The sequence below is a fragment of the Miniopterus natalensis genome, chromosome 11 (assembly GCF_054644295.1).
Source record: "Miniopterus natalensis isolate mMinNat1 chromosome 11, mMinNat1.hap1, whole genome shotgun sequence".
Taxonomy (NCBI): Eukaryota; Metazoa; Chordata; class Mammalia; order Chiroptera; family Miniopteridae; genus Miniopterus; species Miniopterus natalensis.
This window is the reverse complement of record NC_142091.1, coordinates 61,265,330-61,409,508: the sequence shown is the minus strand read 5'-3', so window position 1 is coordinate 61,409,508 and position 144,179 is coordinate 61,265,330. Positions and strand designations below refer to the sequence as shown.

At 45.8% G+C, this 144,179-nt stretch overlaps 1 protein-coding gene across 6 annotated transcripts; it reads left to right on the top strand.

The window, feature by feature from the left end:
- The first annotated feature begins 37,394 nt into the window (after nt 1-37,394).
- On the top strand, nt 37,395-101,473 carry PAMR1 (peptidase domain containing associated with muscle regeneration 1). Of its 6 annotated transcripts, none has more exons than XM_016206218.2 (13): nt 37,567-37,656; nt 53,157-53,327; nt 53,568-53,683; nt 53,767-53,943; nt 59,415-59,543; nt 72,057-72,171; nt 76,190-76,407; nt 78,196-78,303; nt 92,306-92,518; nt 94,521-94,587; nt 97,544-97,776; nt 98,703-98,995; nt 100,384-101,472. In XM_016206218.2, the coding sequence occupies exons 4-13, from the start codon at nt 53,814-53,816 to the stop codon at nt 100,918-100,920; spliced, it is 2,043 nt and encodes a 680-aa protein (XP_016061704.2). In that variant the 5' UTR covers nt 37,567-37,656; nt 53,157-53,327; nt 53,568-53,683; nt 53,767-53,813; the 3' UTR covers nt 100,921-101,472. The 6 variants fall into 6 exon arrangements, with proteins under 6 accessions (XP_016061702.2, XP_016061704.2, XP_016061706.2 ...); XM_016206219.2 differs by lacking the exon at nt 37,567-37,656 and adding an exon at nt 52,256-52,448; XM_016206216.2 differs by lacking the exons at nt 53,157-53,327; nt 53,568-53,683 and having other exon boundaries at nt 37,395-37,656; nt 100,384-101,473.
- The last annotated feature ends 42,706 nt before the right edge of the window (nt 101,474-144,179 follow it).

Here is a 144,179-nt window from a genome sequence, read left to right as displayed (position 1 = left end):
CAACTAAATCAGTGGCTCTTAAACTTTTTGGTGTTAGAACCTCTTTGTACTCTTAAAATTCATTGAGAATTCTGAAGAGCTTTTGCTTATGTGCATTATAGCTCTTGATATATGCTATATTAGACATTAAAACTGAATAATAAAGCATACATATCAAAATCTTTATTAACTCATTTAAAAATAGTAACAAACCCATTGCATGTTAACTAAAATAACATCTGGGGCAAAAAGAGGGAAAATGGGTGACATCTGTAACACTGACAACAATAAAAACAAACATATTTTCCAAAACAAAGGACCAGATTAGTCAGAAGAACGGTATTGCTTTGCATTTTTGCAAACTTCTTTAATGTTTGGCTTAATAGAAGTCAGCTAGAGTCTCATATCTGCTTCTATGTTTAGTCTGTTGTGATGTGTTGTTTTGGTTGAAGTATAGAAAGAAAGTCTGGCCTCGCACAGATCTGTAGCTGCAAAAAGCAAGAGTGTTTTAGTAGCTTTTTGAGGTAATTGTGGATATTATTCTTTGGTACTGTGCCAATATTTGCTAGTTTTAATTTCTTAAAGATTATTTGCAGTGAATCTAAAACTCTATCAATAAACTTTTTATACCCCGTTACACTAAAATCCATTGGTATTTCTTGAAATTTGAATGGATCTTTTACCCACCCATGATTTGGTAATATCATGGAAAATACCGGTTCACTGAGGTTGTGCAGATCTCCCAAATATTTACGCATTTCATTATATAATATCAAAGAAATCACATTTGTCAAAATCACCACTGTCTCATCAGAAAAGTCTTTAAGCACTGGGAAACTCTCAAGCTCATAGCGATGGATACCATTTTCCCCAAAATTCTAATTCTCAAATGAAAATGTGAATTTTATTGTTTGTTACATATGCTGTCAGTGGCCTTCCTTCAAGCAGCAAAGCTTATTTGCTTTATTTTCTATAAAATGTCAGCCAAATTTTCAAGTTTAAATAACTAAAATTTATTTGTCAATTGTTATGCACTGACTTATGTCCCCATTTATAAATTATAACCCTAACTCCCAGTCCCTCAGAATGTGACTGTATTTGGAGACAAGGCCTTAAAAAAGGTGATTAAGTAAACTGAGGCCATAAGGGTGGGCACTTATCCAATGGGACTGGTAGCCTTATAAGAAGAGGTGGTTTGGACACAGAGAGATACCAGGGGCACACACAAACAAAGAGAAGACCATGTGAGGACATAGCAAGAAGGTGGCCACCTGCAAGCCAAGGAGAAGGGCCTCAGGAGAAACCAACGCTGCTGATGCCTTGATTTTGGATTTTCTAATTTCTAGATCTGTGTGAAAATAAATTCTGTTATTAAACCACCCAGTGTGTGGTATTTTGTTATGACAGCCCTCGGAAGCCAATGCAGTGGCTTAGAGAGGATCAGCCAGCTCAAGAAGACTGCTCAGGGAGGAGGTGAGGGGGACGTGTCACTCTTTCCTCTCCAAACTTGCTGGGGTCCTTATGGCTCAAGGCAGCAGGAAGCCAGAAGGCATGGAGTTCTGTGACATGATCATATAGGTCAGCGTCACAGGATGGAGATGGTAGATGAGAAAGGAAAGGAGAGAGAGAGAGAACCTATGCATGATGGGTCTCAGGTGGCACCTTAGATGGCCTTATCATTTTTCAGGCTCCAGCATGGCCTGGGAGCGGAATGACTCCAGGCACCCAACTATGTCAAGAAGGTTGTGGAGAGCACCCAGATAAGAAGGAAGGTTGCATCCTGGGGCATCTGCGTGGCTGACCGCTGGGGCTACCAACCTGGCCTGATGAAAACGATTAAAAGGTGGACATTTCTGTAGGTACTGGTTGGGACAGATGACATGGGGTGAGATGAGTTCTCCGCAGCTTACCCATTTATAACCCCCTCAGGACTTGGTCACGATGACAAGGATAAGGGCAGAAGATACTGCATCGATGGAGGCAAAGATCTGCCATTCAGATACAGATGGTGCTCAAGCTGGAAATGAAACTGAGTTATAGAATGTAGGACCGTATTTCTCCCTTACATGACTTTCTGGATTGAGAATTTGTTTCTGCTACAGCTGTTTTACAGATGAGCAAACTGAACCTTCTAGATAGCTGAGTGGCCTGGCTGGGACTGAAACACCAGGGCCCTGGTTCCTGAGCTCTGCATTTGTCTCCCAGTGGAGTCAACTCAAGGCTGGAGGTCTCTTCAGCGTCCAAGGCCGCATCAGCATTTGGGGGGCACTTAGAGATGGAACACTATCTCTTGACTTTCTCAGCCTGTGCTCTTTTCTGTGACAATGGGGTTCTGTATTTTGAAGGAATACGGTGAATTCCTACAGAGAATTCTGTCGTATGCAAATTTCTGTTGACTTCCCCAAAGACCATGGGAAAAACCTGTTGATCAAGCCCATGTTTTTTAATCTTGGCTTTGCAAATAACTTTCAAACCTTGGGAAAGTGATCTAACTTTTTATCTACTTCCCCCCGCCCCCCATAAAATGGAACTCATAATATTTGTCTGCCCACTGCTTAAGTGTGTGCTGTGCCTAGTGACTTCTTTCCAAAGACTACAATATGCAAAAGGAGAAGAGGGGAGTTGTACAGTGGAGAAACCTGACAACCACCACCTCAGCCAGGGGATCAAGGTCAACATTGTCAATGACAAGTCGAGTCGATAAAGGAACCCTTGCTATGTTGTGCTGAGAAAAATAGCCTTTGACTTCTGTGGTCTTCCTCCCCTAAACTTATAACCCCAGTCTAATTATGAGAAAATCACCAGAAAAATCTCAATTTTGATCTACAAAATACCTGAGCAGTTTTCTTCGGAACTATCAAGGTCCTCAAAAACAAGGAAAGTCTGGGGAACTGTCACAGCTAAGCGAAACCTAAGGAGACATGATGACTAATAGTAATATAGCAACCTGGCTGGGGTTCTAGAACAAGAAAAAATAACATTAGTTGTACACTAAGGCAATCTGAGCAAAGTATGGACTTCAGTTAATAAAATGGTATTGATATTTGGTCACTAACTAACAAATGTACCATACTAATGTAAGATGTTAATAGTGGGCAACTGGATGTAGGAACTCTCTAAACTAGCTTTGCAATTCTCTATAAATTTAAAACTATCCTAAAATTTTAAAAAGTGTGTAAAAACAAAACAAAACAGAAAAGAAAGAATATTGGTATATAAGAGAGAAAATAACATTGGAGGTAACAAGGAGGCATCCTTGAATATGCTTTATTTTATTAAAAAGAAACTAATTCTCAAACAATTTTTTATTGTGCTAAGATACACATAAAGTTTATCATCCTAACCATTTTTTAAGTGTACCATCTAGTGGTCTAAAATACATTCATAATGGTGTGAAACTATCACCACTATCTCTAGAACATTTCTGTCTTGTAAAACTGAAACTATACCCATTAAACAGTGAATCCCCATTCCCTCCTCCCCTGGACCCTGACAATCAATGTACATTCTCTGTCTTTAAGTACCTCATATGAGTACAGTCATATAGTAATTGTCCTTTTGTGTCTGTCTTTTTTCAATTAGTCTAGTGTCTTCCAAGTTCATCCGTCTTGTAGCACATGTCAGGATTTCCTTCCTTTTTAAGGCGGAATAATACTGCATTGTATGTGTAGGCCAGATTTTGCTTATCCATCCATCCATCCATCCATCCATCCATCCATCCATCCATCCATCCATCCATCCATCCATCCATCCATTGGTGGACATTTAGGGTTGCTTCCATGTATTAGCTCTAAAAAATACTACTACTATGAAAATGGGTGTACAGAAAACTCTTTGAGGCCCTATTTTCCGTTCTTTGGGGTATGTACTCAGAAGTAGAATTGCTGGATCAAACAGCATTTCTGTTTTTGCAATTTTGAGGAACTGCCATGTGGTTTTCCACAGGGGCTGTACCACTTTACGATCCCACTAACAGTGCACAGGAATTCCAGGTGCTCCACTCATTGCCAGCATGTGTTATTTTATTTTTTGTTTGCTTGTTTTTAACAGTAGCAGTTCTAATGGGTCTGAGGTGGTATCTCATTGTGATTTTCTTTTCCTTACTGATTAGTGATGCTGAACATCTTTTCATGTGCTAGTTGGCCATTCGTACATCTTCTCTGGAGAAGTTGTTGTTCACATCTTTTACCCATTTTTGAATTGGGTTGTTTGTGTTTTTGTTGTCCAGTTTTAAGAATTCTCTACATATTCTGGATATTAATCCCTTATCAGATATATGATTCGCAAATATTTTCTCCTTTACTGTGGGTTGCCTTTTTACTCTGTTATTAGTGCTTTTGATGCACAAAATTTTTAACTTTTCATAAAGTCCAATTTGTCTGTTTTTGTTTTGGTAGCTGTGACTTTGGTGTTATATTTGAGAAATCATCGCCAAATTCAATGCTGTGAAGCTTTTGCTCTATATTTTCTTCTAAGAGTTTTACAGTTTTTTGTCTTATTTTAGGACTTTGACTGCTTTTGGGTTAATTTTTGTATAACAAGCTTAATTTTAATTATTTTTAGTAACAAAGTACTGGAGACATGCCTGTGGGTCAAGAAACCTGAGTTTTAACTGCTGAGGTTGATAATGTCTATAAAATGGTTTTCAGCAATTCGGTTTCTTGATTCAGATCATTAGGTAGTGCCTGAATTCTTTCCTGAATTCAATCTCTATCTAGTAGTCAATGTCAGTTGTAGGCAGAGTAGCTCATCATTAGCATCACAGGAAGACAAACATTTTTAAAAATAATTTTCCAGAGATCTAGAATGATAGACATTAACAGTGTCAGAGGGATGGTTCTACTATTTTCTTAGTGGTTATTTGTGTTTTCTAAATTAATTTTTCTTCATTACATAATTTTAAAAATTAAAAAAAATTCATCATCAAAAATATCACATATTGCAAAATATTTTAAAATTCCAAAATATAATTTTAACATGTACTCAATAGAAAAATATTAATGCAATCCTTTGCATTCCTTATTTATACTGTCTCTGAAATCCAGTGTATATTTTGCACTTACAGCATATCTCATTTCGCACCAGCCATGTTTCAAGTGCTCAGTAGCCCCAGATGCAGTTCTATGTCATCATTTAGTAAAAGAAAGAGGACTGTCTCTCTCCCTCCCTCTCTCTCTCTCTCTCACACACATACGATCATGAGCTCTGAAGTTTTCAATGAGTAAGTTTAGATGAATAAAGGGCTTACCTTGTCCTTAAGGTCCTTTCTCTTCATTAAGAATGTCTTGGAGGCCCATGCCAGTTCACAGACAGGTGTTTCTCAGTTGGACATGGTGGAGTAAGTGGCGTTGCACGGCGGTGTCTGGGACAGCCATGCCCATGCTGAGCTGACGTCTTCCTCCCCTCATTGAATAGACATCATTGAGAGCCTACCTTGTGCCAAGCTCTGCTAAGTGCTGGGGTTACAGTGGTGAGAGTGAAAAACAGATGGGTCCTCTGACTTCATGGAGCTTCCACTCTACACAACTGGAAACTTAATTACAAAAGGACCTGAGTGCTGGGCAGTGGTCTATGAAGGGTGGGGTAGGTGCAGGCGACGAGGGAGTGTGTTGTCTGTAGATCATTTAAAAACAATAATAAAGTTGATGGAGAGTAGGTCTGCTTTTTATTACCACCATGTGCCTGCAATTATAAACCATGTCAGTGATAAAATATTCCTCACATGAAGACTTTTAAGCACTCAGATTCCTGTGCCCTCTTCTAACCCACGTTAGTCAAGATCTTCAGGGGGTTGCTCAGGCGTCTGAATAGTTAAGGAGCTACTCAGATGCTGTGGATTGAATTATGTATTCGGCAAATTCCTACATCGAAGCCTTAAACCCCAATGTGATGATATTTGGAGAATAGGCCTTTGAGTGGCAATTAGGTTTAGATGAGGGAATGAGGGTGAGGCTCTCATGATGGGATTAGTGCCCTTATAAGAAAGGACACCAGAGAGCTTGTGAGATAGTTGCCACCTATGAGCCAAGAAGAGAGGCCTGAGAATGAAATCTACCTTACTGGCACCTTGATCTTGGGTCGCCTAGCCTCCAGAATTGTGAGAAAATAAATGCCTGTTGTTTAAGCCCGCAGTATATGGTATTTTGTGTGGCACCTGAGGTGAATGAAGACACCAGGTGAGTCTGAAGTTCATCCAGGTGTGGGCACTGTTGATCTGGACCAGGAATAACCAATAGAGTTCTGCCAGGCTGGTTGTGAAGGACTTTGAGCCCTCAATGGAAACGTGTACTCTAGCTGATTGATCAGTGATGTTTACCAAGGATGGCAGGGAGAAGGTGTGTGGTAAAGGGGCTGGGGGAAAGTGTCTCCCATGTATTTGTCATCCCCGTAATTCTTTAAAGTTCCAACAGCTTCTGTTTTTATTTCCTTGAGTTCTCGTATTTTCCTTCCTGGAATCATTAGTATTCATAACAATTTAAGCAAATCCTCAAAGAACTTTACTGCCTTCCTCTTGACTCACTCATGCTTCTTGGATTTCAAAAACAGATGCCGAGGAGCCAAGACTCACTGTGTACATTTGCCCATTGGGCTTTTCCTTTTGGCTTACCCAGTGTTTTCCATTTCTTGTCTTCAGAGTTCTGGAACAAGTTTGGGATTGATTCATTAGTCATGTGTTCTAACATTAAAACAAAAGAATCTCTGGTATTAGAAATAAAAGACAATTAAAATGTAACATCATTGTATCCCTTATCTTTGTCATTTATTCAGCCATTATTTATGAGCACCTTCTAGGGGTGCTGGGCATTTGGGAGACAAAGATAAACAGAAGATAAAATCTCAGCCCTTGGGAAGCTCCAAGTCAAACCCTGAGAGTCAGATTTCTATCCGTTAATACAATGTGTTGAGTGCTACCCTGGGAGATGCTGAGGTAATGCAGAGGAGAACCCATTTCTGTCTGGAGGGATGATGGAGGGAGTTCTGGAGTGCCCACCATGCCCCTTCCCTCTGTGGCTTTATTAATTCATTAAACAAATAAATACTGAGCCCCTCCTGTGTGTCCAGCTCTGATCCAGGCACTTAGGATACCTCAGTGAACAAAACAAAGATTCCTGCTCCAGTAGAGCTTATAGTGTAACAAGGGGACAAAATTGAGGCACCAGATCAGGACCAGCATATGCTATGTATTAGCTGGTAAGATGGTGAGAGATCGTGGTTTGGACTTGTGGCTGGAGTCAGACGCTCCTCTTTCCCTGTCACCATCTTCAAAGGACATGAAACCTGCCTCATCCTGCCCAGCTTCAGGACGGACCTTAAGACCGGAGGCCCTGGGCTCCGAGCCAGATGTGCTTACCACAGGGAAAGAGGGAGGGTCAGGTTAGCCTGAAAGAGAGAACTTTTCCTAATTTTGACATTGAGATGGACCCCTTCACACTGAGGGAGAGTGTAGGGATTGGTGGTGGTGGTGATGGGGGGTGGGGTGGAAAGAAGGACAGAAGTTCCTGCACTAGGGGCTTGGGTGAAAGCAAGGAGAGGGGAAGGGAGCCTCCTATCTACATCTGGAAAAAGTGCAGAGATAAGGAATTTGACGAGGAGGAATTGTTCTCCAGGCAGGTGAGGAACGAAGGGGTTTCAGTTCAAGGAGAAGCATATGCTGAAGCATAGGCTCTGCAGGCAAAGCCCTGTAATGTTGGTGCTTTTACCCCCATTACATAGATGAGGAAGAGGCACTTGCCATCTCTTGTACTCACGTCCTCTTGGGCCCACCGTTTATTCCAGCCATTGCTGCAGCAACCAGCTTGGCACTGGAGTAACCTCCCTGAGACTACCTTTTCTAGGTTGCACCTCACTTCCCCCACTTTCCGCTGTTGGGGAGGACACATCTGACCTCTGCCCTCTTATGTTCTGTTCTGGGGACCTGTGAATTAAGCTGGCAAAGACATGAATAGGAGAAAATGTTTATTTGCATGTGGAAGCTAACGAAGTAGTAGCTAATATACCCAACTTAGTAGGGGAAAGGGAAGGGGGAGAAAAGGCTTCTATGGGAAGAATAGATATATTTCTTAGGGAAAGACAAGTGGGTTTTTAGGAGAACAAACAGGAGATCAGAGCATTTGTGATAATTTTTGTTTAGGCAGCTGTGAGTGGTCTTTCTGTCTTCTTTTTGGCCATGAAACTCCCCCTGAGAGGGGATTTATGGCAGCCTCATTTTCCAGAAGTTGCTGCTTTTAATTAGATAGAGGAAACTAAAAAAGGCTTATTTCTGCATCTGTTGATTCTCAGTTGCTTTCAGCTCAAAATAATCCTTATGCCAAAGTAGCCTATTTTAAGGTGGCATACTCTGATCCCCTTCACTGCCTCAGGACTTTTCTGACACAGCTGCATGGGACATCTGCAGGAACACACCGGGCCCTCCTGCATGCATGATCCGGGAGCGGACAACGCATGAGTGGACAATGGGACCTGTCTCTAACTATCCCCTCTTTTGTCCCTTGGACATTCAACATGGCCCCCAGAAGGTCCCTGTACTGTGGGGCCCAGCTGCCCACAGTGGTGGCTAACTCTAGAATACCCCTTGGAATGGTTTTTTCTCTCTTCCTGTTGTACTTCTTTCAGTTCCTAATCCTTTCCCTAAGTCATTTCCCAAAATGCCTGCATAAAAGCTGTTGGCCAGGCTTTGCTTTCTGGAACCCAGGCTAAGACAGGAACTGCAGTTCAAAAAGGGATGTGATGGTGCCCAGATGCCAGAGATAATATATGGCAGAAAAGGAATTCAAAGCTGAGCTTCACTCAAAAACAAGTCCCTTCTTCCTCCTGCTATGAAATGCCACTCCTCTGTATGTTTTCAGTTGCTACACTATATTTGCCTTCACTGTTTGAGTCTTCTAGGCCAGCAGCTAAAATCAACTAGGACTGGAAAAGAGTAAGACGGTTTGTAAAGTTTGAAAACATTAAACTTACATCTGGTTTCTTTGGAATTTTGAAAGTCATTGCCATCAACAGTTAAGTTTGGAAAGTTTTAACGTTTTTCAAAATGCTGGTTTTGGAATGATTTCCTTGAAATTATTTGATTTGGGACCTATTTTATGTGGTTTTCGTAACATGTAAGTGTTTTTTTAAGACAGTGCAAGCCTGTTTGGTTTCAAACTGGTTTTTTAAAAAAACCAGACCACTTAGGCAAAATATTTTTGTAACGTTTTTATGCTATTTAAAAAATTAAAGAATTTTTAATCCAAACAATTTAAAAACTCTTTAGGAACCAATTTATCTGAGTACAAGATTTCTGGATTAGTGTCATACTATTTAACTTCAAAATGTTTAGTCGAAATAGCTTGGATCAGAGACAGATTTCAAAGCTGGATACTTTCAAAATGGCTCGTCTAGATAACGTGCAGTGATCTATGGACCATTTTATTGTCTCAAAACATTGGTTTCCCCTCATATTAGTATGAGCCTAAGCAATAACTTCACATTATTGCAAAATCAGCAACATATTTTTTTAATTAAAACATCTGTGCAATGTGCAAATGGATTGAAATGTTTTCTTTATCAATAATATGGAAACGATTTTGCAGAACTTGCAGCCCAGCCTCCACCTTTCCTCCCACTGGGTTATGACTGTGTGGAGTGTGCATTGCTGGAGAGAGCCAGGGCTTTGTGGGTTGGCCTTGCACTTATTCTTTTACTACTATTATTGCGTGTTATTCTCACAACAGCGCTGTGAGGTCTGTACTATTATTATCCCATTAGAAAAGATCACCCAGGGTCAAAACAGGGTTTTAAGTAACTTGCCTATAGTCTTAAAGTTGCTAAAGGGCGCAGCAAGTTTTAGGCCTCCTGTTTGGCTCCATATCTCAGGCTCGTAACCATGGCGCTTCCTGCCTTGTACCCAGTATTCAGAACTTTAACTTACTGAACCACTCTAGCATGCCTGTATATTTCCCTCCTAGTCTCTTTTCAGTAAATCTCAACCAAAGAATTGCCATGTAACTGCAGTCAGTTGCCAGATAGATTACAAGTAATTTACCACCAATAACAAATTAGCCAATATGAGCGAATAATGATTTACGTTGAGATGTTAGAGTAGATTTGGGACTACCTGTAAAACAATACTACTCCCACACATTTCTGTTCATATATGATTCTTGAGTGGGGACAAAGAGGAAAAGGTACAATTAAGGACAAGAAATTCCATAATCTGGGTGAAAGTGGCATCGTTAGCATCCTTCAGGATGAGAGTGGTCTTTGGCCAAGAATTGAACATTCTTTTTACATGTGGGTACTGTAAACTGAGGGTGGACCTGAGGGGGAAGTAATTTAGAGGCATATTGCTACCTGAGGGACAGGATTGGGAAGGGTGAGGTTAGGAGTTCGGGGGAGGGGGGGTGATGGTAGGAGGGAAAGGAAGTGCCACTTCTGCATAGTAAGAGAAAGGACTACCTTCTATGTGTGAGAGATAGTCTCATATACAGAGAATTAGAGGATGACTGTGTTGACTCTGAAACTGATGTTTGTCTTTGAGTGGGTGTGTTTGATTTCAACAGTTAAGAGCTGGACAATAAAAAGAATTATGCGGTCTGTCTCTGTGGTAGGCAGTTAGACAGACATGAGCAGAGAAGGACGATGGGCCAGGTGTGGAAGGTCACCAGGGTGGAAAGCCCAAGTGTCTAGCAATGGGCAAGACTCGGAAAACAGGGACCTTGCCCCCACGGTGAACTTTCTTCCACTAACATATCGCTGGTCAGATGGTTGTGACCCCCTGACATTTTTCATATTGCTGGTCATGCTGTTGAACCCTCCCCTGACCTTTCCTCCCCTGGCATGTCACTAGTCATGCGGTAGACCCCCTTGGAGGAGGGACGAGGGGCTGGAGAGTAGCCTTATGTGGCTCTCATGAGGGCCCTTGCATGACCACTCCCTTAAGCATTAACTCCTAGAGATAACATCTAGACCTCAGTTGTGTTTCAGCTCCAGGCCCAGAAAAGCAGCAAAACCAGATAAGCGATGCCATGACTGACATCAGGGCTGGCTTCACGACTAATGACACCTTGTCTTGGCACTGAACAATCGGTGGAGGCCACGACCCTGAAAGGACACACCTGGAAAGCTGATGAATATTCTATTGAGATCCTCCCCTAGGACCTCCCCTAAAATCCCCACCCTTAAAAGCCCTTAGGACAGAGGACCTAGCTTGCTCTCCCTCCTAGGAGCATGCCTGTGCCTTTCCTGTCCCCCTCTTCTTACCTCCAGGTGCGTAACCTTTACCTTTACCTTTCTCTTTTTTTTAAGTTCCAAGGGCTCTTTTATCTCTGTAACTTGTTTCCTGAACCCATTTATTCTACTGCTCACTTCTACCTCTGTGACTTTCTAAATAAACTCTTGCTTGTATTTGAGTCTTGGCTCTGAATTCTTTCTTAGCCAGAACTCAAGTACCCAGGTTGCTGAACTGAGTTCCAATTGCTGGTAATATTCTGGCGCTGTTATTGCTACCCACATCTCTAACTTACATTCGCCGACACATTTGAAAAGCATTAACAAAGACCTTCTGGAATATTTTGTGGCCTTGGGGTGCCTGAGGACAAGGTTGAATCTTGCTGGAGCTCTCTTGGACTAGGGTAAGGTTGTGCTGAAAGTTGTTGCAAAAATTTAAGGGAGAGATGAACAGGAGGTGCTTTCATGGACCAGATGACCAGAAAGCAAGACTGGGGATGGTGGTGTGTTTATTCACAGCACACTCCCTAAAGGGCTTAGAGACAGGCCACTCCAGAAAAGCACTTGTTTTTTCATGAATCATTTGGCCCTTGTACATCAGAAAAAAACGTTCTGGCTCCCAAATCAAGCCCTACTTAAAATAATTTGTCATGGACAAATACATCCTAACTGCTGGTTAGGGCTCATCTCCCAGAATTAAACCATTCATGACTTGGTATATACCTGTTAAATTAAGTGAAGAATTAAGACAAATAATTTTGTTTTTCCTGAAAATTAATCTAATTAAAAAAAAAAAGCAAAGGATTATTTTTTTACTTGAATATTTTTCCAAACTTCTCTTAGGTTATGTTCGTAAAGGTATTGTCTGTGGGAGGAAATCGTCCTGGGAAGGTAGGGGTTGAGAGTTATGTAGTGGGAAAAAAATAATTTAACAAATAAAACGTTTGGCTGCATTTCTGCATTCCAGGGGAGGAGCTATTTCAAAGGAAATCACCCTGATTAGCCTTGATAGACCTTTGGATTGAGAAAGGTACAACACCTCCTCCCCTTATTGAACTTGGAATTTGGATGGGCAAGCCTATGTAAGTTGCTCTGGAGTTAAAAATCATAAGAATTAGGGTTTGGGAAGCTGATAGCTGGAGCAGAGTGAAGATCTTCTTAGGGAGAAAGACGCAAAGATGAAGGAAACAGGAATTCCCTTAGAGGAATCCCCCAAGACAGAGGATGACTGACACATTTTAGGGGAGACATGTTGAATATTAATTTTGACAATGTACGATTGTATATGTTTTTGTGTAGCAAATACAGAGAACAAAGTCCAACAATATAAAGGATCTAGGATAAATCTGAAATGTTGATTTGGGAGCCAGATTGTGCTTGTTTAATTAAACTTCACGCCCAACACTCCCTGGCTGCATGATCTGGGCTGAAGAGATCCTTACCCTCTCTGGGCTCTGTTGTGTCCCCAGCTACAAAAGCACGACAGGGGTGATCCCTGCCTCCTGCAGCTGTTGAGGGAAGCTCAATGGAATTAACATCTGAAAAGGGTCTGGAACAGTATTTAGTCTCTAGTAAGCACTTCATAAGTATTATATTTACATTATTATTATTTAATATTTCAGAGGTGCTTCTTTTAACCCCACTTTGCCCACCAGGTGCTGCTCCATTTCTCTGGTTCCTTTTGCAGCAAAATGCATCAGAACACTGTTCTCTTCTCTGTCTCTAATCCCTTCCCTCACATTGTCTCTTGAACCAGTGTTTCTCAAGCTTTCTTTTTTTAAAATTCAATTTTATTGTTGACAGTATTACAGATGTTCCCCGATTCCCCCCCCTTTCCCCACCCCGAGCCCCTGCTCTTTTTCCATTATTGTTCCCCTAAGATCTTTTCTGGCCTCTTTTAAATGGCCACCTCTCACCCGTGACATTTTAATACCACAGATGTACTGTATAGTTGTTTATGTAATACATATTTATCTATGCATTATATATTAAAAAGGCAAGATTTTTTTCATTCCCCATGAATAGATTTTCCCTCCCTGGGAGTATTATCACCCCACTGAGAATGCATGTCTTAAATCTAATCCAGCCCTTCTTTTGCTTTCACTACAAAATGATTTTTGAGTTCAGGGTCAGGTCACTGACCTCTGTGTTGCTAAATCCATGGTCAGTTCTCAGTTCCCATCTTACTGGACCCAGCGTTTGCCACAGCCGACCACTCTCTGCTCCTCCATACAGGTTCTCCAGCTGGCTGTGGCACACCCCATTCTCTTGGTTTTTCTCCTAGTCACTGGTTGCTCCTTCTCAGGTCCTTGCTGGTTTTGCTCTTTTTGCCTTCCTCTTAATGTTGGTGGATCCAGGGCTTTGTTTATTCTGTCTCCCCTTGACAAAATAGATTCATGAGGACAGTGATTTCTGTCTATTTTGTTCACTGGTGTATCCCAAGTACCTAGAACAATGCTTGGCACATGTTAGGTGCTGGATGAACTAGTGTCTCCCTATCACCTCTGACCCCAGGTCCTTATGCTTCCAAGGATGTTCTAGTCAAATACAAACATGAGGTTAAAACTATACAATCTTATTAACCAATGTCACCCCAATAAATTTAATTTAAAAGGAAGAAAAGAAAATTTAAGCCAGTTCTTATATTTTGCTATGCTGTAATTCTGTTGCTTGCAACCTTCAGTTAAGCCACAGGCAAGTTTAGTGGTACTTGGGAGGACTGAAGGAATGGAGTGTTCAGAACGTGGCAAGTGGGATATGACAAGAATCAGAGAGAGGTGAGTCATGGAGTAGAGAAAAAGAATTCACTAGAAAAACATTATCAGGGTAAGAGGTGACCAGGAGAAACACACGGTCCCAAAGAATCCTTGGCCTCATTTGAGTAACAATATATATTCTGGTTGCCTGTTCACTCGCTATTCTAGTTGAGTGATAAATGAAAGAGCCACCATCTGCTAAGGCTGGAAGCCTTGGTGATATCTAGACAGCACATGTCCTGATGAGAACTGAAGAACTGCCCTGATTCTTCATGCCATTATGTTGGTATAAATACAACCAGGGGCAAGCTCTCAAATAACTGGTCTTTAGTTTTTATTTCCTCTCTTTTTAAAATTGCTTTTATGAGACGATCTCACTTCTGTGGCCAAAGGTGTGGGTGGAGGACGATCGGAGATTGTGGGGCTGGTCAGAATTACTCAGGGGCTTGTCCTGCTGGCACAGAGGCAGGCTCCACGGCCCCCACGGCCCCCACTCGCGGTGCAGTGGTTGGAAACGCCGGGACTCAGACGGCAAGGCAGGGCTGGCCTTCCCCGTTGAATTTTCAGCCGCTCAAGTACGTTTCCTTCTGTCTGAAATGCCTGGGCCTGCAGGTCTGGAACATGTATTAGTGGAGTCATGTCTGGGGAGAGGAGGATAACTTGGAAACACTGACTGCTATGGTAACAGTGGGGATATAAACAGCTTCCCCCCCGAGGGGAACCATCGGGCTTGGCCTTGTGGCCACGTTAAGAAGGCAAATAAGTTTTGCCCAAGTCACATCTCGTGCTTGGCTTGAATTTTTTTTTCTGCTGGGTGAAAGGGATTTGCTAAGTGCCTCATTGGGCAAATAGAGGCAGTTATACATCTTTCAAAACCTCATACGCCTTTCCAGAAACATTTTTAAGCAAAAGTAACACAGATGTATGATTTGAAAAGTCAAAAATCACCCCTCCCCTTCTCATTCTCACTCCTATGGAGTGACAACTACCAAGGAACAGTCATAAAATTCCCGTATACACACAGACAAATGTATTGCTAACTGGTTTGGTTTTTTGGTTTGTTATTGCGCAGGTAAGACTTGCTTCAATTTTCCCTCGTTGCTTACTTCAGATGTGCTCTAATGAAGCCCCTTTCCAATCCCTTGAAGGCATCTCAGATGACCCCAAAGCCTTTAGATCACTGGCAGGTATTAAAAAGTCCAGTCCAATATAAATTAAAACTTTAGTCTCTCATCTAATTCAAAATTTCTTTCCCCACCACCCCGACCCCAGCTCAGTGCTGACCTGTCGGGAAGGAAAGGTGGCGGTGATATGATCTGCGCTTTCAAACTTCTTGCACCCTGATGTCCTTGTGGCTTTTGGCTCCTCCAGTGTGGGGAAGAGGGAATTAGAAGAGAAAGGCACAGTTGTTCTTGACTTGCACGGTTGTAATCCGTGTGGCAGGTGTCCAAATGTTGGCTCTTCAGAGACCCTATGACCCTCACTGCGCAGGGGAATCAGTCTCCTGTGTCCCTTTGATGAGTGCTCCCCAAACGTGGGCCCCACCCCTGGCGTACACCCTGAGCTCTACTTGCCTCCCAGCCCCACTCACCATTTGTTTGGCCCAGTACTGCCCTCAGGTTTGGGCAAGAAGGATGTCAGCCCTGGACCGCACCCTTTAGAGGACCCCAGTCTCACCTTCTTCAGCGGGAAAGGACAGCAATTATGAAGGGAAGTGTTATATTGGTTAATTAGCTTCTTCAGGATGGCTGACAGTTCTCAGCTGATATCACTGTCCCCTTTGACCAGGACTTAATTTCCTCTACTTGATAAGGGTACATCTGGGAGAGGAAAATGAATCTACCAACCAAGAGTGACAACTGTTAGAGAAAAGCACCCAGGTGGCAAATATAATTTTCTAGCAGAACTTTCTCATTTGGGGAACCCACCCTGGGCCGTGGGCACTTCAAGGGCATGGTCCATGCTTTAGTCACCATTGTTTCCCGTGCACGTCGGTGGCAGCACCTGGAGTGAACAGGTGACCCCAGGGCTGTCCCGCCCCCTGATATCCATGATGGATGCTCGCAGGGCTGAGGTGCCCTCTTTGATGAGTAAAGCTCCAAAACGATTGCCCCATAATTTGGCACATACTATCCTATTCTTTCATGTTCTAAATCTCACCCTGTTTCTTACTTTTTTCCACTTAACATGGTTTTTGAGATCTATCCTTATTTTTAGATGTAGATTATGATTTTTGACTACTGTATAATATTTCATTTTATATTTATACCAAACTCTCTAGAGACACATATCTAGATTGCCTACAACAATTCACTCCAATGTCTAGTCACCACCTTGCTAGGAGTATGTCCTTAAATTTGTCTTCTGAAATGCAATTTGTCTCTATTTGTTTAGTGTTTACTCTAATGATTTCAAGCATGAATTCATTGCTTTCTTAACTAGTTTGTAACTTCCCTTTGAGCAGATAATCACAGCATCTACCTCTTCGGGTGGTTGTGGGCATAGATGAGCTCACGCGCAGGAAGTGCTTAGCACATTATCTGGCAAGCAGAAAATTCTCTCCGGATGTTATAAGTGCTCCAGAGCCTGGAACACATTAGGACTTTAATAAATACCTATTACAGTAATGAATGTTTAAGCACCTCTGGTGATCTGCGACCTCCTTCCCCATAAAGTGAGGTCCCAGAACACTTGAACCATGAGGTATTCAGGAGATAGTAATTATGATAGTCACCATTAGTCCTCTCAAATTATTCCCTTTTTCCAGATGATAAAACAAACTCAGAGAGGTTATGTATCTTGCTTACGATCATTCAGCGGAGTTAGTGGCAGAATTGGGGCTTCAGCCCTAACTCCAAAGCTGTTACTTTGAACTGCTATGTTATATTGCCACTCCCCTCCTCTGGGGAAGTGTGTTTAGATTATTACTATTTCAGCAACCATAGCTTTTGTTTCTCTGTGTATGGCTAACAAAGAATTTAAGATCCAATTAATGTTTACTGAGACCTTGTGCTAGGACCGTTTTTAGGGTACATTTGTATAAATTACTGAAAGATGATCCCTTTGGGCGACTACAGTTATGGACACATGGCTTGGTCAGTAGAAGCCAGGCTGGATTCTGGCCTCTGCTTGTCCCCTAACCTGGGCACTTGTGTGTACTACATAAAGTGCCCAAGTGTATTCTGCACCCCTGGGAACTTGCTATGTGTTTCGTCAGTGCCAGTCCATTGACTCTTCCTCATCACAAGAGTCTTATGGGGCAAATATAGTTCCACTTGACAGATGAAGAGACTGAGGTCAGAGTTGTGACATTTCTAAGGCTACATGGTCTCAAGGTGCACACCCAGTGTTCAAATTGGAGTTCTTGGACTTTTTTTTTTAACCCTCACCAGAGGATATGTTTATTGATTTTTTTTAGAGAAGGAGAAGAGGAAAGAGAGAGAGAGAAACATCGAAGTGAGAGAGAACATTAATTAGTTGCCTCCCGAATGCACCCTGACCCGGGATCAAACCTGCAACCTGGGTAGGTGCCCTGACCGGGGAATTGAACCCACAACCTTTCAGTGTATGGGACAACACTCGAACCAACCAAGCCACCTGGCCAGGGCAGAGTCCTTGGACTTTAAATGCAGAGACTGGGTCACACTGTAGGAAAGGGAAAGAAATTTAGAAATCATCAAGTTTGACAGCTATTGCTCGATGATCCTCATGCTTTGATGTAGCTGCCTCTCGGGTGAGTGATGGATGTGGCTCCCCCCTCCGAAGTCCAGAGGAGACAAAGTCCCTGGCAGGCTGAAGCCCTCTGGTGAGGGATCACCCGTGAGCTTGGGGCTGCGCAGTGTGGCTCTGTGAAGGGCATTATAAGCTCCTGGAATAGGCTGCAGGTTTCAGTGCACACACATCTTCTACACGAAGGATTAGTAAATATACCTGCATTTGCAGAGTGGCATATGCTCAACCAAGGGCCCAGAGATCCTGCCAGTGGCTGAGTGGAGCTGGGCAGGCTGAGGGTAGTGTGGCTGAGATGCTGGCCTCTGGAGAAAGCCAAATGGGGCTGCTGCCTGGCTTGGCACATATGAGCCAACTCTCAGAGCTTTGGTTTCCTCATCTCCTCCCTTATTTTTCTATGACTTGTTTAGTCCTCTGGAAACTGAGTTTATGAGCCCCCTGAAGATTCTTTAATGTCCCAAAGTCAGATCAGGACGTCTAATTTTAGAATGTTCTATGAAATCATTATCTCAAGGAGACATCTGCACCCCTATGTTCAGAGGAACATTATTCACAATGGCCAAGGTATGGAAACAACCCAAGTGTCCATTGACAGGTGCGTGGGTAATGAGAATGTGCTATGTATGGAATATTTATTATCCAGCCTTTCAAGGAAAGGAAATTCTGTCATTTGTGACAACATGGATGAACTTGGATGGCATTATGCTAAGTGAAATAAGCCAGACAGAGCAAGACAAATAACTCATGGTATCACTTATATGTGGATTATTATATATAAGAAAAGATTGTCAAGCTCATAGAATCAGAAAGTAGAAAGGGTCTGGGAGTGGGAAAAATAGGGAGAGGTTGGTAAAGGGGCACACATTTCAGCTATAAGATAATAAGATCTGAGGATCTAATGTATAAGATGGTGACTATAGTTGATAACTCTGTATTATGTAAGTGAAATTTGTTAAGAGAGTAGCACTTAAATGTTCTCAGGCACCCCCCACCCGAAAGAAAGAACGAAAGAAAGAAAGAAAGAAAGAAAGAAAGAAAGAAAGAAAGAAAGAAAGAAAGAAAGAAAAGGGAAGTGAAGGGAAGGGAAGGGAAGGGAAGGGAAGGGAAGGGAAGGGAAGGGAAGGGAAGGAGGGAGGGAGGAAGGGAGGAAGGAAGTAAGAAAGGGAAAAGAAAGAAAGAAAGAAAGAAAGAAAGAAAGAAAGAAAGAAAGAAAGAAAGAAAGAAAGAAAGAAAAGAAAGAAAAGAAAGAAAAGAAAGAAAAGAAAGAAAAGAAAGAAAGGAAGGAAGGGAAGGGGAGGGGAGGGGAGGGGAGGGGAGGGGAGGGGAGGGGAGGGAAGGGAAGGGAAGGGAAGGGAAGGGAAGGGAAGGGAAGGGAAGGGAAGGGAAGGGAAGGGAAGGGAAGGGAAGGGGGAGGGAGGAAGGGAGGAAGGGAGGAAGAAAGGGAAAGAAAGAAAGCAAGGAAGGAAGGAAGGAAGGAAGGAAGGAAGGAAGGAAGGAAGGAAGGAAGGAAGGAAGGAAGGAAGGAAGGAAGGAAGGAAGGAAGGAGAAAGGTAAATATGTAGTGAGGTGATGGATGTGTTAATCCCTCTTTGGGGAAATTCTTTCACAATGTGTATGTGCGCCAGGTCATCGGGCTGTCTACTTTAAATATCGTACAGTTTTGTCAGTTAGACCTCAGTAAAGCTGGGGTAAAAGAATGGTTCTAAAGAACCAGGGTTTTTTCTCCCAGTGAAGGAGAGTATGTTTGGATGGGCTATTTTTGGGTTACTCTTTGTAGTAGATATTCCTTCCCTCCAATGCTGGGGACTTTTTCCCTCAAAAAAACTGTGCTAGGTGTTGGAAACATCGTAGTAATATGTCCTTCTTTGAGGGAGATCATATGTAAAGGGAAACAGGCTAATAAACAAGCATTTATAATCCAGTATAATAAACGCTGAAATAGGCACTACGATGCTCCGAGGGAATCAGAGAAGGCTTCCTGGAGGAAACCATATCTAAGCTGAGCCTTGAAGGATGAGTAAAAAGTGGAGTGGGAAGAGAGTTTCAGGCAGAAGGCACAGCCTGTGCAAAGGCCCGGAGCAAGTCAAAGTCAGCTTGAAAAACAGAAAGGATGGAAAACAAAAGACCCCACAGCAGGTTTTTTGTTTGTTTGTTTGTTTTGTTAAAGCTATATTCATGCAGTTAGCCCTTATTCTGGAGGGAGTAGGGGCCTGGAAAGAATTTGAACAAGGATTAACCTGTTTTGAAGCTGAGAAAGACCACTTTGGCCCAATGGAGAAGGGAATGAGGGTGGGGCAGAGTCGCGGGCAGGGAGTTCTGCTAGAAGGCTGTCCAGATGTGGAATTATTTAAGGAAACCTAAGAACCCAAGTCTAACTTTGCCTGTTAGGAGAAAAGCCCCTCTCCTTCCACCCCAGAATACCTGGAATCTCTGAGGCCCCGGGGACAGTGAGAGCCCACAGTTTTCCTGGCTCCTAGACCAACGCTCTGCTCCAAAGCTTCTCTCATCCCTCTCCCTTCTAAGAATCAGCCCTCCCCCTTCCCCACCCTGCTGCTAATCTTTCCTTTCAACCTCCCCAGGGCCTCCAGACCAGTCAAACCTATTCTTCTGACGCCCATTAGTTTCCCTTCCGACTTCCCTCTGATCTTCTCTTTACCTCCCTGGGGCTTCCAGGTTTCTAGCCCTGGCCTGGCACCTCCCCTTAGCTCAGTGGGGCAGAGGGGCAGGGAGGGAGTTCGGGTTGCTGAAGGGTCTTGCTTAGGCTCAAAAAAGGAAAGAGAAACTGATTCTGTGTCTTCCGAAGAAACGGATTCTGTCTCTTCCATCGGCAGCATGGTGCCCTGTCTCAATGGTTCTCAACCCAGCTGCCCAATAGAATCACCTTCAGGGGCCTTTTAAAAACAACAACAGAAACACCTGGTTCCCACGGCTGAGATATTGATTTATCTGACATGGGAAGAATCCTGGCGTCCGTAGTTTTAAAAGCTGCCGGGCTAATTCTAAGGTGTAGGCAGGATGCAGAAGCACAGCTCTCTCAACATCACGTTTCAGAGATAAGCTGACACCCGGTGGAACCTCAGCTCTGGACATTTTTTTTGCTGGGCTTGCCTAGGACAAGTCATGGCCTCTCTGAGCCTCATCCATTCCCTCCTCTGTATAGGGAGGTTAACAGCACCTACCTCTGAAGATGGCTATGCACCTGCAAGTCAAGCATTTTCACGTGGTTAGTGCCCAACCGGGAGCACTGACTGGTAGTTTTCTTACTACTATACTCTCAAGGTCGGCATTGCCTTACCCCTCGGGTCCTTTTTCATGCCCAGCTACTTTAGTGTGAGTTAGATGATCAGATTTCTAACCCTCATCTGTGAGAGGAGATGTAAATGAGGGAGAAAGGGTTAAAATTCTCGCAAAATGATTAAATAGAGGAAGTTTGTCTGCATGGGCCGCACCCCTCTTTCCTCTCTCCCTGCCCTCAGGGTATTTTAGACAGGATTTGGGGCTAGTGCAAGTCCTTTCCTACCGAGCATGCATCCCCAAGGAGCACGGAAAGAGAGTCCTTCTGGATAATTTTTCCTTAATAAGTGGTTTCGATGCCATTATAAAAATAAGACTTTCCATAGCTTGCCTGCCAAAGTACGTTCCATTGGTTTCTAGATGACTGATGACTACATCGCTCCCGGTGGCCTGTGTGGTCCGTCCTTATGGGTAGAGTCGCAGCCTCCTCCCATTTCTGTCTTCCTCTGGGCGTGCTTAAGGAGGCTAAGGAGGGGGGAAGTGTGAGTCCTCCTGAACACACTTACTTCTGCAAAGAGCTCAGTCCACTTACTCCTGGTATGGCAGGTATGTTTTGCTGGGCACAGCAGAAACGTCAACGGAGGAGAGAAAGGTCGGTGCAAACGCATCACCACCCCAGGAAACTAGCTCGCAATACACTCTTCGTAACGGTCTCTCTCGAAGGATTTGAGACTCCTAAGGAGGCAGGCAGTGGTGCTCCAGGCAGCCGAAGCTGTTTCCGAGAGGGGCTCGAAGCTGGGAGGAGCCCGGGCCTCCACAGCAGCTGCGACTGAATTCTAACCCAGAGGATATTGCGTTGCCTTTCCATAGAGACGGGCTCTCCGTTAGGACGGAAAACAAACGCCGCTTTCAAATCTGAGCCCTAAGTGGGTTAAGCTGAAGAGTCCAACAGCAATGCAGTTTCTGGAAGTTAAGCTGTTTTAAGAAGCAGTATGTTACCCCCAAGAAGTTTGAAACGCCGTCGCAGCACCTGGATGTCCTGAGTGTTGAATCACTTCATAATTCAACAAACATGAGTTGTCCCCGAGAGCATCTGTTTCTGCTGCTTTACTGCAGATACATCAAGGGGCAGCACAGGAGCTGCAGGCACTGGCTGGTGACCGAACTGCTCCTCACTGCAACTCCACGTGGCAGGAGCCAGGGCGAGTAGCTGCCTGGCTTTCGTTGTGTGTCCTGGAGAACTGAATGACCAACTCACTAGTTAGAGGTGCTTTCTTGTAAAATTAAAAACTAGCATAGCTTGGTACTAATTATTAACAATTATAAAAAATGATGACTTCAACATTAATTTTTATTGTTTCCATTAAACTTTATTTAACAATGGTTAATCACTTTCACGGAACCAACCTGGCAATACAGTGAATGAGATAAAATATGGCAAGTGCTTGGTACAGTGTCAGGTATTTAAAAAGCAGACAAGAAATGATGGTCTTCATTTTATCATGAGAAAATGATCATTTTTCCAAAAGATAGAAGTATTTTGGAAAAACTTAATTTTTTTTTTCCAAAAGGGAATAAAAATGGTTCTAGTCTAATGGCCGGTCTGATTAGCTAGGAATCACAGTATTCGTGAAGTTTGGGTCTAGATGGTCACTGACTATTGTTTTGATTGGCTTTGCCTTGTCTTGAATGACTAATGATATTAGCAGCCACTACTGTAAATATTATTATTATAAATACAGGGTGTCCCCCAAGATGTATACACACTTTGAATAATTATTCATTCCAACGGGTTAAATATGAAAAGAAAGAAACATCATTTGAGCTGCCAGCTGTGAAAGTGTGTATACATTTTTGGGGGACACACTGTATTAATATTGATAGTAACGTGGTCATAACTATAGTTGGCGTGAGTTGTTTTGTTTGCCCAGGATCCCAGCCCCTGCTTTTGGTGATATCTAGGTCTTCCTCTGGATAAATTGCTGCCCACCTCATTGGATTTGGTCTCGGGTGGGATGTGAAAGTGTACACCCTTCTTTGGCGGGTGACTCAAAGAGAGCGGAGCTGATTCGTTCTGAGAGCAGCCCCTTGAAGGTACTGTCATTGGTTCCCGTGACTTACCGGGGACCTCCTCTCACTCCTGCTTCCTGGTTCCTTCCAAAGCTTGGAAATTCAACATATCCTTTGATTCTGTTAACTCTCTCAGAGCCATCCAATACATTTTCTTTTCTTTCTTTATAGTTAACCAGAGGTGATCTGTTTTGCTTAGTAACCGAAGAACTCTAAATAGTATTTGGGAAATAATATTAGTAATCATAGCTGTGATTGTTATTTTCATCATTTTCAAAATCATAGTAGTCAGAACTAACTTATTATTTGTTGTATTCCGGGCGCTGTTCTCAGCATTATCTCATTGCATCCTTATAACGACCCTGCGAAGCAGCAGATCCACATCATTATCAGCCCACTGTACAGATGAGAAAACTGTGGCATGGCAAGATCAAGTAATCTGCCCAGAGCTACTCAGTGATGGAGCCAAGTCTCAGATACAGCATCTTCGACTCTGGCACTGTACTGCTTCTCTATTAAATAACAGGGACGTGATGTGCCTGGCACCGTGCTAATCACTTTACAGCACTCTCATTTAATTTTCACGAAAGCAGCCCACTTTCACCGTGGGTTCCTATTTCAGCCAAACATTGAGGAAACGGGGGCTCAGGTGCGTTAAATGCTTCGTGCAAGGTTGCTCAGCTACCGGCATTCCCAGCACAGCCATCAGGCCCAGAAAGGCTGAGCCTGTCAGGAGAGGGCTGCGGAAGCTGCCAGGTCTGCTCGGACTTAACCTCGCTCACTGTTAAAAGAACAAAGACTTTAAAACACGCTGAGAATCAGGCCGCCTTTGGAGGGTTCCCAGGAGGCTTGAGCAGAAAGGGAAAACTTCCTTGTTCTGAGATAACGCTGAACCCTCACTTCTAGGCCAGCTGTTTTTTCTTCCTTTTTTTCTCTAAGAATTCCAGGCCTGATTAGATCATGCTCTGGACTCGAGTCAGCCAAGGGCCATGGTTTAAATCACTGTGCTCCTGATGACCTTACAAGAACATCTAAGATAAATCTATTTATTTTACACTGAGATAATGGAAAATAAAGCAAGCCCTGCTCCTCTCCGGGAGACCTTGCTTGCCAAGTTGGTTTTCATGACATACTTTTATAGTTAATTTATCTTTTCTGAAGAATGAGATTTAAAAACCAAGAAATAGTAGTGCTTATGCCAAAAATGATGGTGAAAGCCAGCAGCGTTGTCGTCGACCCTGTTACCAGAGTTGGCAGGTTGATGTGTTTTCAGACGCGGGAACAAAGACCCCCAAATTCCACTGGGCCTGGGGAAACTCTCAGTGGCTGTATTTTCAAGGCTGTGTTGGGAAATGAATGACGTGGAAGACACTTGTGTGGCTGCTGTTTGGCCTACACCACGGACCAAATCCCACCAGCATTTATGGCCCCTACCCCCAAACTCCTAAGTCAAGTGGGGTTGGAAATTTGAAATTTGTGCCCAGGAGGTAGATAGGGCCATTTTGAGAGGGTTACCTGGCTGGGATGATTTTCTAGAGGATGCTCATGGGGGTGATGTGGGGAGAAATCAAGGTGATGGCAGAAGAACCAGTGATTTCTGCTTTGGCTTTTTAAGCCATTATTTCTAGACCCCAACCAATTTTCATAGCTTTCTGAAACATGGAAGGATGGGATTACCATTGATTTAATGTCTCTGCGCCTCATTTTGTCTTCTGTGAAATGGGTTTAATGTAGTGCCTTACTCAGGCTACATCTATGGCCACTGGTCTGCCACCAGGGGCTCGTGGCCTACTTGGATTATCTCTAAATCCCTTGCTGTGTTAACATGCTATTACCCATGTCCATTCCCTTCATTTTATAGGTGGAGAAAGAGATTGATACCCAGAGAGGTTAAGTGACTTGTTCAAAGTCACACAATTAGCAAACCTAACTTTATTGCTATTCCTATGTATTGGTTATCCATTGCCACATAGCAAATTTCCCCAAAATGTAGCATCTTAAAACAACAAACATATTGTCTCACATTTTCTGAGGGTCAGGGATCTGGGAGTGGCTTAGGTATATGATCTAGCTCAGGGTCTCTCTTGACCCTGAGGTGTCCACCAGGGCTGCAGTCAAAACAAAGGCTTTGCTGGGTGGAGAATCTGCTCGCAAGCTCACAAACATGGCTGTGGGCAAGAGGCCTCAGTTCCTTGCCATGTGAGGCTCTCCCCAGGGCTGCTCGGGACGTGTTTTTCCTCAGAGTGTGATTCAAGAGAGTGCGGATGGAAACAGTAGAGTCTTTTACAACCTAATTGCAGAAGTGATGGACCATCACTTCTCCCATGTGCGATCAGTCCCACAGACCTACTCAGGTACACTGACATCAAGTACAGTTTTAGAAGTCACCAGCAGCCCTCTTTGTCACAGGTTTTCTTTGGAAATCAAGTCCTGCTTCTAGAATGTGTTGGGGGGAAGAGTTGGGGAAGAGAATTTTCCATTTTTACTCAGGATTGTGGTTTGACATCCTGGACAAGCTGTTTGGAACAGAGTAGTTACTTCGCTTTCACTCAGGAGACACACGCACGTGCGCACACACACACATGCACACATACACTCCTTTGATTTATTTGCTAGGATGATGGAAATTACAGAAGCATATATATGTAAGTGTACGTGTGTGTTGGGGGCAGAAGGCATGTCTCAGCTGAGCCAAAAATGGAATTCAAACATGTCTGTAGAAAAGGTGGGGGGACCACCAGGAGGTGATTTGTGGGAGGCTCTCTCACCCTCTGTGGGAGGAAAATGGCAGGGACGACTCTGTGAAGTCAGACACGGATTGCATCTGAGTCCTGTAATAAATAAGGAGGCTTCTAAGGGAAAGAACCAGGAACTGTTTGTACAGTAGACCCTGTGACCCTTAGGGGCACAAGCAGGCCCCTTTGGAGGTCTGGGTGACCTCATATGACTGTGAGTGGAGGAGAGGGCAATCACCTCACTTCGGGTGCACCAGAACCTTTTGGCATTTGAGGCTAGCGGCCGTAGGAGTAGTGACAGGGAGCACCCTTGCATGGACATTGCCTTTGAACTAGTATCAGCAGCAGCTTGGAGGCCACATCATGTGCTCTCAGGGGCTTTAGATACAGGAACCGCCAGTGAGTGGGGTGGGAAAAGAGAAAAGCCCAGTGGCTGCAACTGGATGCATTGTGTCTGTGCTAACTGACTGGTTTGTGAGCAGCTGGGAGACACCTCCAAGAGACACCTCCAGGGGACAGCAGGATACCAGAGGCTGAGATCTCATGATGGGGCACTGGTGTCCTCCAGCATCCTATGAACAAAAGCCAGTGATGTGTGGAAACGGCTGTAATAGGTGACCTGTTTTTGGCCATAGACCAGGAGACTTGAGAAATTCAAATTTGTATAGAATAAACCACTGAAGCTAGAGGCTGAGAGGAAACTTAGAGCACACATAGTCTAACCCTTCACTCTGATGAAGAGGAAGCAGGACCCAGGGAGCAGGGCAGGTTTTCCCAGGGCAGACAGGTAAGACGGAGAACTGAGTTCTAGCCTAACTGTTTCGGTACCTAGGGAGTTTGGGGAACTTGCATATATCTGATATTTCCTTAAGACCACTGAGACTTGGAGGGGTGGGCTGATGCTAGGAGGCAAGCAGGCCTTTAGGTTGGGTGAGCTGCTATATGTCATGTGACTGGAGGAGCAAAAGAAAGCCAGCATGCCCGAAATGTCTCCTCTGCCTGGGAGGGGAAGTCCATGGGGACATTCAGAAAGGTGAGCAGATGCTGAAATGGGGAAGGGGTGGAAGCAGAGCACAGTGACAAAATGGGCCACTTTATATATTTACTGGAGGCCCCTAGCCCATTTCTCGTGTTCCCTCCAGGCAGGGTTCCTGGGTTTCAAATGGCCTGATGTGCTCCAGCCATGTGTTGAAAACCCCTTTCCCTGGTTAAGTGATGTTCCAGTCTGACCTCATGCTCAGGTTCTTGAGCCTTACTTACTTTGCAGCAAGTAAGGAGGGGGAAAGAGAAGAGGAAAGGGGGAAACAAAAGAAAAGAAAGGGAATGAGAAATGGGAGGGTGAAAGAGAGGAGGGGGAGATGTATGGAGACGCACAGAGAGAAAGAGCAGGCATGAGCCATAAATTGCTTCCAGGGTGTAAGGAACCACAGACAACCACCTTCAAGACCTCCTGGGGCCACTGTTTATAGCGTCCAGCCTCCTGGCTGCAGGTGGGCCTCTCACCTGACTCCCATTAGAGCTCCTTGCCTCTGGAAACCAGCATGATTTATGAGTCCCTCCGGGCTCATGGCCAGACAGCCACCCCTCACCCATCACATCTCAGCTGACCCCCAGTTGCCCTTCTTCTTGCACGTGGTCCAGCAGGTGGATTTGAATTTCTAATGACTGCAGACACCTGTGTTTCCCTGAGGCGCTCACCATGATGATGGAGAACAGACCCCGGCCAGACCCAGGAGGAAGAGCGCAGTGGAGGAAATATGAGAGACAGACTTGTTGGAGGCATGAAATATCACTGGAAGTGTGGACCCTGTTCAATTTCATTAACTGTTTACATTTTCCTGCCTGCATTCCACTGGTCACCTGCCCAGAAACACAATTGGAAACACAAACCTTAAATGAGATCAGATTTTCCAATGAAATATGATAAGAAAAAAAAGGGTCCAGAGCCAAATCACAGGTAAATGGGCCCAGTCCACCAGAGGGACATTCACAAGCAGCCCGGTGTCAATGTGGCCCTGGTCCAGGCTGACTTACAGTTGTCCTGAGGCCCTGGGAGCCCACTGTGAACAAGAAGGGCTAACATAGGTTTGCAGAGCCCAAGGGAAGTGTGCATGGGCTTGGATTTATGGGGGGGCGGGGGGCTGCCAGATCCCTCCCAAACTCTAACTCCTTTGGAGAGTAGCACACTTCTCCTGGTTATGATTCTGTTGCAGCTCATAGAAACTCAAGATGGAAAGTTTGAGGCCCCTGGTCAAGCCAGCAATGCAGAGGAAAGATAAGACTGTCATAAGACCTAAATCCCTCAAGGCACAGTGCAGTTCATGCTGCTCACCCAAGCTGCTTAGCAAAGAGTAACCCCTTTATTCCCAGGGAACATTATTTGCAAACCGTCTTGATCAAGTGATGCTAAGTCCGTGATGCCAGCTCTTCAGGGCCAGCACTTCCCTGCTGTTGCTGCTTGAGGGGAAAAGCGGTCCTTGCTAAAAGCTTTCATGAATCTCCTTTAGAGTCGATTGAAAGAACTTGCCCCTCTATCACGAGTCCAGCCTATGACCTTAGAGGAGGTAACTTCCGCTCCTTTAAGTTCTTACTCCTCAAACTATAATTCATAGTATTGTTGGCATCATTGGGACCATCAGCATCATTTGGATTCTTGTTAGAAGTAAAAAATCTCAGGTCTCTGCCCCAGTCCTGCTGGATCAGAATAGTGACATATCAGGGGCTCAGGCCTGGGCCTTGCTGCCTGCAGGTTATTTAGAGGTGGCAGTCGTTGACTGACTCAGTAAGCAGCAGTCCGGGCTGTCGTGTCTTGTGACCTCTATTTCTGCTAAGCATGGCCATTCTGTTCATGTGCCCATCATGTCAGGTTTGGGTGGCTGATGGCAAATACTGGCTAATCTCACCCAGCTGAGTCATTTTTGTCTACTTACATATTGAATGACTTTTCCATGGTAGACGCTTTCCTGTCTACCATGATCAGATTTTTTGGTGACACTCAGTGCTCACTCCCATGCCTTTACCCCAGACCTCCTTGTCTCCACTCAGTCCTTTTCATTTCAGGCTTCTGATCAGCTAGTGAGGCCATTTGCCACTGTCCATGAGTTGTATATATTCTCACTTCAGCCTACTTTTCCTTCCACACAAAGCAGATGACTTGTTGCACCACTCACAGCTCCACCCATTGCAAAGACTTTCCCTTAGCTGTCATTCAAGTCTGCTCTCTAATGCACCCACCATCCATTTTCAGCTGTACTCACATTCCGAGATGTTCTATCTGGGATTTTTCTCCTTCAGCTAGTTGCATTGGCAATCCCCCCTCACCATCTGGCCATAGGTGCAAGCTGAGAGAGGGGCACTGGGCAGCCATGGAGGATGGCATGGGAGTCTGGAGACCCATCCATCTCTGTAGCCAACAAGTTCTGGGTATGAAAATTGGCTAAGTTCTAGGAATTGAGCAAGGTTCATGACTTACTCTTGGGGTTGCCACCCTCAGCCTCCTGCTCATCCATTCTTGCTCTTTTTGATTGAATATATTAAGCAGCACCCTTCCATGTCCCTGAAGAATACCCCTAAGTAAATGAACTCTTGCCTATCCATTCTTATGTTGTGTGCTCCTTGATGAAGCACCCTCAAAATCCAATTCCACCAGTCTCCCCTGCTCCTGCTGGTACATGCTAGTGAATTCTTGCAGCTCCATAGGGGATTGTTTCTTTCCTGATCAGAGCCATCACTTCCTAAACTGGGATTATGCTGGGATTTAACCCTAGCTACTGGCCTGGCAGCCAGGACAAATCTAGGGGAAAGTTCTGTTCTCCTGCAGTGGAGAGGCTCATGCTGTATCTTCCCACAGGAACGAGGTCAAGTTCTTAACAGGGACAGGTGAGCCATCTCTGTAGGCATGGAGGATTCAAGGAAGTCAATGGAACCACAATATTTGGGGGCATCAATCCAGATGACTCAATCTCATGTTCAGTCGTTCAAGTTTTTCCAGCGAGGCACTGGTTTTAGCATAGTAGACCTGCCTTGACTAAGCATTCTACACTCTTTGAAGCCTGGTAGCTATGACTATCAGAACTTGACTTTGTTCCTCCTCTGTGTCTATGCTCCTACTGCAGGAGTAACCAAAGAGGACCACTGGCTTTCACACTTAGTTCTTAAGTCTGTTCATTGCTCCTAGTTTCTCTTATCCCTCTGTAGGGCATCAATTCAACTTAGTAACTAGCTATTCCTATTGTCCTTAAGTGTGTTGTTTCTCTATAAAATTCAAAGGCCTGAATCATCATACCAGCCAAGGCATCCCCTCCACCAGGATATTTTTTAAGTAGCCACCTGTGAAATTTTTATCCATTTGGTTGCCACCTTGCTACAGGAATTATCTGTACCCCAAATACCATTTGGGGTGGGGCCTTCCTTACCAGCTGTGTGTGAGTGATCCAGTACCCAAAACCCATCTTATCATCACTTCTTATTGATCATTCCTGGTACCAGTTGTGTTGCTTGGTCCCTTTAAGAAGCAGACACCAAGCAGAGTTAGAAGTGCAAGACATAATTATTGGTGGAAAGTCTGTGAAAGATAAAGGGGAGAGAGGGCAGAAGTAGGCAGAGAGGGCCTTCAGACTGCTGTGCAGGTCTGGCACTGTGAGAAGCAGGGGGAACAAAGGAGGGTTGGTAGGAGAGCCTCAGGCTGGTACAGCATTCGGGATTCTTGGCCAGCGCTGGAGGACCTCTAGTGCAAATATTACCTGTAGAGGAGTCCTGCACTTGGAAGAAATGACTAGCCTCCTGCCACCCCCTCACCAGCTGGGAATAACGTGGCTTCAGTCCACATGCTGGAATTAGGTCATTTCTGGGTAGACTTCACGGGGTCCACATACATCCTGAGATAATAAGCAAAAATCAGTATGTGTTTATTTTTCTATGACCCATAGCCAGATTCTCAAAGGATTCCACGATGCCTCAAAGTAAGGTGACATTGGTATGAATTCACTTGATCATCCCAACATTTTCTCCTGGCCCCTTTCATTTGCTCTCCGTTTAAGTAATTCTTTATATACTTGTATGCTAGCTACACTGGTCTTCTTTGTGTCCTTTACACACACTCAGCTCATTCCTAATTCAGGTCCTTTGCATTAGCTGTTTCCTGTGCCTAGAACACCCTTTCCTCAGAGGCTCTCAGCATAAACGTCACCTTCCCAGAAAGGCCTGCCCTGATTCCACAAACTGAAGTACCTTCCTCAGTCACTCTCTAGCAGATTCTGTTTCATCTCTAGCATAGCACTCTCACAGCCTGGTCCTTCCTTCTTGCTTTGTTTATTGTAGATCTTTGCCCAGTGGTGCATAAGCTCTGTGCAAACAGGAACCATTGTCTTGTTCATTATGACACCTTATTGCCTACAATGGGACTGACACATGGGAAACGCTCAAAATGTTTTCTCACGTTAAAGAATAAATGCTTGTCTTCTCTATCAGAAAATATTTTCCTATATGCCCCCCTCTTACATACCTTTGTGGCTACTTCTTTATAGCACTATAAAATATAGATATAATTATAAACAATCAAAACATACAAAAAATTCCAAATAATAGCAGCTACTTACACACTTGCCTCAAAGATAAATAGATGCTAATATTTTGCTTCGCTTGCTTCAAATTTCTCCTTATTTTATATTTTAGCTAAAATTTCACATCCCATATTTTGCGACAGCCTTCCTTTTCAGTGGGAACTCCTACCTTGAAGGTAAGTGTATGTCATTTCTCCATGTTTTAATAGTTTAATATATGTTTGTATTCATAAACAATATATGCTATTTTTTTATGTCCTGAGATTTTTATAAATGTGTGCATTCAGTATATATCTTTTGGTAATTTGGATCTGGGCATTTAACACTGATGCTGAGCCACAGAATGAACTCTAGCGCCACCCCTACCTGTGGACTTACCGTTCTACACGATAATAAAATTCCTTATTGTTTAAGCCACAGGAATTGGGTTTGTCGTTACGTACAGCTGAAAGCCTCCTCCATGTGATGGTGACATTTCTCCCTGCTGAGTCCTTAAACTGTGGCTGGCTAGCACTTTTCATTTGGCTGCCTGTTTACCAAGCTACAGACAGTTTTATCGTTTCCTCTAACTCAGATTGCCCAATTCAGAAACCTTTGGTATTAGTAATTTATTTCTGTGCAACAAATATAACAGCTTAAAACAACACAATTTATCATCTTACCCATTTCCTGTGGGGCAGGAATCTGGGAGCAGCTAAGCTGGGTGGCTGTGGCTAGGGCGCTCACATGATGTTGGAGTCAACTCGCAGGCTGGGGCCACAGCCTTCAGAAGGGCCGGAGCATCTGCTCTCAAGCTCACTGATAGGACTGGCGTCAGGAAGCCTCAGTTCCTTTCCATGTGGGACTCTCCCCAGGGCTGCTCACACGACAGGGCTGCTGGCTTCTCCCAGAGCGAGTGAGCTGAGAGAGAGATGGAGGGGGCCCTCCAGCATGCCACCATGCCCCCCCCAGTAACCACACGGTCATCAGCTGGGAGTCATGTCTGACTGCTCTCACTGCTGTCCCCCAGGTGCACCATAGCCACTGATCCCCTCCTTTTTACCTCCTCAGTGCCTCTCACATCATTTCTCTCCATTCTGCTGGATGTAGGATGAAGTCAGAGAGAGCTGAGTCTGAGGCACAAATTCGAATAAAGTGCATGGTCTTCTAGGCCTGCCCGCATCTCCAGCCTCCGAATTACATGGCCTTCCTCATCACTATCCTCTATTCTCCCCTCCTTGTTTTTCCTTAGGTCTGAAGTTCAATGTCACTTCCTCAGGGAAGCTTTTCTGACCCTCAGACAAGATTGCCCCTCCCTCATTCCATGCTCCCAGAACGTTCTGTCCTCACTTGGGTTGCTCATCTCATTTACTCAATATCCACTGCTCTCTGGTCTAAAATCCACAAGGTGAGGCGCACACAGGTGTTGTCAGGACCATACTCCAAGCACCTAAAAGGATGCCTGGCACAGAGTAGATATGCAGGGAGTTGTGTTGGATAAGTGAATGAATGATTTTGACTTGGTAAGTATTTTGCTTTTTCCTTTAGCACATGGAAGGAGGTTCCATAGAAGGAGACCAGTTGCTTTATATATAAATCCTATTTATCCCAGTGAACAGGTGGCAGGATTGAACCAGACAGGCAGTGCAGTGCAGGGGACTTTCTGGGTCCTGTGACAACCACTCTCTTCTTAACCCAACTTGAATCAAGATTCTCTGAGCCTTTGTTCAAGTAGGCCCTATCCTTGGGCCTTGTCCTCAAGACTAAAAATCCTGCTAAGTCAGCTTAGTGAGAGTCCTTCATCACTGATGTCTCATTACCCCTGATCTCTGATCAAATTCCTCATACCCCACACCCCCTAGGTGATACCTGATCACCCTGACCTGCCTTCAGCAAGAATCGTATCAAATCAGTTCAGCCAGAATGCCCCTTTACCCTTACTGCTTCCTCTTAGAATTTTTCTACCCACTGACCCCCACCCTACTCCTTGGCTATAAATTCTCACTTTTCCTTATTGTATTCAGAATTAGGCCCAATCTCATTCCCCTACCACACACCCCATTCCAGTGGTCCCTGGATAAAGTCCTCCTTACTGTCTTTAACAAGTGTCAGAGTAATTTTGTAACATCCTGGCTGGGTCCACGCAGGACAGGTCTCTCAATTTGTCTCCAAACAAATGCACTCTCTTTACCTAGACCTCCAACTGGAAGCATAAATGTCAAGGAAATAGATTTTTCAGACATGTATTAGCTTCACTATGGGAACCTACCCTAATTTACATCACCAGGCCCAAGGAAAATGGTACCTACTAAGTTTCATTTCAGTTAAACATCTGAAGGGAGGATTTTTGGAAAACTCTTAAGATTATATATTCACTGACAGTTATAATAATAAACATTGATTGAGCTGCCATATGTATGCGAGCCTCATTTTCATCTTCTCGCCAAAATTACAAGGTAGCTATTTACCTCCTTTTTACAGGTGAGGAAACTGAGGCTCAGAGGGGCCAATGAACGTGTCCAAGTTCACGCAGCTGGGAGGTAGTAGAGCCTTGATCCATACCAGGCTCTGTTGACCACTGTGTCCTTGTTTGTGCCACTGTACCCTGATGCCTTCCTTCTCGTGGGGTTATTCTACTTATTTCCTTCCTCACCCAAAATGACTCAACTGCATGTAACTCTTAAGCTAGCCAGTTGACCCGTGGTCAGATTTTTTGCCAATGTTCTTTGTAACGCTTTGCAGTTCAGTGGCATAACCGACACCATCTTTTATTAAACTGAAGTTTATAACTATACATATGGAAGTCAAGAGCAGGTTTCCCCAAGTGATTCAGGAGCACATTGACTGTGAAGGAGGGAGGCTCACTGGCTTTCAGCAATTTGAATGAAGAATGACCTAGAGCCAGAAGAATGTGGCCAGAGAAAGAACCACAGACGCACCTACCCCCTTGCCTGGCTCCCAGTGGAAAGAGAGTGGAGCTGAGCCAGACCTGGAGGCAGAACATTATTGCTTGTTGTGTAGGTGAACAGCCGGTATTTATTAGAGCTGGAGACTTCCATGGTGGGGCCAGTTGCAGCAGGCTCTCGTGGAAGGGCCCTTTGTCTTTTCCACAGACCTACCCTTCTCCATCTCTGGCCTTGATTGACTTGAACTTTGTGTTTTGTGTAGTTGATGGAAACCAAACGTAATTGCCAGTAGTGTGGGATGCCTCTCTCAGGTTTGCAGACCAGCTCCACCCCGGCTCTTTCCTCTGGCATTCCTGCTCACTGTCTGGTTGCTGCTCAGCTGCTGATCTGCAGAAGTTACAGCTTGGAGAATGGGGAGCTGTTGGCATTCACAAGACAACCTTCTCTGCGGTTCCTTTCTGTGTGTTCACATACAACCAGCCTTCCTGGTGGCACTGAGAAAGGTACTGTATGTACTTTTTTCTTAGAGTGCCTACTCCTTTCATGAAAAAATTAGTGGGTATTGTGACTTGTAATTAAATAGGTGGCCTGACTCCATCTACTACAGTCAATTGTGGATTTCTCAGTGTTGATTTTAAGTAGATAATTCTTAATTCTAGGCATCATTCCCTGCTTCCCAGCATGGCACTTTGCCTTTTACACCCACAGCCTTTCTAGTGATTTATTCCTTGCAGAAGTGGGCGTAGTAGGTAAAGGCAGGAGGGAGAGATAGCCATAATAAAAATAGCCAACGTTTACTGAGTGTGTAGGTATATTGGAGCTCTTTACTCCAGTCCTGTGGGGCAGCTACCATTATTCTTCCCACTTAACAGATGAGAAAAACAAGGCTATCATAGGTGAAATAACCTGCCCAGGAGTGCACAGGTCATAAGTGGTCCAGCTGGATGCAACACTAGGCAGTGTGATCCAGAGCAAGTGGTCTTAAGGTAGAAATAGGAAAATGGGTCTGGCCGGTTTGGCTCTGTAGTTAAGTATCAACTTATAAGTCAGGAGATCATGGTTCGATTCCCTGTTAGGGAACGTGACTGGGTTGTGGGCTTGATCCCCCGTGGGGGTGTGTGTAGGAGGCAGTTGATCAATGACTCTCTCTCATCATTGATGTTTCTATCTCTCTCCCTCTCCCTTCTTCTCTCTGAAATCAATAAAAGCATATTTAAAAATTTTTTTAAAGGAAAAATAAATATGGGTGTACATGTAGGGGGCAGGTCTCCAAATACCCATTGTGCAGCTTATAGTCCAGACTCAACAATTGTATATAGCAAATGACTTTCCCCCAATTCAACAAATATTTGGTCACTTTTTCAATGTCAACTAATGAAAATCAGTGATTTTTTAAAAAGTTGGGCGTTTGCAGGCCCCCCTGAGGAAGGCTATGGTTCCTTCTTACTCCAAAAAAATGTATACAAATTTTTTGCATATAATTTCTGAAGATTCAAATGCCCTCTAAAAACTCCCTCCCAATACACTTCATGAAACCCAGTTTAAGAACCCCTGATTTAGAACAACACTAAACTATCAACATGAAAAACTGAGTTGACCACGATGGGAAGAGAGGAAGCTAAATTGGTGAAGGGCTGTATGGCCTCTAGCAACTCCTCCCCTTTTCTGTATCATGGTCGGCTTCCCTCTTCTATCAGCCCAGGTTGACTGCAACTCTCAGCAAGGTGATACCTGATTACTGCTCTGTGGTCCCCAAGGAAATGTGCTGCATTCCTTTTTGAGAATTCCCTTCCAGATTCTAGAGCCCTAGGAAATTTGCAAAGCAAATTAGTGACGACAAACTAGTAGGGACCAACTACTCCTGTGGGCAGGGCAGTCCAGGAATAGAAGCGAGGGTCTGTATCCAGAGCCCTAAGCCTGGAGATGCAAACACCTGGCACCAGGGACTTGTTGAGCGAGCAGCCAGGCGGGTTCATTACCTGGGCCCCACCCTGTTGGGGGTATAATTGCTGTAGGGATGGGGCTGCTAGGCATCAACTCAGGGAGGTTGTGTGTGTAGACGGGATGGAAGACAGAAGACAAGGGAAAGAGGAAGTGGCAGGTCAGTTAATGGTAGAAACAGACTCTTGAGAGGCTCTAATACCCACTGTTATTTAGAAACTAAGTCACCTCCTCCCCACTCCCATCACCAAAGGACTAGGGCTGGTTGACCAGCTGCAAAGTAAACCGCCCCTCTACTAACCTCTGCCCGCCACTGCTTAAATATGCGGACCTTTGGCATTTCCTCCACTTTTTTCTTCTTTTTTTTAAATCCTCAGAGTATTTTTTCCATTGCTTTTTCAGAGAGAGTGGAAGGGAGAGAGGGAGAGAGGGAGAGAGGAACATCGACGTGAGAGAGACACATTGAGTGGTTGCCTCCTGCGCTCACCCGGACCCCGTGGAGCCTGCAACCCAGGTAGGTGCCCTTGGTAGGAATCGAATCCGGGACCCTTCAGTCCGAGGGCCGACACTCTAACCACCGAGCCAAGCTGGCTGGGGCGGCATTTCCCCCACTTTTAAAGCTACTCTTGATATATATACTCTTCAGCTCGAATGCTAACGGTTCATATTGCCATGGATCCTTTGGGGAAAAGAATAAATATAAATTGTAATATAAACATGTAAATATTCATTATTTCCTAGTGGCACTGGCCAGATTTAGTCTTGTTTTCTAGAAAGTTCTCCCAGCCCCCTCCACAGACCAGGTTCTCGCTGGCTCTCAGCCCCTAGACGACGCGCCCCCAGCCCAGGGCGGCCTCCCCACCCCCGCCCGAGTGACAGGAGCCGGGGTCCCGCTTGGGGCTTTCCCGGCCTGGCGCGAACGCTCGCGGGAAAGGGGAGCCTAGGGGGACGGGGTGGGGGGGCTGGCTCCCTTCCTCCCATCACCCGCGCCTCCTCCCGGCAGGCAGGGGGCTTCCTTCCTTCCCGGGCTATTGAGGGGGGAAGGGGTGGGAGCTGGGGTGCGGTCAGGGGAGTACCTGGGGGGCTTCGCGCCCCACCTGCGCCGCCCACAGCCCGCCTGCCTGGGCCGCGCCCCGCCGTCCGGGGACCTGCCTGCGCCCCTCCCCGCCCTGGCCGGGGCGCCCACCTGCCCGGGCTGGCCTGGGCGCTCGCGCCCCCAGCGGCCCCTTCCCGCCGCGGCCGGGCTCCCCTGGGCGGGGCGCACCTCCCCAAGTCCCGCAAGGGTTAAGGCGCCGGGCAGAGAGGCCTGGGGCTGACGTCGTCGGAGCGCTCTCGCCGACGGTGGTTCCCTCGAGGAGGGTGCGAGCGGGCGCTGAAACCCGAGCTCCCGCGCAGCTGGGCTTGGGGAGGTCCCTGGAAGGGCCGCCTGCCCGCCGGCCTCCCGTCCCTCCCCGCAGCCACTCGGGGCTCTGGCCACAGAGGAAGATGGAGCTGGGCTGGTGGATGCAGCTGGGGCTCACTTTCCTGCAGCTCCTGCTCATCGCACCCTTGCCAAGAGGTACCGTGAGTAGCCTTCAGGGCCCCCCAGGAGCCGGGCATCTTTCTTCTGGGGTCTGGTGGGGAGTGGGACTGGGGAGCCCCAAGAGTTGGTGCTGGGGATGGGCTGTGGGGCTGCTTCTAGTCCCGCTCCTGAGGGCTCGGCTGGTGGTGCTGGAGCGCCTGCCTCCCTCCCTGAGAATGACTTGGTTTTGTCACCCCAACCTGTGGGACTGAAACTGCCTTAGGAAGGGGTACCAGCTCCAGTTTTATTCATTTATTTTATTTTGTTTTAACTTTTTAAGGCATAAAATGACCTCCAGGAATCTGTCCAGCCTGAGTTACCCACTCTGATTTGCAAACGCTAAGTTTCCCCTAGAAAGAGCCCCCTCGGAGGTGAGCGGGGAGGAGAAATGAATCGCAGGCAGGGCGTGCAGCGAGGGCGTCCCTGCCGGTGTCTTGCTTGGTGAGATGTTACTGTCACATCCCTTCAGAACAGATCCCTGCCTGGGAGAGCTCCTCAGTCAGCATATGTATTTCCTTCCCGATGAAAGTGAGAAAGGAGAAGAAAAAGCTGAGGGTAAAAGTGCAAGTTGTTTCTGGGGATGCACAGTGTTTGTTTAGAAAGAGCTCTGGCTTCTCTGTTTTTCACATGTCATTTTCTGAGCCGCAAACCCATGTCAACCGGGCTCCCGGGGCAAGTGCGGCTGAAACCAGATACCGAGCTTCTGGGAGCCTCTGAAGCTGGAGGTAGAAGCAAGGGACTGGCAGGCAGGGAAAGGGAGACTTCTTAGGAGCATCTGTCCTTATTATGGCTCTAGGGGAGAGGTGTCAGGAGGTAAGGTGACATCTCTGGGGTAAGGCAGATTGCATGTGCAGATGTAATAAAACAAAGCAGCCTTGCATAGGAGTAGGGAGTGTGAGCTTTTGCTGCTTCCCTTCTGTGCTGGTCACCCGTCATCTGTGCTGTTACCTGTCACCTGGGCTCTACCTGAGAGGTGGGTGCTCCGTTGCTGCAAGTAGCTGGCAAGTTTCCCGAGAGTGAACATAAAGTCAAGATTCATGACAGAAGCCCCATTTTGGTCAATATGTCCCACCTGCCTATAGCTTGCTAGCCATAGGTGAAATCCTTCTTGGTGATTTGTTCTCAAGCTGGAGAGAGGGTTTCATATGAATTTTGTCTCATCTGGAGCAGCCCCAAAGATCATAATGAAGAAGGAAGGTGCCCGATAACCCATAAAGCCAGAAAGTTGCCCAGTGGTCAGGTGACGACTTTGCATGAAGACTGCTTGCTGCTCCATCTCTGCCTTTTGGAGCAGAACCTCCAGGCTTGGTGGCCCCAGGCCAACTCTTGGGCCAACTCCAGAAGAGCCTGGCTCCTTTCAGAGCACCAGGGCCCAGAGGACCAGTTTCCTCACGGCTCCATCAACACTCCCCTGCTGCTTTTTTTATAATGTGGCAGGTGAGGCGTCTCAGACCCATAAAACTTAAAAAAAAACAACCCAGAGCTCAGCTACCCCTTTTTTCTTGCTCAGGATCTGAAAAATCCATTTGTTCCTGACCTGAGAATCTTTTACCTTCTGCTGTGGAAAAGCTTCAGGGAGGGTGCGTGGATTCCTGGCAGCCAAGCTGTGGGCTGAACCGCAGAGCAACTTCGCGTGTCCAGCGAGGATAGCTCAGCTGTTGAGCGGTCACATGTAGAGGGAAGGCGGAGGGATGGTGTGGAGAAGGCAAATATTTCTTTAAGTAGTGAATGAGTCCACTCCCTGCTGGAATCTAAATCTGGCCCCGGCAAGAGAAGCCTGGGAGCGCATCTCCTCTAATTGCTTTTTAAAAATGAGTGCTTGATGAAATGCAAGCATCCACTGGAAGGCACAGGAGATGTTGTTGCTCATCGGCATGGGACTCATGTTGGAGGATGTGAAGCCAAACATCAGGCCAAGTGATAACCCAACATAAATAGCATGTGAGGGAGAAACCCAACTCCACTGACTTCACCAAAGAGCAGCAGCTCTGCCAGCAGGATTCTGCCCAAGAGGAAAAACTCATTTAAAATATGTGACTCTTGGGAATGAAACCTTAATACGGATAACTCCACAAGTGTGGCTTCCAACAGACATTAGCGTGTGGAGGGGACCAACATAAAGGCAACGGGGGAAGGTAATTTGAAGCACAGCTATTCCGTGGGCAGGAGAAGGAGCTGAGAAAGAGGATGTGGAAAGAAGGCGGGGGGAAGGAGTGGCAAGAAAAATTAGATGTTGGTTTCTAATGAGATGTGTTAGCAAATTCCAGGGAGAGAGCTATGAAAATTGGGCCTTCTTGGCAAGGGTGGATTTTTGTGGGGACCATCGAGAGGGTGTTTCCCTGATATATACTCCGAAAACTCCTGGCTTCTCCCCAACAGGAAAATAATTTAATGGTGGGATCATGGAGTTTGGGAGCTGGGAGTGACTTTAGAGATCATTTAGTTTGAGCACTTTGTTTTTTCTTAGAGAATTTTTATGACTTTATCTTCAGATTCAGAGGACAGTGAAATTCACCTATATGGGTTTATGATGTGCCCTGCCTTTGAGCCAAATGCTTTACATGCAGCCATTCTCGGTCCAGCCCACTAAGGTAGTGCTTTTGCTCTCCTTGTTTCACAGATGACGTTTAGAGAGGTCCTGTAACCTGCTCAGGGATACACGGGCATAGTTCCTCGAGAGATTAAACATTTGACCCAGCAATGTCACTTCTGAGTGTATACACAAAAGGAGCGAAAGCGGGGACTTGAACAAGATATTCATACACCAGTGTCCAGAGCAGCATCATTGCCAATAGCCAAAAGGTGACAACCCAAAATGCCCATCCACAGACAAAGAAAACATGGTATATACATACAATGGAATATTATGCAGTCCTAAAAATGAATGAAATTCTGACACATGCTGCGACATGGATGAACCTTAAAGACATTATGCTAAGTCAAATAAGCCAGACAAATACTGTATGATTCCATTTATATGAGGCACCTAGAGTGGTCATATTCATTGAGAGTAAGTAGAACAGTGGTTGCGCAGGCTGGGGGAGGAGGGGTGAAGAGTTACCGTTTAATGGGCACTGGGTTTCTGTATGGGATCATGAAAAAGACCTGGAGATGGATGGTGGTGATGGTTGCACAAGTCACTGAACTGCATGCTTAAGAGTTATTAAAATGGCAAATTTTATGTTATTTATATCTTCCCACAATTATAATATAAAAATAATACACAGCAGATTAGTGGAGGCTGGGGTGAGCCCAGACTGTCCTGAGCTCCAGCTCACCTGGTACCTGGCTGACTTTAGCTTACTCCTCTAAAGGATCAATTCATGATGCTGATGCCCATCTAATCTCGGCAAGGCTTTAGGACACACATGGGGTGGGAGGGGACAGTCCTTAGTAGCTCCGGTTTTGGTGGTACCGTTGCTAGGTCTTGCCTGGCTGTGTGGCAGGAGACACTGTGGAGCTAAAGGTCTGCTAATGGGCAGCCTTTGGCCCAAAAGGCCTAAAGAGATATGGAGTAAGACACAGTGCTTGCAAATGTTTTGAACCTGAATGCTTTGAGGCAGGCCGGGTCCTCTCTATGGCTTGACACCCCAGCTTCTCAACCCATCCATGTGTTACCGTCTAGTCTCTACTGACATTTGAGGTCTTGACCTCCATTCCTGAGAGGGACAGAGCAGAAAGGAAGGGTGAAAGAGGGAAGCTAGGTGCTGAATGGGGAGAAATACAAGTGAGTAAAGCCCTTAAGGATTGAGTAGCTGACGGGACTTTTAAAAGTAGGAACATGAGTATATTTTATGTGTAGGTGTTATAGAACATGATCGCACCTCTATCACCTTCAAACTCTTTGGTAAAATATTTTACTCTCATGAATGCCCTTGGGAGCGAGCTTTTGGTGGAAACTGAGAACGGGCTGGGTGTTATGTCTGGGTCTATAAGCTACGGACAAAGCACCCTTGGACGTGGTTGCCTAGAAGCAGAGGTTACCTAGAGCATTTAAGTCCCTTGGAAATATCCAGAACTCTTAGGAGTGCATTGGAGTGCCATTGCTATGGACTGTGGGTTTGACTTAAACTTATTTACATCTGGCTAGACAGAAATGGCAAAGATAATGATGTCTGGGGGACCTAGTGACTGGCCTTACATCAGAAAATTATTTCCATCTGCCCCACTGGGGGCAGCCAGTCCTGATGCAGGAGAAAATTTGTCTACCTGGCTTCCCTGAGACCAGCTCTTGAAGCTGCATTTTATTTGGGGTAAGTACAAATTGGGGAAAGTTCCATTTCAGTGACAAATGAGGGTAGGTTGTGAACATTCCCCCCAGATGGGGGAGCACCTGTCACCCTCACTTTGTGGATATTTGAAAGGCACAAGAGCCCAGATCCCTCTTCTCTTATTTTATTTTAAAGGAGAGGGAAATGCAGTGTTTACAATGTCCAGTTCTTGAATTCCAGGGCAGAGGACTCAGAGACCAGCCAGAGCTCTGAAAGCTACCAGAGCAGAGGCAGAAAGTCTATCAGGTTCCAAGCCTGGTTTATGTTTCAGGAATTCTGTTTGTCAGTCATCACATGTTCTAGGACAAAGCATTAGGTTTATGATGGAGACAAAGGAGTAAAAATGGAGGAAAAACCAAACCTTGTACCTGTAAACAAAACCACTCAAGGAAGGCAGAGAGTTGGCTGGAGAAGCTCCACTCAGTCTATGGGACCTACTCCTCTTTCTTACTCAACCCTACTCCTTTCATTTTCCCTGATTGCCATTATCAGTAAGACAGGTGTGGATCCCGTGTATGTTGAGAGGAGAGTAGGAAGGGGTAGGTGGTAGGTTGAGATTGGAGTACAAAAAGGTAGGTGGTAGATTGAGAGCAGAGTAGGAAGGGGTAGGTGTTAGGTTGAGAGTGGAGTAGGAAGGGGTAGGAGGTAGGTTGAGAGTGGAGTAGGAAGGGGTTGCACATCAAATTCTTCACCCTTGATGATGGAAACATCAACGATGAAGCCTCATTGGAGGGGGCTCCCATCCTATCATAGCTAAGGGACCTGATCTGAAATAATTTAATGGGTTTGTGGTAAATACCAGGCCTTCTTCTCTATGCTTTATATGTATTTGTTTAATCCTCACAATAAACCTAAGAGGTAAGTGGTAGTGTTATGATTCCCAGTTTACACATGCAGAACTTAGGTAGGGCGAGGTTCAGCGTTTGCCCAGGCCACATAGCGGAGTTTCATGTCTTGAACCCAGACAGTCTGACTCCATAGTTGATGCCCTGAAACACTACACAACACTCACACAGTAAGCAGTGGGTCCAACTAGAATGGATCTATTGGCTGTATTTTGCCCAAATCAGGAGACCATGGTGTTAGTAAAGAAATCCCGTTATCCCTTGGATATTCCAAGTGGTCAAAATGGCCCAAGTAAGGTCATGTGCTCACTGGAAGCAGAGTGGATGTGGGAGAAAGGAGAGAGACATCAACACCCCAAGGTCACAGAGAGAGGTATCCACTCATGGAACCCAAGAGGAGCCACTCCCTAAAGGAAACAGGTGGTAAGCAGACCAAATATCCAAACAGTTGTGCACAGGCTCATGCGTCTCACTCTGATTAGATGTGGGAGGTAAGAATTTCTTTGTCCCATGGTCAACTTTAAAAATCAAAATCATGTCTACTTGCTGAGCATCAGAATTAAGGATGAGACATGTTTCTAATCTGCTCCTTTATGGGTTTATTCTGCTAAGAGCATCAATGTGCAAGCTCTTAGGCTGTGGAATGGGAGGAGCAGGCCTGGAATCAGTAAGGGGAAGCATTTTTTTCTTCTTTTTTCACATAACACAGTTGATGGATATTGCAGGGGATGGAGATATGATCCCTTTCCATTAATACTAAGATGGGTTTAACCAGTTCATTTCAACTTCTACTAGACACTGATGTTCAGGGTCTTATGTCAAGGGGTTAAGAGAAGTGCCCCCCACCCCCCTGATTGGCTGAGCAGCAATGAAGACACCTATTCCTGTCATCCTTCTGCCTCTGGAGTTGGGAAAAATGCCCTTACTCCTGCATGTGGGCATCTTTACCACCACTCTCCCTGAGGTTCTGGCTGTCTCAGAGGGTCGAGTTAGTGGTTTGGCAGCAGGTATTTGTGCAAGTAGAAGTCTGGTCATTTGGTTTGGTGATTGGAAAACCAGGGCTGCTGCCACCAGAACAGAGTGAGGTCCACATTCAGACAACTTTAGTTTATGGGGAGGCGCAGCATGTGTCCTCATAAGTTGAATTCATGATGTTAAAAGATTTCCAGCCAGTTTAATGGAAAACCACTGGATGGAAGGGGGATATGGGCCCATTCACTTCAAATCAAGTGAATTATCTGAGGACTCCAAGGAACTAAAATATCAGTGTTTTTCAAACCCAGTCCCATGCCCATTTACTTCATAGGGTTCCTTTGAAGATGATCAGTTAATGCCCCATATCATGGGATCCCACCTTAGGAGCCAACAGTGATGGTGGAGAACATCTGAGATGTCTAGGGCAATTCCCTGAGCTTAGCTTCTATATTAAATAATTTTAGTAATTAGTTTATGTGTGCCATGAGATGAAAAAGGTTGAAAATTGTTGTTATACCATCAGTGGAATTAGGGCCCCATGGAATATAGTTTGGAAAACTCTGGTCTCTTGCCCATAATGAGCAAAACATTGAAGAATATCTGGCTATTTCAGAGGATAGGGTAAGAGGAGAATTTTTAAACCTGCAAAACATGGGCTTCTCTTCAGACTTCTGCTGAGGGATGTGCAGGAAGTCTGGTGTCCTTGCCATTTAACACTTGTTGAGATGTTGAAAGAACCAAGTAGGTGGTCCCCTCCACGCTCCTGTGAGAAAAGCTTCGCCAACACTGACCTGCGTGGTTCACCGAGGAAATTCATTTCTAATATTCGAGTTGCTTAAAGTGATGTGGATGATCTGGGATCACTGGATGTTGTGGGAGTGGAAAGAGCTGACTCAAATTCCTGACTAGATTGTATCTTTGGTGACAGCTACACTGTCTGCTCTTTAAAAATAAGGAGAATATTTGAGCATTCTTCTAATCCCTGGGAACACTGAGTTCAAGGTCCAATTGATCACCAATTACCCTCTCCCCTTCCCCCTCTAACACACACACACACACACACACACACACACACACACACACACACACACATATGCTCTGGTCTCCACTTCTTTGTTATTAACCCCCATCTTGCCAGTTCTGGTACAGCCTGGTCGCCGTGACCTTGATTTGCACGACCAGGCAGTGGTCTGGGCTGTTTACACTGGGGTGTATCCCATGGAGACAGCATGTGAGTTTGTGCTGCTCGTCAACCCCTCGCTTGCTGTTTCTGGGGACTCCTTTGTTCCTGCATTTGTTAAATATTGTTCTTGTTGTCATGCAACACGGCTTCTCCTTGGCCCTAGCATCGCTTGCCTCCTTTCTCTGCCCAGGCTTGTTTCAGACTGGATGACTCCAGTGGCAATGAGTGAGGAATAAAAGCGGCGGTTTCTTTAAAGGGCTTTCTGCCTCAGTAGACTTGAGTAACCCCTGAGATTCCCAGAGAAGGTTCAGCCCTCACTTGCCCTATTTATGGAATCATCTTCCACACAGATGTCTTGGTATGGATGTGTTCAAGTTCGAACACACGTGCACGTAAATAAATTAAAGTCTAGATGTGGATATGTACACATCTGTGTGTGTATGCATGAACATGTATATACATGGGGTGGAGAGTATTATGTTTTAAAATATGGGCCAGGGTTTGAATCCTGGCTCCACCATTTATGGCTGATTTTCTTGGGCAAGTTACTGGACCTCTGTAATGTGGCTTTGCCACCTTCCACCCTGTAGACTGAGGATAACAGTGTCTTTAATATAGGTTTATTGCAGCTGCTAAATAAGATAGTCTATTTAAAATACTCAGTGTAGCTCTGCTAAAAGGGAATACTCAGGATGTTAAAGCTGCCTACTCTCCTTTCTATTATTTTCCCTCCTAGCATGAGTTTCAAGAGGAATTGAAAGGGGAAATACTGGGTGTTCTATATATAGTAGAATGGAAGTTACATGGTCCTCGTGAGGCCCAATTCAGCTTCGCACATAGTCCTATTCCATTCATCTGTGACTCTGTCAGGAAAAAAAATTCCCCAGAGATTCGCCATATATTTATCTCTTTGAGACTTGCTTTGCCCCCTTGGTTTTATCACGCATCTACCTTCCAACTTTGGGGGAAACGCCTTCCATGTGCTGTGCCTTAATTTCCCTGTGGTTGAAGCAGAGCCATGGGTAGATTCTTGCGGGGGCTGAGGGGATGGTGTCTCGCAGAGTAGGTGATTCTGGGTCAATGATGTTGCTTCCCAAACATGAGATGTTGCTCATGACCACCTGTTGTGATTCAAGGGTGAAACCAGCCAGAGACCCTCAGGCCAAAAGATGTCCCTCTTCTTGTTCTAGCTTGCCGAGCTGGAGGAGGTAACTATAACGAGGGCTAGCCTGTGTGAGGCGGCTGCCAGCTTGGGGCTTAGTGAGCCATGGGACATGCCATTATAGATGCATCACCCTCGCCCTACATCTCTCCACACTTTACATCTGCTGCTGGCCAGCTGCCTTTGGTAGAAGGAAAATCTGCCTGCCTGGCATCAGTGAACCTGGATGTGTAGACAGTAACACTTAGTCTGGAAGCTCTTGGCAAAGAGGTAAACGTGGTTGACCGACACCCCCATGTAGCCCTGACACACTCACTCAGAGAGAAGGTGTTTAAGGTGTGCAAGATTGGAGAGCAGGCATGATAGTCTGTAGAGTTCTTGAATTGGGGGAAATATGGATTGGATTTTTAGGGTGTAGCTTAAGTTTTATTGTTTTTGACTTAGCTGTTCTAATGCTTTGGTTGATATAATATTTGCTGAGTTCTATTGCCAAGTACTCTTTGATGCAATATTAAATTCTCTTTTTAGTAGTCAATGCTAATAAAACAAAATAAGATCTTCTGAGCTCATATTGCAATGTTTGAAATAACCCAGAAGCAGCTGTCCTTCAAGGATTTCCAGTAACACAGTTGTTGAAGATAATGGCAAGTGGGGGCTCTCCCAGGATGCTAGAGTTTGGGTTTTGTCCCCTTGGGCTGTGGATGTGTAATTTCTATTTCTAGAAGAGAAGCGGCAGGAGGTGAGGTATGTTTTATTTAAATAGGTATTTAAAGAGGGGGTATTAGAAAAATGAGACTAGCAAATCTGGAAGCAAGGGGGAGGAGCCCAGAAAGCCATGACCAAAACATGAGCAGACTGCTTGAAAATGCCATGTGTGTGTGGGCCTCGAGGAGACAACAGGACTCACCCCCTTCACTCCCTTAGCCATTTGCATCTTAGCCAAACATGTGATGGTGTTTTTTTCTGTAGAGAATACTGATAATGTTTTGCTAAATATGCAGTTTTTCTTTCAAAGCCCTTTGGGTCATTGCCTTCTTCAACTGCAGTAACATCAATAGCTCCATCCATCTATGTCCATCCTCTTGAGACGTGGGGAAAATGCTGTACCAAGGCTTCTTTTCTCCGATTGTCCAGCAGCATAAACGAGAACAGATTGAGGATTAAAATCTGGGTGGTTTGATTCCCAAGTGTGTCCACTTTGCCAGTACTGCATTCTATTTTATTTTATTTTATTTTATTTTATTTTATTTTATTTTATTTTATTTTATTTTATTTTATTTTATTTTATTTTATATTTTATTTTATTTTTTATTGATTTCAGAGAGGAAGGGAGAGGGAGAGAGGTAGAAACATCAATGATGAGAGAGTCATTGATCGGCTGCCTCCTGCACACCCCCTACAGGGGATCGAGCCCGCAACACCTGGGTATGTGCCCTGACCAGGAATCAAACCCCGATCCCCTGGATCATAGGCTGATGCTCAACCGCTGAGCCATGCCAGCCGGGAGCCAGTACTGCATTATTAATCTGTATAGTCAGAGGTGTGAACTCGCTAGAATCCAGGTAGTGTGTTGGAAAGAATAAGACTTTGGCCCCAGAAAGAACTGGAAATAATACTTTGAAGGGTGTCTGTGAGGATTCAGTGAGCTGGTATATGCTCACTGGGGACTCAGATACACACCCATAGGGGTGCTGGGACCCCGGGAGCAGAGGGGGATGCATGAGCAGCCACGTGTGGGGCAATGTGCTAGCCTTCCTCCCTGTCCCCAATGTGCAAGAGCCTACAAACCCGATTTCTAGGGAATCCATTGAAAGTTTTCTCACTCCTGATACCCAAAGGCAAGGTGATAAAGGCCTTGGCTCTTCAGCCATCATTATCTCGTTAAGAAGAGGAGCTAGGAAAGGGGAAGACTGAGGCCACTGGAGACTGGGAACTCAGCCAGGCTATGACCAAGGGTCCCTGGTGATGGGATGGTTCTCAGAGGCTCTGGAGGCGATAAAGAATTATCAAGGGCCTAGCAATTACTTCATCATCGCTGTCTGCCAGTCATTCCTGCTGGGGTTTGCCTGTCTGCCATTGGCCCTGGAGTGGGAGGTAGTCAGGAGTGTGTGCTGGTTAGACATCGGCTGGGAAGTTCAGATTATACAGAGGAGGTGGGGGAGTGAGTGGGGGATGAGCGAGGAGCCCAAGCTGCCTAAGCGTGTATCTCTCTGATTCATATGTCTTTTTCTCTCTCACACTAGTCTCATTTATAAAATTGCAGGACAGTAAAAACTCAGTAGAAATTTTAATGAAATATGGTTAGACGGGAGGGCTATGGGGTTTTCGGTGAAGGCAAAGGCAGATTCTAACATCCAGGATGAGTGGATACATGATCAAAGTACCTTTCTTTGCCACCTTCTGGGTGGTCTCACCTGGGCCTTTAATCTGAAGACTGATGTTTCAATCAGTGGAACAGGCTGACCTTTGTTTTCATGAAGAATCCTCTGAGTTTTTCAGATTGGCCTTAACAGCCATCATGTCAACATATTGCCTGAAAATCTAGTGTTGAAGACGTAGTTCTTGGAGACTAAGCTAAGGGGACATAGTCGCTCCCCCTGCCATTCTGTGGCTTTAAGGCCCCGCTGTTTGGGGGATTAAGTGTTCTCCATGTGTCAGCAACAGACATGGTTCAGCATCGGACAGCCTTGCGGCAGACCATCAGGCTGGTGAGGGGCCGTGCTGAGTAATGATGATGGTGATGACAGCCCACTCATTCATTCATTTGCTCACCACCAGCTGAACTGTGCCAGCTGGCCCGCCTTGTGGTCATTGCTTTGGCATTCCCATGGCTAAAAGAGGACTAAGAGGTTAAGGGTCTTGCATTTTCCAAAGTGGATTCTTGAATATCCAGAGCTGGACTAATATGACTGGACTCTCCGCTCTGGTTAGGAGATAAGAGGATGGCTTCCCCGAGCATGGCTGTTGAAAGAAGGGCTTGAGCAGAGCTTAGGATGCCAAAGGATTTGTAATTTTCTTGATATGTGCTCACCCTGATTTAAAAAAGAAGGCAGGCCCTGGCCAGTGTGGCTCAGTTGGTTGGGCGTTGTCCTGTGCACCAAAAGGTTGCTGGTTCAATTCCCAGTCGGGGCACGTGCCGTGTTTCAGGACTTGGTCCCCGGTAGGGGGTGCGCAGGAAGCTCCACTCTCACATCAGTGTTTCTCTCGCCTTCTCCCTCCCTCTCTCCCTAAAAATCAGTAAAAATATATTTTAAAAATAAAAATAAAAAGTAAGGGAGAAGAGCAATTGTACACATAGTATAATGATGCAACGACTTAAAATCACTTTTGAAGACTACTCAATGTCAAGAGAAAGTATCCACGTTGGTATCACCGATTGTCAACCAGTGTGCCACGAGAATTTTTAAAACATGCAAAACCTGACTATTTAGTTAGGGGCACTGATCTCTTTTCCCTTAGTTTGTCAAAAAAATGACATCAAAACAATAATAGCCATTCAGGGTGAACAAATCAAAATTATACCCATTTTTTGTCAGATTGGCCAAAATATATTTTTTGATGTGGCGCAGAATTTTAGTAATTAGTTTATGTGTGCCATGAGATAAAAACGTTGAAAATTACTGATCTACATTAAAAAAAAAAAAAAAAAGGCAGTTTTTAAAACAAAAGCATTATTACCAGTTTTGAGAGGTGAGAAGACTGTGTGTGCACATTTATCAGTATCTGCATGTGGATATATATGTTTATTGAAAGAAGACAATTTGAAAGATAGACAACAAAATATTAAGGATACTTCTGAATACTTTTTATTTCTTATGATTTTGTTTTTCAAAGCTTTCACAGGGAATCTTTTATATTAAAGCATATTGTGTTTTATAAAGAAGAAAATAAATATTTTATCCAATGGAAAAGTTAGGGATGAACCCCTGTGTGTAGTGTGGGGACTCTGTAAGCTTGATTTTGCTGTGTGATTATGGGCACGTGCGGGACCTTTCAGTGTCCCAGTTTGTCCCAGGGCAGTGCTCCAGGAGCTCTTTTTGTTTTATTTGCTTACAGTAGCACCCCCTTATCCGCGGTTACACTTTCTGCAGTTCCAATTCCTGTCAACTGTGGTTCAAAGATATTAAATGGAAAATTCCAGAAATAAACGATTCACGAGTTTTAAATTGTGCACCGTTCTGAACAGCGTGATGAAATCCCGTACTGTGCAGCTGTGTCCCCCCCAGATGTGAATCATCGCTTTGTCTAGCGTCTCCACACTATGTACACTACCTGCCTGTCAGTCTCTTTCACTCAGTAAGCATCTTAGTTATCAGAGCCACTCTTGTGGTGTCACAGTGCTTGTGTTCAAGTAAAAATGGCACCAGAGTGCAAGAGTAGTGATGATGGCAGTTGAGATATGCCAAAGAGAAGCCATAAAGTGCGTCCTTTAAGCGAGCAGGTTTGTACGCATAGGAAAAAGCAGAGTGTGCCTCAGGTTTGGCACTGTCTGTGGTTTCAGGTATCCACTGGGGGTCTCAGGTCACATCCCCTGTGGAAAGGAGGGATCGCTCCATTTCCTGGGAAGCAATGACAGGATAAAATTAGTTTGCAGTTTTTACAAGACTCTTTTTAAATGTGGAAGGCAACTTCAGTTTGCTCAGCCCCAGGAGGTGGTGTAGCTGGAGGTTGTCCTGGCCTGTTTCCCCCTAAGCAGCAGGCTTCCTTCCTCCCTAGGCCTGGGATTCTGCGGACCTCCCTCCCCCCCAGAATTAATTCTCTAAAAATGCTCCTCTGGCATATCTCTTTGCTTTTCCTTACTTAGCTCTTTTCCTCACTGGCAAAGTGAAGAAGTGGACTAGGTGTTTTCAAGATAAAAGAAAACGTATCACCTCTCACCAGGTCATTCTGAAGATTAAATTGCATAAACAATACAAAAACACCTTAGCTAAACAAATGCTAAAGTGCCTTAGCATACATATACAGGGTAGGGCAAAAGTAGGTTTATCATTGTGAGCACGTGAAACACAGAGTTGTTTATTGCATTATTATTTATTAATTATAGTATTATTTATTTCTATTGCAACCATAGACCTACTTTTGCCTATCCCTGTATGAACCCTTCAGTAACTTCTACGCTATGGGTGTCTCTCTAAATCCTTGTTTCTGGACCTAGCCTTTAGCACCATGTTGAAATTCATGAGATTTGTACAGCAAATGACCAGTGTGCCTTTTCTGTAAATGTCCTAATAAGTGGAGAAAAAGCCCAGGAAATGGTTCTTGCCTGCTCAGTGTTTTTCAGTCTCTTCAGTTGGTCAACTGTAAATATTTCTCATAGAATACTTCACTTATGTGTTTCTTTCTTTCTTTTTTTTTAAATATATCTTTATTGATTTCAGAGAGAGGAAAAGAGAGGGAGAGAGAGAGAGAAACATCAATGATGAGATTCATTGATCGAGCCCACAACCCGGGCATGTGCCCTGACCAGGAATCGAACCCCGATCACCTGGATCCTAGGTCGATGCTCAACCTCTGAGCCACGCCTTGCCGGGCATGTATTTATTTCTTACTCATATTATGGGGGCGTCTTCCTGTCTCAGTGGGGAGAAAGAAGGGGATTGATTTGCCAGACCATTAAACCATCGCCTCCTCCCTCACTTCTGTGTTCCTGGGAAGTGTTCTAATCTTGGCAAATAGATTTCTATCTGTGATTTTATTTACCATCCCTCCCACCATGCGAGTCTCATAGATTTGATGCAAATGTCTTTTCACTCTCTTAGAACCTTAAGTTTTCCTTATCGTAGTCAGTAATTCTGTGTTTTGGGGGTCATTTATCCAACATCTACTCCTCTGCAAAACTGTGAGCTCTGTGAAGCCAGGGATGGCATCTGTTTTTCTTTCCACTGTATCTGAGCACCCAGAGTCCTACCTGGGACATAGTGGACAGTTAGTAAATACAGTGGGATGAAAGAATGAATTCATTGATTCGCCCGCACTCTCAGCCCTGTGCTTAGTAGGGAAACTGAGGAACAGAGTGGTGAAATGACTTTGTGGGTTAATCTTTCAACTTATCTATTCTTGTTGTTGTTGTTGCTCATGCTTTTGGTATCATGTGTAAGAATCCACTGCCGTTCCAAGGTCATGGAGACTTACCTCTATGTTTTCTTCTGCTTTCCTTCACTTTTAAGCATCAGGTTCTCATCTGGGTTTTAGAAGCCATCCACTTCATCCAGTCAGCATCAGAAACATGGGAAGCTCGGCTAAATAAGTCCTGTTGTCTGCTGGAGGGTCTGAGAGTAGTGAGGGAAACAAATACAAAACCCCAGTAGCGACAAGATCACAGTGATCGATGCCAGTCATTCCGAAATGCCAGTGTGAGGATCTTTACTGGTTCACCAATGTGGGGGGGAAAATAACCTAACTATGCAAGTGGTTCCTTTCTGTGATGCTAGAATGTTCTTATGACCAGAGGCTATGAGTAGATGGTGATGCTTCTTTAGATGGCGCTGCTTGGCAAATTAAGAATGATTACCTCTGGGTCAGACTTCTAAGTTTAGCAGTGGAAAACAAAACTGAACTATGAAATTCAAGAGGTTAGAAGCCACCACAGATGCTGAGGCGGGCCTGCAAGGCATGTTGGGGATCCCTGCCCAGGGTTTTAGAACAGGATTCAAAGGGAAGCCAGATTCAGTTTTTTCCTCAAATATCTGACCTATTTCTGCTTTAATTGTCACCTTTGTACAACATTTTCAGAAACGGAGAGTGGGGGAAAAAGAAGCATCAAAGCTAAGTTTGTCTCAGCCTGGGTCCCTCTGGGTAGCCTTCAACGGATTCCTCTTATAGAGTTTACCAAATTGTTTTTATTTTTCATTTACTTAAGGTGTATTTTTGTTTTAAAAGAAAGAAATACAGAAATCCTACCCAGAAAGGAATACTTTTTTTTTTTTTTTCTCATGGGAAAGAATGCTCAGTTGAATGTCGGGACTGAATAAAGTTCTGCCAATGGGTTCACTTTTGTAAAACATTGAAATTCTCCCAAACATACTAATTAAGGTACTTTTTGTCTTTTCTATTGGTTTTAGCTTTGAAGATACCATAACAATGGCATGCTGTGAGATGGAGGAGCCAAGTTTGGAGGAAATGACATGGTCTCTACTTGGCCATCAGCCTTGCCCTTGAATGGCTTACTCTAGAGACCGGTCTCCAAACTTTTTGATGGCCCGAGTACCTGGGCGGCACTGGGCAGCTGTGCAGTTGAGTGTTTCCTCCTGGAGTTGTGCAGTGTAGAACCCATGCAGCTGTAAGCAGTGGCCTGACGCACCCCAGCAAAGATAAAAATGAGCATACATACCCAAGAGATGTGTACTTGCTTATAAACCACATATGTGTATCTGTGTCATCCACTTAGATTATATACTGATAAAACATGATTTCTTATTTTATTAAAAAATAAAAATGAATAGCAGTCCTAACAAATTCCATCTGTGCTGCAGTGGATGGTTTTGAACACCCTTTGAGGTAAGCCAGCCTACTTTGGAGACATCGGCCTGGAAGGATGTATGCAGTCTTCTGCATCATTCAGGCAGGGGAAGCACATCTGCAGGACAAGGTTGCTTTTTAGCAGTAGACTACTTATGGATCTTACCCCTTCCTGCCAGGACCTTTGTCCTTACCTGCTGGTTTCCGTTTCAGAGTACACCGTCATTAATGAAGCTTGCCCCGGAGCCGAGTGGAATATCATGTGTCGCGAGTGCTGTGAATATGACCAGATTGAATGCGTCTGCCCCGGAAAGAAGGAAATCGTGGGTTACACCATCCCTTGCTGCAGGAACGAGGACAATGAGTGTGACTCCTGCCTGATTCACCCAGGTGAGTGTAGACTGGGAGACCTCAGGTTGCCTTGGGCTTTCTGAGGTCATGAATGAGAACAGGCTGAGCGCTTGAATTCTGACAGGCAGCCATCAGGAGGTTGTGATGCCATGATTATTAAGAGTGGCATAATTCAGCTCATTCTAACTAGAGGAATTACAGGAGTTAGCACCCTTTTCGGTGTTAAACTTGTAAAACTGTGAATTCACTTACTCATTCATTCATTCATTTAACGAACAGACTGATATGAAACTATGCTACAAGACCATAGTAATCAAAACAGCACGGTACTGGCATAAAAGCAGACACATAGATCAATGGAACAGACTAGAGAGCCCAGGAATAAACCCACGCCTTTATGGGCAATTAATATCTGACAAAAGAGGCAAGAACATACGATGGGGTAAAAGCAGTCTAGTCAATAAATGATGTTGGGAAAATTGGACAGATACATGCAAAAAAAAAAAAAGAAACTAGACCATCTTCTTATACCATACACAAGAATAAACACAAAATGGATTAAGGACTTACATGTAAGACTCAAAACCATAAAACTCCTAGAAGAAAACATAGGCAGTAAAATCTCAGACACTTCTCATAGCAATATTTTTCCTGATATATCTCTTCGGATAATGGAAACAAAAGAAAAAAATAAACAAATGGGACTCCATCAAACTAAAAAGTTTGTGGGGTGTGTGTGATGAGAAAAACGTAGAGTTGGACAGACAGAGAAAAGATTAAGAGAGAACAGAGTGAAGGAGAGAACTAGGCCAGCCTGACACTGAAGGGCCCTGTAAGCTTTGCCATGAAGCCGAGTCTATGTCCTGAAGATACTTCAGCGACATCGGAGATCTTTCAGTAAATAGGTGGAAGCTGCTTTTCAAGCTGCAGTCTGGAGAAAGAATTGGAGGAAGGGCACAGCTGGGGGCAGGTGGAAGTATCTGAGAGGTGTTAAAGAGTGGAATTGACAGTAATTTGGGATTTGTTGGGTGGAGGAAGAGGAGAGCAGAAGTCAAGGGCAATGCTCTGGCTTCTGAGCTGGACTCGGGAGGTGGTACCAGAAACGTGAGAGCCTCTCAGGATGAGATGGGACTTTCCCCGGCCGTGGTGACCATTCCTTTGTCTTTACATCAAACTGAACCTACCTTTTCAACCACCTCTCTCCCTGTCCTCCCCACGGAGGGACAGTGATTGTCCTTTTGTACTGAAGTGCCTGTCTGGGTGGAGGCCAGTGTGGACACTGAGCCTCAGACTGAAGAAGCTGCTTCCAATGTGATCAGCATCTTCCTACCAGGAACTTTCTTCCTTTCGTGGGAAGCTCTGAAAGAAGAAAGGAAATGGGGCTCAATTACCCAAGTGACACTTCCAAGCCTTCTTGGAAGACAGTAATGCCGAGTTTTAGAATAGGAGTGACTTCAGTGTAAACTTTGAACATTTGATCCAGAAAAGAAACCCACCGTCCCAGTCCCCTGATGAGTGAGTAGGGTTTGTAAGGACAGTTGAGTCATGCTTCCAAATTTTCTTAGGAAAATTTTGGAGCTGAGCCAGGTTCTCCCCCCAATGAGGGGTCTTTTGAAGTGATATTGAAGTCTTTAAAGGATTTTCAATATTTTCAAAAGCCTACTGGTTACTGTTGGGGCGAGGGTGAGAATTTGGTTTGATGAGATGGCGTGGGGTGATCGGACAGGTGTGAGAACTTCACAGGTGGGGCCGTGCTCCCTCTTACAGCATTCAGGAGGTGCCCGACATCACCACCTGGACTGGTCTTTGGATCTAAGAAGTGAAGAGCAGTCCCAAATTAACCACTTAGTTACCCTGAAAGGAAAGGCTACATAAGGCTTTTTTAAATTAATAAATAAATAAAATTTCAAAATAGTGAGTTGATGGGCTAGTAGCAGCTACTATTGATGATCCAAGAGGCGTGTGTGTGTGTGTGTGTGTGATTGTGAACTATGAACTCAGGCATTTTTATTTATTTATGTGCTTTAATCTGTTTAGTCATTGTCAGTTTTAGCGCACACTTCGTCCCATTTTAGGACGCTGGGAGCCCCTCAGGTCCTCCTGTGTCCTTGTGACATGGCCACACGAGGTTTTGAAGGCTTCCTTGACTTCTCTCATGACGAGAGGATTCATGCTCTTGTGCATTTTCGGCCCCAGATCTCGGGTCACCCATGTCTCCAGGGAACTCCGGTCTGAAAACGCAGTCTAGGCACCTGAGGTGTTCCTTGCTATTGGACTGTCACTGTTCCTGGTTCTTTTGTATTGTCTTCTATTTAGCAAATGGAGCTAGGGAATGTGTGTGTTTTTAAAAAAATGAATTTATGTTGATATTCAAATTCATATGTAATAATATAAAGTTGTTTACTTAACTTCTTTGATTTTATATTTGTATCTCTTTCCCCCCATGGTGAACATCCTATTTTCTAATAATACTAACCTAATCGCTTATTTTCTTTATCTTACCTTAGAGCATAATATAATTGTACAAAATAACAATAACAATAGCACCATTAGTACTATTACTAATAAGACCACTGATTGAGGTTATGATTTCTTTGAGGTTATTACTGACCTTAGAATATATCCCACTAGCTGTATAAAGTCAAAGTATGTACTATGTTTTAGAGCCAATTGATGTACACGCCTGCCTTGTTTTATTGCATTTTGCTTTACTGTGCTTTATAAATGTTGCATTTTTTTATCAAATCGAAGGCAAAACCCTCCACCAGCAAGAAGTGCACAACTCACTTTGTTGCAGTGGTCTAGAATCACACCTGCGGTGTCTCGAGGTGTGCCTATAGTTCGTTTTCTGTAAATTTGCCACCTATGTGACATACAGATAGGCTTGTCATCTCCATCTGTTTTCTGTATTTTACAATACAAGCAAATATAAACACACACATTTATATATCTTTCCCTTCTTGCAGGAAGGCCAGCATACCATAGCAGCGCTAAGGTTACCCTTGCTTTTGGCTCTTAACACCGTCTGCTGGGGGTCGCTCACCCACAGCACGAAGCTGTCCTCTTCATTCCTGCTTGCACTTACGCACAACTGAACTGCATGTTGCCACAGTTTACGAGTATTTATTTGGGTCCTTCCCAGCTGTTTGCTAATATAAATAACGCTGCAGCGAGTAGCCCGAGGCATACATCATTTAGTAATTTTGCAGTGTATCTGTGGGGTACATTCCTAGGAGAGAGGTTGCCAGGTCAAAGGGAGGGGCATGTGTCATTTCGCCTGCCTTTGCCAAATTTTCCTCCGTGGCTTTGGCGCTCCCAGTGGCCGCGTGCGAGGGCACCGTTATCCCGAAGCCTCACGGCACAACATGCCGCTTGGGAGCTTTGCCAGTTTTATGCATGAGAAATGATATCTCAGGTGGCTTTGGAGACTTCTGTCATTACGGGTGACAGCAGTCTTCTCTGTGCTGGCGGCAGTGGTGGCAGAAGGATCAAGGCCCAGGGGCACGGTGGCAGGAACGCGAACGGTGGCTTCCAGAATGTCCAGCCGCACCGGGGCCCTGCTGGACCAAGGTTGCGAGGTGTTTTTGTGCGGTTCGAGGCTGCGTAGCTCTGAACTCGGGCCCCTGGCCCTCCTGGCAATTCTGTGAGTTACTTAGTGTCTTTTTAAATAGAGCCTCAATCAACTTAATCACCAGGCTGGTTTTTGTGGCTTGCATGTCATGGCCTGCATGTTACTGTGCCAAGAAAGAGAGCTGGCAGGAGCATTGAGGTTATACTCTGAGTCCCTTTGCCTCCTCAGTGGCACAGCGGATACGGGAAGCAAAGAGGAAGAGTGGCACATGGGCGAAGATGGCCTTTAGAAGGCACAGGGACCCCACTGGGACCCAGTGATGGGCCACTTGAATATGAGGCATCATCATAGAAGCAATTCTTCTCTAGTGGGAGAGGGACTGGGAGAGGGAATCAAAATCAGGCTGGTATGTGAAGAGAGGATACTAGTCTGTCCTACAGAAACCACACATATACACACTGCATATATATATATATATCACAGGCCAACAAAACCGAATTATGGCCAGAAGCAAAGAAGTATGCTGTCAGCTCAAGGAAACACTGGTTATCTCAAACAGTTCAGGATTGTGTTAGCAATTCATCTATCTATCCATCCATCCATCCATTTATTCATTCACTCTAATGATATTTATCGAATACTTACTATGTGGCAGATACTGTAGTAGGTACTGAGGATATAATGTTGAACACCATGCAGTCTGAGACTTCATTCTGTTATAGGAAAATAGATCATAGGTAGTTAAAATTGAGCATGCTTTATGCAGTGGTAAGGATAAGCCAAATGGAGGTATGGGGAAGCAGAATAATAGTAATAGGTCATATTTTGGGGGTACTAAATATGTGCCACGCCCTTTACATGTGTTCACTTAATTTTTAAAACAACCCTATGAGGTAGGTACTATTTTTAACCTCAGTGTTACAGATGAGGACATTGAGGCACAGAGAGCTTAAGCAATCTGCTCAAGGACACACAGCTGGACAGTGGCTGGGCTAGAACTTAGCTGTCTGTCCTAAGTGGGACTGAATGATCTCTACCTTCCCTCACCATCCTCCACCCCTCAAGAGACCATGCTTTAAAAATGCCTCAAGCCCTGCACAGGGAGCTCAGTTGGATAGAGCATTATCTCAATGCACCAAGGTTGTGGGTTTGATTCCTGGTCAGGGCAGATATAAGAATCAACAAATGAATGAAGGGAACAACAAAAATTGATGTTTCTCTCACTCTCTTCGTCTCTTTAAAATCAAGAAATATATATTTTTAAAAAAATGACCCTTGCCTGGGAACTGCTCACCCCTCTCTGGTATGGCCTGCTGGTGGGGGGAAGCCTGACATCTTCCAGGATGAGGCCACTGTTAGATACAAAGGTGGTTTCCAAAGGCATACTTTAGTCATAGAAGTATATGACATAGAAGGATATTCAATGAAATGGGGAGGTATTTATTTTTATTAAATGGAAAAGTAAGTTACAAAACCAGAATAGTATACAGTATATAGTATAAGCCTAATTTTTAAAAAATGTGTTTGTATATATACAGATAAAGAATGTGACCAGTTTGCTCTGGGTGATGATATTTTAGGTGGTTTTAATTTAATTCTTTTTGCTTGTCTGAATTTTTGAAATATTCTACAGTCAATATGTAATACCCTTATAAAGAGAAAAAATATACTGTATTGACAGATTCAAAACAACCTTTGCTGCAGGTTATTTCCTGTTACTTGAACGTATCAGCCACTAACTAGAAAGATGGCTCTCACCGCCCTCGGCCTGAGCTCTGGTGACTGGCGTTCCCCAGGAACGGGCGTTCTTCCCGAAGCGCGCTGGCCCCTGGCTGGGCCCGGTGCCCTTCGCCGACAGGGCCCGAGAAGGAGCGGTGTCCCCCACGCAGCCGGCTGTGCGGCGCTGCTGACTCACCCCCTCTCCTTGGAAATGTTTCAGGCTGCACCATCTTTGAAAACTGCAAGACCTGCCGAAACGGCTCGTGGGGGGGCACCCTGGACGACTTCTACGTGAAGGGGATCTACTGCGCCGAGTGCCGGGCTGGCTGGCACGGAGGTGACTGCATGAGTGAGTAGCCCCGGGCGGCCCGTCTCTAGCACACCCTCAGCGTCGGGGCCTCCGCTGGCCTTGGACTGCGGTCTCTCTTGCTGGGATCTGAGTTCTGGAAAGCTTGTGGCCAGAGGGCTTTCTTAGATAAAGCTATAAAAAAACAAATATGTGCGTTTCCATCTGCTGGCCGTGGACTGTGGTCATCTGTTTGGAATTGGCCACAGGAGGTTCCTGTTTGCTCTTAAATCTTCCCCTTTCTCCTGAAGGAGGCCAAGGCTTTCTGCGCACAGCCCGCCTTGTGGCCCTTCCTAAAGCAGCCCCACGGTTGGCCTCAACCAGCAAACAGCGAATAAGGCATCAGAATGCTGTCTGTGATGCATTTTAAATATGAATGTCTATTGGTACATTTTCTGAACCCTGAGTTTAATTCCTGAGACCACGTCAAATGGTCAGCATGCCGCTTGTTCCGGAAAGAGATTCTTTTCTGGGTTCGACTTGAGCTCCAAGAATGACTTAGCCTTTATTAGGCTTCCCTTGTGAGCTCCAACAGTCCTTTGAAAATGGAGTGGAAACGTAGCCTCCGCCTCTGTCGGAGACACCCCTCTGCAGTGCCCTGACGGTGACTGTCCCTCGGAGAGTCTGGACCTGGAGCAGCGTACAAACTATTATTGTTTTGTTAAGCCTGTTTTACACGCTCCCTACTTGAGTCAGAAGCAGTCTGGATGGTCTTACAGCCTGAGCGATTTTACTCGTATAATGATATTCCCAGTGCGCAGAGATGGAGGCCGGAGAGCTATTGGTATTCTCTGTCTGCTCCACCCTTAGCAAAATGCCATGAATTTCAAGAGCCTAGGGGAAAGGGTGAAGTCTGTGGTCTGCAGCGGAGAAATGCAATTATACCTGGAGGGGAAGGGCTGTGCTGGTGCTTCAAGGTGAGCCTGGGAGTTAAATTATCCAGAAGACAGAGAACTTTTAAAGGGCTGGTCTCAGGTGCAGATTTAAAACTTCGATGTCATCTTAGGTGGTTTCTAGGAAATTGAATTTAGTAGTTTGGTGGATTCTTTTCTAGGTAGATTAGCTGCAGGATTTCACCCCCGTTTTCCTTTGGCAGCTGTTCTCTGGGGACATTGTGACGTAATGATCAAGACCACAGGCTCTGGAACGACAAAGGCCTGGGGTAGCTAATGGCTTTGCCAGTCACTTGCATTGTGACCGTGGCCAAGTCATTTAATCTCACTAATCTCAGTCTCCTTTTCTTAAAATGGGAAGAATTCTGTCTATGTCATAGGGCTGTTTCTAGAATTAAAGGAGGTATGTGTGTGAAGCGCTTAGCGCTTTGCCTGGCATATAGTGAAAACGAACACAGTAAATCTATCATCATTCTATATGCTCCTTAATTGCCAAGCTAGTAGGTGGTCCAGAAATAAAACTGCTTAAGATAGACATAGTCAGATATACAGCACAGCTTCAGATTTCACATCGACCACTGCAGTATATAAGATAACTGGGGTTTCCTCCCTTTGGATATGGAAGGTCGCTCTTTCTCTGTATGAGTGAATGGAGAAGGGCTATGTGTGGGGTTGGGGCCATAGGCAGGAGTCAGATTGTGCATGGCCTTGTAGGTAGGTAAAGCAGGTAAAGAGTCTAGATGTTATTCTGAGTGCAGGGGGAAGCCAAGGAGAAGCTGTGAACTAGGGTATGGCGTAGGCAGAACATAGATTAAAGAGCAGTTAATCACGGAGTCAGGGGTAGGGGAGGTTTTGGACAGGAGCCGATGCTTGAGCTATGCCTTTGCTCAGGTGGGCAAACCAGGAGGGTACCTAAGACGGCACAGTTCTAGACCCCTTGTTCTTAACCACGGTACTATCTGATCTCCACTTCAAAAGCTCTGCTTTATCTGAAAAGTGGGAAGTGAAATCTCTGCTGAGGGCAGAGTGGAAGTGAGGCTGGGCTTGAGAGTACCTAAGGTTTGAGACAGCCGAGTGAGGGCTAAGGAAAGAGGCAGGTCCCAGCAAGGCTGAGCACCTAGTTCAAGCTGGAACTCCCATGCAGGCGATGCAGTCAGGTACTGGGAAATGCTCTTGGGCAGAGAGGAGCTGAACCAGGCATTTGGTAGATCGGAGAATTGGCTAAGACATGATTGTCCAGGTGGTAGGACATGAAACCGTAAAGAGCCTGGTAGAGAGAGTAGGGATGTCTCAGTGTGGTAGGAAAGTGGGCTTGGTGATAATAAAGCTGTGGAACCTATAGACAGAAAGGGTATTGTAATCAGAGAATAGAATGTCTTAAGTTGAAGCTTTCAGGGGTAGTGGTGATAATATGTTCATATATAATAGTTTTTGTTGTGTAACAAACAATCGCAAAAGGACAGATATTGTTGTTTTTTATCATGGGTCCGTGGGTTGGCTGGGGCTCAACTGATTTCAACTGGCTTGGTCTCGGTTGAATTCCATGTTCAGGGTCCAGGTCAAAGGGGCAGCAGCTACTTGGGACATGCTCTTCTCAGGGGGAGTTGCAGAAACACAAGAGGCCAAGCCAAACACACAGGCACATTTAAGGCCTCTGCTCACATCACATTCACGCACATTCCAAAAGAGGTCACATGGCTAAGCCCCAAATCAGTCGGCTAGGGAAGTATACTCCATCCCAAGGGTCAGGGGTACAAATATTTCCTGAACAACACTCCAGTCACTCTGAATGAGGAAGTGCGTTTGTTTAGGGGACAGGGTAGAGAAGGGGAAGAATGTTTGCACACAGGAGGTCAATGGTAAATAGTAACAAGCAAAGGGTGGCGAGACAGAAGGATAGCAGGTGCTCAGAGAAATCCCGTATGTGTGTCTTTCCAAATAGCTCCTATTGGCTGAGTCTTGGGTTTGACCTCAGTGTAAGAGTTAGCTTTATATGGAGTCTGAGTGGTTGGACTAGTGATGGTATCCATGTGTCAGATCAAGGCTTTCTCAAGGACAGCAAAACTGGCTTATTGCTACAACAGGTCATTGCTGCTTGGCCGGCAGAACAGAGCCCAGGCCCTCATTCATCAATCTACCATTGTTTAAAAAATATTTCTTGAATGGATGCTCTTGGGTGCTGGACATACAGTGATGAGCAAGACAGATGTGGTCCTTGCCATCTTGGAGCTTGCAATTTAGAGAAGAGAGACTAAAAAAAAAAAGTTTAAAAAAAAATTGGAGTGTGGCAGTGAAACAAACAGAACAATGGTCAGATTTTATCTCATTCTGTGTCGGTTCAGTTCTGCTTGTTCAGTCCCATTGTGTTGCTCAGAAGGCCTCACTCCACACAGTGTTATCTGGCCACACTCTCAGCATCTGTGGAGCAGTTCCTGTGCAGCACTGGGTTAGTCGCCAGGGAAAACAATGATTCCTCAGTGAGTGGACAGCCCAGCCCGCCTATGGAAACAGGGCTTGACCTTAAGGAGACATCACTGTGATGTTAGGATGTTATTAAGCTCTTATCGCCTATACCTCATATTGGCATTAAATTAATGTGAGGGCAATTCAGAGGAGGAAGCAATTAATTTCACTGTTTGCTGATTGCCTGCCCGGTGCTGGGTGCTGCTTCTCTTACGGGGAAGCCACACTTGAGCGGCCCGTTGATGGCCAGGGCACCGTGCCCGAGCCCCGTGGCAGTGCAAGCATTTATCCAGCAGATGGCGCCCAAGTGATCCTTTCCGACGGTTTAACGCAGAAGGAGGGCATCCTGCTGGATACCATCTGTAGGCCCCTGGCATTTTTTCCCTGAGTGCCATATAGAACCTTAGAAGGAAGGAGAAGTGGCAGGCAAATTCCAGAAAGAATACTTTATATTTGAGTTATAGAGCACTGAGCAGACATTACAGCACCTTTATTTGGTCATGTCCTTGACAAAGTTTATGTTAATTATTATTAACCCAACTTACGGTAGTATTTAAATCCATTATGTGATTGATTCATTCATAACCATTGACAGGTTATATTAACCAAGGTAATAGGAGAAGGGCCTGAAGTCACTGAGCTCAGGGGAAGACTGTACTCACATCTTCCCGCCTAGGAAAGAGTGGTTTAGTAAGCTCAGAATATCCAGGTTAGGGAAAGGAGCTGATTCTTGTTTTTCTTTCCCTGACTTTTTACTTTGAAAAATTTGTCAAATCTACTGAGAGTTGAAAGAATAACAGTACATTCATATACCTTCCACCTGGATTCACCAGTTAACATTTTCCCACACTTGACTTTGTCTCTTTTACTGCATTCTTTTATGGACTCATGAATTTAATTTTTTCCATGTTTCATAAAGTTATCACCGTTTTTCGTTTCAGTGCTAAAGTTATCCCAGAATTGGCCAGCGAAGCCCCTTCAAGCTGACTCCACTGTGTCATTCTGTAAGCAGTTCTTACTCTCTGGTCTGGAACCAGCCATTTCTCCACGAACCCTGGTTCCTTTTGTGGAGAAAGGCATTTAGGAACTGCAAGCTGTGTGTTGGCTCTGAGCGGGGCTGATATCTAAAGTCAAAATTAAGCCTTCTTCTCAATACTTCTTATACTGGAGAGTAGACTTAAGTGGACCTGTTCTGCTGACTTCCAGAGAGGAGTTTATTTAACTTGGCCTCAGACTGAGTTTCTTAGCCACCAAATGAGAGGCACATGAGAGGTACCAAGAGCCACTCTGTATGCCACACTTTTAGCTCGCATTACAGTGATCCCAGCCTTTCAGATGCTGAAGGATCCAGGGGATACGAGAAGGTTAGGAAATCAACCCAGATAAGAAAGGATTTAATTTTATGGGGAGAGATTATAGGACCCTAACACATTTTATCTTCTTAGTCATATTTTGGATAGAGTCAGAGGAGCAGAGGAACTGGCCATAAGCCATGCCCCAAAGTGTTTGTGGGCTATACTATCAGAGGGGAGGATGATTTGTGAGGCTGGTCCTTGAACCATACTGGGAATGATCAAGAGCAAATTTGTGTGTGCATGTCTGTGTATTTCTGTGTCTCTATATGTGTGTGTGTGTGAGAGAGAGAGAGGGAGGGAGAAACTCCCACAAAGCTGTGTATCACTGATTAATAGAGCTGTCCTGGGGAACCAGAGAATCACGTGGTGGAGTCACTGAAAACTGGCTCACCTCGCTCTGGTCTTTGGCTTCCTGACACTCCCAGGAAAGAAACAATGCCCAGTTGAGTCCAAACTGGGGATGGGTATTATGTGGGGATTAACAATAGGGCTTGGGACCAGTAGGGCCTGGATTTGAATCTCTACTCCTTCTGTGACTTTGGGCAAAGGTACTCAGTCTTTGTAAGTCTCAGCTTCCTATTTTACCAAATGGGGGTAATAATAGCAGCCCCTCAGAGGATTTTTGTGAGGGTTAAATGAAGCACTATCTATAAATCCCTTACTATGGCATCTGGTACATAGTAAGCTCTCAATAAATGGTGGTTGCTATTCTTTATTTTTTTAAAAAAAAAAAAGTTTTTATTGATTTTAGAGAGAAAGGGAGAGGGAGAGAGAAACATTGATGTGAGAGAGAAACATTGATTTTTTGCCTCCTTCCCATATCCCGACTGTGGACTGAACCCACAACCTGAGCATCTCCCCAGACCGGGAATCCAACCAGTGACCCTTCGGTGCAGGGGATGACTCTCAACCAACCCAGGCACACCGGTCAGGGATATTCTTATCATTATTGCTAAACCAGGGCCATAAAGTAAGCTCTTCTTTTTCTTTCTTTCCCTCCCCCCTTCCCTTCCCTTCCCTTCCCTTCCCTTCCCTTCCCTTCCCTTCCCTTCCCTTCCCTTCCCTTCCCTTCCCTTCCCTTCCCTTCCCTTCCCTTCCCTTCCCTTCCCTTCCCTTCCCTTCCCTTCCCTTCCCTCCCCTCCCCTCCCCTCCCCTCCCCTCCCCTCCCCCTCCCCCTCCCCCTCCCCCTCCCCCTCCCCCTCCCCCTCCCCCTCCCCCTCCCCTCCCCTTCCCTTCCCTTCCCTTCCCTTCCCTTCTTTTTCTTTTGAAAAGGAAATCAATGTAAGGCGAAAGAGGAAAAATAATATGGCAGAATTCCCTAGGTGACAAGAAAATATATACTGGACATGAGGAGGTAATCTTCCCAGGATGAGTATTGTATGGTAAATTGCTTCTTATATTTTATGTGCTGAAGCTCTTTGGCTCCAGGGAATTAATGTTTGAACTTTGCAGAAGATTTTATGTTGTCAAAGAACTCACCTATCATTGCTCAGCTTCTGGTTAGGGCATAGGCATGAAAAAGGCTTCCTTCCTGCTCAAAGAGCAAGAAATCACTTGATAAATCAAAGACAATTCACAGTTTTCTTTAAAACCATCAAATATCTATGAATAAAAAATTGATAAGAGTCTAAACTGCAGAGGAATGAGTCCTTTCTGGGTGAGCAAGTGATCCAGGATGCTTCATACCCAAAGCCAGCTATGGAGGTTGGGGGCAGGGCAGGTGAAGGGGCGGGCCTGCTGGAGGAGGGGGCGGAGCCATCCAGGCTTGTGAGGAACCTGTGGGCTGGCCTGTTGAACTTCAATCTAAAGGAGACCCCAAAGCAAAGGCCATCCTCTCCACCAAGTATTCTCTTAAATGAAATTTTGCTGAGCAAGCAGAGGCTGGGACAAGTTGGAAAGCAGAAGATCTTGGGATAGTATAGTTTTGTAGCTTCAAAAACTTGTAATTTCAAAGTCTTGCAGCTATGGAGCTACAGGAAGTTGGACAGTGGGGGAGTGTTGAAAATCAAAGACAGATTTTGTTAGGTTCCTGGTGCTTGAATTTCAAGACCCTTTTGGAAGGATTATAGCCTCAGGCCTGCCTCAAGCTATCTTAATTTCTGATTGAATCAACCTAACCAGTCCCTCATCCCACCTGCCTAATAGAGAAAGGATGTTACCAACAAAAAAATTACATTTCTTATTGTGAAGAAGCAAGAGAACATGACCTACAGTCAAGAGAAAAATCAGCTGAAAGAAACAGACCACGCATGAGCAAATATTGCAATTTTCAGACAAGGATATTTTTAATAACTTTAACATAAATATATTAAAGGATCTAGAGGAAAATATGAATATAATTGAAGAAGGGAAGAGAAATTTCAAAATAGATTTGAAAAGTGTGTAAAAGAACCAAATGGAAATCCCAGAAGTGAAAACTACACTATCTAAAAATTTTTAAAAAATTATTAGAGGAGATTCACAGCCAATTCGGTACAACAGAAGAGATTGGGGAACTTAAACACAAATTTAATAGAAATCAACCAAACTGAAGCACAGAGGAAAAACAATGGAAAGGTTTCAGTGTTCTATAGTCTTTGTGCTTCCCTAGTCCAGATCCTGTCTTTTGAACTGGACTAGCAGGTTTTCCTCAGTGTGTGTTGCAAATCGTGTGTTTGTTGTGAATCCTGTGTTTGTTGTGAATACCCGGGAAGCTCTGGGGAGGACAGACTTTGTGCAACGAAGTGATGGATGCTATTCTTTCTGGACAACTGTTTCAACTGGACGGACAGACCATTTGGTACAGAGGGGAAGGGCTTTAAAAATGGTTTGACTGCACAGATGTTTGATTCTGTCTTGCATAGCCTTTCATTCAGTTAATTAACTGTTAACTGAGCACCTGCTCAATGCATATAAAGGCATGAACATGACAGACAAGGTCCCTGCTCCCACGTAACTGTGTCATGAGGGAGGCAACCAATTGCCTAAAACAACCATTATGAAGTATCAAATTGATTGGGATTATCAGCCAAATCACAGAGTGAGCTGTCTGGACATCTAGTTGTTCCTCTTGAAGACCTAAGCCCCCGATAAAAGCCATCACTTAGCACTTATTGTGAACCAGGCATTGTTCATGCACTAACTCATTAATCCTCAGCATAGCCATTGTACAGGTGAGGAGACTGAGTCACAGAGGGTTAAGTAACTTTCCCACTGTCTTGCAGCTTGTAAATCGCAGAGCCAAGATGCCAGTTCAGAAGCTTGGCCCCAGAGCCCAACCTCTCACCCTCTATACTAACTTACCCCTTGATGTGAGAGGCACTGGAGGTTCTCACTCCAAGCACCTGTCTGCAGGCCAGCAGGTCACAGTAGGATGAACCAAATCACGTGGCAGGTGCGAGCTCTCTTCCAGCTCCTGGCCCAGTACATGGCTCACTCCCATGTCATCATCCAGGCCTTCGTTCTGTTATCACTGTCTGGGCTCCTGGGCCTAATGGGTTTAAGGCTCTAGCCAATCATGTAATGAGGCTCTTATGAACCCTGGAGCAGTGGTCAGAACGTGGGCTGTCCCTGTCATTCTTGTGCCAAGATAGTGTCTCAGATCCAGACAAGACCCAAGAGAAATAGCATTGGTTTCCATTTATTGAGCATTTCCATGTGCCAGGCACTGGGCTAAATGCTTTATATACAATATCGATCTCATTTAACCCTTAGACCAGACAAATAGGAAAATACAACATGGCAGTAGGTTCTACTACTATTCTCATTTCCAAAGGAGGAAACCCCTTGGCTTAGAGAATCTGGAGAGCTTGGCTGGGCTCACACAGCTGGTTAAAGGGTGACCTGCTATCTGGCTGCAGTCTGGCTTCCCAGGCCGCCCCTAAACCACCGGGCCCTGTCTCCCGAGCCATCTCTGAAGGAGGAAGGAAAGTGCAGATCCCTCTCTCTGCCTGAATACTTTCTTCTGTACTTTTTTTCCTTAAGAGGAAAGATTACAGAGAAAAAAGAAACTCAACCACTTCTCAGAAGGATGTTGTGTCTCTCTCCTGCCCCCACCCCCTCCCTGCTGGAGACAACAAGACTTTTGTCTGAATGCTGGGGTGTTCGTTTTCGTTGGGAACCTTCCAGCTCTCTTACTGGTTGAGAAAAGAGTCAAATCTCCTTGCAGCTCTGCAGAAACAGGATCTATCCAGCCATCTCTCCTGTTTTGGCTTGCAGCAATGGGGAAGGGTGGGTGGGTGGCTTGGAGATGAGTCCAGGATTTGAGGGCCCAGCCGACAGTCTGGTTTCAATGGCAAATTCCCCTACAGTCAAACACACACACACACACACACACACACACACACACACACACTCACACCCCTTCCTCCCCTGCAGCAGGACATTGTCAAGGAATCTGAGCACGTCTTCGGGCCCGTTGCCCGCCTGGTCTTTCAGACGCAGGACCACCTGCTTGGTTGGCCAGCAGTACTTCCTTGGCGGGGACACTCAGCTGTGTTCACTGTTCTGCCCCAGACAGAGAGGTGCAGTTAGCACCCTGCACCGAGGCCCGCCACCTCCCCTGCTAGGGACAGAAGTGGAAAGGGAGCTGGAGGAGTCCCTGGACGTGGGGTGGGAGCGGGCTCCTTCCTCCTCTCCCCTGGGCCTGATACCCTTCCCCCGAGCACATTTCCGAGAAGTGCCTCTTTGTCTCTGGAACTTGTCCCTCCCCTCCCGAGTGAGGAAGAAAACACCATGAAGCATAACCGCGATGTCGCTCATGTTTTGGAATTTTGGCTCCTTCTGAAGGGCAGGTCCTGGGCCTGCAGGAGCAAGTGGTCTAGCGTCTCGCATGGCCAGGGGCCAGCGTCTACGGGGCTGGGGGCTCTGAGCCCTCCACAGGCTGCATGAGATCCTGGGGCGGGCCAATGCCTGAGTGGCCTTGCCAAGGAGACCAGACTGGGACTGGGCACCAGCTCCCCCTGGACGTGAGGAGGGGCCCAGGGACTCTGCCGTCTGACTCCAGCTTCCGTTTGCCGGGAAACAGCATTTGCTGCTGGTTCTGACGTGGGTCCCTGCAGGAGGTTGGCTGTGGGAGCTGAGATTTAACACCTTGCGGCTGGGAAGCTACCAGTCCCAAAGGGCGGAGGCTGTGCAGGAAGATTTCTTTTTTTGTCCCTCACACCCAACGCATCATTTCCGTAGCCGGGAAGCAGATGGGCAGACGGGGAGATGAGTGTGAGGTGTGCAGGAGGGAGGAACGTGCACTCCAGACGAGCAGGGGGAGTGGTGAAGAGTCAATGTGTCTTGGAGAGGGACGTGTGGAAAAATCCTGCTATTTCAAAATGCAGTGGGAGAGGGCTGGGTCAGGAGGCCCCGAAGACAGTGTAAGGTACCAGCCAAGACCCAGCCCTGGTACTTGACAGACTCAAGTTCAAGTCCCTGCTCTGCCACCAGCTAGCATTTACTGATGTTTCTGCTGAGGACTTTCTGTGCGTAATCTGATTCAAGTCTCACAAAACCTTATGAAGTAGGTGCCAGTTTTATTCCCATTTGACTCAGGTTTCCTGAGGTTCTGAGAGATGAAGTAACTTGCCCACATAGCCAGTGAGGATAAAACTGTCTGAAGCCAAGGGCAGGAGGATGCTGAAGTCTCAATTCTTCACAGTGATTTAGCATCTTCTGATGTCCTGGCCATCTGGCCTCAGGGCAGTCTCCTCACTTCCATCCTTAGTGTTCCGCATCTGGGAAATGGGGAGATGAATGCTGCTCCCCTCTGTTTCTCATGGGAATTAAATGAGAGAGTGGTTATTAATCTTTTAGCTAGTGCCTGGCCTATCATATCATTTATTCATTCGACACCTATTCACGGAGCACCTGTTATGTGCCAGGTACCGTTCTATGTGTCAAACTAGAAAGGTACCAGCTCTACCAAAATGAGTAAACAAATACACTAGATAATTTCAAACAGTGAGATGTGTTATGAAGAAAAGCTGTAGTCATGACAGTGACCGTAGCAGGGTGTAGTTCCAGTGTAGCTGGGGGCTCAAGGAAGGCCTCTTTGAAGAAGTGGCAGTTGGGGTTAATTCCCAGAGGAAGGAGATGTGGAGGAAGACACACCTTCGAGGTTAAGGGGACAGCGAGGGCAAGGCCCAGAGCTGGGAACAGAAAGGAGACCTATGTGGCCGGAGCAGCATGGGCAGGCGGGCGAGTGGCAGCGGAGGCCAGTGAGAGGGTGAGGCTGGGCCGTCAGTGAGGGGGGCCGTGAAGGCATAAGGAGGAGTCTGCATAGTGGACGGCCTTTGGAGGGCAGGCCTAGACACGAGCCCCAAGTGGAAAGCGGTAGATGATGCTTCCCACTGGGGGAGCAGGGCAGCCGCAATAAAAATCCCAATAAAGAAATGATGTGTGCCACCTAGCAGTAGTTTTCACAAAAGTAACAAGCCTCAGACCTCACAGTTTGTCAAAGGTAGAGTTTGGGCTCTTTTCCTAACGTCATGGGAATATTACTGCCCTAATCTTGCCATGGAGCAGTGCCTACTGGTATTAATATTTTTATTTTTAGAAATAAGAATTTATACTTTGGGGGTACTTATTGAATATAATTGCATATCCACAGTTCATGATTTCTGAATAGAACTGGATTTATGTATAGAACAGGGATAGATAAACTTTTTCTGTAAAGGGGTAGATAGTAAATATTTTCATTTTTGTGGGTCATATGGTCTCTTGTTGCAGCTACTTAACTCTGCTGTTATTAGCTTGAAAGCAAACATAGACAAAGCATAAAAGAATGGGCATGATTCTGTTCCAATAAAACTTTATTTACAAAAAAAAGGCAGTGGGCCGCTTTTGGCCCATGGATCATAGGTGGCCAACTCTTGTAGAAAATATCATTTATTTACATGACCCAGATAATATTTTTCTGTAAAACCAATTCAAAACATTTCCTCCAAACTCTTTTGTAAAACTGTGCTTTAATATAAATTATATCATGTTAAATATGATATTATTGAATGATGACTCAGTCCAGTGGTTTTCAAATCTTAGGGATTCCTTGTATTACCTACAGGGACCAGGGTGATAATGAGGGTGGAGGGCTTTGGGTCGTTCTGCTTCTGCTTTAACCAAGAGCCCCTCTTGGGCCCCTGTTTTAATTGGCGGTCTTCATAAGAGTTTGCTTGAGAAAAAAGGGTTGGAAGCTAGAAAAAATGAAACCCACTAATCCAGTCCAACTAGTTGGACATTGTATCCACCCTCCAGTGTCATGCATTAGAGAGACATTTATTACATAATTGCTCATAGAACAAATAGATTTTCTAACCAGATGGAGGTGAGTCAGCAGAGTCACTTTGGGGCTATATTTGTGGGGTGGAGAATATGCAGGGAACACAGACCAAAGGGTCTTATGTAGGTGCAGACTCTGGACAAAAGCCACAATGTCCTATGAAGAGCTGTGGAGAAGGTCTGCTTTCTGAGCCTTTTGAGGTAGGGACAGCAGGCTGGCATATGGCAGCCCAGAGAAGATGATGGGAGAGTGGCTTGTGTACAGTCAGGTGCGGTTAGGTTGGAATCTCTACTCTGGCCCTCAGTAGCTACGCTAGTTATTTCTTTAACTCTCCGGTTATCTATTTTCCCAGCTGGAAACTGGAATAATTACCACTTCCCATCTCGATCTGCTGCGTGGACTGAATGAATCATCCTACGCACTTGACTGGCTCATTGCTAGGTGCTTCAGAAATAGTAATTTCCTTCTCAGGGTATGGGATGAGCGCAAAGGCTCTGGGGCCATCTACCATCTCTTTCCTATTGACTCAAAAGTCCCTGCCCCGATCTTCTCTTCTCAGAATGTGGCCAGGTTCTGCGAGCCTCGAAGGGTCAGATTTTTTTGGAGAGCTACCCCCTAAATGCTCACTGCGAATGGACCATTCACGCCAAGCCTGGGTTTATCATCCAGCTAAGGTAAGGGGCTTGGGTCAGAGTCAGGGATGCTGGGGTCATAAGGAAACTCAATAAAGGGATCTAGGGTCCTGGATCCTAGTGACCCAGGGGGCTAACCATCAGCACCTTATCCTTAAAAGCAGGAAACGTGTATCAGAACCTTTTTCTTTACCTCTTATTGATTCAGTGGGATAAGGCCTGGTCAAAACTTTGGCCAATTAGCTCTGGCCAGGTAGATCAGTTGGTTAGAGTGTTACCAAGGTTGTAGGTTCAATTCCAGGTCAGGGCACATACAAGAAGCAACCGATGAATGCATAAATGGGTGGAACAACAAATCAGTGCTTCTCTTTCTCTCAATCTCTCTCTCTCTCAAATCAATAAATAAAAATTAAAATTAAAGAAACTATGGCCAATTAAATGCTTGTCATTCACTGCCCTATACCCTATACCAGTGGGGCTCCATTGATTTTGACCCAAAGATAACACAACAAAGCAAGATACTGAGAGTAATGTATTCATGGCCAAATCTTTACCGAGTCTTCCTGTTCACTCAGTACTGGGCTGGCTTCCATGGGAGGCAAATGAAGAACTGAAAGGCACAAGTCTAGCCTTCAGGGGATTTACACTCTAGAACAAGGTTCCTACTTGTCACAGATCCTTTCACTGATGTTCTCAGAAAACCACCACCACTCCTGTAACACATTAACCAGTTCTCTCACTTGTATGGAAGACAAATTGTTTCTTCTATGGGGCTTTGAGGTCCACACAAATGTTCAATTTATGCCCTAGTCCCAAGTAGAGACCTGGTTTTATTGTAACTATAGATAAGTAGCGCAGGAAAGTCCTGTCTGGTGAGTACTGTTCACTGCTGCGTCTTAGTGCCTGGAACAGTTCTTAGTGCCTGGAACAGTACATGGGACACACCATAGGTGCTTGATGGATAGTTGCTGCATGAATAAATGTTGAAAGAAGTGCTCTCTGCCTCCTGTGTCACCTCTCCTATTCCTTTGTAGACAAGTGGAGTGGCCCATTTACCCTCTGGGTTTCTAGGGACATTGTCCACTTAGCTCCTCCCTTTTCTAACCAGTGATGAGGTTGCAGTGATGGAAATCTCTAATCTTCTAGGGCACAGGCTTTCCATAAGTATTTTCTAGATGGATCAATGCACCCAGAGGTTGCCCCTTGCCAGCTGGCTCCTCAGATGGCTCTCTGGCTTCTGGGAGGGGCAACACTGCATCCTGCATTGTAAGGATCCAGCAAAACAAGTCCCTTTCTTATCTCTTCCCATCAAAATTGGCCCTTGGTAGCTGGTGTCTTCACTCCCTGAAGACCTGGGGTTGGGAGTGGGGCTCATTAATTGGACTTTCTGAAGGAAGGTCAGCTCAAGTTGCAAGTGAGGGGCCACACTGTTCTGCTTAATGGGCTCCAGGCAGGGTCCACCAGGGATGGTAAGAGCAGGTATTAAATGCCACGTGTTAGCATTTCAGCAACTCAGGGACCAAGCCCATGGGTCTCCTCAGGGGCCTCTGAAGAGCTTCTCCAAGATCCAGGATGCAAAATAAAATCCCCCAAAACAAAGTCCAAAATAGTGGAGAGATTGAGAAGCACATCACCTGCCTAGGAAAAGGTCCTAGGGAGCCTTGGAAATAGATAGATTTCTTTCCCTCTAGTCAAACCTGGGCTGCTGGCCAGGGAGAGTAATAGTGATGGAAACTCTCTGAAGCATATGCACAGTAATCAGCCCACATGCTGAGCAGTCAGCCCTGATGCCCCTGTCACCTGCCACAGCCAGGCCACCACAGAAATCTCTTTTCTTAGCTGTAAAATCACCTCAAGTCCATTTACATCTGTCTCTACTGCTACCATTTTACTTCAAACCACCATCCTTTCTCACCTGGATTCTCTCAAGGCCTCTTATTTCACTTCCCTGCTTCCACTCTTGCCAGCTCTGTAATCTCCTCTCCTCAGAGTGACTACAGCGATCCTTTAAAATCCTGTATCAGGTCATTATTCTGTTATTGAAACCTTCCAGTGCCTTCCTATCAAGCTTGGAGTAAAATCTGAACTCCTAACCATGCAGGGTCTAGCTCCTGCCCTCCTTGCTGACCTCAGTTCATACCACTGTCCCCTTTACTCACCACCTTGCAGCATCCGACCTTCTTTCAGGCCCTCAGACATGCCAAGTTCATTGCTGCCTCAGGGCCTTTGCACTTACAGATTCCTCTGCCTGGACTGCTCTTCCCTGTGACCTTCATTTGACTGGCTGAATTCCACCATCTAAGTGTGTGACCAAATACCATGTCTGCAGAGACATCTTCCTTGACCACGTTGTGTAAAAGGTTTACTCTCCCCAGTCACCCTTTATGTTCTCGCCTGGTTTATTCTCTTCCCAGCACTTAACATTCTCTGCAGTTACCACGTTTCCTGGTTTTCATGCTTGTTGTCTGTTCCCCGAGTCGGAACTCATCTCCATGAGGGCAGGCGCCGGGTCTAGCTGGGTCATTTTCAGCACCTAGAACAGCGTCTGACAGGGAGCGGGCTTGTCACAAATGTGCTGAATAAGTGAACAAACGAATGAATGTAAATACAAGTTGGCATATCTTATATTTTAGTTTCAGAAAAAGCCTTGATCTCTGTGGAGTGGTGGCTTTGTCCCCCCTCCTCCCCTTTGCAGACAAAGATATCAAAGCCCAGAGAAGGGACTGAAGCTCAAGGCCCACAGTGGGTTAGCAGTGGCATCCTGATGAGATGTCAATCAAAATGTAATTAAAGGGACTTACCCTTCCTTAGAAAGGTTTTGTGATAAATATTTTTGTCAGATAAACACTGATGATACTCAGTTATTGGGATTCTTTTTAGTAAGACCTTTAAGAGCTTTTAAAATATACCAATTGTCACTCTGTCCCAGCGTTCTCTAATCTTCTGGCACTTGAGGTTTTACCCAAGGTGCTAGGAATAGCTTTTCAAGTGGCAATTCTGAGCTTTTCCGTCTATTCTTACTTCTCCAGAAGGTGAAGGGGAAGGTACAGATGTACATGCTATAAACTTAAGTTGCAGGCATTCCCTTGGGCATCTCTTGAAAAATGCATTTTCCTCTCTTGTCCCTGCATGTGGCTGCCTCTTTTCTTGTTTCTTAGAAGTGGGAGCTTAGGGTCATTTCTGCTACTTCAATCTGATGTATCCCAGTATTTCCAAACTCGTGGCCCCTTTTAGGTAATCACAGATTGATCAGATCTCCCTCAGCTCTGAAATTCTGAGAGGGTGCTACTCTCTGTTCTTTGGGGCATGAATTATTGTGGCCAAGAACATAATTACCTTCCGATCTTTTCATCTAACAGAAGAGTGTGCAGAGTTTTTCCTTTATTTATTCTTGTAGAACAACATATAGTATTTCCATTCTCCAATTGTAAAATTCAACATAGTATCCATTCAGTCATCTACTCAGCAATATCTGCTTGGCATCTCTGGATGCCAGGCACTGTGTTGGGCACAGTGGAGTAAGACATGTTCCACTCTACCTTCAAGGAGGAGACAGGCATATGTGCACACGGGTGCACACACACACACACACACACACACTCACACAGTCAAGGAGATAAAAATGAGAAATGAACATTTGTATGCATGTCATAAAGAAAACAAGGGATCTCCTTTGGAAAGAGTTGTCAGGGAAGCCTCTTTGAGGAGGGAATATTTAAACGGAGGCCTGAGGATAGGAAGGACCCCGCCATGCAGACCGGGAGGAAAAGTGTCCCTGGAGGAAGAGCCAGCATGTACAAAGATTCCCTGAATGGCATATGGCACCCCTTCACCTGGGCATGCTCTGTGTGTGCACACACGCACACCGGGTCCATACACACACCCCTCCACTAAAAAATATTCACCTGACCTCAAACTCTCCAGGACCAGTTTCCGATCCAATCAGGCCAGTGGCACCAAATTTCCAGAGGCCTGTTCATCATTTGGCCTCAGACTTTCTCAGGGGTCTCAGGGCAACCCGGGGCCCGCTCTGTCCTGCCGTCCCCTTCTCCCCCCACAGGTTTGTCATGCTGAGCCTGGAGTTTGACTACATGTGCCAGTATGACTATGTTGAGGTCCGTGATGGGGACCACAGCGACAGCCAGATCATCAAGCGCTTCTGTGGCAACGAGCGGCCGGCTCCCATCAGAAGCACGCGCTCCTCGCTCCATGTGCTCTTCCATTCAGATGGCTCCAAGAACTTCGACGGCTTCCACGCCATTTTTGAGGAGATCACAGGTAAGGGCCATGGAGACAAAGGTAGCGTTTTGCGACTGTGCTCCACACGAGCACCCCCTTTCTGTGTACTGAGCCCCTCCCTGCTCAGCCCCGCTCAAGCCTAGCGTGCCGGGTTCTCAGGAGAGCCTGGACACTGAGAAGGAGGAGAGGAATGGCAAGGTATATTTCTGGAAGGTTCACCAGAGCCAGAACTGGGAACCACTATTTCCCTCGCGCAGATGCTGGAGCGCAGAGAGGCTGAGTAATTTGTCCAAGGTCCCGCAGCTATGGGGGTGGAACCAGAGATTTATACACAAGCAGTTTGGCTCTAGAGCTCACACTAGGGGGCCAGCCATGGTTAAGAGCATTGGCCTTGGATCTCTGGCAGATGAAGCCGAGTGACCTTGGGCAAGTTCTACTTCTCTGGGCCTCAGTTTCCTAATCAGTAACTGAGGGAACAACCATAGGTCCTGCTCCATTAAGGGGACTCTGGGAGTAGGAAGATGAAGAGCTGAGCGTGGTGTCTGGTCCTCAGCATGCACTCCAGCATGCCCTGCTCCCGGCGTGCTCTGAGCCTCCCTTTGCCGTCTGTAAAATAGGTGTTAAACATCTTAAACTACAGTGGTAAATGCCACTTACTTCATGAGTAAATCTAAGTCTGACTATGCCTCCTGCCCTGTCCTGTTACGAAGCAGGATTTGAGCAAGGGGAGCAAAGTGCTCCATCCTAAGTAGTCAGCCCAGCTCTCCTTATTCTGGGATTGGATTACATCAGGTTTTGCAAAATAAGCTCTGGCTTGAAGTTCTATTTTTTAAAATACTGAATTTAAAAAATTGCAATGGCTCTTTGATCATGAAAGCTTCCTATGGAGCGTACGATACAAGTCTCCGGAAAGGAGGTGGCTGGCAGTGGTGTCTGTCTTTCTTCAGCCCTGTTCTTCCAGCAGGACCAGTGTCCCACCCCCCACCCAGTGCATCTCCCAGGCATCTCTCCAGTGCCGCTCACAGAGCAAGCCCCTGACACAGGCTTGTTGAACTGGACCGGGTGACAGACTTCCACGTGGGGTAGATCAACGGAGGGCTGGGGAATTACAAGCAGACGAGCGCTTCCCAAAGTGCTCTTTATAGAAAATGGTCCCAGAGACACTGCAGAATGCAGGTCCTCAGGTCAGACACGCTCGTGAAAGGAGGGACTTTATGTGCACCCTTAGACATCTGCAGTGCACACTAGGGCATGGAACGTTCTAAGAGGTTCTGCAGATGGGAAATCTGCTTAATGTCATCTAACACGAGTACTGTTTCCCCACCACATTTGAGCCCAGATCTCTCACCATCTCAAGGGACTGCTGCTCGCAGAATGTGTCCTTGGGAATTCTGGAGTCCCTGTTCAACCTTGTTCAAGGTCATCTGCCCCTTCTTTCCCTCAGTACCCAGGAGGCTGGGATTCCTTGAAGAAGATGATTTAAAGCTACGTCAGGCTGCGCCTGTCCCCTAGGTCCCCCTGGGATCGTGAAAGGCGCTTGTGCTTTAGTCTTGGGGTGTGCCTGTTCATGTTGGGCTTGGGCTCTTCTGACTGTCGGTGTCTGGAGCCTACTTGTGAGGCCTTTGAGGACATCAGCTCTCATCAGCATCACGTGACAGTTAATGAGTACCTGTTCTCCGCAGTCTCAGCAGTGGCATGCATTCAGAAAAAGCAGTAAAAACATCCCAAGAAGACTTTTAATAGACAAGTGAAGGGCTCTGGCCAGGACCCTGGGCTTGAAGACACGGACACCACACCGTGGCACTGAAATTGCCTTTTCTCTTGCAGCATGCACCTCGTCCCCTTGTTTCCATGATGGCACTTGCCTCCTTGACCAAACCGGCTCTTACCGGTGCGCCTGCCTGGCGGGCTACACTGGGCTGCGCTGTGAAAATCGTGAGTAGCCTCGGGGGTGGGAGCTGACGCGTGTCGTGGGGCTGGCGTGAAGGGGGCTTTGGGAGCTTGCAGGGAGTGTCGTTTCCCGGTGCCTGGGATGGTCTGTCCGAGATGGCACGTGATGCGGACAGAATCCCAGCCTCGGTGCTAATCGGCATGTAAGCTTCATCGCAGCGTGGGCCTGGCTTGAGAGCAGGGCGCTGTGCTGCGGCTCCCCACTGCGGCCAGTGCCTGGCTGGGGGCCGGCCTGGGCAAGCAGGAGGACGCGCCTCACTTTCTCTGCGTGTGGGCCAAGTGGGCCCAGCAGCCTTCAGGCTGCCAAAGAGATGGCAGGTGCAGGCCGTGGAGGTGACACTACAGAGCCTTGCGGAGGGGAGGGACCCACCATAGAGTGAAAAGGCACCTGAGGGCAGAGCACCAACAGTGTCTGCAACAGTCACTTCTAACTGGCATGCTCAGGTATTCAGGGGTCAGCCTATAAGGGACCTGGTCTGCCAGCATTCTATAAAGCTCATACATTGTCCCATCACCATTTATCCCCCCCCACCCTCCTCCGCCTCCCTCCACTCCCCTCCCCCCACAGTCACCACACTGTTGTCCCCGTCCATGAGTTCTTCCTCTTTTTTGTTTGTTGCTCAATCCCTCTCTGTCCCCTGCCCCCCCCCCCGGCCCTCAGCCCGCCCCCACCAGAGCTGTCAGCCTGCTCTCTCTCCGAGCCTGTCTCTATTTTGCTTGTTGGTTCAGTTTGTTCATGAGATTCCAGATACGAGTGGAATCATAGGGGACTTGTCTTTCTCTGACTGGCTTATTTCACTTAGCATCATGTTCTCCAGGTCTGTCCCTGCTGTCACGAAGGGTAAAACTTTCTAGAGAGTTCATAGATTTTATAATTGAGCTCCGGAATTTTCCTTGCAAGCAGGGCAGGCGGGAGCCGTGGTGTCAGCAGCGTGGCCTTGAGCCTGCTGTGTGCTGCGCTGAAAGCAGCCCTGGCTTTGGTCTGGCCCAGCGGACCCGAGTGTGGCCGTGCCAGACGCTTAGAGAACGACGTTCCCCTTCGTGGTTCCTCGTTCGGGCCTGCAGTGTTGCATGCAAGGCAGAGAAGAGAAAGGCTGCTTTCTCTTTGTTTCAAGAACTTGTTTATAGAGTGACTCTGGAGTCTTGATAGTGGCAAATCCTGAGATTCAGGGCGGGGAACCAAAAAAGAGGAAGCTCAATTTCCTGATCAAGTACCTGCACAGTATCGATTAACAAAATGTAAAGTTGGATAAAAAAGTAAAATATCACCAAATAAGCTAAAATGTCTTTAAGAGCTGGGTCTCTAATCAGGGAGGAAAAAGAAATTGGTCCAAAAGCTGTGAGTAAAATATTCATGAATAGTTTATGAGCCAGAAATGGACTTCTCAGCATTGTTATTCTTTCCAGAAAAACAAAACAGAACAAACATGATGAAAAGGAATATGAAATATGTCACTATGAACTGATTAATAACTTGATTCACAAACTGTCTCAACTCAAAACACCAGCATAGATGTAAAGAGAATCCTTTCTGGCCACTTTTCAAAATGTTCAAGACCCGGAATTCCGTTGGTCCCCTGTCGCTGTAACAAGGTGAAAATATTTGTGGCAGATAGCTGACATGTCACTTGCTGGATCAACGTGGGGAATCTTATTTTCTACAAGATTTGGTTGTGTGTGTTTTTCCTTCTAGAAAAGTCAGCATGAGTTCCAACTAACTCAATGAGGGAAACATCACACAAATTGTCTGTGGCAGTTTACCTTGTAATTCTTGAACAAACCTTAACCATTTTTCCCCAGGGCAGCCTATCATCTAGAAAAATAAAGAAGGGAAAAAAAAACTTTATTGTTTTTCTCATCAGTATATCAATGAACTGAAAAATATCTCCCTGGAGGAAACACTTTCAAGATTAACAAGAAATCCAAGCATTCTGCAATTCTCCAAACCCTGAAATGTTTTGTTTTTTTTTTGAAACTAGCTTTAAAAGAACCAAAGCAAATATTAGTGACAATTTCATCTTTTATTTACATGGTGCCAAATCTGATCAGGGGAGTCCACTTCATAGCTACTGCTTTCGTGCTCTGTACTCCTAATGTCTCAGTGGAAAGGCAGATGCTCCTCTGAGCAGGTGAAGGGCTTGAAGCAGAGGGTGGAAGACACTATTCTTCATCCAACTCAAAACGAGCTAGAATCTCACATTTCTCACATTGTTCGTAATCTCTCAGACGCGATTCTCACCACAGGGCTTGGCGAGACCTCGTGTGAGCAATTGACGTGTCTGGTTATACATCGTGTCTTGTTAACGAGTCCTTTCAAAGGACTTGCCTTCCCAGGTAAGGCCCACCCGTCACTCTTTCCCGAAGAGAATCCTGATTGCATGTGTATGTCTGTGAGTGGGGGTGGAATAGAAATAGATTTTCTACTTAATGATAGAAGAAGTGTATACTTGTAATCAAACAGTAGAGAGATGTATAAAATAAAAGGAGAACATTACTCTTCCTGACCCATCCTGGCTCCCAGCAGTTAACAATGTAGTGAGTATCCTTCCAGACCTTTTTTCTGGTGTGCAAACCTAAGTTGTCTATATATCACTATGTTAAACCATTGGTTCTCAACTGGGGGAAATGTTATCCCCCCACTCCCACCCCCAGGGGACCTTTGGCAACGTCCGGAAACATTGTTGGTTATCATTGCAGGGGAGGGTGCTACTCCCATCATCTCAAGGGGAGACGCCAGGGGTGCTGCGAGATATCCCACAATGCACAGGGCGGCCCCCACAACAGAGTTATCTGGCCCAAATGTCAGTCATGCCGAGGTCGAGAACCCTTGTTTTAAACAGAAGTGGATTAAAGCATAATACAGTTTTCAGCTTGTTTTCAGTGCCTGTATCATGGATGCTTTTTCCAGGTTAGTCCACGCTGGTCCACCTCATTTGAAATAATAGCTGCATATTCCACGGTGTGAACGTAGATACAATCACATATTCCTCCAGTTCCTTAAGATGGACTGGTTATCATGCTTGATTTTTTACTATTGTGAAGAGAGCTGCAATGACTACCTAACGTATCTTTCTTGGTTTACATGTAGAGGTATTTTTGTAAGATAAATTCGTAGCTGCTGAACTGTTAGTTCAAAGGGTATGGATATTGAAACTTTTGAGAGCTGTTCCCAAAAGTACCACTGAGAAGTTTTACCAATTTTCAAAATAAGCTGTTATAAACAGCAGTCCTTGAAATAAGAATTGGAAGTTGCATTTCAGAAACTAGGGTCAGGCTGGAAGTGGATTGGTTTTCAAAGGAATTCCATGGGTCTGAGGGGAGATTCCTTGCTGGGACTTTCCGTGCACCAGGGGGTCCTGGTTCGGCTCCCAATCAGGGCACATGCCGGAGCTGTGGGCTCGATCCCCAGTAGGGGGCGTGCGGGAGGCAGCCGATTGATGTTTCTCTCTCATCGATGTTTCTGTCTCTCTCTCCCTTTCCCTGCCTCTCTCTCAAAAAAATCAATAAAAACATATTTTTTAAAAAAGAATAAGAAACAATCAATGTTCAGTTGGTGAGAGGATGTGAGAGCTGCAATTACAGTATTTAAACTGCGATGCTCAGGCTCCCCCTTAATTGTTTCCCAAGAAAGAACAGCTTTTCCCTGCTCCCAGGTGACCTTCTCTGAGAGAAAAAAAAAAAAGAGGGGGAGAGTGGCCCCCCTTTCAGCTTTGGGGCCAAGCCAGCCTCCTTCCAGCACCCACAGTGACCCCAACCTCCTTGGGCCACCATGTAAGAAACTGGGGCCCCCGTTTTCCTCTGAAGTTTCCTGTTTCTTTGTATGGAACACAAGGACAAAAATAAGTTCTTGAGTAAATGGTCGGAATCCTGTTTTGAAAAAGTGGAGAGCGGGGATTCATTGCCCTGCTCCAATTTCCATGTTGCCTTTGTTGGTCTGGCCCAGTTGACGGGGCCGGGGTTTCCCCTGCATCCCAATGAGGTGGGATGAAGCAAGCCGGCTCTCGGGCACAATGCTCACCCTGCAGGCTCTGCGCCCTGGAACACAGCAAGTCAGCTTCCACTAATTAAAGAAAATGGGGAATCTGGATGCGCTTGGGTTTTGGAGCATCGGAAGGTTTCCCACTAGCCTGTCCCAAGGGCTGGAAGAAAAGAGCCCAGGATGAGAGGCACACTTTATCCTTCAGCTTCAAAGGGGCAACCAGTGCTTCTCATCAGAATAAGTGGTTAGGAGCTTTAGGGTTTTCACAAACATTAACCTTGATGCAGTGAGAATGTGCTGGGACCCCCAGTAAATGGCAGTCGCCTTTCCCATCACAGATAAATAATATGCTGGGGGTCTTGGTGGGCTTCATGCAAATTGTTCTCGAATCTCTCAGCTGAGGCATTGTAGAAGTAGAATTGTTTACTGGCTTTTTAGTTCTAGAGGCCTATCTTATCCTTAATATATGGAGGAGAGGTGCACCTTTGCCTATAGCGAGATGGTGCACTCCAGGGGCACGAGCTTGGACCTCTGGTAAGAAAGGCCTTGGTTTGACTGATCCTGTGATTTACCAGCCAGGTGACCTTGAACAAGTCATTTAACTCCCAAGAGCCTCAGTTTCCCCATTTATAACATTCAGAAAAATAATATTAAACACTTCTCAGAATGTTCATGGAGGTGGAATGGCATGATCCATGTAGGGCACTGAGCTGGGTAATAGGAGCCACTATTCTTATCACTACCTGGGTACCCAGTTATGACTGTTGAAAAGTTTGGCAGAAAGCAGGGGATTCTCTAGCTAAGGGGTTAGGGCAACAGCACTAGTTTCTACAAACTAGATGATTATGACAGGCTTTCCTCAGGGTTCTTTCCAGAGTTTAAGAAAATCTTCCACAACTTTCTAAGTTTCCTCTGTGAACTGCCCTCCCCAAATCTTTGTGAATCACAATATTGCTACCACTCTACCTGCATGCAGGTCAGAAAGATCTGGTTTTAAAAGGGCAAGTAGATACCACCAATGTCATTGTCCTAAAGGGATCCTGGATCCCAGGAGGGGACACCCACATTGGACATGATGGATGGGGAGCCTTCATAGCCAGGAGAGCCCAGCAAGGGGCCTGTTAGGAATGATCGATGGAGTAATGGTGGGAGGAACTGGAAGTTCCAGAGCACGTTGCCCAAGCCTCATGTTATCTGGTCACCTCCCTTTTTTTCTCGTGGGATTTTTCAGTAGTCCCTCATTTAACATGTAGCGGGTGGATGTCAGTCCCCTGGTTGCCATAGAGGAGATGGGGACTCCAGAGCATCACTTATACATTACTTATACATAATTACTGACTAGCAAAGAGCACCCTTTATATGCATAACCCCCAAGGATCTTACCCTGAATGAGATGCAGCAATGCTTTGATTAAGAGGCCAGAGGCCCATGGAGCCCAGCAGAGTTAATGCTAAAATGCTGCTTGGTCTACGGAGACTCAGGTTCACCCAACAACGAATGATCCAAATTCGTTGGATCAAAAAAGAGAATGAACAATCTGTATTGAGGGGGCATGATGGGGACAGGGGTAATTCCCAGGGAATCCGTAGTTGTTACCCACAAGCAGTTGATAACTCAGAGCCCTCAGGGACTGGAGGAGCCCCGGGAAGGACATCAGCTAGCAGACAGCTAATTTCTTACACACTGCCTTCCACCTGGGCCTGCCATCTATTCTCCCTCCCTAACATGGAAATGAATCTCTGACATCCTTCTCGGCTTAGTTAGAGGGATGCCATCCCAGTTGGGTTTAGATCTGAACAGCAAAATTGTCACTGAGCACAGTAGAAGCTGCCCTTGTATGGGGATCGAGGTGTTGGTTTGTTTTTATAATTCAAGGGAAATTTTTCCTCATCATTTGGATCATTCGTTGTTGGGTGAACCTGAGTCTCCGTAGACCAAGCAGCATTTTAGCATTAACTCTGCTGGGCTCCATGGGCCTCTGGCCTCTTAACCAAAGCATTGCTGCATCTCATTCAGGGTAAGATCCTTGGGGGTTATGCATATAAAGGGTGCTCTTTGCTAGCCAGCAATTATTTTAGTTACAGCATCATTCCAGCAAATAACAAGAGGACAAGTGAGGCCATATACTCAGCTGCCCAGCCTGGCTGTCTCCAAGAGCTCAGGATGGAGCGCCCATCGGTGGGGAAAGGGCCGCCCCACATCCTGCCACTGGCCACGTGCTCCCACTTGCCTGCGCCTTGTCAAGGCCTCTTGGCTTTCGCTTTGGCCGATGAGGTCACCGAGGCAGGACTCAGTGCAGGAGGCAGATTTTGCGTTGGCTCTGGACTAAGAGGTAATCCATTATTACTGGAATGGGCTGCCTGTCCGCCAAGAAAACAGGGAAGAGGGTGCGTAGAGTAGAACATGAGAGCAAAGCAGAGTCAACTCCTGACGGAAACAAACATCTCTGCCACCATGGACCCCGAAAACCAACTCCAGCCCCTTGACAAAGGCTAGAGAGCCCCCACTTTTCCTTACAGGCTCCTGCCTTGTGGGGCATTTGCTCCCGCCCCTCACCCTGATGCAGAAGACAAAAGCTTCTTCTTTGTAGACACAAGGCATGCCTGTTGGTACCCAAGTGTTAGAAACAACAACGACCACTGACCACCGTAGTTATTATTCTCGCGTTCTCACTCCCGGCAGGCTCTGTGCTTTATGTGACACTGGTTAATCGTCACGGCATCCCCGTGGGCTAGGTGCTGTTACCCTCCCCGCTTTACATATTCATCCAGCCGAAGCCTTTGCTGTCTGTTAGGTACCAGAGGCCATAAGGCAGCGCTATGCAGTATATATTTTTCCTTCTCTTTGGCAGAACCATAAAACAATTCCAGTCTCAGCCTTTCTCAAGTGCAAGGGAGAATGTCACGTGCCAGCAACAGCTTCCTCTCGTAAGGCCTTCGGTGACAGTGATGAGTGCTAAGTGGGCAGTGAGAATTCCCGATCTCTTAGGGCTGAGATGTGCTTAGCGGCTCAGGGCCCCTCTGCAAGGCCATTCCCTTCATTCCCAGGGCTACCAGCAGAACTGCTCAGCTTGGGCCATTTTCATTGTGAGCACTGCTTATATTTTGAATGGTTGACTGTGGATACCACTGGGGGACATGTTCCCCGGGAGTTTAGTGTTATTCCCACCCCTACCACACCCCCAGAGCTGACTCAGAAACCTTCTGACATTTGGGGGTGCCCCAAGGAGACTGAGACCAAGCAGATCCACTAGGTAGAGGACAGCGAAGTTTCTACCAGTTACATTGGTTACCATGTCTGCCGAAAGATGTGCGAGGCTGATTCTGAACCAAAGTGAAATGACCAGGAGTTTCTGAAGCTTTTTCAAAGTTGACCTGTCTCTTAGGCACAGGCAACTTCAGCTGTTTTATTAACTAGGCCATCCAAACACCGGAAAAGTGGTATCCATGAGACACAGTGTACCAGGGGCCAAGGACAATACTGATTAAGATCAAATAGCTAATTGTAAACCTCAGCCTCCAAATTGCTGCCGGCTGAATAAATAGCAGTGTGTGCAATCCAAGCATAATTTCGCATGGATACTGTCTCTTTCACACCCGCTGGGGACTGGAAAACAGCAGGGGGCAGAATGCCATCGGCTGGAAAGCGATAAAAAAGGTTCTCAGTGGGGATTACATCACCAGTCGTTGCTATTATTCCTGGTTGGGGAAGACCCTGTGGGAGTAAAAGCGATTGGATTTGGTCCAGAGGCACCAAACTCACATGTAAGCTGAATAGGAAAAAATGAGGAGGAGAGGGGCCCATCCAGTGGGTTGTCTCTGGGTGTTCGTCTCGTGAAAAATCAGGTTTCCAGCACCAACAAGGCCCCAGTGAAAAAGTTAATACCTTTTCCAAACAGGACCGACAATCTGTCACTAATTGTTTCCTTGATTTTGGTGACGAGTGAGAGTGGGTGGGTACCAAGAGCATGCTAAGAATTGAGACTCACAGGCCTCCCAGCTCCCAACCAGCTAGATAATGGGATAATGAATTTTGTTGACTTTGGATCTGTTTTCTTTGCTGAAATTCTCAGATAATCTTATAGCTCTGATATGCAGCTCCTATTAAAGAGACATAATAGTACACTGACTTTGTTTCTGCCCCCCCCCCCCCCCCGTGACTCTCTGGCTACCATAAACATTTCATTAATATAAAATTTGAGAAAAGAAATGTATGTTTTTACGTGCAGTTTTGCAAATAACATCAAACCATTTCTGAAAGCAAGCAGATATAAATAATAGTAATTAAGAGAAAACAAAATAATTTAGGAGCAGGACAAAAATGAGCAAAGGAGAATACTAGATGGAGTGAGAGAGTTAAATTCAGCTTCAACGCTTGCATCCAATGACGTGATCAGCCTCATATGTCTCTGATTCTGAGTTTCCTGGCAGCAAAGGCAAAAGGAGAAATGCTTTAGGTGGGCTGGCTCTAATTGTGTATTGAAAGAACATGAACACAGGTTCATTTGGAAATGCAAATATTATCTGTTTTATTATAACTTCTATCCTCTCTTTGTCTAAAGATAGTTTGCTGGGAAAAGGTTTTCCACTTCTGTTTTGTAAATAACAGAAATGTAATCTTATTTTATACTAAATATTTCTAGAAACGATATCCTTTCACCTCCCCTTGGAGGGGGGGTGGTGGAAGGAAGCTCAGCTTTACTATGCTGACACCGTTACTGTGCTCGCTGGCCCACTGGCTTCCAACCCTGTGCTCCTGCAGCTCTGCCTAAGGTCTCTTCTCCCTCTCAGAGCCCACTGGCTCGCTGGCCCACTGGCTTCCAACCCTATGCTCCTGCAACTCTGCCTAAGGGCTCTTCTCCCTCTCAGAGCCCACTGGCTCCTATTTATGGGCAGGCTGGAGCTGCTGAAGAGGTCATGTTTGACCCATCAATTTTCATTAAAACATTGATTGATGGCTATTGATAGGTAATCACTCATATCCCTTGTTCCTTGGGAAGGATGACTCTGAGGCAGGTGCTACACTGTCTCCCAGAGTTTCCCAATGGCTTTGAGCCTCAGTTGCCTTCAGCGATAACTTTCTGGATAATGTGAACTTCCCCGTCTTACTTCCCCTACTCTTGGTCTTTCCTGGGATCGACACCTAAAAACTGCTTGCACTCAAATCACATCTCACAGCCTGCTTCTGGGGGATGCTTCAGGACACTTCCTGGAAGTATTTCTTTGAGGAGCTAATTTAATAGAGGGCTAGAGCTTAGGTCAGCTAGATTGCCATTTGGTTGTTTCTTTAAAATATTAGGTAAGCCTTCGATCAATGCGGAATAATATATATTTCAGGGTTGCATTGTCTGAAGGATGCTCAAAATATGATCATCTGTATTATTGATTTTAAAAAAAGATCCAGTATTAGACCTAAGAATGGTATATTGCTATTTCACACATGACCCTCCTCCCCCTGCTTCTGTGCGTAAGAGTCAGCCCAGGCCTTCGGGGGGTGGGGGTGGGGGGGGTGGGGGGTGGAAGTGAGTGGAGATTCCAGTGGAGATTCTGTGGAGGGAGCCTGTAAAGCTTCCCAAAGGACTTGGAATCTTCTGAAGGACTCAGTCAGACCTTGCCGTCTAGCATTTTTCAAACAGGTTAGACTGTCGCAGGGAAGCATCACCGGGCCTTTGCTAACTGTCCCATCTTTCATAGTCATGCCCTTGATCAATTGGTCACGCTGCGTTAACTTCAGCACATGCCCTGGTTAGGTGGTGGTCTCTGCGTCAACAGTCCTGTCTGGTACCACAGGGAGAACGCAATGTGAGAAAACGGGGAGCTTGAAATCGAACCAATCTCCAGTGGTTCTCCTTAGCAGGAGCATCTAATTTAGGCCTGATTCCATTTCACCGAGGCGCCCACCTGCGGATTGAGAGGTTTTCTTTCAGAAAACACAGCAGGCTAAGCGGTGTCAACCAGCTCTATTGATTGTACCTGATGAAATCTTTGTTGCAACTCAGACTGTGGTTAACTGCAGGGGCTGGCTGATATTTCCTGAGGCCCCCCCGTCTCCATTCAGATTCATTTGAGGCCACTATGATTACCTTTACTTTATTCCTTGGTTAGGGTCCTATGTTCTGGTGTGATTTTAGAAGCACATTTAAGGAAGGCACTAATCTCTTAGGGTAAATTGGTGCTAATGAAAAAAATACACACACACATCTGCTCCCCCAAAGACCTGGGGAGTAGGTAATGGTAAGGAAGAACCCAAACCATATTTTGATAAGTGCTTTAGTGAAGCTGGGGAGAACCTTGAGGTGCCTCAAGCCTTAGCATTTCTATTTCTGGATTTAAACTAAAAATTTCTGCGTTAAAGTTACAGAAAAACATCGGCCAATGCCTTATCCTGCTGGTCACAGAGGATGAACCCATTAAATATATGGTGCAAGAAAACCCAGTGAAATCAATAGGTCCCAGCACTTCACTCCCTTTCTCTGTAGAACCACATGCTGGACTTCCGAAAGGCAAGGTTCTCTGGTTTCTGGGGGCTTTTCCTAGATATTGTCTCCAAATTTAAACTTACAGCGTTGAGACTGTAGCAAGAAGAAAAGACAAATACTCATGGGAGTCTGGTGTATCATGTTAACGTTCTAGATTCATTCAGAAAAGGACATTTTGTGAACGAGGGTGTACTGGTGAACAGCGATATCATGGAAGAAGGGATCTGTTTTCTTGCCACTGCTGGGATCTGCCCCCTGAGTCTTGTGATCATTGGGGGGATAGGGAGGTGAGTCCACCCCCTGGGTTATGGATGAAGGATGTGGTCTTCCTTTTGTCACATTCAATATAATTGACCTGACTAGAGGGCACAGAAAAGGTGATATTAGTGTGCACTGAAGGGCCACTTTTCCTGACATACTCGCTGATGTCCCCGTCATCATGTCCGTATCTTATAGACGTTCTAGACCTGATCATCTCAGCTACCTTGTATCGAGTATGAATCGTAGTGTATTAATCAGATAGGAGAGCAAAAGGTACAACTTTACTTGCTTTAAATCAACTTAAATCCAATTCTAAGGCCCATAATTCAGAATCATAAGAAATTCCGTCTCGGTCATTGTCGGGGCCTCCTCTGTGTCCCAGGGTTGTACAAAAGTCCCTGGCTTTACTCGGACAGCACCAAATCATTAGGGAGACTCCCCTGATGGTGGATTCTAGGTCTGCTCCATGCAGCTTGGGGAAGCCCATTGTTTCAGAGCACCTGCTCCCTCAGGTGAAACAGCTCTGCTGGTGTGGGCTGGCCTGGAGCCGGAGAGTGCCTGTGGAGGCCGGGCCCTCTGATGAGATCCAGCCTCTAGTTGCCCTGCCAGTCACCCTCCCTAAGACCTCCCAGGGTGCCAGAAGGCATGCAGGACTCTGCCCAGGGCTGAGACAACCACCTTCCTGGGGTCTTGTCACCTCCCAGGAGTGCTGCCCTGGGAAGGCATGAGTTGCCCAATGCCCCAGGTTAAAGTTAGTTTCTCCCCAAAACAGATTCTGAGCCAAGCATTTGGGGCCAAATGACTTATTAAAGGAAATACTCCCAAGATCAACAAGTAGGGAACTGGGGAAGCAAGTCAGGAAACAAGAAACCAAATGAGAGTGATTTTGACTGAACTCCCAGCCTCAGCCTGATCCCATGGGGTGCTGGGGATTTAAGGGCACCTGGAGGAACACCTGTCAGTCCATGACTACAGACAGCCTTTGGGTGTGCGTGGGAGGGGGAGGGCGTAAATGGGGGCATTTTTCAGCTCTTCATATGAGCAAGATGAAGAGCTGAAGGTGGCAGGTGCCAGGTCTCTGCAACAAAGCTCACACATAGAAGCTGAGCTGGTAAAAGGTTACACAGGGACCTGGGTGGGGTACCCACAGTGCTCCTTAGGAGAGTTATCACATCGCCATGAAATGGTACCCCAGCACCCCACTGCATACGGTTGCCCTGGGGAAAACTGAAGACAGAGGTGGAGAAGAAGGTCTTTCTTTAAATGTTTATATATAATAATACCCCAGAAAAATGGACTCTCAAGGCCTGTTCTTGTTCAAGAATTAGCATGCAACTTAATGTGTTTGTGTCCCTGGGGCATGTCACAGAAGTAATGGGGCAGTGGGCTGTTTAGTATAAATCATGGACTATTTTTACTGAGCAAAGCAGGAGCATCTGCGTCTCTGGTCTGTTCCTTCAGACCAGAGACGCAGATGTTTCAAATTCTCATTTGACTTCGTGTGAAAACATCCATCCCTTTCAGGAGAAATGAAACACAAAGCCTTGAAAAATCAAATAGAAAAGAATCACGAATCTGATGGGGAGATACAAAGGTTTCTAAAAAGAGAACTTGTGGGCGGGGGAGAAGAGTTTGTTTTGAAATGTAACCCTGGGAAGATGCTCTGATAAGATGCTGATGGTCTCTGAACCCAACAGGAGAGCAAAGGATGGGTGGAGGAAGTCTTAGAATTCTCTTCAAAGCAACCTAGGAGAATGTGCAGCTTTGAAAATACAGCAAATAACTGAGAGGGAAAGAGAATAGTGCCCAGTAGATGTTTGATCCAGGAATATAATTTTAAGGCTTTGTCGTGCAGGATTAAAAGAGATGAATGTACACAGACCATGGTTGGTACCCAGGAGCCCTAATCAGCGCACTGGGCCCCGGTCTGGAAGGCTGTCATGGGGAGCCAATGCCCAAGAGGCGAGACAATAGAGTCAAATGTTGCCTATGACTCAAATAGGGCCAATAACGGAACTTTAGGTTTCTTTGTGGATTTTTCTTTAAGGTATATGAATTTGGGGAATTGATTTTTAAAGGCAGTTGGGAGCTTTGAAAGTAAAGACAAAAAAAGGGAAAGGGAGACTATGTGATATTTAAATTATTCCTCAAACCAGCCCAGACAGATAAGTGGCATTCTCCTGTTTTACAGATGGGAAACTCAGGGCTTGAAAACATTAAGTCATTTTCCTACACCCCAGTTCATTAAGTGGAAAATGAATACACTTCACTCTTTACCCCTTCCACCCACCAACAAATATTTATTGAGCACCTACCGTGTGCTTGTTCTGGACTCTGGGGAACCAGATGATTATTTGAACCTGTATTTAGCTGATCCTGGAGGCCATTCTTTTTTCACCAGTGTCTAGTGACAAAACTCATTTAAAGTTGAGTTCATGAAAATTTGGATTATACTATAAGAGATTCACATGGGAAGGAGAAAATATAAAAACAAGAGAAAGGTATGGAACACTTAATGCTTCTAGGTTTAAGGGCTTAGTGGAGAGAGCCCAATCCATTTTGCCTGATACTTAAAGAAAATAACAGAAACAACAACAAAACTAATAACCTTTTATGGTTTCATTTTCTCATTATAAAATTGAAAAGAAGTATAAAGAAACAAAAATTATTTTTCAAGTTATAAGCCAGAGAGAATGACTGTAGTTATATTAAAGTATGTTTTTCAGCCCCCTTTTCTCTCTTTGGCTGTTTAAATATTTTTTCTTTTGGTTTTAGTTTTTAGCAGTTACTTATTTATTATGTCTATGTGTGGTTTTCTTCATGCTTATCTGGCTCTGGACTTTGTAAATCTGTAGGTTGATGTCTTTCATCTGTTTTGGGCATTTTTCAGATATTATCTCTTTACATGTTGTTTTTGCTCCATTTTCTCTCTTCTCCCTCTGGGATACAATAACCCTTGTATACTGATCATAAAGTCTAGGTGAATTGTTCGTCTTGTCCGGGCCTGCCCAGCTCCCACACTGAGAAAGAAATGAACGTGATCATATGAGAGCCGTGATGGTGTTAAATTTCTTTACATTTAAAAAGCGGGAGATATGACTAATACATGCATTTTCTATTATGAGTTTTTCTTGGTAATTCTGTCCAGTGCCGTTGTTAGCAGGCTCCGTATCCCTGCCTTTTCCATTCAGTGAAACATGGACGGATTCGATTCTAAAATGGAATGCTTCAGACTTTTAATAGCTCTCCTTCTCTTTGATTCTCTCTAGTCATTGAAGAAAGAAACTGCTCAGACCCTGGGGGCCCAGTCAATGGGTACAAGAAAATAGCAGGTGGCCCTGGGCTCATCGATGGGCACCATGCAAAAATTGGCACTGTCGTCTCCTTCTTCTGCAACAGCTCCTATGTTCTTAGCGGCAATGAGAACAGAACCTGCCAGCAGAACGGAGAGTGGTCGGGGAAGCAGCCCATCTGCATAAAAGGTAACTTGCAAATATTCCTGAAGTCTATAGAAACAGAGGTGGGGCTGCTGGACTTGGGTAGCTCCCATACATGTTTTGGAGTCCCTGGGAGAATGCCTTTCTCTCTTACATTCTCACGGGAACCATATATTTATTAATCATAGGTTGAAACCATCCCTAAAAACACTTGCCTCCGCTTTGGATCGCCAAAGGACCTGCTCACCCTAGTCACAACATCTTGATGTGATTGAGAAAAGTGATGTAGTTATCAGAGCAGTTTAGGAAAGATAATAGCGCTGCAAACCTAAGGACAGAATTGAAGCAATCGATAGGCATTTTTTAAAATCCTCACCTGAGGATATTTTTCCATTGCTTTTCAGAGAGAGTGGAAGGGAGGGAGGGAGAGAGAGAGGGAGAAACACCAATGTGAGAGAGACACACCAGTTGGTTGCCTCTTGCACGTGCCCTGACCAGGGCTGGGGATTGAGCCTGAAACTGAGGTACGTGCCCTTGGCTGGAATCAAACTGGGGACCCTTCAGTTTGTGGGCCAACACTCTAACCACTGAGCCAAACCGGCTAGGGCTCTATATGCATTTTTATAGCTACATTTATCAGCTCTCTGTGTAATGTTACGTTAGTGCGGGAAATGAAACAACAAAATAGACACAACATTCCTGCCAGACTAGGTGGAGGGAGGTTGAGATGTTAAAATGTTTAAAAACATCTTTAGGAGACAGAAAACCCTCGAGCTTTCAAGGCAGAGCTGTAGGAACAGATGAGTGGTGCACGTTCAGGGAAGTGAATGATCCTATTGCCTGAGATAGGGACAGATGCATGAAGCGAGGAGGGCTGGAGCCAGGCTGGGAGGCTGGGGAGGACTTGCAGAGGCGAAGAGGAGCTGGGATGATAACCCAGTCAGAGGAAAAGGGAGAAGGGAAGAGGTGTGGGCAGAAGCGAAAGAACCACGTCAACTCAGAGTGAGGCAATCTGGGGATCTGGGAGGTAAATGAGAAAAGGTGGTTTGGGACCAGGAAAAAGTGGAATGTTGCGCAGAGAAGCTCGGCCCTGACCCCTTGGCAGTGGGGATGTGCACTTTCCTACTATTTGCTCCAGGTCAACAGCCCCTCTCTTTGAGGGGCTGTTTCCAGGGAAGAAAAGCGTGTCCTTGGCCTAGATTATCCAGATAATTGCCTCAGTCCTCTAGTTTCCCTTCTGGGTATTTGTCAACAAGCCTAATCATGGGAAAGGAATGAAAGAGAATGGTTTGTGAAAAGACTAAATCACTTTAGACTTTAGCCAGAAGCGACTTTCATCCCCACCCGCACAGACTCCGATTCTTAATTTCATTAAGCATGGAGGCGGTGTTGCATATGTCCTTGGAGATTTTTGTCAGCTCTTCTCTTACAAGTTAATACAACCAAAGTTCCCTAGGTTGCTAATTAGATGAATGTTGGCTGCTTGATTGAGAAAGTGAGATGGGTAGGATTTCTTTTTACTGGTGAGGAAGAAAAGACTTCAAAATTCAACAGGGCTTTGACTCGCCCTCAACTGATTGTTGGGAGCCTTCTTTGCAGAGAAGGGACATGGAGGAATCAGTTACCCAAGACTCACTGGTTGACCCTGCTGTCCGCTTTGAAACGAGAGCCTTGTGATTCCCCGTGTTGGGCCAGGCTTCAGAACCTTCGCTTTGACTTTTGTTCCATTTTGACCAACTTTGCTAATACTATTTATGCGAACAGATAACCCTAGTCTATTAGCCGCAGCTGTTCCAGATCACGCAGGTGGAGCAGCCCTTCCGACGCGTATACCTGGGCCCTTCGGAGGGGTGTCAGCTTAGAGGAAAGGCAGAGCGCCCTTCTGCCAAGGCAGCTCTTCTGTCTGAGCTGGGCTGACATGTCCCACCTCAGAGAGCCTGGGGGATGTGCAGGGCCAGGAAAAGGTGGTCAGGTGTGAATCTGAACTGAATGATGTGAGCAGTTAAAATGGAAAAGGGTTATCCAGCATCGTCTCTTTTTTCCTTAGCCTGCCGAGAACCGAAGATCTCAGACCTGGTGAGACGGAGAGTTCTTCCAATGCAGGTCCAGTCAAGGTGAGGCTGAAACACCCGAACTCTGCTTTAAAGGCGAAGGGAATGAAGGTTCCCTCCCACCCCTTTTCCCACTTGGGTTTGGCCAGACAGCCCGGGGTTTCTTAGGGACACACAGTGCTGACTGGCCATGAAAGAAAAGGGCTTGTTAGGTGGCGACTTGTTAGCCAGCTGCGTGTAGCCAAGAGGTAGCGTTGTTGGAAGATGTACAGATTTCACTGGATCGTGGGAAAGGAGGCGGCTTCTGGGAAGCAAGGCTTTAAGATGACCTTTCATGACCTGGATTTCAATACTTCACTCTTCCTGTAATTTCTGTGCATTTATTATGGCAGCTCCTAGGGAGATGGCACTCCTGCCAGGCGTAGCCAGCTGTGGCTCGGGAAGATGTTCTTGGTGGGAACCAACCAGGTGAGGCAGGCTGGTGGAGCCCAGGAACTAGAGATAAACGCCCAGCCCTGAGGAGGGCTGGCTGTGAGCTCTCAGTGTGCCCACCCAGCCTTACTCCTGGAAAGACAGAGGGGGGCACCCGGTGAGGAGAGAGCAGACCCATTTCTACTTCTCCCTCCCTTATTTTATAGGAAATACTCTTCTCATCTCACCTCCCAGCATTCTCCCCTCACTCTCTGCGCTCCAGCCACACGGGCCACCTGGCTTTCCCTGCATCCCTCCAAGCACCGTCTGCTTCAGAACCTTGGCGCTTCTGTCTGGAACCTGCTTCCATGGAATTTCACCGAGGCTTAACGCCTCCTTTCCTTCAGTTCTCCGTTCAGATTTTACCTGGCAGAGAGACCTTCCCTGACTATCCTTTAAAAAATAACAACCCCTCTCCTTCACCCTGACCGCCCAGCTGACTTCTTTATCCCGCACTCTCTGGCCTTTACTATGTTTCACTTTTCACCTTAGCATCCATCTCTACCTGTTGTCTCACGTAGTTTTTTTGGTTTATTTCTTCCATTCCCATTCCCCCAATCCACCCAAAAATGTAAGTTACATGTTCAGGAGCATTTCATTTCCCCTTTTGAAAAGAAAGATCATCATAACATCAGTCTTGGGGCATTGTTGTAAATCTTAAATGCAACACTAACTTTGGGTGCTTTCTGTGTGCCCGTTGCTCTTCCAAGTGCTTTTATTTGTATTAACTCATTGAATCCTCACTACAGCCTCTGAGGTAGGCCTTATTATCATTTTATTACACATTTATTACAGATGGGTAAATTGAAGCTCAGAGAAATTAAGGACCTTGCCCCAGGTCACACTGGTAGGAGAAATGGCAAAGCCAGGATGCAGATCCAAGGTTTTCAGGGTCTGAAGTCTTCAGGGTCTGCTCCCTTATGCACTAAACTTTAGCTAGGCCTATGTAAAGGCCTTAGCAAATCACCTTAGTCTTATGAACACCGTCAGTAAGAGCTATTGTTTTTGGATAATGAATAATGAATGCTAGTGACTAAAATTAACCCCAACCCCAGCCGAGTGACCTGAAATGTTCGTACATTAGGATATTCATCCACCTCTCACCCTTCCTCCGTCTATTTCAGTCATTTCTGGCTTTCCCTTTACTGTGGCAGTGGAGTCCAGATTCCTCCCCTTTTTCTGATCTTTGTGATTCACCTGGGCTGCACTGTCAGTGGATAAGCCTGATATACCTGTCCTCGACAAGGAGACATCTTATAGAGGGGGCCCTGAGCTGTTAAAAAAGACCTCGGGCTTTGCATTTTTTTAAAGCAATTGTAATGGGAGGTTAGGTGCCAGGTGCCGCATGCAGATGGGAAAGCAAGCCTAAAACTTGGTTTTAAGGACTTTCTGGAAGACAGGCTGCTGGAGCGGGGATATGCCTCTCTCCAGCACCCAGGCTTACCCAGGAACCCCCAAGGACCATGTAGACCTTCCACAGATGGCCCAAGAGATGAGCTTGTTCACAAGTCCAGGAGCTCCCTGAACTGCAGACGTGGTTCTGAACACGAGCTGAAGATTTGTGGAACGAAATCCATGTGGATGGGATATCTGCTCTGAGCAAAGCCCTGTAGAGACACATGAAATAGATCACTTGAGATGATATGAAATTGGTGTGGTGGGGACAGCGGGTTGGACTCATGATGTCTAAGTGCTGCATTGGGTACCGTCCTAGCTTCCTGTGTGCCCTCTGGACTCCCACTTACCTTTCTGGGCTTCCTTCCTCCATTTAATAAGCAAAGATGAGAACATCGGTTCCTAAAGGAATTCCAGCTTTTCAGTTAACAGTCATTATGCACCAATATAAAATGAACACAAGCTGTATGATGTGTGTACACCTCCCCCAAGAACCCCAAAGTGGTCTCCATGGGCTTCAACTTCAGGCTCATTTAAAAAAACCTTTCGACATCTACATACAATGCTCCATATTTTTCCCAGTCAGTGTGCCCTGAGAGAAAGCTCTATTCTCTGAGGTGTACTAATTATATCTGCTAATTGCTAAATCAAGCTACTGTAGCAACACAGTTTAGTTCAAGTCAATTTCTAATATTGCCCCATTATGATAATGGTAGAGAAAAAAATACGCCTGGATTTCTCTCATTCAAATTAACTTCCTTTCCTGTTTAATTTCACAATTAATTTTGTGTGTGTGTGCATGTGCAGTGTTCCTTTGGATAGCAGCTCTTATGTCAGATGTTATCCTCTTTGGTTAAAATCCTCAGCACCTGGAGACATGCCAGAAATGGAAATTGAGAATAAAATGAAGGGTGAAGTGTGCATGATAATTTGCTCAGTGGTAGAGGGGAAGTGTGAGTGTGTGTGTGTGTGTGTGAGTGGGGGCAGGGGAGAGAGGAAGGAAGACAGATGATGGAAGAAAAAGGGGCGAGAGATAGGATCCATTGTTTTCTTCTTCTGTAACCAAATGTCTACATGGGGACTGACGTGGAACTAAAAGGCCGTGCTGACTGTCTCGCTTTGCCCTCCCTCTGGCCCGCGTGCCCCGATGCAGGGAGACCCCACTGCACCAGCTGTACTCCTCGGCCTTCAGCAAGCAGAAGCTGCAGGGCGCCCCGACCAAGAAGCCCGCGCTGCCCTTTGGAGAGCTGCCCGCTGGGTACCAGCATCTGCACACCCAGCTGCAGTATGAGTGCATCTCGCCCTTCTACCGCCGCCTGGGCAGCAGCCGCAGGACCTGCCTGAGAACCGGGAAGTGGAGTGGGCGCGCCCCGTCCTGCGTCCCGAGTGAGTCGAGGCCCGCCTTTGGGCGGGAGCAGCTTATATCCTGCACGGCTGCCTGTGAAAAGCCATTGAGCCCCTTTCTGGGAAAAGTTTCTTGCCCAAAGGAATGGTACTCTAATACTTTTCCTAGCTTCCACAGTTAGTAATTCCTAGTGATTCCACAGTTAGAGCTTCCTTCCTTTGGCTTAAACTTATTACCCAGGAGAAATTAACTCATTAAATCTTAGATAATTTTTTGAGGGGGGGGGCCTACTTTCGCGTGGATAATTCTATTATATTTACTTGGAGAAAAGGGAGAGAGCAGTGGGGAAGGGGCTAAAGGTGCCCGGTAGCTTCTAGTTATGTCATCTTGGTTACCCTGTCTAAGCCCCATTTTTCATCCTTATTATCTAATGGTATTAATTAGGTTATTGTTATTCATTAGATATAGTAATTCATTAATTACTCATAAGGTTGTAATGATGATTACTGAGATAATATGTAGAAGTGTTTGGAATAGGGTCTTGCCCATACTAAGCTACCTTCCCCATCCTCTTTGTCAGAGGAAAACAGTGTGGCTTAGTTCATGGTGGTCCCTTTATAATGACAGGCATAGTATTTTGAGTCTAACTGGTTTTACACATCATCTCATTCTATGAGATGATTGCTATTACTATACCCATTTCGCAGACAAGAAGACTGGGGCTGTCAGAAATTAGGTGACTTGCCCAGTAAATGCCTGGGATTGGAAGTTTCCAATCTTAACCCTAGACTTTATAGCCAACCATGTCAAGGTGATTGAGTAATATTTAAAAAAGCAAAAAGAAAAACACGTTGGATGCTTAGTGGTCTTGACACCAATGGGTTTGTGCTCTCTTGGTTGTGTGACACATTCCCCTTTTGATGGGAAGGTCTGAGTTGACCTTACTGAGCCAGTGCTTTCTCCATAGTCTGTGGAAAAGCTGAGAACGTCACTGCTCCAAAGACCCAGGGGCTGCGCTGGCCATGGCAGGCGGCCATCTACAGGAGGGTCAGTGGGGTGCATGGTGGCAGCCTGCACAAGGACGAATGGTTCCTGGTCTGCAGCGGAGCCCTGGTGAATGAGCGGACTGTGGTGGTGGCTGCCCACTGCGTGACTGACCTGGGGAAGGTCACCATGGTCAAGACGGCAGACCTCAAAGTCGTCCTGGGGAAATTCTACCGGGATGACGACCGGGATGAGAAGACCATCCAGAGCTTGCGGGTGAGAGGGGGTTGCAACCTGAACACTGGGTCTCTGGCTCAGCAAACTCCCAGCATAGGAGAGCAGTGACGGTGTCAGCCCTGTCACCTTACTTAGCACCTTAGCACCTTAGCACCCAGCACAGAACCTGGCATGGAGCAGGTACCCAGTATTTCATATTGACAACTACTAGAAAGGGGGCACCTAGAAAAACTAAAGAATATTTTCCCTTTCAATTGTTTTAAAAAACAAGATAGTAACAAATATCTATCATTGTGGTCATCAAAAGTTAACCACTTATTATGGTGTTTAGGGCACTGTAATAGGTAGGCTTTGAGAACATAGAGAGGTTTTATCCAAGATACTCCTAATCAATTTAAAATATTCTTCTCTGTTTTCCTCCCTGCCTCCTTCTCTCCTACTCTTCTATCTACCTACCCACCTATCCACCTATCCATCCGTCCATCCATCCATCCATCCGACCATCTACTCATCTGTCCATTTGTTCATCCATTCATTTATCCGTTAATCCATCCATCCTTCTATCCATCCTTTAATCTGTCCATCCATTAATCCACCCATTCATCCATCTGTCCATCTACCCACCGACCCACCCACCCACCTGTTGTTGAGCTCCTATAGTATATGCCATTCACAGGGGATAGATACAGAACTGAATAAGGCATGGCTTTTGCCCTGAAGAGTCCACAGGCTAGCGGTGAGAGACAGACTAGTGTATCATGATTAGTTCAATTCAAAGACGCCCAAAATGTAGGTGAAATAATAGAGCATATACATAAAATGTTACAAGGTATCACAGATGTAAGTTCCTAGAGGCCCCCACCAAAGACAATGATCAGCAAGGAATGGGACAATCAAGAAAGACTTGTGGAAAAGGCCCGTGGAACATCCTATCTTCCTAGGTTGAAGGTAAATGAAATGTTTACAATGGACCAGGGATTGCAAACTGGTAGCCTGCAGGGGTTTGTGTTTTGATAGGGCTAACATATTTTTAAATCAGTTATTTGCCAACATTTAAAAATCAGGTCTCAGATTAAGATCCACAAGCTATTCCCTGGCAAAGTTAGAATGCTGGCCTCGTTACTACGTGGCCGTGGTGAGCTGGAGCGAGGTGGCAGTTGCCCACTTTAGACGGAGCGTACCTCTCATTCTCTGCAGCCTCACCTGTCCACCCCTCTTATTTAACACCCTCTGCCAGGCCCCAGGCGGCATTTCAGTTTGCAACCCTGGAAATCCGGCAATTGCTTTCTGTGATCCCTTGAGCAAAATACCTCCAAATCCAGCTGTCTCTTAGACATCTTCTCCCAATCATCAGCCCTGGGCTTGCCTGCTCTTGTCCACCGTGGAGTGGGCTGTTCACCATTGCTGTCCGTTCCTTGCATGTGTAGATTTCTGCAATCATTCTGCACCCCAACTACGACCCCATCCTGCTGGACGCTGACATCGCCATCCTGAAGCTCCTGGACAAGGCCCGCATGAGCACCCGCGTCCAGCCCATCTGCCTCGCGGCCACGCGGGACCTCAGCTCCGCCTTCCAGGAGTCCCGCATCACCGTGGCCGGCTGGAACGTCCTGGCAGACGCGAGGAGCCCCGGCTTCAAGAAGGACATGCTGCGCTCAGGGGTGTTCAGGGTGCTGGACTCGCTGATGTGTGAGGAGCAGCATGAAGAACACGGCATCCCAGTGAGTGTCACGGACAACATGTTCTGTGCCAGCGGGGACCCTGCCAGCCCCTCCGACATCTGCACGGCAGAGACGGGGGGCATCGCGGCTGTGTCCTTCCCGGGACAGGCGTCCCCTGAGCCCCGCTGGCATCTGGTAGGGCTGGTTAGCTGGAGCTATGACAAAACATGCAGCCACAGCCTCTCCACGGCCTTCACCAAGGTGCTACCTTTTAAGGACTGGATCGAGAGAAACATGAAATGAGCCTCGGCCCGCTGCGGAGCTCGTCTGCACGTCCGTCGGTGCGTGCGTGTGTTGCGTGAGGCAGTGTGGACCTGAGGTGTGATTCTGCCCTTGAATTTGGCTGAGCCTGGGAGTCTGATTTCAAGGAGAGAACTAGTGGAGGGTGAGCAGAGCTCACTTTCTGGTAGGCCCCTGCCTCCCTGACTGCTCAGACTTTTTAGAAGACACCTACTTGCAAGAACTGAGTTTCTTCTAAAAAGACTAGTTGAACAGCAAAGTAAACGTCCCCATTAGACCAACCTGGGGGCCTTCCCCACTTGCCCTTCAACGGTGCAAATGTCAGGGTCAGCTCTGGTTGAGAGAGGGTTGACCAGGAGGCCTGGGCTTCATGGGGTCCCTTCCAAGGCTCCAGCCAGACCAAGTTCCAAAGACCTGCCTATGGGACAGCCCAGGAAAGCGGAGCCTGGGTGTGATGTTGATGTTGACTTGTATGTGGTCCTGTTCCTTCCTGAACCCCTGTACACATTTTAATAAAACACAGGTTGGCTTCTGACCTACAGAACAAAGGTGCTATGGCTCTCATTCCTGCACGCTGCTTCTCTGAGGTGCATGTGTTAGGGCCAGTGGCTGGGTGACAGCCCTTTAAAATAGATCCTAAAGGTATTATTCCCAAAAATGCACATGGCAAAGCTGATGCCATCTTTTCAGTCCTAGCCCTTGGAGTTCGCCGGGTCATGGGCTGGGGGAGGAGGGGCATGGGTGCCACCAGACAAGGCACAAACGGAAAATACGAGGAGTTAGATGATTTCTAGTGTTTCCTTAGTTTTTTTTTTCTAGGTCTAACACAGAACCCTGCTTTGAACCTCCATAAATCTTTATGACATAGTTTTATAGCATCTGAATTGGAATCACCTCTTTATTCTCCTAAATGGAGATATGCTAAGAGACTGTAGCTTCGCTGTTTTCTATAACTCCTGTGATTTTCCTTTCAAGTCCTGCCTCCCCACCCCTGCTCCCACTGGATAATGGACATAAAAAATGAACTCAAACCAGTCCAGTCCCTGAAGTGGCCTTTTCAGTAACATTCTCTTTTTGGGGGACGTACATCTTTATCTTTTCTGTCCTGCTCTCCTCACCAGTGTCTTCCTCTCCAAGACGGTTCCACGGAGGCTTATGTGAGGTTAAGCACTGGGATGAAGTTCTTGCTGGTTCCTGGATGTGTGATGAGTCTTCCCCATTACTGGGCATTTTGCTGACATGGACATTGGGTGCTGGGGTCTGTAACCACTGTAACTTGTGCTGTGTTCTCTCTGCTTCCCTGGGGCCCAGTGGTCCTCCCTGACTTGGCTTCTCCTCACTCTGGTTGGCACCAGTACTCTCGAGATGTGGGGGGAGACATCTCTTTGACCGTAGTTTGGGTCACTCAGCCTCATCGCCACAGTGATGACCTTCTCTGGCAGCTACCCAGCCAGACTCTCAATGACCTCCTCTTTCCCCTCAGGGGCCTCTGGGGACTTCTTGGATTTTTTCTGGAGCTCATGAGGGCAGGGAGCCTAGGGTCAGCACAGGAAACCCGGGAGACATTCACCTCCCATGGACTTACAACCTATTCTTCCACAACCTATCAGAGAACTTTGACTTCAAAAACTTTAGCCCCAAGACTGGAGGTCAGGACACGTTTGTCTTCCAGTCTGCGTCTCCATCTCTGTCCTTGTATAGTTCCCTGAGCCAGAAGAGAATTTCTGGTACTTTCCCTTTTTGTCAGGCTTTCTTGGGGCTTTCTGTAAGTCACATCCAACTCCTTTCACTCAGCCCCCAAATCCATACGGCTTAACCCAGCTATTTTCACTTTTTTTCATCGCATGGCAAGACTTTTACTTTCCTTAGGAGCGGCCAGGTTTACACATTAAGTAGACTTTCAAGAATAACTGAGTAGGCAACTCACACTGTATTCTCTTACATAAACTCCAACAGGAATTGAGAGGAAGGGACAATCCAAGTAGGCCAACGTTTTCAGTTAACTTGTCATTCATAGGGTAGTTAGAAATTCAATTCAGTCTTTGGAGTGGTGGATGGGAAGGAAGTAGGATATTGTTAAGTACAGAAAGACTTTGGAAAGTACGTAAGATTAAGCATGGAGGGGGGTGGCTTGGAGAAGGACCAGTTCTTTCCCAAGATGAACCCTTTATTATAATAACAGGTCAGGTTGGCCAATCAAAGCAAGGCCAGTCAAGGTGAGGCCACTTGGTGGTGGGTCTCAAATGCTAGGATTAATAATTTGGCTTCTTATTACAGACATCAAACTCATTTTGATGTCTCCAGGAGAGTTAAAGGATAGAAGTGGAATTCTAGAAAAGCCCATCAGGTTGACAGTGCTAGACAGAGGCAGTGCTTAGAAGACCCAGCCTGAGCTCAAATCCCAGCTCTGTTATTACACACTGTGACCTTGAGCATGACGCTCAGTCTCTCTCCTGCAGTTGCCTCATCTGTAAATGGGAGTGAAATGATCTGAGGATTCTGTGAGATAATGCATACTTGAGTTAAATATGTAGAACAGTGTCTGACCCACTGCACTCTATAAATGCGGGCCATGATTATGGCGGTGGTTGTTATTGGACAAGGAGACTGGAGATAAAGAAACCAGTTATGTGAAGCCTTATGAGGGATGGAGAGAGGAAGAGAAGTTTTAGAATGCTGTTGAGTTCCAAGCATATGGCAATAAGTTTGGTATTTCATGGAGTGGGGTTGCTAATATGGGCAGGAAGAAATGGGCTTATGGTTTTAAAGAACCAAGTAGGCTGAGAGCAAGAAGCAATGGGATTATGTAAGTGGGAGTTATCATGATGTATTTCTGAGACAAGGTGCCAGTGTGATTTTTAAAATACATTTCCCGTGTGTGTGTGTGTGTGTGCGTGTGTGTGTGTGTTGGGGGTTGTGTACCAGCTGGACTTATTAAAAATGACCAGGCTCAGCTAGACAAGTACAAAATTTGCAGTCATCTTACCTTCTCCTTCTCTCCTTTCTGGCATAATACACATTGTCCTCTGGACTTGAAGGTACAGGGTTTGATTATGAATCTTTCTAGTTCTTTGGGAGTTAAGAATTCTTATGATGTGAAATGTACCACCTACTCAAAACTTAATGGGCATTCTACATTTACTTTCCATATCAGAATATTAGTAAAAAGAATCTCTTCCATCCCGAGTTCAATCAAGAATTGTGATTTCATTGATTTTCTACTTGTCTATCATTTATTCATCAGCAAAAATTTATAGAGTGCTTACTGTGTGCCAAGGACTGAAGTATTAAAGGTGGAAAAATAGGCTTGGTGCTTGCCCTCAGTTTTATAATCCCAGCAATACGTGCATAATTAGAAATCCTGATAAGCACTGGGAAGGAAATGAAAATACGCTGTGAGACTGTACAGCAGGGGAAACCGTTTTAATCTGGAAGGGCTGAGGTAGGAGGTTCGCATCCCCCAGGAAATGATGGCTGAGTTGAGAAGGAGCTGACTGCTAGTTGGAGAGCAGTCATTCCAGACAGAGACGAGCACGTGCAGAGATGCCAGGAAGGGGCACTCCTGGCATATGTGAGGAACTTCTAGAAACCAGGAAGGCTGCAAGGAAAGTGTGAGGAGGAGAGTGGTGTGATGTGAGCCTGGAAATGGACTCCCATGGCGCACGGCCACCTATTTTTTCCACCTTTAATACTTCAGTCCCTGGCACACAGTAAGCACTCTATAAATTTTTACCGATGAATAAATGATAGATAAGTAGAAAATCAATGAAGCTGGGAGAACAAGGTGAGAGAATACAACCAGGACCACACTGTGCGTCTCAAAGCCCATGGATTTCTACATTTGCACTAGGAATTGTTGATGGGGTCATCAACTCATCAGGTATAGCCTTTGACTTTTTTTTTTTTAATATATCATTATTGATTTCAGAGAGAGGAAGGGAGAGGGGGAGAGAGAGGTAGAAATATCAATGATGAGAGAGCCATTGATCGGCTGCCTCCTGCATGCCCCCCACTGGGAATCGAACCACAGTCCCCTGGATCCTAGGTCAATGCTCCACCGCTGAGCCCCACCCGGCTGAACTAGCCTTTGGCTTTGATATTGGGTCTTTGTTGTTTCTAACCTGGACATGAATGAAGACCTCGAGCCTCATGGCACTCACTCGACGGCAGGTAGTTCTAATCGAGAATCATCTTAAATGAAGACGAATTAAAAGAAGAAAGCTGACAGCCAGGTAAGATGCAAGGAAGTGAGACACTTGTATCTTCACTCCTGCCTTATTTTTTCCCCTTTAGTATCCTGTGAAAATTTTGAGTGCAATCCTTTGGATCCCTAGGGCTTGGGGAAGTTTATCTTTTCAGAGCTGTTGGATAGATGAGAACATTTCGGAGGGGTTTGGTAGCAATTTGTGGTCTCTTTTTGCTTTCCTTGGCAGCAGGACCTGCTTTCCCTGGCAGGGCTCTGCCCGGATGTGCTGCTGAGGCTCAGCATTTTAAGAAGAGCGTCTCAATGGCCGAGTTTGTTAGGGCTCACTTCACGTTTGGATCCCAATTCACCGAGCGGCTTGTGGACTCTGCTTGACGGAGAGCTTTGTCAACAACGGCAGAAAAAGGCAGGAGATAAAAATAGGGAATAGCTTTTTCTGGTGAAGAATAATATTAGAAATTCAATTCTCAGAGGAAGATAACAGCATCATGTTCCCCAACCTGTGGTTTTTAGGAAAAGGTAATTCCAAACACAAGAGAAAGACTGATATTAACCCTTATATGGGAAGGGGAACAGGGTGTTACAAATAGAACGGCATTTTTTTTCAGGTGCTGATAAGTGAAACCTGCAAGTGAACTGAGATCTTTTTAATTCACTCTCATTATGCAAAGGTATAATTCAGCCTCAGATTAAGAAAAAACTCTCTGAATCTTATAATCTCAATTTTGAGCTAAATTGCCTGGTTGGTCTCTCTCTCTTCCTCTTAAGGAAATAACTTTATTAAAAAAATACTTTTTGGGATATGGTACAAAGCCTCTCTCAAAATTACCGAGTGATTTGATAAAGACGTGAACAGAGAAAAGAGAACCAACATCACATCGCTGGCTTTTCTCTGAGGTCCTGAGAGCCTAGCTTGGGTCCTTGACTCGGTCCTTTGCAGCCAGATCATTTAGCATTTAACTGCAGCGAGCTGGTGTCATGCAAAGCAATCCCCTCTGAACATTAAAAAGAAATATTTTCCCTCCATCCTTTTGCCCATCGTAAAGATGTTACTACTGAATAATGTCCCGGCTGAACAAAGGGAAGGAAAGATGCATAGCTGGGATTCTTTGCCATGATTAGAAGAAACGGGGGATTAAAATACCAGCGATCACTCTCAAAAAGTATTTCTGCTTTATACAGGATCAAGCTGCTAAAAAAGAGGGAGTCCCTCTAATTCAAAATTGTATGGTTTTTGTGGTGGGCACGAAGCATTTGTGCCAGCCCTGACATTTAGCCTCCAGTCATCATAGCAGAAGATGCTGACATATAAGAATGATCCACCCAGAAGTCACAGATCATCTTTTTTGCCCTTTCCTCTTTCGTCGGCACTAAGTAAATGGAATGAATTCACACTCTTTCCATTAGAATTCATCAGGCAATGGGTGTAGCTAACAAATGTTCTAGTCTTCCTGAGTTCGCTACTTAATAAGACGGTCTCTGCCTGAAGAATGGGTTATATTTAGACCAAGTTCTCAGTCTGAATTGAGATTTCGATGAAGTAACATCTCTTTTCTCATCTGTGTAGAGAGGGAGGTAAAAATAGACCTCCCTCGCTTCTCTTTTGCTCACGTGTGTTAACAGGCAAAGAGTGAATGGACTCACCTTGGATCTTTCTGCTCCAAACACCCGAGAGTGGATTGTCCCCTAATCTCTATTCGGTGGCCACAACTGAACAAACAGAGCCACAGGCTGATCCGTACTGTGTTGGGTCCCAAGTGTTACCGCTGTGATGATTTTTGAACAATGAGAGCAGCAGCAGCCGCCAGGAGGCAGACATCGTACAGATGATAATAGCTGTCACTGTGTGCCAGGGACCGTGTCCTAACCGCTTTATGTGACTTTCCCTCATTTAGATCTCATCAGCCCGGTGGGTGGGGTCATTACTGTCCCCATGGATGCCCAGAGGGTCAAGTGACTTACCCAAGGTCATTCAAAATGGAAAGCGGGACTAATGAACCCAGTTTGAAAGTCACTGCTCCAGGCATGGTTGAGATGCATGGTCCAGGTCAGTCTGATATTGAAGATGCTATTATACCTTCTGTCATCACCGCAGCATTTTCAAAACCAAGATCTGGGGCTTCTACTGGGAAAAGGCTTCTCTCACCAGTTACAACCCTAAACCTCCTTTTCTTTCTAAAACATTTTCATTTTCAATTTAATTTCAGTCTCTCTCTCTCAGATGCTTTTGGCTTCAGGGCCAATGTTGCTGAGAATAGTATCTTTCTATAATAGAAGCGTCATACAATAATTTTCATTCACATTTCTCATTCATCTTAAAAATAGCTCACATTTTGGAAAAATTAGCATAGTCATATCAATTGGGTGAAAGGGCCGCAATATTCCTTCTGTTTTATTTAGTTTTAAGAAAACCTTAAGGTGCCTAGTCTTGTAGTCAATGATTGGGCCAAAATTTTAAAAGACATATGCAGACACTCAGCTGATGATTCCTTCGTTATTTAGGAGGGCGCGGGACAGACTTTCAATGTCCTCATGCTATGTGGCAGGCCCTGTGATATCTGCTTTATAGATATATTTTTTTGCAACTACCAGAATGGTTTCCATTTTACAAGTGAGAGTTTAGTCTCTAAAGGATTGGATGGCCCACTCAATGCCATGTGCGGAGGAGCTGGGATTTGAACACAGGCCTGCTCGACTCCAAAACAGCTTTACCAAAACAGCTACATGGAGACTGAAAGGACACACTCGTTCACCCGATGGTTCTAACTTTGCAAATAACCGCAACTGTGAATGTCCCACCTAGGGAGCTGATGGCGGGTGGTTTTCTCATTCCCAAGTTCTTGAGGGCATCACTAATATTTAACAGAAGGCAAATGAAATGGATATTGCATTCAGTGGATTTAGCGGGTTCAGCGGATTCAGCGGGAAAGAGTCAAATTCATATTTCTCAGACATTTCTAAGTGACAGTCCCTTCTGGAGAGAGTAGCCCTGGGGTCACTTGGCTGCTGTTTCTCTCTGTAGGTCACTTTCTTCTGATAAAATTTGAACATCAAGACATTTCTCCTCTGTTGTCATCATGAGGGGAAATGGGCTTATTTAACAGCCTTTTATGGGAAAAAAGTATAGGACTTATTTCCCTTTTCTATATTAGGAGTCTCCCTCCACATCCCCTACAGGAGATGCAATAACCGATCCCAAGCAATCGAAAGGAGAACCAAGAGAGGGAATGAATTTCTTAGAAGAGCACAGCGGGAAAAGGGAGAGTCAGTATCCCTTCGTTGGTCCAGCTAAGCTCCTATAGTGATTGGAGAACATTGAGCATTACAGAATTTCGGACTGGAACACTTGAGACCATCTAGTGACTTCTTCCACAGTATATATATATATATACCATCTCCTAATCGCTAACAAATGCTCTGGCTGAGTCTCCTCTGTTAGAAGATCCTCTCAGGTGGAGAGGGTCCTGCAGGCCATGGGAGCAACCTGTTCCAGTAATGATGACAATATATGCTATAGGTTGCATAGCAGAGGTTAAAAGCAAGGTTCTGCAGGAAGACGGCATTAATTCAAACCCCAGCTTCCCACCAGCTCATCCATGTAGATGCCTTCTCCACCTTTCTCCACCCTGCTGTGTCCCCCGCCCCTCCCGGGAGGGCAGGTGTTGCAGTGCAAGGACTGCATATGAGTTGTGCCAGTGGGTTTTCCTGCCCTCCAGCTTCCAGCTTTGGCCAATAGGGAGAGAACAGACGGAAAGTGGGGCTGAGTTATTTACTCCCAGGCCCCCTTCCAGCAGGTTGGTGTGGCAACAAAGGTCTCCAGTCCTGCCAGGTGGTCTTTTCCATACAGCACTCCCTTCCAGATTCCAGGAACCTCCCTTCAGGCTCAGAGTGGGCAATGGTGCCCCACTGTTACCAACCCAGAGGGCCTGCAGTACCCTAGTTTCCCTCCGCCCTTCTAAATAATCCCTTTATTAAAACCTTGTGCAATTTACTTGATTTCAATATGCCATTTTTTTCTAGCTAGGACCTTGACTGATCCACCACTCACTATCTGTATAACACTGGGCAACTCCCCCACCTCTCTTGGTTTCAGTTTTCTCCTCTGTAAAATGGGGGTAATAATAATATTTCCTGTAGAAGGCCATCTTAAGAATCAAATGAGGTTATACATATTAAAATACTTTGAACATATAGTAAGGACTCAGTAAATGTTAGGGTGCTAGTATAATTACCATGAAGTCCCAGCCTAAACAGTGATCTAATTCAACTTCTCATGATTGTGCTGGGCTTTAATTCAACAATCAAAAAGTCACGAGAAAAAAAAAAAGAGAAATTCCTATTTAACTTTGAAAGTCCCTTAAGTCATCTATTGGAGTTATAGTAGTTATTATTATTTTTTGTATTCAGCCCTGCAGAATAGTTCTCACCCTAAGTTTGAGAAGCAATAAACTAGACTTAAGAATTGTAAACCTCTATGCAAATGTCAGAGCATCCCACCCTTTCTGCTTCTGCCGTAACCATGGGCTGCCTAGGAGACTGAGAGACGCCAGCCAGTTCGACATGGCTCCTGCTAGCTAGTGGGGTGACCTGAGTCTGTCCTCACCTCCAGGCTGCATCAACTTACTGCTGCCTGGGAGACTTGCAGTGCGTGGCAAGGACAAAAAGGCATGAATAGGGGCGCACTTCAGGCGGCTTTCGGGGAGGAGAGGCTTTCAAGTGAACGCAGTGGTGAATTACACTGGGCGCCTGCTGCGGCTCCCACGCGTCTAGGACGCCCCTGTGCCAGGCCCTCGCGGTGTGCCGGCTCGGGGCTAAGCATGGCCTACATATCACCCCCCTGAATCCCACGGCAGCCCTGCAGTGGCCGGTACCATGCCGCCAGAGTGGAGGTGAGGAAGCTGAGAGCCTGCGGGCCCAGCCCACGGCAGCACAGAGTCTAATGCGGGGCTGCCTGGCCCCAGGTGGGTTCGGGCCCGGCCCTGGGCCGGCCGGGGCGGCGTGGGTACAGGGCTCTCCGTCAGCGTTCCACGCGTGCACAACCTCAGAGGATAGTTCTGTGTGCCTAGAGCTGCTCGCATTGGGTGTCCAGAATAATGCACGAATGTTCGCCTGGATAAAAACTTCAGTTCCCTGTATTTGAAAAGAGGAGGATCAGCCTTGTATCACGTCTTCCTTAGTTCTGTCTTTCCAAAGGCTAAACACACCCCCTTTTCTCCAGCTACTTCTGGGGCCCTGTTTCTGGATCCCTCTCCATCTTGTGGAACTATGTCTAGTCCAGTGATTATTGACGCTGGCTGCATAGTAGGATCAATCACCTGGGGAAGTTTTAAAAAAATACCCAAGTCAGGGCCCCACCCCAGGCTGATGGAACCAAACCTGTGGAAGGTGACCTGAGCATTGTTGTTTGGTAAAAAAGCTCTCACAGGATATTCTAATGAGCAGCCAGTGTTGAAAAGCACTGCTCCGGTTTGCTTTAAAAAGGAAGAATTGATGGGAATGTTGGCAGGGCCTTCTGTGAGCAAGGAGAATCAGTTCCTTCCAGCTAATGAATAAATACTATTTGGGAATACCTGTGGCATATTCTACATGATTTAATAGCCCTCCTCTCCAAGGGCAGCTGAATGCAAATGTCTCTCAAGTGTAGAAAGGGATGTCAAGTTTCCTAAACATGGTCACTTATAGAGTAGGGGGCAAAGTGACAAAACTAACTCCCATCTAATCTGGCCATGCTTGATGACTCACCCGTTTCAGATCCCGAACACTAAAAACATAATGGAGTGGTTTTTAATTTTTTTTGTTTTTATTGAGATATATTTTTATCAACATATAGTATTGTGTAGGTTTGAGATGTACAATGTGTTGGTTTAATACATTTATATATGGCAAAATGATTATCACCATAACTCTAGCTAATCCCTCTATCATGTCACATAATTATCTTTTTTTGTGTGTGTGGTGGGAGCAATTAGTATCTAGTCTCTTAGCAACTTTGAAGTTTATAATACAGTATTGTTGCCTATAATCACTAGGCTGTGCATAGATCAACCAGGACTTGTTTATCTACTGGTTGCACATTTGTGCCCTTAAATGCCATCTTCCCAGTTCTCCCCTCCCCAGGCCCCTGGTAACCACCATTCTACTCTATTTTTACAAATTCCCTTGTTTTAGATTCCACATATAAACGACATCATGCATTGTCTGACTTATCTCACTTAGCATAATGCCCCAGAGTCTTTTTTAATTGGATGGTTTCTAAATGACTCCACCCCTTTTCTCTCTCCTTTTACTTACCCTGTGGCAGAGAGTGCGACTGATTGGTGCCGCTCCGCCGGCGTGTCTGCGAGTAGAGATTGAAGGATTGTGATGGGGTTGTTCAGTCACGCTCATCTGGAAGGGGCTTGCAGTCGCGCTGCTGGGGTCGTTAATATGGAGGCCCGAAGGAGGCTTTGCTCTCCAGCTGCCACCTCAGCAGAGAGGGAAGTCAAATCCCTAAGCGGGAGAAAATGAGACTTAAAGGTTTTGCACCTGCCAACTTCAGACACAAGGTCATACATCTATCCTTCGCAGGACTAAGGAGGGGGCAGAATCAAGTCTAACGCCAAGGTGCAAGACGGTAGCTTTTCACCCACAAATTATTTTAAAACCCATGCACCAGAATGCAAAAATTTAATACAGATTTATACATTCATTCAATAACTAGAACTTAAAAAGGAAAATGCAAAATTAGAGGGGCTGTGAGAGTCCTAGGATGAAAAGATCTAGCTCTGGTTGATCTGATGGGGCAGACAGGAGAGAGAGAGGAGACAGAAGGAGAAAAATGAAGGCAGGCATGGGCGGCAGAAGATGTTTGGACTCTTTTTGGGAAGGGAGGTGAAGGTAAGAGGTAAGCAGAGATTTGTTTTTTAACGTCTATTTCTTTTCTCTTGTTTTTGTTATTTCTCTCATCTGCCTACTTATCCTTGGATATTGTTCGTGAAACTATCCTCCAAGGACCCTTAAATTTAGCTGAACATTTTTTGAGGCTTCGCTGGCTGCCAAACTCGAGTTTAAGAGCTTTGCCTGTCTTACATTCCATGTTATTCTCTTTGCACCCTGAGTTGAGGCTGTTGCTCCCATTTTGTAGATGGGATGCAGAAAAGTTGAGGACTTTGCCCCAGGTTACTGCACTGGAAGTTGCTGAAGAACCCAGCTCTCCCATACCAAGATAACAGCGCTTGGCACTTAACCACCAAGGCGTCCTGCTGGGACTCTGGCTCCCCTGCCATGGTCCCTGGGATGAGCTCCAGGGATTTCCACGTGGCTAGATGCATTCCTTCTTACCAGGGTCAGCACAGCCCAAGGCTGAAGAGCGCGGTCCCCCCCCCCCCCCCCAAAGCTGACTAGGGAACCAGGCTCTAGCAGACATCACCGTTCTGAGCCCCAGCCTGGAGGAGGAGCCTGGCAGGTTCCAAGCGACAGGCTTGCACCACTGACATCTCTCCAGCGCCTTCATACTTTGCAAATCCCTCTCTCAAGAGAGCCTGTTTCATTCCCACCGCGGGCCTGCAAAGGGGGTTATTTCTGATCCGCTTTTGCAGACGGGGAAAGTGATGCTTTTCCTCACCAGCGGTCACAGCGTGTGGCAGGTGGTATAGCTGTAGGTGTCTGCTGGGTACCAAAGATAATACAATCTGCACCGCTCTCTTCGTGATCACGCAGAGCCGGAGGGCAGGCTCAGACCCTCCTTTGCCCGAGCCCATCTGTCTTCGCGCTGTCCCCCGGGCACAGAAGCCCAGGCAGGCAGAGCCCAGTGGGTGGAGACGCGTTCCCCGCCCCTAGCCTGGCCCTCTCTCCTCCTCTGCCAGCCAGTGCCCCCAGGCCGATCTCCCTCAGTTTAAAAACACTACGGCCTTCCAGCGCCCCGCCCGCCCGCCGCCCCCGGGGAACTGCATTAATATTAATCCCGATGAATAATTTAAGGCCCGAGATTTATTCTGGCCGCGGCGGGGGAGGGCGCGCAGCTGGGCTGCATTTTGGTCACTCCACCCGCGTGTTTCGGTCGCTTGGATTCCACCGGGCCCTGTACTCGGGACGTGGGAGTCTGGAGTGGGTGTGCCGCCTGAGAGGGTGAGCGCGGGGTGAGCGTGAGCCGCGGTGTGCGGCTGAGCGCGCGGCTGCGCGCGGGCGGCAGGGGCCCAGGGGCGTCCCGGGTCTCAGCGCCGCAGCCCGCGCTCTGCCCTGCGCTGGGTGACCCGGGTCCACGCGGGCTGCAGCGGGAACAATAGTGACTCCTTAGATCCTGGGCTCCTGCCACGGGCTTCTCCCGCCTTTCCCCCGCAACCAGAGAGGTCTCTTTTCGTATTTGGCTAATTTATGGCGAGAGGCTGGGGGGGCGCGGGGGGGCAGAGGCGGGGCCGCGTCTGGAGATGGGGGGCGAGGGGGTGGCAGTTATAAAGAAGTCTCCAGAGGCGGCGGCGCACGTGATGTCAGCTCTCGACGAAAATAGAGAGGGTTCGCCTGCAAATCCCCAGCTCCGGCGGGGCTCAATCTTGCAATCCCTCCGCGGCCGGCGCCGAGCCAGGGCGCAGCGGCCGCCTCCGCCTCCCCCGCGGGCTCAGACCCACACGCGGGCGCGCACGCTCGCACCCTCACACACACTCTTCGCCCTCCTCGGCGCCCACCCTCAGCCCCTCGCCCCTCGCCCCTCGCCCCTCGCCCCTCGCCGCGCCTGGGAGCCCCGCTGCAAGCACAGGTGTCCGCTCCGGCGGCGGCGCGCGGCCCCTGCGCACCCGCCCGCGGCCCGGGGGCGGCGCTCTTTCCGGGGAGCCACCTTCTGAGCCCACCGAGCGCCCCGGGCGCCGAGCGCTGCCCGCGCGGGCGGGAGGGAGAGCGGGAGGCGCGCGGAGGAGAGCGGGGGGCGGATTAGCCCCGCAGAGCCTCGCGCGCCGGTTGACGCGCAGAAGGGCTTACCCGGGAGGGGGGCGGAAGGGCGGGGAGAGGCTCCCCGTTAAATACCGCGCTCGGCCGCACTCGCGCGCTCATCCCTGCGCCCCTTCGCTCCCTCGCCCGCCGCTGCCGGATCGTGCCGAAGAGGAGGGGGCGTTCCCCGCGCCATGGCATCCACGGAAGGGTGAGGGGGCTTATCTCTGTATCCACGGGAAAGCGGGGGCCGCGGCCGCGGGGTTGTGGCCCCCTCCCCGGGAGGGGCACGGAGAGACGTCGGCACCCGGCTTCCGTGACGGCGTCGGGGAGAGAGCTGGGGGTGGGATAGTGGCGAGGGAATGGATTTTCTTTCGCCTAACGCTTTCTGGATGCGAGAGACGGAGGGTTTTATTTTATTAAAAGGGTATGTTCGGGGGATGAAAAGTGTGACGGAAAAATCCCCTTGAGGTGACTTTTGAGACTGCAAAGCAATGAAAGCTTGGGCATGGCGTGAGCGGCAGGCGCTCCCGGGACGCCGCGCTGGGAGCGCCGCGCGGGCTGGAGGGGGACCCGCGCGGATGAATGAGCGGGGCCGCGCGGGGCGGGGCGCGGGCCGGCGCGCGAGGCCTTGAATGTGCGATCCGCGGAGCCCGGGACAGACGCCGGCCTGCTCTGATCGCTGCTTGACCCTGAAGGCGGAATCTCCCTGGCCAGCTCTGAGGGAGAGGGGAAGAGATTTGGGTGCTTCCCGGGAACAGGCGGGAAAAATCAGTGGTTTTGGGCAGGAGCAGGAGCCCCTAGACCCCAGCGGGGAAGCCTTGGCTCTCATTCTGCCCGTGACTGTGGGGTCCTCTGCCGCCGTCAGGGGCTGCAGTTGGGTGGAAACTGTGCTCAGCGATAAATAAGAACAGCTGCCTTTAACCGGAGGGAGATGGGGCTGCAAGAGGCAGAAGGGTCCCTCCAGTAGTCAGATCTCAACGGAAGGGTCCAGAACAACGTCCCTGAACCGGTATCTCCCAGGAAACTTTTCCAGCCCAGGGGAGCCTGCGTGTGAATAGGAGGACCGTTTGGGGAGCTCAGCCCTTTGGTTAATTCACAAGATTGCCCTAGCCACTTGCAGGCGATCCCCTGATGGATCCATGTGATATGGAAAACAAATCGCCTGACTCTGGGCCCGTGGATGGGCACCAAGGATGCCATCTTTAATACATTTTACCAACTTTGCAGGCTTGTTTTGGGGGACTGGGTCTCTGAGTAGGAGTTAAGAACTGGACCCAAAGTCAGACCTCTAGACTCCAACCTCCAACAAAGGGAAACTATTTCTAAAACTGCCTCTGTGTGTTTAGGAGAACTCATCCCTTTTCTGTCCTTTGAAATCCTTCCGAAGGGGTCTGGCATCTTGTGGTAGCAGGATATTTCTTCTCTCTTTTCATCATCACTGTTCAGCAGTGTGGACCTTTTTTATTATTATTAAGATGCTCTGGGAAGACACTGTATATTAGAAGGGTGGTGCACTGTGCCAAAACAGATTTCTAGAATTCAATATTAAGAGCCCAAATGGCTCAACCTCAGTGCCTTCCCTGTTTAATTAAACAGCCTTTCATATTAGAAAAGATATTAAGGCATTGCTTGCTGCCTTCAGGGCCCTTCTAGATTTATTCCTGCTTGTAAAGGCCAGGTTGGAAAACATCTGTGAAAGAGATGGATGATGGTAATCTTTCAAATCCTACATCCAACTCGCTGCTTATTTTGATGGCCAGATAGAGAAGGGAGAGGTTAAGACAGCAACCGAAGTCCCCAAATTAAGTGTGTTTATCTCACTTTTGTCCTGAAGGAGAACTGCCAAATGATTTGACATTAAATATGGGGCAGAAGTGATTTTCGGTACTTTAAAAATGACTCACTTAATTAATGCCACATTTGTGCACTGTGGATAATGAAGAAAAGATTGGTCAGGACAACTTATTTATTTAGGAGATGAAGGAGCTGAGAAAATTTGAAAGGCTGGGAAACAAATATAGAAAGACCTATATAACCCATGATCATTTCAGAGCAGTTCCTGATGAGCTGGTCTTTCCTTTCTCCCATCTCTTCTTCCAGATGCATTTACTGAGTACTTATTGGGTAGACCTCACATGCCAGGTTCTCCAAGGTGGTACGAAGTCAATAAGGGTCTGGGAGTTGGCTTTTAGAAGGCTGGCTCCTGTTGAGGACTTTGATTAGGAAATTGTCCTTATGGTTTGGTGAGATTCCCTTGCTGCTTCTGATGTCTTTGGCTAATGTGCATTCTAGAGGGAAGTTCACTAAGCGTCCTCAGGTTGGTCTCCTTTTTAGCCTCTCTGCACTGTTGAAACTGTTTCCTTGAAACCTGCATTGCTGAGAAGGAAGCAAAAATAGCGATAGAGTTATATGCTTTCAATGTATGTATTTTCAGTTCAACTCTGTTTGCTCCAGAATGTTTGGGGAATGGGATAGATGGTAAACTGACCATTCTGGTTCCGTCATTTGGTGATACGGTGATAGTCAACAACATGTTGATTACCAATTTTTAAAGAATTTTTAGAAGCAATGGTGACATCTGATGTTTGTTTAGCATTCCACACTCAGAGCTCAGTCGTGTACACATCGCATTTGATTCTTTCAATAACTATGAAGTAGGGGGCCCAATGAAAATGGGCCTCAAGAATAAATGATACAGACTGCGATGTCATCTTTCCAAGGAGATTCCAAGACTTGGCAGGCCTTTGGGGGTATCACCTGGAAATGTCAGTTGTCATTGAACAGTCTACTAGGCATGTTGGGTGCAGAAAAGTACGGGCCTTCTCTCAACCCTTTGGCATACACAGATTGCCTTTTAGAATAATCTTAATATCAGCCTGTGCACTTGGCCTTTGCAGAGCACACTCAGACATGGTGTGGTTATCTGAGGTTTCTCACTTAGAATTGGGATGCTTAGCATCCGGTTTCTATAAAAGTCAGCAATGGACTGGGATAGTTCCCATGCCCTGAGAGGTATTTTCTTATAAAGCAAGGTCTAATTTGATAATTGACTTTTTTTTCCCCCCTGAGTCCTCTGACATGACTAGAATTACGGTTTTGGGTCCCTGACCCAAATTGGAAAGAGATTATAAGTAGTTGGTGGCAGACAGGCTAATGTCCATTACTGATTGAGTTATAGTGGAGCACCCAGATGCTGCAGAGGCAGGCACTTCTGAAATACGTTCTTGGCGTGGGAGCTGGCTAAGTCACCGTGTATATCAGGGACCCAAGGCTATCTGTCTTCTGATCAGCTCCCAGGAGCAAGGGGTCAGGGCAAAAGCTAACCACGAGGGTTTGAGTTTCAGTCTGCTTTAGAAAGCAAGTGAGACAGAAAACTGCTGACAAGGGAAAAACTCTGGCAAGGGAGACCTCTGGACTTATTATTTCAAGCAAACAAAAGCAAAACATAACGATTGCCTTCTCCCTCCTCCCCTCGGGAATGAATGAGGTGGAGGTCAGCTGGAGGAAGAGCCCGGGGAGTGGACTTATTGCAAAGGGAGTGCATGGCACAGGGTTTGGGGGCCCACCGGGGTTTGCATATTGCGTGCCTCAGGCTCGGCTCCAGTTCTCATTTTCAAGAATATAAAAATCACCCTCCTTGGGTGAAATAGCTATTAGTGGAACTAGGAGAAAGCCATTTCATGTTGACTAAGGCTGCCTCTTGTGAGTGATTTAAAGCTTAATTCTCAAGAAGTAATTTCTAAATCCAAATGATGCTTGTAGAGTGGAAAAGCCGGGTTGTTCAAAACCAAAGACACTCTGTGCATCACTCTCAATGGCCACTTCTTCCCCTCTTTTATGCAACACGAGTAGGTGCTGTCTCCTTTGGTCAGAGCAAAGGGAATTGTCAGACAAGGAAATGTCATTAAGAGATGGCGCTTCAGCTGTAGGAACAAGCGATATTGAAGTAAAGTGTGAGATTTCTGGGTCAGTGTGCCATAAATCCCACAGATCCAGGATCACAAAGCCTTCTCACAGTTTGAAGCCCAACACAGGTTGATTTCAGGGAAAATGTCCCCTCCCCCTCCTCCATGGCCATATCACACAATACTCAGTGTCTGGGCTCCCCCCCCCCCCCCCCCGTTAAAGGCAAACAAAATTGTTTTCCATACTGATTTTGATCTCTCTGGGACTGGCTGGCCTCTCAGAATGAGCTGACTCTAATCCTTGTTTCAATCACCTGCTATAATATTTTAATCAAATAAGAGACTGATAATTTAAAATCTTGTAGCAATAGGTGGCAGAAGAATCATTCTGGAGATAACATTTTGGTTTGGTTTGCATTTTAAGAACTTGCCCTGGAAGTCTGCAAAATCTAACAAATGCCATTAGCTCTGCCTCGCTGGCAGTCTTCTTTCCCGCCCCCTTAACAGCTTGTTGGGGGCCAGCAGGACATTTCATAGCAAGGGTTTTAGAATCCAGATTAAGGCAAATCTCTTTATTTACCAGGATCCTGCACTTGCTCTCTCCTCCCTCTGCGGGCCCCCCACCCCTCAACCGCGCCAAGCGGCCAAGTCCTTGGAATGAATTAATTAAAGGAGTGTTTAAAAATATCTCACTGCTCCATCTCCACGTGCTCCATCATTGATTGGAGGCAGATGGGCCGCATGTTTGTCAGCAGGATGGGAAAGGACTAGCATCTCGTTAGAAATCTGTCTGGTTGGCTTCAAACAATGGCAGGAAAGACAATGGGCAGCTGTAGGAAAGGAGAGTGAAGAAAAGGGTAGATCCTTCACTAAAAAAGAACACCTCTTTCGCTCAGGGCTTTGGTTTTCTAATGGTTGTTTTTCAACGGTGTTGATATTTATTTACTTAGCTTTCATTCTTATATTTATCAAATTTCTCACTTAGACGGCAGATAGGCCGGCCGGCCGCAGAACCGCCGTCTGGTGTTTTGGGGGACCTCGGCAGCTGCTTTGGATTATGGGCTCATTGAGCAAGGACGGTCCTTTAAAAATGGGATGAAGGGAACGAACTCCATTTTGGCGGCTGGACTCGATCTGTGTCAATCCTGGCTCCCTCTAGGATAGGATGGTACATGTTAAAGACCTTGAGCGATGTCCCTGGGGACAAGGAGGGTGACAGTTCTCCCCCACACCCCCACACCTCTGTGTAGAGGCTGCATTTAAATCGCCAAGAGTACTTTCTTCTGTTGGATTTGGTCAGGAGGGCCATCTGTCCCTCGCTGTTTGTCATCTGGCACAGGACTTTCTGTTCTGTGCCCCTGCCATCCCGGGTTCCCAGCCACTGTGCTGTCAGGATCGCAGAGCTGGTGGCAGAGTCAGAGGTGGGCCTGGGGCCTGTCTGCCTCCCAACCTTTGCTCTTCCCACAGCACTGAGCGTGGACGGCAGGTGGCCCACAGGCATATTGTTTTCGGCTCCCACAGGATTTTGAAAATGTTTAAATTCTAATTAAAATTATGATTGCTTATAATTAAAAATATTTCACCTAAAAAAATCCTGATTCTGGCTTTGGTCAAAAATTGGCAGATCTGATGACAAAGGACCTGCCCTTTTGTCTTGGTACTATTTATTGAGTAATTACAGCCCAGTGTTGTTTTAAACATTTTACAGGTATTAATTTCTTTAATCCCCACAACAATATGATGCACAGGAGCTCTTAGTGTCTCCATTTTACAGGCATGGAAACTGAGGAACAGAAAGAGGAAGTAACTTCCTCAAGATCTCGCTGGTAGTAAATGGCAAAGCCAGACCTTAAACCCAGGCAGCCTGGCTCTAGGCCCCTAACCACTTGGCCACACAGTTTAGCCCCATAGGGCTGAGCCTGAGTCGTGGCTGTCCTCTGAGACAGGGCATGTGCCTTTCAGGTTGGGGACAGTCTTTTCTGAGACCACTCGCTCATGTTACCTGCCTGACCCCTTACTTTTCTAATGCAGCCATTGAGGACGGAGCTTGGGCTCCGTCTTCATGGTGTATGCCACTGCCTAGTAATTGTGGATCGGAGAAATTCTTCAAAGTCCCATTTGTATGTCATGAAAGGCAATTCTAGCTACTTTTTCTTTTTAACCCCTTAACCACTACCTTTTGTTATTTCTTTCTCTTTGCCCTGGGTTATTCTTAATGCAGACTTCTCTCGTAATTATTGGTTTTCAGGATGCCAATGGCTCTGTCTTACCCAGATGCTGTGCTTTCAGACAGCCCAGGGCATGACCACATGGGTCTTGTCCTTTGGAATTTCAAGCCTTGGGCATGCACTTCTTAGTAGCAAATGCAGCTCAGCATTTAAGGGGCCCTGGAATTGATCCTTTCTTATGTGATTTTCAAGCGTGGCTGTGTAGGGTTGTGACACCCATTTTCCTAAAACAGCTACTAGCCCTGCCCTTTTAGGAGCTGGACTGATGTTGTGGTTGGTTTTTTGTTTTTTTGTTTTTCAACACATGCAAACAGTGGTGGCTAGGGATGCCTTTCAGATTGATGAAATCTTTCCAATGCATTTCTGTGTATGTATTTTTAAGAGTGGCACAGTTTGCTGATCACCCAATAGGTGGCAGTATATGTCAGCCCTTTGTCCAGACCCACCAGTCTCCCTTTGACTCCCTTTGGAAATCCCAGGGACCCTTAGGGAATTCCAATTCCCACAGCATTCCATTCTCTTTTGATTAAAAAAAAAAGTATCTCCACCAAATATATTATTTGGTAATTATGAGACGATTGTCATGTATCCACAGTTTACAGAGATATCAGCATATATAAATATAAATAGAACCATTCATTTTACCTTAATCCAAGTCTGTGTGACTGTACATATGTGATTTTATTAAATCCTTGGAAAACGTCTATGAAATATTATGCTCATTTGACAGATGTAGAAACTGAAGCTTTGAGAAATTTTGATTTTATGCTGTTATTGGGTGCCTTGTTTTTTATCATCTAATTCTACAGTGTTTCATACTATCCACATATTCTATTAATTCACTTTTCCTTAAAATTTCACAAGCTCTCCCTTTGTTTGTTTTTGCTCCAGTGGGTGTCTCTAATCACTTTGATCAAACCAAGCAAGATAGCCAAAAAGAGAGGATGCAGAATGTAAGAGGCAATGCCCGAGGACAGCAGTGATTACAGAAAGAAGTCAACTTATCTTTAAGTGGAGATGTGATATTCGAAAGGAAATGCCACCATAAAAAAAATAAAAAAGTGAGACTAAGTTTGGGCAACTGAGAAGGATGGTCAGACCCCAGCTTGTAGACATTAAACCAAAGAATTTCAAATAGCAGCAGTTATAGTGCATGAAGGGAGATAAGGTAGAAGAAAACAGATAAAACGAGGAATCAGGCACATCCAAGGCTGCAAACCAAATTGTGTTTTCGTTTTATCTCAGTCTACTTAAAAGGACAGTTGTGATCTGATAACCAGCTTTGTTAGGAGAGAGAATGGAAGTCAGCATGAACAAAGCACAAGCAGATAAACTTGTCTAAGGGTAAAATGGATGGATATCCGCTGACAAGCTCATCTCAGACACTAAAATTCCCCTGAGGGATCAGTTCAGTTCTTACTTTTTATATTTAGATGCAACATATGGTCTAGAAAAAAGTGTCAAAAATAACTATGGGGCTAATTTCTAAGAATAGAATAGAGAGTAATGGAATTATAGACTGAATCTATTCCCCTAGTGTTTTTCTGGGATTCAAGGTCATCCATCAGCAGACGTTAGTAAAATCATCACAGAAGAGCAGCGCTGATGGGATCATTGATTTTTCGGTCATGATTAATTGCTACGATTTCCAATGAAGGCTCATCATTTGTAGGAGCTTATCTGCTAGTCTGAGCATATTCAAGTTTGGGTTCTTCTCGTGGCCTGGACACGCTGGCTTTGAGGCATTGCTGCTGGCTGGTCCTGGGAAACACTCTGAGATGGAAACTTGTGTGAAGTGAAGTTTATTGAGGGCAGCTCCCAGCATGAACCCCTGTGGAAGAGAGAAGGAAGCCAGGGTGGGCAGAGGGAGAAGCTGAAACAGTCATGGGAAACTACTGTACGGGGATGGCTCTTTGGGATGGTCCAGAATTGAGGCAAGAGGTCTGGCCTTTCTACAACTGCATCGACCAGCCTCTAGACTCAGGCTGTGCTCCGGCAGGGGGGGGATGGCCCTGGGTGAGTAGAGAGCCAGGCTTTGGAGGGTGATAGAGTTGGTTCATGTCACTTATCAATACTCCCAGCAGCTGCAGGAATGAATGCCTCAGTCCTGAAGGTGGGGGGATGGGGGTCTGGGCAGCGTGCCACAGCATCCATTATTGACTCCAAATTCAAATGTTTGAGATATAATAAAACAATGGGTATGACTGCTTTCAAGCTGAATATTCGTGCCTCCATAAAGCTATCACTTGCATAAAATGCTGTACCTTAAAAGGAGTGTGTGGTAGGGGGAAGAGGGTGGGGAGGGGTGGATTCTGGTGGGCAAGGAGGGGGAAATGAGCAGGCATCAGCTTCCTCAGTGTTCGCTGTGACCCACACAGCCCCCAGGACAGAGGACAGAGGACCTTCTCTTCACTCCAGACCTACCAAAGACATCTGGTCCAGTGGGAGGATGGCTATCTGAGGTTGCTGCCTTAGAAAGGAAAGTCAGCTCGAACTAATGGAAGGGGCCACACGGAGCCCCAGATAGATATCCTGGGAAACAGAATATAGCTATTATTGCTTTTCCCCAGGATCGACAGCAGCTGTTTCTGTACTCTTACCAGCCATTTCCCATGGAGGCCTTTCCTTGGGAAAGGTGGGCAGTGAACTGGGTAACCCCTTTCTGCAATATCCACCGGTGGTTTTGTTGATTCAAAAAGTCACGCATTCTGTCAACCTCTGGCCAAAGGTACTCATATGTTGACATTTCGCTGCTCTATTCCCTTGGTAGATATAGAGATATATTCAGAAGTGAAAGAACACTGTTGTATATAATCTGAGGCCTTGTAGATTATACCTGTGGGTGTTTCTCCTGATTTTCTCATAGTAGTTGACTCTGCTCTCTGAAACCAGGACATTGATTATCAATCTGTTTGTATTTTTATTAGCACAACAGCTTAATTCAGGAGGCTCAGCCAGAGAGCAATAGGAGGTAAAGCAACATGACACTGAAACGTGCTTTCCTCCCTTTTCTTACCTGCGTTGTAAATTACAAATCTGGTATTTACTACGGCAGGGAAGACACTGTCCGTGTTTCCAGTATTCGGATAAAGACAACAGTGATCGTATTCAGTCTGTAATTACAAAATACATTTTGCACATAGACTCTATCAGCCAAATAAAGGGGTATGAAGGAGTCACTGTCCACTTTCAAAGAAATTACTTTTAACAAAAATTTATAACTTTTTGTCCTTTGAATCAGTGGTTATTTCAATGCCTAACAAATGGCATTATTGAAAAACTAAAACCAAAAAAAAATCTAAACTTCAAATATTACAGAATGGCATAAAATAAAGAAGTGAAAAAACTGCTCCCCACTGCTATCCTGTTCTCTAGAAAGGCTCATTTTTTTGGTTTATCCTCTGAGACATTTTTCTGTGCCCATGCAAACATCCTATTCTTAATATGCAACTTATACCAGCCTATACGGACAATTCTACAACTTGATTTTTACTTAATTCCTCTAGGTATATATGCACTTGTTATATGTATCTGATAATAGTTCACTGTATGGTTCTATAATAATTGATTTAACTAGCCCCTGACAGACAGGTTATCTCCAAGTCTCTTATTATAACAACATTGGGTGGAATATGAATTGGAGGAGTAGATGAGGCAGGGGCACTGAGACCAGTTATGATTTAGGGGACAGCAACGATCCAGGTGGAGGTAATAGCCTGACTTAGGGCATAGGGCTATATATGCATTACCAGATACCAAGGATATTTAGAAGGACTCAGTGATCAAATGCATGCAGTGGGTGAACAAGGGGGAGACATAAAGCTGTCTCTTGGCTTCTGGCTTGAGTGAATGGATGGTAGCAGAGAATGCAAAAAAGGAATTCAAGGGCAAGATGACAAGTTTGAAAGAGAAGGTAATGGATTTGGGTCAGCACACTGGGTTAGAATTTTGGAGTGGAGATGATCACTGAGCAGTTGGATACAGGAGAGGCTGGGCCTTTATGGAGTGGTATTTATGATCATAGAAGTAAATGAGCTCACTCAGCTCATGAAGCTAGAAAAAAAATTGGACTGAGGGAAGAAACCTGGGGAGCTCTAGTATCTATAGATGGGCAGAGGGAGTGATTCGGGGTGCACAGGATGCTGAGAGGCAAGGAGGGGAGTCAGGAGAAAGTGGGTACGTTGGAGTGGGTGACAGTGCCACATGCTGTAGACAAGTTAGATAATGTAAGTACTGAAAAGTGGTCATTGGGTTAATCAGTTTCAAGGCCGTCACTGGCCTATGCCAGAGATGGGTAAGCAAAGTGGTGGCCACTTTGCCATGCTGGTGTGGGAGTCGCTAGAGAGAAAATGAATGTAAATTTGTTTTTCAAGAGTGTCTATCAAGGAGAGGATGGGCATTGGGAAGTAGATGCAGAGGAGAACAGGATTACATTTTGGCTTCTTTGATTTAGTTTTTGGGTGGGCGTGCTGCAAGCATGTCCGTCCATGTGCTAAGGGAAGGGTTTGAATAGTGATGGGGAGGTCCTGAGTACACTTTGTGCAAGAAACTGATGAAAGAAAGAATTAGAACCATTGCTTGCTTTGGAGATTCCTGCAGGGCAGGGCAGGGCAGGGCAGGGCAGGGCAGGGCAGGGCAGGGCAGGGCCCGGCAGGGCGACTCTGTGAGTACTTGGCCAAAGCTACCCAGTCTTCCTGATCCCACAGCATAGGGAAGGACATCTCAGAACAGTGAGGGAGGAAAAGGTCACCTGTCTAGACAGCCAGATCCCTGCAGTCCATGAGCTCTGTAGAGTGACAGATGGGGCCACCAGCTCCTCATTTCTGTAGCTTCGTTAGTCAGCTAGCTAGAGTTGGATAGGCTTTAGCAGGGGCTGCTATTTTTTTGATTGGGGGGAGGGGCATGGAGACCTGCCTTCCACAAGCCTTTCTAAGTCTGAGCTATAATTCCTCTCTTTCTCCCCTTAAACCTTTGTTGGCACTCTTCATAGCTTGTGAAACTTCCTTGGAATCATTCTTGATTCCCCTTCTCTCAGCTCTGCATTCTCTTTGGATCGCTTCTTGGGCATTTACGCGACACATGCACTGATAACTCCTGAGTGTATATTTCAACCTCAGACCTTTTCTCTAAGCTCCAGATTTATATATCCTACCACCTAATTGCCATCTCTCTGTGTACAATGTACCGATGACAGCTGGAATTACCATGGGTACAATGGAATTCTTGCTATTTTTTTCTGTATATGCATCTCTACTCCCTCCCAAGTTTCCTCCATCTCAGTAAATGGCACTACCATCTGTCTAGAGATTCAATGCCAGAAATGTAGGTATTACCCCTGTGCTTTCTTTTCCATCAGCCCCAACCTCCAAGCTTTCTCACTTCTATCTCAAAATGTCCCTTGAGCCATGTGATTGTCATGGCCATCACGTCAGGGCAGACAACCGCCATTGCTCTATTGGAAGCCACACAATCTCCTGTCAGTTCCTCAGATACCCCATGGTATTGCCCACCTTAGGACCCATTCCCTTTCTTCCTACCCTCCACTTGCTGCCATTCTTCAGATGGCTGGCACCCTTCTATCCTCGAGCATCGTCTAGTTCTCAGCTTAAATGGCATTTCCCAGAGACCTCTTCTCTCATCCCTCCTCCAAAAGTAGGTCTCCTTAGTCCGCGCTCACCCCCCTTGCTTGCTTCTTTCGTGGCATCGGTTATAATTTTTAAATGTTTTACTTGTTCGCCTTCGTGTTGGTATTGACCTCCCTCAGGAGTGTAAGTGCTCGGAGGCTGGCTGTCATCGCCTCCCCCGAGCACAAGCAGCTCCTGACTGAGTCCGCTCCCACCTTAGCTGCGGGACAAAGAGAAGGCTCTCAGGAGAGGTGACATTTGAGCTGGGCTTCTTCCAGGGACCTTGTCCCCGTGGCACTTTGTTCCGATCTCTCTTAGAGCGTTTCATTATAACAGAGTGTGCTGAGTGTTTTCTTGTCTGTCTGCTGGAGATCCTGGCATCTCTCTGAGGATCAGGACCACGTTCATTCCTTTGCGCCCCAACTTACTATCATCATCGCAGTGCCTGTTAGTGCAATTGAACTGTCTGCCTTAGGAAAGAGGCATCAAGGGCATAGAAAGGGCAGAGGGGATGGTTTTAAGGGGGTGACAGGGCCGAAGTTGAGAATTCATGTCCTTTTGCTTGTTGGGACACAGTCTCTTTTTAAGGCTCTAGTGGTCAGTTGACCTCCCCTGCCCAGGAGTCAGTAACCAGGCTTTTGACTGCGAAGGGTTGGTGGGGTTCAGGTAGGTTACAAGAATAACTGGTTGGACAGCAGCCCATCTTGTGAAGCCAAAACTGTATTTGTTGTAGTCATTCGTGTCCCAGTGCTGCTGTCTGGGAAAGATTACACACCCCTAGAGCTGCTGCTGTTTTAAAAAAAAAGGAAATTTAATCAGATGAGACTTTGAGCCCCCTCCCCACCCCCGTCTTTCCCGGGACTTCCTGCCGCCTCTCAGAATGATGTCTTTTACTCCGTTTCCATGTTCCTAGAGAAGGAAAGCGAGGAGAAGCTAGCGTGAATCTGATATTCAGACACCAAGAAGGATTTCTTGAGTCAAAGGTGATATTTAAATTTCACCAGTGAATAAAATCCAAGGCTCAACAGTTCAACTGCTTGTAAAACTGATTTAGAGAAAGAAAAGTGGCTGGAAGCTGACGTTAAATGGATGGTTTTTTAGCTTTTGAAGTCATTCTGAATGTTTAATCATCCCCAATAGAGTTCTCTTCTCTGGCTTCCTATTGTGGTCAGAAAAAAAGAGCCATGCTTTAAAAAAAGAATGAGATCTTGCCTACCATTTGAAGCAACAGAGATGGCCCTAGAGGGTATTATGCTAAGTGAAATAAGTCAGATAGAGATGGACCTGTACCATATGACTTCACTTAATGTGGAATCTAAAACAGAAAATAAATGAATAAGCAAAACAGAAACAAACTCAGAGATACAGAGAACAAATTGATGGTTGCCAGGTGAGAGGGATGTGGGGGTTTGGGTGAAAAAAGTGAAGAGATAAAGAAATACAAATTGTTAGTTACAAAGTAGTCACAGGGACGTAAAGTACAGCTTAGGAAGACAGCCAATAATATTGTAATAACTACATGTGTAAGGCACATGCAAGACTTAATGGGGAATCACTTCATAAATTATATAAATGTTTAACCACCATGCTGTACACCTGAAACTAATAGAATATTGAATGTCAACTATTATTGAAAAACAGAGAAAGAAAAAAGAGCCATGGGTCTAGAAATAATGTCTCATAGCTGGTATGTGTGTTTTTTGATAACCTAAATGAAAATGTTTGGAATTTCTAGATTTCCTGAGTGGAGTTCTTTTCTGGAGTTTTCTGGTAGTGGGACAAGTTGAGGGGTATTTGTGGTGTCCTGGTGGGACAAGAGAATAAAAAATGCCCAGTGTCTTCTTTCTTTACCCTCAGTGAGAACTCTGTGAGGGACCAGTTTATGGGACTCCCTTCCTGAGCCTTATGGGAAGGTCTTCAGCCAAAACCACCCTCGCTGTCCTCCTAGATTCAGAGCCAGGGCATGCAAACTGCTGTGGTGGGGTTTTTGTGTGTTTTTTAGGTGAAAATAGAATCCAAGTAGAGATGCTGAGTTTTCATGTTTCATTTGACATAGTAGTTGGGAGAACCAAGCATACATGGATCTTGGTTTTACTTTATTTGCTTTCCGTCTCCCTGGGAAGGCTCACTATGGGTTCCCAGGAAAGTAAGCTCCAGTTCTCCATACACAGCCCACACCTAATGGTTCAGTAATCAGGAAGACCAAACCAGTTTGTCCAGGAGGGGGCACTGTGCAACCTCCTGATGGCAGCTGCAGGCAATGGTGATTTTCCTGCTGTTCTGAAGAATAGCCAGAGTGCCAATTGTCTCTTTCCTGGGCCAGCAGCAGCTGTGGCGTTGGATTTTAAGAAAGGAAGCCCTACTATCTTGATTATTTACATTCCAAGTGACCTGGAGTTGTTAAATCAACCTGGGGACCAGAGAGCTTTCTGGGGCCCAGGGCTATTCCTGGGACAACTGGACTGAGGCGGAGGAGTTGACAGCGTAGCCATTTACCAGCGTGGTCCTGGCTCCTTGTGCTTGTCCTCCTGGCTTCTCCTTGAGAATCATCAGCGGGATTTGAACAAGACTTGCTGGTTCCAGAGCTCAGGTATGTTCAGCCTGGTTTTGCCTGGGTTATTGACAGACTTTTTATAGTGAAGGGGCAACCATGGGGAAGAAGAGAGGCCTTTGAAGAGGGGGGAAAAGTACTTGAGGGATGGAAAAGTACATTTTGAAAGGGTTGGAAAGGCCCCAGAATCAACAGTACAGGAATGGAAGCATGAAAACAGATAATCCTCTTTTCAAAGTGACTGAACAACTGCCCCAGAGGTCTAACCTGTCTTCCAACCCAGTCGGAAGCAGGCCACAAAACTAAAATAGACGTGAAAGTGCTGTGTATGAGTGTCAGGCTCGCTCCCTTGGGAGGCGGCCGGAGGCGTCAGGGGCTTACTGACCCATGTGTCCATATGTTTGTCTAAAGAGGACTTTATCTCTTCACCTTTGAGCTAACAGCTGGGGCCACAGTGCGATGAAGGTGGTTCCATGTTTCCAGGAGCAGAAAGGACACTTTAGTGTCTACTGGGGCATTTTAAATTAACCTTTGAGTTTCTTATGTCCTATAGTCACAGGGAATTTATTGAATAAATACGTGAAAGCGGTCAAAAAGCTCATTGCATGAGTTCTTTAGCACAGGAATTTCTGATTCCTCCTTCAAGAGAAGAATCTTAGGTTATTTGAGTATAAATGTAGGAACACAGAGAAGCAGAACTGGCTTCAGGGCCCTGAGCTCAGAATGGTCCTGTCCTTGGTTTAACGCTCTGCAGTTGCCGTCTTGAAATTCTTAATAACAGGGGGCCTTGTGTTCTTGTTTTGCACTGGGCCCCACAAATTATGTGGCTAGTCCTTCAGGGAAGTCACACGTATGCAGGCCTGTATGAAATACTATTAATGATGACAGTGAACAGGATAAAGATGATAACCTTGAGAAGCTCTGATCCTTTGCAGTGCACGAGAATATTCCAATAATGAAATACTTCGCATGAAACAGCTTCTGGGAGCCAGCGTGGCACACTGGTTAAAAGAATGTGTTTTATATATACAAAGACCCGAGCAAAATGTCTTGTTCCTTCAATTACTAGCAGTATAATTAACTTCAAGGAAATTAATTAGCCTCTCTGAGACTCAATTTATTTATCTATTAAATAGGGACAATATCCTCCACCTGATAGGGTTTTGGGAAAGATTAAGGCAGGACTGTGTGGGCCACTCAGCGTAGTGCCTGGGATATGGAGGACACCTTGTAATGATGACTGTCATTCCTCTTCTTGGAATAGCATGACTGTATTATGGTTAGCCAGCTGAACTTAGATTGGCTTATCCATCAGTTTCCTGGCTGCAAATTAGGTTGCTAGCACTTGCTGCAGGTATGTTTGCTAATTCTTTCTTATAGAGCCACAGGTGATAAGATTAGAAAGTAGGTCCTGGACTTCTTTGATCTTATGAGTGGTGTATTTGCAGTAGCAAATATTTGTTAGAAGATATTTCTCCTATGTGCTTTTAACCCTGGAACTATTTTTACTCACTACATGTCGTACTTGAAATGGTGTTTTTTCCACTATGTCTCCAACCCTCTGACACCAGTGGGTGTCCTACAATTCAATTCAAATCTGACACTGTTGACCTGGAGTTAGTGTCAGATCACATAAGTTAAGGGCTCAGCCCCAGGAGACTGCCCCCACTTCGGATGCCAGTCAGAAACCCAGGTAGTACTCTTGATTAACAGGCCATAAATCCAGCAGGTTCCCACAATTCCCTCCTCTGGTGTGAAAATTTACTAGACCGATTCATAGAAGTCAGGGAAACACTTTACTATTGTTCCCTACTTTATTATAAAGGGTACAACTCAAGAACAGTCAAATGGAAGAGCTGTACAGGGCAAGGTATGGGGGAAGGAGCATGGTGCTTTCCCAAAACTCTGATGTGTGTTCATCAACCCAGAAGAAGCATGATTGATTAAATCATCGGCCATTGGTTATTAACTTAGTTTTCAGCTCCTCTCCCCTCCCCAGAGGTTGAGGTGTGGGGCTGAAAGTTCCAACCTTCTAATCATGCCTTCGTCTTTCTGGTGACAGGCCCCATTTTGAAGCTACCAAGGGGCAGGTTCTACGATTCCCTCTCTGCTGAGCTACCCCATCAACTCCAACAATTAGTGGTTCAAGATTTCCAATACCTTAAACCACCTTAAAACATCTCAGTGGGTGTTTGATTAGTAATCTCATGGTATATGGCCAACAACATGTGACCAAATGTTTCAGTTTTATCAGGTGAGCTGGTATATTGGTGAAAGGAACCCATATGTGCCATAGAAAAGAATGCTTGTATCTTCCAAATAAAAAATAACAGGCAGCTGGGCACTAAAAGCTTTCTACATGTTTATTTTTAAGGGAAATCAAGTAGTTAGAGAGACTTCTGTTTTTCCCCCCTCTTTATAAAGTTGTTTTTCTTAAATTTTCATGAGACTCTGGTTTTTCAGGGATGTACCTATATGAGTTGTGGCAGGTGTAAGTCATGTTAAGGCACCATTTTGTAAGGATGGAGAGTTCATTTATAAAAAAAATCTATTCATGCCCTAACCAGTTTTGCTCAGTGGTTAGAGTGTCAGCCTGAGGACTGAAGGGTCCCGGGTTAGATTCCGGTCAAGGGCATGTATCTCGGTCGCAGGCTCCATCCCCAGTCCCAGTTGGGGTGTGTGTGTGTGGGAGGCAACCAATCGATGTGTCTCTCTCACATCGATATTTCTCTCCCTCTCCTTTCCACTCTCTTTGAAAAGCAATGGAAAAAAATATCCCTGGGTGAGGATTAATATATATATATATATATATATATATATATATCTTCATTATATGTTAGAACCATCCTGGTTAGATACAAACAAAATAACAAAAGCATAACATCTTTTATCTCACTAACCAGAAATAAATACCTTTAACATTGGTATAATGTAATTTCAGATTTATACATATATACATATCAATACATTTTTAATAAAAATGAGAGCCTAACCTACCGATTATCCTGTAAACTAATTTTTCCTCATCAAATAATTTTTATAAAAGTTATTTTTTGACTTGGCAATGTGTTATGAACATCTGTCAATAAGTAAATTTATAATCTTGTTTAATGGCTATGGTTTTTATGTGGATATATCATAACTTTTAAAACCAATCTCCTATTGTCATGTATTTAGCTTGTTTCTAATTTTTCACTGTTATAAAAATCCTTGTATATACATGGATACAAACCTGTCTCACTCTTTCCTTAGAGCAGATTGTTAGAAATCACTGGGCCCAATGGTGCACGGCTTCATCATTTTGACACACATCTCCCAATTTGCAGCCTCAGGGGGCAGGAGATTGGAAGGAATGGATGCAGTTATCTGTTTGAGTCTCCCTCGCTGCAGTGTCTGCTTGTTGCAGTGAAATGTCTTTCTCCTGTACTTGATTAAAAACATCTTCCTCCCTGTGTTGGCTCTTCAGATTTTATGGATCCTCTACAGCCCACATCAGTCTGTGTTGACATGGTCTCATCCTTCCATTTCAGGGCTTTTACACAGATTTAAGACATACTCATGATTTATCATCATTGCTCGGGAGTTCACACTGCTTTTCTAAGGGGGAGGTCTTCTGCATCAGTAAGAAGGTGGCTCCCCACTGTCCTCAGAGGCTGGCTTCTCCCTTTTCGCCTTTTTGCTGCAGATGGAAAGCACTCACTATCCCCTTATGTTGAGTAGGAATAAATTGTTCCATAACCTGCGCACCCGGGAAAAGGCATCCTGTACAGTGTCATTGTGCAAGGATTGCTTCTCACTTTCTGCAACTTCTTGTCTCAAGGCCCAGCCCTACCCCCTACCCCAGCTCCTCCCTACCTCCACAGGTGGTCATTCTGAATGGATTTTCACCTAATCTATGAAGATTCATCTACATGACAATAAAAATGTAGATCATCCGGTTTGCCTTCATTATCTGGGTAGTCAAGCTCTAGGTGGGTGCATTATTTAGTTTCCTTAGGAGATGTCTGTCAGGGGCTAAATATCTGTGGATGGCCAGCTCTTGACTTCCTTAAGGATGAAGGTGAACTGCACAGGGAGGACAGCGATTTGGGGGTTTGGGGAGTAGAGGGAAGAGCAACAGGAGCAAGAAGGCCTTGCTAAGGGTTGGTGTGGATGGGGTTGCTCTTTCCAGGCCAGTAGGAACAGATGGCACTGAAAATTTTTTACTTTGTAAGCAATTTGCAGGCTGATGCAAATCAACTCTTCCAGATGAAGTCTCTCCTCCATCTGGGCAGTGACCAGCCATGGGCAGGCTCTGCAGGGCTAGGGAGGTGTCCATCCTCCCCATTCGGGGGCCTCTGAATGGACTCTCTAAAATGTAAGACAGTCTCATGTCCGGTGGTTCACAGCCCCTCGGAGCTGAGTAGGATGTTAAGCCTTCTGTGCTTAGGGTGAGTCTGCTTTTCTTTAGCTCTCTTAAGATTAAGTGACTCACGTCACCCCTTGGAGACAGTCAGGCAATTGCTTTTTATTGCCTGACAAACTGTGGACCCCAAGTCTGTTGCAGCACGTTTTACCTGAAGCACTGTGGAGCTGCTGCGGGCTTGAGATCCATTGGGTCACTGCTCACCATGGGTAGCCCTTCGAGTCGGCTGTGTTTCCTTGGCCAAACTCAGACCATGCTTTTGTCCCGTCCCCTTCAAAAGTGAGAGTCATCAGCGTGTGTGAAAGTTGGAAATGCATCCTGACTAGGCTTCTACGTCATGCTGAGGATAAGCAGCTGTTTCTGCTTGTCACCGTGGACTCAGAATGTTCCAGACCGTTTGGCTCAGCCCCTCATTAGCCGGAGGCCCATGGGCCAAGCAGGTTGAGAGACCAGGGCTTCAGCTCTTGTTCAGCCCTTGGCTTCGGGACCAGAAGGCTACCCACTGGATGTCACAACACACCCTGTGAGCTTAGCGGCCCGGAGAAGGGAGACCGTGAGGTCCTTCCACGAAATGCCAAACTGTGGCTCAGGCACATTCTGAGCTTGCTTCTTCCTGCCCAGTGTGTGAGCTTCAGAAGACGTCGCCTGCTTTACTCGGGCTCTTCCCTTCACCTCCAGCCTCCACTGCCTGGATGCTGGCTCCTCTGGAGTCCCTGGGACTGTCCCTGGGCGGATGCCACTGCCTCCAGCGCCCTCCGTGGAGGGGTGAGGTGGGGAGGGCCAGACCTCCCTCGGCTCCCCTGCCCCTTACTTCCCAGGGCGCCTCACACATGAGGGGGCTGTGAATATTCCATCTTAATCAAAGATACAGGAATAACTAGAGGGGTTAATGACTTAAAAAAGAGAGAAGCCTAAAAATTACTATTCTCAGAGCTTCTGAGAGAAAAAAATTCCTAAACTTTTGACAGAGGTCTCCCGAGAGGTTGGCTCATTTGTGATGCCGGCTGGGGGAAGGAGCTCCTTGTTAGTCTCCCCCGGGAGATCCCCCGCTCCCAGTTGGAGACCCCCTGGGTATTGTGCTTGGATCCCGCGGCCCTCCCCGCTCTGGGAAAGCTGTCATTGTTCACTGTGGGGGCTGAAGTCGGAGTTAATCGCTGTAGATGGCACAGCCAGAGCATGGGCGGGGGGGATGCTCTCCACCCCTGTGAGGTCTCACCGGCTCCTGGGCCTCTGGGGGCCTCTGAGTGACTACAGGGCACAGCCGACACTTATCACAGGGGAGGTAGGGGGTCGGGGACACACAAGATCCTGAGACAACAGTGGTCCTTGGGGCTATTTCACCCTCCATACCTACCTACCAGCCAAGGCGGGAAGTGGCTGTCTCAGAGGCAATGTCGCCTGCGGCCGTATGGCCACCCCTCCCACAGAGAGCAAATTTAGCTCTCCTGGGCATTGTCCTTCCTCCTCTCCCTGCTTCCACAGCATGCCCAGTGGCTTAAGGACACCACGGAAATGGGACTCAGTACTGTGCCTGCCCACGCCCGGGCCGCCTGGCCCTGATCACTCCCACAAACTAGATCAGAGTCTTCAGGTTTGGGTTTTCCTGGAATGCTGTCCCTCTCTGGCTGTTGGGACGGCGACCTTCCGGAGGGTAAGGAGGAAGGGCAGGTGAGAAAACGGGGAAGAGAGGGATTGGCCAGCTGCCTGCGCCGGCCTTTTCGGCCAAGTCACTGTCATTTTCCACAGGCCAGAAAGTTCATAATCCTTTGACTGAAGTTAAGGAATTTTTAGTTTTAATCAGGGGAGCTAAATTAGTGATTTGGTCTTTCATATATTTGGAAAGTGGCCTTTCACTTCTGCAGGCTCAGGCTGCCAAGCTGCAGGTCCACGGTCCAAGGGCAGGGTCACCATGGAGGTGAGAGCTGGGAGGCAGGTCACCGCGGCCCCTGAGCGGCAGGGGGAGGCTTTGGAGACCCAGATGAACCTGTGAGCCCTTCACACCTGGCTGAGAGTGTGCTCTGGGGCAGAGATGGACCTCATGTCTTCCCTGTGACACTGTGAATAAATCAGGACACCACTGCTGCGTGCAGCAGGGGGCGGGGGAGCGGGGGGGGGGGTCCCACCCGGGGGGGGGGGGTCCCACCCGGGGGGCTTTGTGCAAAACAGAGGAGTCTACCTTTAGAAGCAAGTTAGGCCCTGGGATTGAGGTTAAGATTCATTCAGGGCCAGAGGCAGGAACTGGTGATAGAAGGGACGTGAGCTTCACAGATTGCAGAGGGAGGAAGCGCTCCATTGAACAAAAAGTCTTTATTTACAAAGGGACTGGAGAGTGCTCAGTCATGGTTACAAAAGCATCTCAAGGGCCCTGGGACCTTTTCAGCCATTCCCAGAAGAAAGCCATGGGGAGGAAGAGGAAATGCGTGAAAGAAACACGCGGTAATAAAAGGGAGCCTCTATTCTCGCCCATCGTTTAACCCCGGAACATTTTAGGCAAACAGACCTTTATGATCTCTGCATGCCATTTTATTTTTATTTTTTTTTCCTGGCCTTTTTTTTTAATTTTTAAATTTTATTTTTGTTTAAAATATTACAGATGTCCCTTTTTCTCCCTAATGACCCTTTCCACCTCGTTCCCCCCTCCCCAGGCCCTCTCCCCACCATTGTCTGTTTCCTTGGGTTGCGCATATATGCATATAAATTCTTTGGTTCCTCTCTTCCCCTCCACCCACCCGCCCTCCTCCCTCCCTCTGACATTCTGATCTATGCTTCTATGTTATTGAATCTATTCTGTTCATCAGTTTAAGTTCTTTAGGTTGCACATATAAGTGAGATCATGTGATGTTTGTCTTTCTCTGCCTGACTTATTTCACTTCGCATAATTTTCTCCAGGTTCATCCATACTGTCCCAAAGGGTACGAGATTATTCTTTTTTACAGCTCTGCATACCATTTTAGGGTGCATGTTTTATTCATATGCATGATGATTTTTATTTGGTTATTTTGGGTGCCCAGGCCAACCACAAGTCGCTAAAGGGAATGCTCAAAACTCAGAGGAGAAGCGGTTGGTGCCATTTTTCAAATGTGTGAAAAGTCCTTCACATTTTGTCCGACTGCCTCTTTCTAATTTGATTAAAGGCTTAGCTGTGAATTATTTTTGCCATCTCTGCTCAGGACAGTAAGACAGCAGAAAGAACAAAAGCACAGGCTGAGGGTCACCTGCAGCCATGCGTCTCTGAAGGGGCCAGGGAAGGGACTCTCGCATTAGCTGTGGGGCAGAGGCAAGATCAGGGCTGGGCTGCCTCTGTTTTCAACGTGGCAGCTTTAGAAATCAGGGGTTCTCTGGAATGGCACATAACCCCCAGCTCAAGTTGCAGTAAAATGTGGTGTCATTCATTGGTTTAACAAATGCCTGTGGAGCGACTGGCCTTCTGCAAGTCAGATAGCCCATCTAGTGGAGCCGGGCAGTCCAGCGCCTGGAGACCATGCATCTTGGTCGTCTGCTCCCTGCTATCCCTAGGCCCTGGCCCAAACCGTAGTATAGGGCATTGGCACCAAGAAAGGAGCTGTAGATGCTTAAATCTAGGACCAGCTACTTTCTGGATGAATGCCTTGGCTTCTGGGATCTTTAGCTTCCTCCTCTATCCCTACTATAAAGTAGAGATAATAGCATTTACCTTTCAGGGCTGTAATGAAGGTTGCCTGTCATTGGACCAGTGCTGGAAGAAACAGGTGCTCAAAAATAGGTGACTATTTTAAAACCTATTACCGTTGCGCTTCTATCCCTCTGGAACATCTGAAACAGAGCCTTTAAGATGTATAAAACCTTCAAAGTATATTAATGCTACATTTATGCATCCGCCGCTCAGAGCACACGCGTGCACCTAGCCGCTGCGGAATCATCTGGAAAGGAAGATGGCAGCTCAGAGCATCCCCTCCAGTGCCTTTCCCAACCCCTTCCTCTGCTGATTGGAAAAAAGAGCCTGGGAACCCTGGAAGCTTGTACTTAGGCAGCCCAAAGGTTGGGAGCTCAAGCTCTCTCTACTCGTCGGGCCTGGCAAGTAGAAGTAGGAACAGCAAACTCAGTAAGCACAGGTCCCCTTGGGCTCTGGGAATTCCTGATAGTCTGTGCCCAGCGGGACCCCTGCCCCAGACAGCAGAGGCAGGCTTCCTGCGCCCACGGCTGGTGACTTCTGCCGCCCTGGACGCAGGGGGGCGCTGCAGCTCCACTTTTCCTCAAAGATGCCTGGAGGCTCTCCTTGGGTGCCCAGACTGAGCCCTGAAAGATCCGGGTTTCCTTTGCACTTAGTTGATTTTGCACTCTCTGTGCCCTCCGCTGTGGAAGTCGGTGGAAGGCCGGCAGTGCCCCCAGAGCACAAAACGTAAAATGTGCATGAATGCTTCAACCAGGAAACTTAAAACATTTGCAACAGATACATTTCTTATTGCAACATTTTAAAGTACATAAAAGCAAACATAATTTTAGATACCCCTTGAGAATAGTGTTCAACATACACACACAATAGGACAGTTATAAGTGAGTTTGATTTATTTACCAAAGTAGGGCATTACTCCTGTTTTATTTTCTTTTTCACTTGATAGCCCCAGTAAGTTTTTTAATTTTAATTTTATTTTTTTAAGACATTCCCACTTAGGTTTGAAACCCTAAGTTATTGGGTTGAAAATGAAAAACAAGGCATCTTAATGAAAATTCCTAATTGAAGTGAGGAGAGGCTTAAAATGATTATAGTTTGGTTACTCCAAGAGCAACATCTGAACTGTTTTAATTTTTATGGTGGGTAGAAGGCAGGTGACTCTTCCTAAAACTAAAAGAGCAGTTATAATCCCTAAATTCCCTGAGGACAGGCCTTCTTTTCAAGCCTTTTCCCATTTCCTTTTGGACTGGTTGGCAGTCAGATGGGCTGGTTGGTTCTCCCAGCCCCAGAAGTGGAATTTAGCCCTGTATCTAGGTAAGAAGGGGTTGTTTGGGGCAGGGGCAGGGGAAGGTGTGTACAAAGTAGAAGTGGCTTTGATGTAAGACTGGCACAGGTTCAGATCCCAGCTCTGGTACTTGCTGCCCAGCCTGGTAACCTTAGGTCAATTACTTAGTCACTCAGAACCTCATTTGTAAAGTCAGTAATAGAACTTCTCTTGCAGGATTGTCACCAGTATCAAGTCAAGTAATATATATATGACCTGGCACAATGGCTGGCAGATAATAGGCACCCAACGCTGTTAGGGATCAGCAAACTTTTTTGGCAAAAAGCCAGATAGTAAATATCTTCGGCTTTGCAGGCCATACAGTCTCTATTGCAGTTACTCAACAACATAAATTAGGGAGTCTGAATATGTTCCAATGGGCGGTAGTTTGCTGACCCTGCTCTAGGTCAGTGCTGTCCAATAGAAATACAATGTGAGCCACATATATAATATTGAACTTTCTTATAGCCACAGGAAAAAAGAGAAACAGGTGAAATTAGTTTTAATAATTTTATTTTTACTTCAAATTATACAAACCATTATTGCTTCAATATGTAATCAATATGAAAAATCATTAATGAGGTATTTTACTTTGATATGTGGTACTGTTTTTAAAAATCAGCCGTGTCTTTTAAATGTACAGCACCGCTCATTTCATATGAGTCACGTCTCCAGTGCTCGGTAGTGGCATTGAATGACATCGCTTTGGACAGTGCCTTCTCAAACGGCCAGTCGTAACCATTTATGGGTCAAGAAATCCATTTAGTAGAAAAAAGTCAAATTTTAAAAATGAAATAGAGGAGAATAGAAACTATCAGAGTACATTGCACATACAAAGGGTATGAGCTGTTCCCTGCTGTTGTGTATGTGCATGCATGTGTGTATGTTTGCATGTGTGTATATTTGTATGTGTGTGCACACGTGTGCATGTAAACATGTTTGAAATTCACTGCTTCAAATACAAAAGTGAGGTTTTTTGTTTTGTTTTTAAAATTAGGCCGACTGAGGTGTTTAGCTTCTTTCTTACTCAGCTCAGGCTGCACTGTGGCTGTGTCAAAGCAACTCTGTTGATCGAAAGAATGAATGCCTGAAACCAGCCAAACCAGTTACTAAATGTCATGCTGACCATTTAAAAATACACGTCAAAATTTCCAACTTTAAACTTTATCATCTCTATACTTAGTTTCAAAAAGTCCTCATTTCACAGAAAGCAAACTGAAACCCGGGAGCAGTGAAATGTTTGATCAAGGCCCAAAACTCCAGCAGTGATTTTATGATGAGTATGCGGGAGGCCATGGGCCCAGCTGGAGAATAGCTTCTTCCTCACCTGCTGGGGCTCCACCTGTGCACTTGAAAGGGAACCTTGCTTAACTCACCCAGTGATTTAAGTGTCATGAGTTATTTGTTGCTTGGAATTTTTGAATATATGAAACAAAAGTTAAAGAGTTATTGCCTTAAAGTGTTTCATTCTCTCCATGATTTTTTCATTAATTCTCCCATCCATTTTTCTGATTATCCAAAAACAAGTGACGAAGGTTAGGGCTCTGGCTTGAACAGCTCACAATTCAGAGGGGAGGGTCCATTTCCTGAAATCAGTTCTGGGGAAACCTCACCCCCTAATTGGATTCAGTTTCCTTCCTTTTCCATGGGATTCATATGTAGAAATAACAGGTTCAGGCTGGCTTGGGTACACATCCTGCCTGCACCATTTCTAGGCTGTTGGGACTCAGACCATCATCTCTTAGACTGAGTGTCCTCATATGTAAAATGGGAATAATAATTTTGGCCTCATAAGTTTGTGTTAAAGATTAGTTGGAGAAAAATGCTAAGAGAAGAAATGTTTAAGTATTGGAAAATGTTTTTATATGTGATTTTTTTATATGAATCAGCTTTCATAATAATATAGCATATTGAGTAAAGAAATTATGTATTTTTTTGCTTCCTCCTTCCAGAAGGGGGCAGTGTGAAGCAAAGCAAATGCATTTTGTTTCCCTTATTTTCATGTCCTGATATTTAGTGGCTTACAGACTACATTTTTAAGGTATCTTTTCTCCACCCATTTGTATCTCATACTCACACATACGCAGTTTCTGTCAGGAATCCCACATTCACAAAAACATGGCCACATTTTTTGGACACTTTTTAAAAAAACAAACAAGGACTTTTATAGTTGTTGCCATGGCAGCCAACACTCTCCTGTCAGTTATCCAAAGAGAATTGTTAGTGAGCTTTGTCCACGGTCAATAAACACACCCATTGTCCTCAGGGGAAGGTAATGTGGCTCTAACAGCAAGAGTGGCCACAGCCCCGAGAAGGGGGTGTGTGTAGCTCACCCCATCCCTGGGAAAGACCTGAATGAGCCAGCCCTTTGCGTGGGACCCTCCTCAGCCGGCAGAGACACTGCTTTCCTGGCACTTCAGGGTTGTGTAAAGGGCTGGTCTCCCTCTGAGTCACTTTACAGGCAGTAGGAAGCTTAAACTGGCACTTTCTTTCATTTCCAGAAACATTTGGCCCATGCCTGCTCAGGTAGCCTTCCCGCAAATTAAGACAGCCGTCTCCGGTGACTGGTCGACCAGGAAGAAATTCCTAGACGAATTCCACGAGAGAATGGGGGAGGCCACTGGAAGACAGAGAGTCAGAAAGGGCATGTTTGCAACTTGCTGAGATATAAATGCCTGTCCTCATTTTTGTGTACAAATAAGAAGCCCTGCATGTTAGCCATGAATAGCTTCTCAGACAAATTAATTTTAAGGTAACTTAACTTTTTGGAGCCTCAGTTTCCACATATGTAAAATGGTTCAATAATAGAACTAAGTCTTTTAGGGCTCCGGGGATAAATGCACAGAGCCATGGCCCATGTGGCTCAGCTGGTTGGAGCATCATTGCATACATCAAAAGGTGGTGGGTTTGAGTCTCGATCAGGGCACATACCCAAGTTTCGGGTTCGATCCCCATCAGGGCAAGTGCGGAGGCAACTGACCAATGTTTTTCTCTCCCCCTGCTTCTCCTCCTTGCTCTCCCTCTCTCTAGAATCAATAAAAAAATGGCATCTACTTTTAAAAATAAAATAAAAGTAAATGTACTTCTCTGTAGTCTGGCAGGCAGTAAGCCCTTACTATGTTATTACAATTTAAATGGTTGCTCCCTAGGCCATGTATCAGTATTTCTCTATTGTTGTCCAATATCCTGAAATCTGTTAGGATATTCAAAATACAACCTTTTAAAGCTGATTTTTTTTTTTTTTTCAATTTCAAAAATAAAAGTTGATTTTTTTTCTTTAGCTCTTTTTTAAATGAAAATGCTTAACATAGCCACCCAAATAATATATGTGTTTTCCTCAGTGTTGCATTTAGGTTTACACAGACATCCCTGAATTTTCATTGCAGTGCTGAAGGTGTCATGTCTGAAAGTACCTAGAAAATGTATCTGTTTTGAGAGACATGTTCTTTTTCTGACACAGTAAATGAATGAGAGATGAGAGACAGCAAGGTAGACCTGAGAATTTAGGTATTCCCTTGAAGAGGAAAATCTAGCTGTGTGATAGAAATGTAGCAAGGACCATGGTTAAGGGCCAGGGGAAATGAAATTTTTAAAAGCTGGTTTTGCTCCTCTGTCTCCTCTGTCTAAATTTGTCTAATTCTGATGAGACCCAATTCCTATAGAGTCAAGGTTTTATAAATTCATTGTATAAGTTGGTGAGAAGATGCTAAGGAGAATCTAGGGAACCAGAGAAATGAAACTAAGCTATGCGCCTTTGAAAGAACACACCTTGGGGAAAGATCAAATCAGGAGAGCAGATGGGCTGGCCTGGAGCACTGTGAATTGGTGTTCTGAGATCACTCCCACAGCTCAAACTATATCTTTAAGGTATTCTGAAAAGACCATTTTGATGCCAACCATGCCCTTTGCCTGGGAAGAAGGGGAGACAAATCACTGCAAAACCTTGAGGCTTTAGGAACCAAACGGGCTGGCTGTGTGCCTTTGGAGAAATTGCCTAACCTTTCTGAGCCTCAGTTTACTCATCTGAAAAAAGGAGATAATATTTTCCTTGCAAATATTGATGAAGATGAAATAAGAAACCATCTGTGATGTGCTTCTCATGTCTTAGGCCCTCAACACCTGTTATCCCCCCTCTGTGTACTGAAAAAACTGCCCATTTCCTTAATTCCTAAAGAGGAGGGTAAGGATGGTTTGAGCTGGGAGAGCTACTAGTCTTTTTAAGCTACAACTTAGAAAGAGGCTGGGGAGAGCTTTTATTTTTGGAGATTCGTATTTTATTCTCTCGTCAGTTCACTCTGAGGCCCACACGTAGAGTAATCTTGTCAGTCATCCAGCATGTGGGTAAATTTCTATACTTCTTAAGTTATCCTTCTATAAACCACATATGTCTGGGGCATTTAATCAAGTGCCTCTCTGTGAATTGTACCATACGTAGGCAGGTGGCTACCTGTTAGGTACACAGTAGTGTAGGGAAGACCACGCTGCCCTCAGACTCTGCGACTGTGGGCTTCCCGACCTTGGCACACCACCTGGACCTCTCCAGGCTTTTTCCCCATATTAACATCTGAGATTGATGATTGGGTTTCTAAAATCCCTTAACTCCCAAATTCTATAGTTCAAGCTCTCAGTTCTTTGTTTCATCATCCAAAGCTCAAGCAGATAAGTGGCCAGACTGTTGTGATGGTGTCATCCTCCCCCAAAGCTAGTCGATCTCCTGAAGATTTAGAAATTGGGACACTGATGGGTACGCCACAGTGGCAAATGGGTGGGTAACTCAGCAAACTAGCAAGCTTCAAAGATGAATCTGTGTTTTCTAATGCATGGGGCCTAAAGCTGAAACTGCCTGGGACTCATTTAGGACACTTGGATCTAATATGTACACGTCATTTTGAATTATGGGCATATGCTGCGCAGATGGCCTCTGGGTTGGTCTTTCTTATTAGAGGCGGAGGAAGGTCATATTCACTTATATGTACATTACTTTTCAAAGACTCGTGGGATTCTAAGGGTGAGGTCAGAACTTAGACAAACCTACACGGATGAGAACAGTGATCTTTCATATTCCACAAGGGATCTGAGGTCATCCAGGGTTTGGCAAATGAACATTTTTATACATTTTCTGTTAAAATGTATAAAGTATTATGGTATCATTAAAAAAAAAAAATCATTCCCAGCTCTTACCAGCTTTGTTGATTAGTCATCCAACCCCTGGTCCAAACTGCATCTGACAAGAGAGCTTCTATTATTATTTTCTTTCTTGATCTTTGATTCCATGAGGTATCTACACCTAACAATAGCATGCTCTCCTTTTTTATTAGCGCTGTGTGAGTGTTTTTCTTTCAATCTCACCTGAACAGAGAAGGGAAATAGCAGTGGTGTCTCAACTGTCGCCTTTATCCTGTCGACCATCATTGCTCTCGACATGCCACTGGAGCAAATGTTGTCCCTTCAGCACTAAGGAGCCCCATGGATGGGGTCTGGAGGGAGATGTCACACAATACATGTCATGAGGGAGGTGGCATCATGGTGGCGGCTGCTCAGAACATCCTCACTGCCTTCTAGAATCCAGCTGAGCACCACTCAGCAGACAGTGATCGAGTCCCCACGTGCGCCAGGCCCTGCGACAGGTGCTGGAAATGTGGAGATGCGTGAGCCAGGGTGCTTGCTCCGGAGTGGTTTATACTATAATGATAACAGCAACTTACTCTGAATATACTCTATGCCAGGCACCGTTTTAAATGCGTCAGGCATATTAGCTCATGTGACCTTCAGAGCCACCCCACGAGGTGGGTACTATTATTAACATCCATGTTTTCTAGACAGGGAGACTGAAATGCCGAGAAGCTGGGTGACTCGCCCAGTTACTTAGCTAGTGAATAACAGGCCTGGAATCCAGAAGCAGAAGGTACATTCCAGAGCCTGGGCTCCCACCCACATGGCTTCTGCTTGCACTTCCCTTTCCCCGATAACCCCGAAAGCACACTCGTCTCCCGAATCCTTGTGGCCTTCTTCTCAAGGCTTATCTCTTCCATAACCTTTATAAATATAATGTTGCTCAAAGCAAAAGGAGCAACAAAAAACCTTGCAACACAAGGAAAGGAAAACAAAACAAAACAAAAAATTATCCATAATCCCGCTGCTGTGATCATTTTATGGCCTTTAAATCTGTGTGCTGATATAGTGTTTGAAAAGCCTAAAGTTTTCACTTAGGATTAGGTTAGATTTTTCCCCCTCAATCTATTTTTCCTTGACATAACTTGAATGACTCATTTGATTTGCATATTTTAATCTCAGCTCTACATACAATTGACTTAACTAATCCCTTATTGTTGGATGTTTAGGTTAGTTCTGACATTTCACTGTCATAAACCATATGTCTTTGTATATACATTTTTTTCAAATATGTTTAATAATTTTTTAAGTGGTTTTGGGCTTTTAACTATGTGGTATTTAGGTGGGGAAATCAGA

Coding starts and splice junctions, on each gene's coding strand:
- PAMR1 (XM_016206216.2), top strand. CDS start 37,584: ATGGAGCTGGGCTGGTGGATGCAGCTGGGGCTCACTTTCCTGCAGCTC. Junction 59,544..72,056: donor GCACGGAGGTGACTGCATGA/GTGAGTAGCCCC, acceptor TTCTCTTCTCAG/AATGTGGCCAGGTTCTGCGA. Junction 76,408..78,195: donor CATTTTTGAGGAGATCACAG/GTAAGGGCCATG, acceptor TTTCTCTTGCAG/CATGCACCTCGTCCCCTTGT.